A 144,179-nucleotide genomic window follows, 5' to 3' on the forward strand; every position below is an offset into this window, starting at 1 on the left:
AATTAGGTTGAAAAACTTGAAAATTGATAAAATTTAGTCTTTTAATTCCTTTAACAAAATAATTGCAGGAAAGAGAATGAAACACAATCATAAAGATATATAGAACTCTCCTTAAATTAAAAAACAATGATTATTTTAGAATTACAACAAATTATCAATCTCCTCAGGTGTCAAGGTGAGTGAAATATGTCTTCTTATGCCAAAGGTCGCGACAATCATTCATCAATAACATTGTCTTAAGGCGTGATAGAATTACCAAGGGTTGTTCCGAAACTCTCAAACCTAGAATTGGATGGGGCCAATGTTGATGCTCGGTTTCTCTCGGGCGGGAAGCAAATCTCATTGAGACCCGTCTTATTATAGATTCGAACCAACACCACTTCATCAAGCTACAAATTAATTGACCAAACAATAAATAAAATTAAAAAAAGTTTAATAAATAAACTTCCATGAGAATGGTTCTTGTGTGCTTGCCTTAGAAGAGATGCAACTAGGGATAACTCGATTTTCACGGGGTAGACGATATTCTTTCATAATCCAATTGGTCTTGTTCGCCTGAGGATATCTTCCTACATAAAAAACCAATGACCTTTTGATACCTTGGATTGTGTTTCCAATAATCTTTTCGGGTCCAGTTGTCTTCCAAAAACCTATTCCAGCTGAACGGTTGAGCCACTCACATGCACTATTAGGGTACTTTCGTTCCCTAGGGGTGAAGAAGTACCAATCATTCTCACCGTATTTGGACATGTCTAGAACACAATGACAAATATACATTACAATTGTTAAGGAAATGGAAACAAGATGAGAAAATAATATGTATATATACCAGAGAGCTCCCACGGATTGAACTTGTATATATCAACATCAGCAATCACATCTATCATCAATGGAAGTGAGTTGCATTTGCGGTGGAGAAAATCTGAAACTAGTTCTTCATCCTCGGGAGTGAATCTGAAGCACCTCGGTACAAAAAAGTGACTCCCATTGCCATTAGGAACCCTCATTGGTACAACATCTTCACTCTCATTTCTAACTCTCTCCATTCTCTCAACTATTGTGTAAAAGTATGCAAGAGAATTGGTACATGAAAGTGATGGGAGTCAAGGTATTTATAGAATGTGATAACAAATATAAGAGGCTGATAATTTAATACAAGTTTATTCTTTTTATATTTATTTATAATAATTAATACTAACATAAATAATTCATATTAATTATGGAAGGTCTTATTTAAAAAAATATATAATAGAAAAATTCAAAATAAATATGAATAATGAGATTGTTTTATCCTTAGTAATTTCTTAATTAATTTTGGATAATCTATACCTTTATCAAAAAAATATTTCAAGATTATAAGAATATTCTCTTTGACAATTTATAGTATCATATCTTGGTCATTAAAAATAATTAGATTTGTTCCTATAATTACCTAAGCTATTAATTTTTTATTTAAGAATTAACACTCATGTATTATTTAGGAATGGTTTAATTATAATGAAAATTATAATCATATTATAATTAATATTATTCTTGCAATATTATATGTCACACATATTATAGGTTTGTTTACATTCAAATTACTTAAATCTTTATTTTATTTTAGAGTTATGAAGAAATTAAATGCTCATATAAAAATACTTAAAGTGTGTTTATATTTAAACAAAAATATTATAAATCTAATCTTTTAAAAAATGTATTATTCTCTTGTTTTATAAAGATTGGCAATAAAATGAACAATAACTATAATATATGGAAGACATTCCAAAAGTTCTCAATCATTTGAAAAAAAAAAAATCAAAATAGAGTTGGCAGATTTTTTGCTAGTTGGATTATTTCCAAAGAATAAGAAAAGTCTAAGAATTATTCTGCTGGCTCTAAATGTGAAGGAAACCTCTCTTTTAGTGATTATGGGAGATTCTTGACTTGAATCTCTCAATAGTAAAAATATACCTATAGAATTTGAAACACGGAACAAAATTGGAATATCTGGAAAAACTGGAATTTACCTTTTTTAAACTTACTAGAATTGAAAACATTGTAATCAGATAATTCATTTACGTTTTTAGCTTTCTAACTTTTATTCAGAATGTTACGACTTCAAAATCATTCTATGACTTTCTAGAAGAATGATCTCTTTAATTCATGGGTTTTTTTTCCGTTTTTGGGAATTTTTAATGAAATGATGCTAAGTCGTTTCCCCCCCCAAAAAAAATAAATATATATATATATATATATACCTATAGCGATAGGTAAACCAGCCTCTATTAACTTTCAAACCAATCGCTATAGACCTATAGCGAATGGTCATATGGCAATCGCTCTTAATCGACAAAAGTTTTCTCGTTGTTTCCTTAATTGGCAACGGCGATTAGTAGAAAACCAATCGCTATAAGCCTATAGAGATTGGTGTAATAACCAATCGCTACTACTCAAATCATTTAGCGATTGGTTTATTAACCAATTGTCACTTCCTTTAGCAAACGTTTTTTTTTTTAAAAAAATTTATTAAAATTTTTATTCATTTAGCAAGAAGAGTCTTTTATACATACATTTTAACATACAACATCCTTCAACATTATTGAAAATTTTTATCAATTCCTTTTTCTGATAGTTCAACTGGATTGGCAACCAATAATTCTGTATCAGGTCCACGATTTTTACAGTAATCACACGCAATAGATGAAGCATCTCGTTCTTCAACCCCTTACACAATGTATGTATTGTACTTCTCATGATCCATTATCTTATCGCCATTCTTTTGTGGATGAACAAGTCAAGATGATCACGTGCATCTTTATTTATTAGACAAAATCGACCGTAAAAAACCGTAAAAAAACCTTATAAACCTGTCATACCTTGGTTGATGAAGGGTTATTTGGATATATATATATATATATATATATATATATATATATATATATTTATATATATTTATATATACTGGTACATAACTACAATTTACGAATGCAATTTACCGTATTCTTAGACATTTTCAAAATTGTAGAAGAATCATATTACAAATCAAGTGTGCTCCAGTAGCAGCTCATAAAATCAAGTATATATATATGTATATATATATATATATATTTTACGTGAGCTATTACTGACCGACCTTCAATGTAAGCACAAAAGATAGTAGTAAGATATATAAAGCCATCATGAAGTTGAACAATATGCAATGAAAATTGAACCTCAATTTGCTTGACGATCAAATCCAGGAAGGTAAAGCCATTCTGAACTTCAATGACATACTTGCATTCCGTGGAAACTAAAATGCTGATTTTTAACCGTAGGGTTTAGGAAATCAGGACAACACTCTATACATAAGAAAATTCAAGAAATATAAGTACAAGAAGGAGTTAGGACAACACTCTGTACATAAGCAAATCCAAGAAGCAATTAGGACAAACAATCTGTACATAAGAAAATCCAAGTAATAGAAGTACAAGAAGCATATGTAAAGATGAAGAGACTATGCTAGGTTTTGAATGCTTCATTAGTTTAGAGATGCCATTTATGTTCAGGAAATCCCACTAAATACATTCTATTAAACTAGTCATTTCAAGCAAATCATAGGAAAATTTAGATTCTTGAAATTCAGAAAAATAGAATCCAGGAATTAATGGCTGCTTGTTGGCAAACCAACCTTGTCATCTACTACAATTTACATATCCAACTTACCGTATTCTAGACATTTTCAAAGTTGTAGAAGAATTCTATTACAAATCAAGTGATTCAACGGAAGCTCATAAAATAGAATTACTCTATTTTATCACTATAAGAAAAATTTGAATGAAAATTAACAAGGTCATAGTTGTTATGTTTTGAACAACATAGAACAATCACCCATATAGATCAAATAGACATTATCCAAAATCAATCTTTCACAAACATCAAGTTTCAAGTACAAATATCACCAATGACGTGAGAAAATCATAGTATATGTCTAGCTTTAAAGAATAATATATCCCTAAAATGAAATAAAAAGTAGTTAAAATAAAAATCATAGGAAAAGCAGAAACAACCAGAAAGTCCCGAATGGCTTCCCATCTAACAGTTGTTATGTTTTGAACAACAGTGGACAGTCTCCCATATAGATCAAATAGACATTATCAAAAATCAATCTTTCACAAACATCAAGCTTCGAGTACAAATATCACCAATGACGTGAGAAAAGCATAGTATATGTCTAGCTTTAAAGGATAATATATCCCCAAAATGAAATAAAAAAGTAGTTAAATTCATACTTAGGACCACTGCATCCCATAGTTGTTCTGAGCCCTCCACTAAGTTTCAAAACGACTAATTTGACCATTAAGGTTCATGTAATAGGGAACTGAAATCTCCCCAACGTAAAACACTCCAACAATATAAACGAAAAGAAATTGAGAAATTACCAGGAGAGATTATCAGCGTTGGTGGAACAGCGATATCAATGTAGTTGATTCACCTGTGTGATTAGAGAGAGATCTGATCTAATTTGTCTCATCGATTAACTTATGATTGAATCAAAACATTCATCAAAAGAAAAATTCATTATTAGTTCATAATGGAATGAATGAAGAATGTTCAAATGACATATTATTTACCTGAACTTAGCTTGAGCATAGTTTCTTTATAAGAGAAAAATAACTCCTTGTTTATTCACTGAAATTGTTTTGATAACAGCATCAGTAAATTGCTACCAACCTTTCTTCGCATGAGAATTAGCCTCATGCTCCATAACTGCACCAAACATTAAATCAAAAACAAATATTTCATTTTACAAGAGTAAAGATCATTAAAAATTACATGAATCATCTCACCAGTAAGAACATAATTGAGGAGTAGAACACCCTACAAAGTTTGCATTTTCATTAGGGGCGAAGTAGATGAGTACAAATTGCTCTAAATTTCCAATTTATGTTTGATTTGCTTTATTGTAGGAGGAAGAAAACAACACTATTCTTTTCACGAACTTCAGTTAGGTGTTCACATTTAACAACAACAAGGAAAATATAAGATATGAAAATAGAAATAAAGAAAGAAACATAAGAGACAATATAAAACTCATCAACTTGTAAGAATTTTGTGTTGTGAATCAAGCTTTACAGTGACATCAGAATGACACAAAGCTAAAACACGACACAAATAACCTTTCAGAGGACCAATTTTGATCCTCAAAGATTGACCAATTGTGAACATTGCTTCATTGTCCCCTCGATTGACTACAAAAATACATATATTATTTACATGAATACACTAATATTAAAATAGGATAGAAAATACAAACAAAAATAAAAGATGAATTTGAATGCACATTTGTTGTTATTTTCGCCCGGTTCCCGTGGCCTCTCAGCCGGTAAAGGTGATGCAGCGTGCGTGGCTAGGATGAACCTTTATCAAGATTCGTTGATTCTTACGAATACCGAACGTTGATAGATATTGAGGAAACCTCGTTTTCTGATTAATAATCTTCCCATAACAAAGTGTTTTAAGATTCTTTAAATACTCAAACCCTAGCTTGCAAAAGAAATAAACAACTTTTAATAAATTGCAAAAAACACCCGAAACTAATAAAAATGCGATTTTGATCCCCTAAACGTCGTCAGATGGCCTTAAACCATCATACCTCATGGCAAAGCCATGACTTCTTCACAGCACCACGTTTCCGCCCGAAAAACACTAGGCAATCGTCGAAATCTGACACTTGCGAGATATTTTCGGATGCTGCAACTTTCGCATAAACGCCTCTTCGACTCGCACCGCATCATTCCCCCAGGGTAGAAAAGATTCGTCCTCGAATCTGGAACCGCATCATCCTCATCAGAAGAAGACTCACCCACAAAAGGAACAAGATGCTTCACATTGAACACATCAGAGGTACGCACATGGCTGGGAAGGCGTAAACGATAAGCATTGGGGTTGATCTTCTCCACAATCTCAACAGGACCAATCTTCTCCACAATCTCAACAGGACCAATCTTCTTAAATCAACAGCACGCCTTCTCGAATCAGCCTTCTCCTTGTACTTGGCAGTAGCAGCAACCAAGCGGTCATGAGTGGTCTGATGAACCTGAGCCAACTGACTAACAAAATCCGCAGCAGTGGAATGAGGACGCACCTTGCTGGGCAGCGCTAACAAATCAAGAGGAGCACGCGGAGACAGCCCGTAAATCACATGGAAAGGACTAAAACCAGTGGAGCGATTAACAGCATGATTGTGAGCAAACTCGGCCTGAGGCAGCTTCAGATCCCAAGCCTTAGGATGATCCCCAACTAAACTGCGCAGAAGGTTCCCCAAAGACCTATTAACAACTTCAGTTTGGCCATCAGTTTGCGGGTGATAGGCACTGCTAAAATTCAGCTGAGTATTAACCAAACGCCAAAGACTCCTCCAAAAGTGACTCACAAAGCGAGTGTCCCGATCAGAAACTATGGAGGCAGGAAGTCCATGAAGGCGATACACATCCCTGAAATAAAACTGTGCAACAGCCACAGCATCAGAGGTTTTCTTGCAGGGAATGAAATGAACCATCTTCGAGAATCGGTCAACCACCACAAAAATCGAATCAGAACCACGCTGGGTACGTGGCAGCCCAAGGACAAAATCCAGTTTGCTAAACACAGAAGCACCACCCAACTGATCCAACAAGTCATCCAACCGGGGAATAGGAAACCGATAACGCACTGTAATCTTGTTGATAGCACGACTATTAATGCACATACGCCAAGACCCATCCTTTTTTGGGGTAAGAAGGGCCGGGACAGCACAGAGACTAAGGCTCTCTCGAATGTGTCCCTTAGCCAGCAAGTCCTCCACCTGTCTACGCAACTCGTCATGTTCTTTGGGACTCATGCAGTAATGAGGACGGTTGGGTAGGGCAGCACCTGGAACCAAGTCAATGTGATGCTGGATATCACGCAAAGGAGGCAAGGCACAAGGCAGATTCTCAGGAAAAACATCTGCAAACTCCTGTAACAGCGGCTGCACTGGAATAGGAACCTCAGAACTAGCACCACAGGTAATCAGCGAACAAAATAGAGCAAACACCATGCCAGATTCAACCATGGCGGTCTGAAAAGGACCCCGAGACAACAAGGTGGCAGGGGGGACGCATGATGAGTGGGGGCAGCACCCTTCTTGGGCTGATTTGGCATCAACACAATCTTGACTCAGCCAGGACAGGCGATAAGGCTTGGAGTGAGGTTCAGTGGACAGACCCAGCTTCGAAACTGCAACCTCAGAAATCACATTCTCACAACTCCCAGCATCAATGATGAAGGTGCAAACTTTGCCACCGATGGTACAAGTGGAATGGAACAGATTATTGCGTAACCACTCGTTGTCAGGAGCACGAGGGGTTAAACATGATCGACGAATCACCAAAAGGGGGCCAACATCACCAGAAACATACTCCTCCGCTGCCTCATCATCATAAACATCATACACTGGGGCTGAATCTGAAGGAAGAGCAGAGTCAGGATCATCCACCTCAGTAAAAAGACCACGATTGGTGGACTTTGGGTTGCGACACTCTGCTTGGCGATGGCCAACTTCACCACAATTGAAACAACGCAAGCCACCGGGACGTCCCTGCGGGGGGGCTGTAGTGCCGCGAGGGGGGGCTAGGGTGGGATGGGCCGGCTGGGAAGAAGAACCAATGCCACTAGTGGGGACAACATATTTTCCAAAGCTACCCGAACCGCGCCTGGCTAGCTGTTTCTCAGCCTGTGAAGCACGCTGATGTGCCTCAGAAACAGTCAAGGGATCAAACATATTCAAAATATCATGCAACTGGAGGCGAAGGCCACCAATATAGCGAGAAACCAACTGGAGAGGGGACTCAGACATGTCAACACGAGCCACAAAGGTGTAAAACTCAGTGGAATAGTCATCCACAGAACGAGAACCCTGACGAAGATTCTGGAACCGTTGGTACAGGTTACGTTCGTAATTATATGGTAGAAACGCAGCCCTAATATGCTTCCTGAATTTGTCCCAATTCGTGAGCTTTGCCTTACCATGACGAACACGTGTCTGTTTCAACTGTTGCCACCATGCTTGTGCACGATCATGTAAGCGGGTCGTAACAAGGGGTACACGACGATCTGCAGGAACTTCCTTGAAATCCAGAATCTCTTCAACCTGAGAAAGCCAATCAATAAACTCTTCCGGTGGTAGACTACCATCGAACTTAGGGATGTCCACCCTGAAAGCCTGCTCCCAACGATGATTGGGGCGTTCAGGGGATCGATTCCGAAGACCACCGAGAGGGTTTTCATCTGTCACCGTAACATCATCTTCAGGGTGGTGCATGTGCATAGATGCATCCATTCGTTGCGTCAACCATTCAACCTGCCGCCTCAAATCGTCGTTATCACGGCGAAACTCAGCGTTTTCACGTCGCAACTCAGCAAGGTCACCATCATCAGCACCAGGGGTAGGGTTGCGCGACTGTCTTTGGGGCGGCATACCTCAGGGTCGACTGGAAACTGATACCAACTGATGCAGCGTGCGTGGCTAGGATGAACCTTTATCAAGATTCGTTGATTCTTACGAATACCGAACGTTGATAGATATTGAGGAAACCTCGTTTTCTGATTAATAATCTTCCCATAACAAAGTGTTTTAAGATTCTTTAAATACTCAAACCCTAGCTTGCAAAAGAAATAAACAACTTTTAATAAATTGCAAAAAACACCCGAAACTAATAAAAATGCGATTTTGATCCCCTAAACGTCGTCAGATGGCCTTAAACCATCATACCTCATGGCAAAGCCATGACTTCTTCACAGCACCACGTTTCCGCCCGAAAAACACTAGGCAATCGTCGAAATCTGACACTTGCGAGATATTTTCGGATGCTGCAACTTTCGCATAAACGCCTCTTCGACTCGCACCGCATCAAAAGGTGTTTTAGGAGATGACTGACAATCATCAAAGGATGAAACCTCTATTTCTTCACCCTAATTAAATATAGAACATTAAATTAGAAATCAAAAGAAAATCCAGATAACTGGAAACAAGAAAATAGTCATAATTAAATTAAGAACAACCTTTCCACCATAGATTGTAAATAAAAGCTAAAATAACAATGTCTGTGTCTAAATAGTTGATTTCAGATGGCACGTTAAACATAACTATAGTATCGATTAATAAACTATTATTTCCAGAAATTACAATTAACAATATAACTTAAGCTTGTTTTTGCGCCACAAAACCTAGAATAATATTAACTGGAATGGTAATGATTACCTCATGAACATCATGTTTTTCAGTTTCAATATAAATAAAATATTTCTCATAATCAAGGGAAAAAGCAAATATAATTTGCAATTTAGTTTGAAGAGGTTGTAGGTCCATGAACTTTTGCATTAAGTAGAAAAATGAATGTCTCTCACCTCCAATCTACAAATAAAATAATTTACCAAAGAACAGCTATAGCAAAGCCAGCAAAAGACAATGAAGTTTTTATAAGTGTAGAAACAATGACTTGCAGACATCTACCATGTATTTAACTTTCCAAATGGTCGGGTCCCTGTGAGAGGGAAATGCGGTGTTCACATCTATTGGATGTTTTAAATCATTTACATTATTTTCTTCATAAGTAACAAACCCAGAGCCAGGCCTATAACGCTCCTCTAATATATTTTCAAGTTCATTCCCGCTGAGCTCTTCCTCTTTAGGCATAAAAGGTGTAACAACCTTGACTCTCACTTTACTTAGACCGAGTGCTGGATTTTTAAAAACGTATATATTTAAGCGGAAAACAGAAACATTTGCGGAAGAGTTATAAAATTATGATTCTCATTACAAAACCAGACCCTTTAAAAACAACAAAGGCCCTTTTCATTAAAAATAATTACAACTTGGTTCCTTAATATAAAACATTGGTCTTTAAGTGTCAGACCTTAAAAACACTTGAAATATAAAACGTTGGGTCTTTAAGTGCCAGACCTTAAAACACTTGAAATATAAAACGTTGGGTCATTAAGTGCCAGACCTTAAAAGCAATTGAAATACATTTGTCCCTCCTCCCACACACACGCCTCCCCTGCACCCTGCCCACCCTCCAAGCCTCCCTTCATGGACCAACAGACTGATGTGGTTGTGTACCTACACCACACAAGTATAGTGAGTCTAAAGACCCAACAAGCATATTTTAAAGAGTATATAAAAAGACAAGTAAAAGCTGCCTGATATTGATGTGTTGCCTTGAAAAACAGTTTATAAAATGGTTAGAACAGAAATATCCTTGAGCACATACTAGCCCTTTACATTTCAGAGCTGATCCTGAAAGTTAGGAATCCTGTTGAGCACATATTTGGAAGGGCACTCTTCGGAGTCTATCCCTAAAGTCCACAACCTGAATAGACACTTGTCTGTGTGGGTAGGATCTTCTAGAGCTCGTCCCAGAAGTCCAATCCCAATAGAATCCCAGCACATATTTTGGCTTCAGACTACCAGAGCTCAACCTGGCTAGCCTTCTGCCCAGATCCATCTAGTTCATAACTTATATTCCACAAAAACGTATTATACTTTTGGAAAAATAGAACTTACCTTTAAACGGATCATGCCTTTGAAAACAGAATATACTTTGCAAATACAGATTATATAAACAAGTTTGGATTTCTAAAGATGAGTTGAGAAAAGAGCTTGCCTTATAAGATGATCTTGCTGCTATGATTGTGATCTTGATCCTAAAGGTGCTATGGTCTTGCTTCTAAAAGTGTGCCTCTGGTTTTCTTAGTAGAGAGATGGTGGAAAAGAATATAATGAAGGAAGGGGTGCCCTATATATAGTACTAAGAGAAGGCTGGTCACCTGCTTGTCACCAGCTGAGTTTAATAATATAATAATACAAAGGGTTGGTCACCTGCTTGTCTTAGGCATGGGATTAACAAAAATAGTTGGTCACCTGCTTGTCATCACTTAAGTTTAATAATATAATAATACAAAGGGCTGGTCACCTACTTGTCACCAGCTGGGTTAATAAAAAGAGACTTGTCACTTGCTTGTCACATGCTGGTCATAAGCAAAGAGGGCTGGTCATCAGCTTGTCACCTGCTTCATAAATAAGTATGGGTGCTAAGCATAAGGTGAAAGAAGTATGAGGTGGAACAAGCATGAGGTGGAACAAGCATAAGGTGAAAGAATATAAACAGTCGGACCCCCACAGTCAGACTCCCTCGGTTGGACCCCCTCGGTCGTGACATAGATTTTCCCTCGGTCGGACCCCGTCGGTCGTGACATAGATTTAACCTCGGCCCCGACCCCGATTTGACCTGGGCCCTTGGTTTCTGCCAAGACCGAAGTTTTACTCGGTCTAAAATGAAATTTTGGGTGTGACAAAAGGAATATGGGTCTTTGCTGGTGCATTGTTGATATGAATCTTGGGAACGAAATCCTCTTCTAAAAAACCTATTCACTCACAAGAAAATAGCAAAACAAGATTGATCAAACTAACTAAGAGTTATATAAATATAAAAAATCTAAAAACAGTACATAGGATAAATCATTTTCCAATAGAAACCTTAACAACCAGCACGTAGGAGCCTTAATAATAGTATTTCATAGTATCAACGATCATGTAAATCAAATATTTTTTGGCTAATCCGATGCTTGTACTTTAAATGAATACATCTTAAATTTAATAATCTCATTTCTTTAGTAACTGTGAATACATTTTGACAAGAAAGACTTTGTGTTTATATCAACAAATTTTAATGTATGATTCATCTCTAAAGGTTGTTACAGTTATCTATTACACTACCTTCAAACGTCACATGCAATCATAAAAAATATTTCTTTATAACAACTGTAAATATTACCTACACCGTTACGATCCGAACAAGTGACAGAAACAAGAAACCCTAACATGTATTTCAAGCTACATAAACCAAAGCAATCAGAACACAAAGAGAAGAAATGGAAAAAAATGTGTGTTTTATAGAACTAGGGGTATTAATAAATAGAAGCAAAGAGTGTATTTGTGGTTATAGAGAATGGATGGCAAAACAAATTCTCTAATGTTGAAAATTCAGCCGAACACTTTCTGCAACTATAAAGAAAATATTAAGAGAAAAAAATCTAAATCGACAGATAAGGAACTTGGAATAAATTTTAAAGGTAAATTTTTAGAGCATGTAATGTTACTTATCGAATTTTCATCTACCAATTCAAAGGATGCCCGTTCCACTCGCATAGACATACCCAAAGCCCTTTGGTCTGTAGGAAAAAAAAGAGAGCATCATCCTCCTAACCTAATAAAATCTGTAACTAGACTATTGAGTTTTACATAAGTTCTTTCCATTGATGTGATCCAATTAATTTGCTTAATCTTTCACTACATAACTTTGCAGAAATATCCGTTTACAGAGAATGAATTATTACCAACCAAATCTTACTAACATACACTTTCAAGACAAAAATAACCTACAGTACGTAACCAACATACATGATGGCTTAGTGGTGCTAATGAAGTGACAACCTGCGATTTAAGAAACTGAAATGAATAGAAGAATATCTAATTAGGTGAAATGATTGCATTTAGATTCTAACAATGCACCTAAGTGAATGTTCTTCACAGAGCATGAAAATAAACACATTAAACAACTTTATAATATAAATTTTCTAAGAAAAACAAAAACTTAATAATAGAAATTTTCTAGTAATTTGATGTATAACGAATTCATTTGGAAACATCTTTTCTTATTCGAATTTGAATCAAGAAGGGAAGCCGTTTGAAAACGAAAAATAAACACAGAGATCTGGAAGTGATCCTTTTCGAAGCTCGGTGATTGTAGAAACAAATCTAAAGTTTCTCATCACAGATTGTGAGCTATTGAGAACGAATACACACCTGGAAAACGAATGCTTCTTGGAGAACGAATACTCTGACCGTTGCTTGGTAATCGATTCGTCTGCAATGGAGTAGATAAATAATGTATTCGAATCTAGAAGGTTTCAGATAGATGATGTATCAGATTTCTTAGAAACTGAACTTAGTCCAACACATTCAGAAATTAGCGGTCTGTTTTTCATCTAATAAATTTGGATCTAATAGAAAGTTACTGTCAAATCAGTTCAGATACTCGAGTTTCCAAAATGTGATCCCATCTGAAACTTGTGTTAGAAAATGAAACATTGTTTAAGCAGAAGAATTTTACAAAAACAAACATGTTATTATGATTCAACTCAATGAGGACAAGGCAGAGCTGAAGATATTCTTGGTTTAGAGCGTAACAACACAAGAGAAATATCATCTTTAATATCTCTTCAACTAACATGAAATTTACTATTTTCTTCTGACATTAGCTATGAGATTGTAATCACCACTATCTACACCTTCTGGTTTTTACTAATCTAATCTAATTTTCATGTTGAAATAAAATGAAATAAAAGAAAACCTATTTATTCGTTTGAGAATATTCGACCATGTACTCATAAGCGTCCTCCTGGGCAGTAACCTCGTCTTTTTGCCTTCAACAGGGAGAGCGAAGGAATCCATGACTATGATGGTGTCTCCGTAAGACTTCTCTTGTATAAGGCCCATGATCTCGATGGTGCCGCCAGAGCGGGCGTGAACAACCATCTTCAAAAGAGCGAGAGCAGAGATCTTGACACACTTGAAGTAGTGAGGGTCGTTAGTCCATGGCTTCTCCCTAAGGACCTTGTTATGAGCATCATCGTCGTAATTGAAGATCGAGTTTGATAAATGATGGGTTGCGGCAGAAGAAGAAATTAGAGGAGATTAGAGGTCGAGGAAGAAGAAGGATTAGAAGAGATTCAGAGTGTGTGGAAGAAAGAAGAGGGATCCTAGAGAGAGAAGTGAAAATGAAAGTTAATAAGAAATCCATCTCTTTAACTCACTCATCTTAGAAGTGACCCGCCTGAGATTATGATCTGCGAAATATTTTTTTAAAGTTTGTCATAAATATTAAAGTTTGGCAAAAAAATATTTTTTGTTAAGACTTTTATCAAGGCTTAATATGCGTTGATAACTATTTGTCACTGAAGGTATATTTTGTTGTAGTGGCTATGATTCAGATATAGATGAGATGTGTTGGTTGATATTTTAGACACATTTATTTTTTTTATATTTTTAACATTAGGTTTAAACGACTATTATTTATAACATAAAAATAATTGAAAAATATTTTCCACTCATATTTTTCTTACCCCTGTTATTAGGACTAAAAGAATGTATGAGTTATTCTTAAATAAACCGTCCTTTCTGTAAGATAAAAAATTAAAAAGTATGTTTTTACTAAAGTTTAAACTAATTACCTATAAAAAAATAATTTATAAAAATGACTATCCAATTGATTTAAGCATTATCCAACTGGTTAACTTAATTGCTTTAACATATTTATTTTCATGGTTACTCATCTAAATAATATATCTAAATAGTAAGGTAATTGACCAATTATCTTTTAGTATTAAGTCATATTAAGCAATGTATTATTTTATTGGATACTCTAAAAAATATTTTGAATCTAATTTTTTCAAAAGTGTATTTTCTCTTGTTTTATATTAAGATTGACCATAAAAATAAACAATAGCTATAATATATGGAAGACACTCCGAAGATTCTCCAATCATTTGGAAAGAAAATCAAAATAGAGTTGTTATTTCCCAACTGGGGAGATCTTTTTGCTAGTTGGATTATTTCCAAAGAATAAGAAAAAGCTTAGGAACTATTATACGGCTCTAAATGTGGTATGGAAGGTTCCTGACTTGAAACTCTTTCTCTCTTTTGGTACAGAAATCTCTATTTATATATTTTTTTTAAATATTTTTTTGTCCTTGGATGGATCATTGGACTCAAAGGAAAAGAAGAAAAGGGATAAAGAAAATGTTTAATCTTTTTTTTGTTTCGGGTTTATTCCTTGATAACTAGCACGAACACTCATTACAACAACAAAAAAAAAGACCTCCGCCAACGCTTAATAAAAATATTTCAACAATATTAGCTAATAAGAATATTAGCGACACTCAATTTTTCTCCGCTAGAAGCAGGATCACTTATTTAAGTGTCAGTAAAATTAATTTAAGCGTCGGTAACATTAATTAATTTTTAACAATTTTGTTTTATATTTTACTTTTGAACTTTTTTTTAGTTTTTTTAACAATTTTCTCTAAACTTTAAATTTTTTATTATTTTAACTTAAATAATCATTAAAATGGACATTTAAAAATGATATTTTACTCATTATTGACATTTTAAATAATAACAAAAGAAAAATAAATTATCTCAACAATATCTTATAAAGTTATACTATCAAATAAAAAAACATTAACTAGTATTACAAGTTCTTAGTAATGTTCTAATGGTTTAAAAATTAATTAAACTAAAGTATAATTTATATAAAAAAATACTAAAGTAAACTTCTTTAAAAGGACAAAAACAAAAATTACTTAATAAATCAATAAAATTAAGACAAATACAATTTTATTATACTGGTTCAATACACAAATAATATTGTTTCAAGCTTGCAAAATAAATTGATATTTTCTAATATCTGTAAATAAATAAAATAGAATTAAACTCCTCTAAATATAAAACTAATCATAATCTTCATCCTTTACACTTGAAAAATAATGATATCTTTTTAATTTTCTAACATAAATAATAATTATTAATAAACCAATTTACCTACATGCTAATTTTATAATTAATATAAAAAATAAAATAGATAAATTCAAATGATAAAAAAACATTGGATTGATAAATACCTTTTCTACCCTCTCAATTTGGTTTTGGAAATGTACTAGTAAATTGATTTGATTCTTATTGAGTCTCCCATTAATGTTTGTAAGAACTATCACTTACTCAACGAATAAGTACTGTTCTCACATGAGTTTATATATATTCCTTTTAGTTATGTGTTTTCTATTTTCAATTCTCAAATTTATTTTTTGAAATGTTTCATTTGTCTTTAAGATCTTCCATTTAATGAGTAGTACCTACATGAGAGAAGGTTAAAGTTGATTCTTTAATTGTAAGATTTTAATTCTATATTTTTTGGTTTATCAATAGAAAATGTATTACTCTTTTCTCAAAAAAAAAAAAAAACTAGCGTTCATTAAGACCGGTTCGCAGTTAAGGTTAAATATAACAAAAACCAGATAATTATTATAAAAAAATAATGCTCAAAAAGATTTATATTTTTCACCTTCATTACCCTCTATAATCATAGAGTCATTAATTAATTGAATCATAAATGATCAATTATCTCTAAATAATGGTTATTTAATTATTGTTATTCCTTTATCATTAATTTTTATGTCAATCAATCCTTTTGATTTAAATTTAATTATTGTTGTTGAATTTACGCGTTATATTAATTGAATTCTCGAAAAATACTAATAAAAAATTTACGAATTGTATTACCCTTATTAAACATAGATATTAGGAAAAATTTTCATCTTTGTTTTTCTCCATTTTAACAACAAATATTAATTGGGTTAATTTAATTTGTAGAACTAATTTATCAACTAATTATGTTGAAGAACTTGAAAATTGAGAAATTTAGTCTTTTAATTCCTTTAACAAAATAATTGCAGGAAAGAGAATGAAACACAATCATAAAGATATTTAGAATTACAAAAAATTATCAATCTGCTCAGGTGTCAAGGTGAGTGAAATATGTCTTCTTGTGCCAAAGGTCGCCACAACAATTAATCAATAACATTGTCTTAAGGCGTGATAGAATTACCATGGGTTGTTCCGAAACTCTCAAACCTAGAATTGGATGGGGCCAATGTTGATGCTCGGTTTCTCTCGGGCGGGAAGCAAATCTCATTGAGACCCGTCTTATTATAGATTCGAACCAACACCACTTCATCAAGCTACAAATTAATTGACCAAACAATAAATAAAATTAAAAAAAGTTTAATAAATAAACTTCCATGAGAATGGTTCTTGTGTGCTTGCCTTAGAAGAGATGCAACTAGGGATAACTCGATTTTCACGGGGTAGACGATATTCTTTCATAATCCAATTGGTCTTGTTCGCCTGAGGATATCTTCCTACATAAAAAACCAATGACCTTTTGATACCTTGGATTGTGTTTCCAATAATCTTTTCGGGTCCAGTTGTCTTCCAAAAACCTATTCCAGCTGAACGGTTGAGCCACTCACATGCACTATTAGGGTACTTTCGTTCCCTAGGGGTGAAGAAGTACCAATCATTCTCACCGTATTTGGACATGTCTAGAACACAATGACAAATATACATTACAATTGTTAAGGAAATGGAAACAAGATGAGAAAATAATATGTATATATACCAGAGAGCTCCCACGGATTGAACTTGTATATATCAACATCAGCAATCACATCTATCATCAATGGAAGTGAGTTGCATTTGCGGTGGAGAAAATCTGAAACTAGTTCTTCATCCTCGGGAGTGAATCTGAAGCACCTCGGTACAAAAAAGTGACTCCCATTGCCATTAGGAACCCTCATTGGTACAACATCTTCACTCTCATTTCTAACTCTCTCCATTCTCTCAACTATTGTGTAAAAGTATGCAAGAGAATTGGTACATGAAAGTGATGGGAGTCAAGGTATTTATAGAATGTGATAACAAATATAAGAGGCTGATAATTTAATACAAGTTTATTCTTTTTATATTTATTTATAATAATTAATACTAACATAAATAATTCATATTAATTATGGAAGGTCTTATTTAAAAAAATATATAATAGAAAAATTCAAAATAAATATGAATAATGAGATTGTTTTATCCTTAGTAATTTCTTAATTAATTTTGGATAATCTATACCTTTATCAAAAAAATATTTCAAGATTATAAGAATATTCTCTTTGACAATTTATAGTATCATATCTTGGTCATTAAAAATAATTAGATTTGTTCCTATAATTACCTAAGCTATTAATTTTTTATTTAAGAATTAACACTCATGTATTATTTAGGAATGGTTTAATTATAATGAAAATTATAATCATATTATAATTAATATTATTCTTGCAATATTATATGTCACACATATTATAGGTTTGTTTACATTCAAATTACTTAAATCTTTATTTTATTTTAGAGTTATGAAGAAATTAAATGCTCATATAAAAATACTTAAAGTGTGTTTATATTTAAACAAAAATATTATAAATCTAATCTTTTAAAAAATGTATTATTCTCTTGTTTTATAAAGATTGGCAATAAAATGAACAATAACTATAATATATGGAAGACATTCCAAAAGTTCTCAATCATTTGAAAAAAAAAAATCAAAATAGAGTTGGGAGATTTTTTGCTAGTTGGATTATTTCCAAAGAATAAGAAAAGTCTAAGAATTATTCTGCTGGCTCTAAATGTGAAGGAAACCTCTCTTTTAGTGATTATGGGAGATTCTTGACTTGAATCTCTCAATAGTAAAAATATACCTATAGAATTTGAAGCACGGAACAAAATTGGAATATCTGGAAAAACTGGAATTTACCTTTTTTAAACTTACTAGAATTGAAAACATTGTAATCAGATAATTCATTTACGTTTTTAGCTTTCTAACTTTTATTCAGAATGTTACGACTTCAAAATCATTCTATGACTTTCTAGAAGAATGATCTCTTTAATTCATGGGTTTTTTTTTCCGTTTTTGGGAATTTTTAATGAAATGATGCTAAGTCGTTTCCCCCCCCAAAAAAAATAAATATATATATATATATATACCTATAGCGATAGGTAAACCAGCCTCTATTAACTTTCAAACCAATCGCTATAGACCTATAGCGAATGGTCATATGGCAATCGCTCTTAATCGACAAAAGTTTTCTCGTTGTTTCCTTAATTGGCAACGGCGATTAGTAGAAAACCAATCGCTATAAGCCTATAGAGATTGGTGTAATAACCAATCGCTACTACTCAAATCATTTAGCGATTGGTTTATTAACCAATTGTCACTTCCTTTAGCAAACGTTTTTTTTTTAAAAAAATTTATTAAAATTTTTATTCATTTAGCAAGAAGAGTCTTTTATACATACATTTTAACATACAACATCCTTCAACATTATTGAAAATTTTTATCAATTCCTTTTTCTGATAGTTCAACTGGATTGGCAACCAATAATTCTGTATCAGGTCCACGATTTTTACAGTAATCACACGCAATAGATGAAGCATCTCGTTCTTCAACCCCTTACACAATGTATGTATTGTACTTCTCATGATCCATTATCTTATCGCCATTCTTTTGTGGATGAACAAGTCAAGATGATCACGTGCATCTTTATTTATTAGACAAAATCGACCGTAAAAAACCGTAAAAAAACCTTATAAACCTGTCATACCTTGGTTGATGAAGGGTTATTTGGATATATATATATATATATATATATATATATATATATATATATATATATATATATATATATATATATATATATATATTTATATATATTTATATATACTGGTACATAACTACAATTTACGAATGCAATTTACCGTATTCTTAGACATTTTCAAAATTGTAGAAGAATCATATTACAAATCAAGTGTGCTCCAGTAGCAGCTCATAAAATCAAGTATATATATATATATTTTACATGAGCTATTACTGACCGACCTTCAATGTAAGCACAAAAGATAGTAGTAAGATATATAAAGCCATCATGAAGTTGAACAATATGCAATGAAAATTGAACCTCAATCTGCTTGACGATCAAATCCAGGAAGGTCAAGCCATTCCGAACTTCAATGACATACTTGCATTCCGTGGAAACATAGCTTCATCAACAATCGAGCAACTAAAATGCTGATTTTTAACAGTTTCAAATTTGAACAGTAGGGTTTAGGAAATCAGGACAACACTCTATACATAAGAAAAATCAAGAAATATAAGTACAAGAAGGAGTTAGGAAAACACTCTGTACATAAGCAAATCCAAGAAATAAAAATCCAAGAAGCAATTAGGACAAACACTCTGTACATAAGCAAATCCAAGTAATAGAAGTACAAGAAGCATATGTAAAGATGAAGAGACTATGCTAGGTTTTGAATGCTTCATTAGTTTAGAGATTCTATCTATGTTCAGGAAATCCCACTAAATACAGTTTATTAAACTAGTCATTTCAAGCAAATCATGGTAAAATTTAGATTCTTGAAGTTCAGAAAAATAGAATCCAGGAATTAATGGCTGCTTGTTAGCAAACCAACCAACAGTAATCTACTACAATTTACATATGCAACTTACCGTAGAAGAATCCTATTACAAATCAAGTGATTCAATAGTAGCTCATAAAATAGAATTACTCTATTTTATCACTATAAGAACAAATTTGGATGAAGATTAACAAGATCATAGTTGTTATGCTTTGAACAACAGAGAACAATCTTCCATATAGATCAAATAGACATTATCCAAAATCAATATTTCACAAACATCAAGATTCAAGTACAAATATCAACAATGACATGAGAAAAGCATAATATATGTCTAGCTTTAAAGGATAATATATCCCCAAAATGAAATAAAAAAAGTAGTTAAATTCATATTTAGGACTAGGGGTGAGCAAACAGGTAAACCCAACTCGTATTACCCAACTTATATTCAACCCAAATTAAATTTACCCAACCCATAGTTCAACCTATATTATTTTCTAATATGGGTTGGATATGAGTTGGGTTAGGTATGGGATGGGTAACCCAAATTATTTTATTTTTATTTTTCCATTTATCATGTATTTGAACCATTTAACACATTTTTATTCATTTAACACGTTTTTGACATGTTTAACACGTTTTTCACATTTACACGTTTTTGACATGTTTTGACATGTTTAACACCCTTTTTTTACGTTTTTGACATGTTTAATACGTTTTCACACATTTTTGGCACGTTTAACACATTTTTGACAAGTTGAACACATTTTTCATGTTTTTGGCATATTTAACGCCTTTTCTTAAACTCACTCTTAAAGCCACACATAACTATGTATCTCAAGTACTTTCTGCATAATTTTCATATATGTTTGAAATATATGTTTCTATAGCATAATCTGGTTTTATTGATAAACTTGTTTTATAAATAATCTGTTTTTCTCAAGTATGACAAGGGTCATCATGTTTTCCAGAAATGATAGGGTTTCCATGATTTGTTAAATATATATACTTTTATAAAACAAAAAACCTTATGATTTATGCATACATGGGCGCATATTATTGATGAATGAGTATTGACGGAAACGGGAGGAGGCTGGCTGGCATTAGCTCTAGTCAGTTGATTCCAAATGTACTGGCTGATTATTTAAGGAACCAGAGTATCTAGCATGAGTTCTATTTACTGCTGCCCAACTAAAAGACAGTCCAAACAAGTTAAGGAACACGTTTCACATGTTTTTCACGATTATGACACATTTTGACGCGTTTCCACATTTTTGGCACGTTTAACACGTTTTGACACGTTTAACATGTTTAACATGTTTTGACAAGTTTTTCACGTTTTCGACATGTTTAATACGTTTTCACACGTTTAACACGTTTTTGACACGTTTAACACGTTTTTTTGCACGTTTAACATATTTTGACACGATGGAAATCATTTTCATGTTTTGACATGTTTAACACGTTTAACACGTTTTCCATGTTTGACACGTTTTTCACGATTATGACACATTTAACACATTTTGACACGTTTTTGGCACATTTAACACGTTTTGACACGTGTAACAAGTTTTTTACGTTTTTCACGTTCTTGACACGTTTTAAACATGTTTAACATGTTTTTCATACGTTTTTCACGTTTTGACACATTTAACACGTTCTGACACATTTTCCACGATTTTGGCACATTTTGACACGTTTAACACATTTTTAACATGTTTCTCACGTTTTTGACACATTTAATATGTTTTACGTGCCAAAACGTGTTAAACATGCTAAAAACGTGAAAAACGTGTTAAACATACCATAAACATGTTAAACGTGACAAAAACGTATTAACACTTATCAAAACGTGTTAACGTGCAAAAAAAACATGTTAAACATGTCAAAAATATGTTAAATATGAAAAAACGTGTTGAAATGTTAAAATCGTGTTAAATGTGCCAAAAACGTGAAAACATGCCAAAAACATGAAAATGTGTAAAATGTACCAAAACGTGTTAAATGTGCTAAAATGTGTTAAATGAGCCAAAAACGTGTTGAACGTGTTCAACATGTCAATAACGTGTTAAACGTGCCAAAAATGTGAAAAATGTGTTAACATGTGAAAAACGTGTCAAATATGTCCAAAATGTGTTAAATATGCCAAAAATGTGAAAAACATGTTAAATGTGTGAAAAATGTGTTAAGCATGTTAAACATATCAAAAACGTGTTAAACGTGTTAAAAATGTCAAAAAATGTTAAACGTGCCAAAAACGTGAAAACCGTGTTAAACTTATCAAAAACGTGTTAATGTGTTATTTATGTTAAAAATATGTTAAACATGCCAAAACGTAAAAAAAACGTGTTAAACGTGACAAAAACGTGAAAAACGTGTTATTAGTGTGAAAACGTGTTAAAAATGTTAAAAACATGTTAAACGTGCCAAAAACGTAAAAACATGTTAAACGTGTGAAAAACGTGTTATAAGTGTGAAAACGTATTAAGAATATTAAAAACGTGTTAAACGTGTGAAAATGTGTTAAACATGTCAAAAATGTGTTCGACTTAAAGTTGGAAGATGATTAGTTTATATTGGATTAATAATAGAGAATTAAATTAAATTTATATAATTTGGGTAACCTAACCCAATCCAAATTAAACTCAACCCAACCCATACTTAACCCAACCCATATTAACCAACCCAAATTAATATTTTGGGTTTGGGTTAGGGTTGAGTTTGGGTAAACCCAAATTATGCTCACCCCTACTTAGGACCAGTGCATGCCATAGTTGTTCTGAGTCCTCCAATAAGTTTCAAAACGACTAATTTGACCATTAAGGTTCACGAAATAGGGAACTGAAATCTCCCCAACGTAAAACACTCCAACAATAGAAACAAAATGAAATTTGAAAAATTACCAGATTGGAGAGATTATCAGTGTCGGTGGAGCAGCGATTTCAATGTAGTTGATTTACCTGTGTGTTTAGAGAGAGATCTGATCTAATTTGTCTCATCGATTAACTTATGATTGAATCAAAACATTCATCAAAAGAAGAAATCATTATTAGTTCATAAGGGAATGAATAATAATGTTCAAATGACATATTATTTACCTAGACTTAACTTGAGCATAGTTTCCCCACAAGAGAAAAATAACTCCTTGTTTATTTAAATTGTTTTGATGACAGCATCAATAAATTGCTCCCACCCTTTCTTCGCATGAGAATTAGCCTCATGTTCCCTAACTGCACCAAACATAAAATCTAAAACAAATATTTCTCTTCACAAGAGTAATGATCATTAAAAATTACATGAATTATCTCACCAGTAAAAACATAATTGAGGAGTAGAAAACCATAGAAAGTTTGCATTGTCATTAGGGGCGAAGTAAATGAGTACAAATTGCTCTAAATTGCCAATTAATGTTTGATCTCCTTTAGTGTAGGAGGAAGAAAATAGCACTATTCTTTCCACGAACTTTTGTTAGGTGTTCACATTTAATAATAGCAAGAAAAATATAAGATATGAAAATATCAACAAAGAAAGAAACATGAGAAACAATATAAAACTTCATCAACTTGTAAGAATTTTGTGTTGTGAATCAAGCTTTACAGTGACATCAGAATGACGCAAAGCTAAAACACGACACAAATAACCTTTCAGAGGACCAACTTTGATCCTCATTGACCAATTGTGAACATTTCTTCATTGTCCCCTTGGTTGACTACAGAAATACATATATTATTTACATGAATACACTAATATTAAGATAGGATAGAAAATACGAACATAAATAAAAGATAAAAGATGAATTTGAATGCACATTTGTTGTTATTTTTGCCCTGTTCCATGGCGTCTTAGACGGTAGAGGTGTTTTAGGAGATGACAAACAATCATCAAAGGATGAAACCTCTGTTTCTTCACCCTAATTAAATATAGAACATTAGATTAGAAATCAAAAGAAAATCCAGATAATTGGGAACAAGAAAATAATTATTGTTAAGTTAAGAACAACCATTCCACCAGAGATTGTAAATAAAAGGTAAAATAACAATGTCTGTGTCTAAATAGTTGATTTCAGATGGCACGTTAACCATAACTATAGTATCGATTAATAAACTATCATTTCTAGAAATTACGATTAACAATATCACTTAAGATTGTTTTTGCGCGACAAAACCTAGAATAACATTAACTGAAATGGTAATGATCACCTCATGAACATCATGCTTTTCAGCTTCAATATAAACAAAATATTTCACATGATCAAGGGCAAAAGCAAATATAATTTGCAGTTTAGTTCCAAGAGGTTGTAGGTCCATGAACTTTTGCATTAAGTAGAAAATTGAATGTCTCTCACCTCCAATCTACAAATAAAATATTCCACCAAAGAACAGCTATAGCAAACTATGACTTGCAGACATCTACTATGTATTTCACTTTCCAAATGGTCGGATCTCTGTGAGAGGGAAATGCGGTGTTCACATCTATTGGATGTTTTGAATCATTTACATTATTTTCTTCATCAGTAACAAAACTAGAGCCAGACCTATAATGCTCCTCCAGTATATTTTCAAGTTCATTCCCGCTGAGCTCTTCCTCTTTAGGCATAAAAGGAAGATGGGTCTTTGCTGGTGCATTGTTGATATGAATCTTTGGAATGAAATCCTCTTCTAAAAAACTTATTCACTCATAAGAAAATAAAAAAACAAGATTGATCAAACTAACTAAGAGTTATATAAGTATAAAAAACCCAAAAACAGTACGTAGGATAAATCATTTGCCAATAGAAACCTTAACAACCAGCAAGTAGGAGCATAGTTGTCAATAGCGCCCGTAGCGCTAGCTATAGCGAATAGCGTAGCGTAGCGCCCCCTTGTAGCTATAAGGCGCTATAAGCTACACACTTTCAAATAGCGCCGCCTTTCTAGCTATAGCGCCAATAGCGCCAATAGCTATAGCCCCCTTATAGCGCGCTTTTTCAAAATAAAAATATATATATATTATTTATCTGACTTATTTAAATTTCCCAAATTATCTTATTTATTTCCTTATTTTATTATTTTTTCCTTATTTTTTTTTATGACTCTTCGTCTTCTCAAGGTTCTTTTATTTTATTTTATTCTTTTGTTCTTTTTTCTCTTAAGACTTTTCCAATTCTTCTTTTTTCTCTTCTCTTAAAAAAGTGAAGAAGAGAATGATACCGAGCATTATGCAATTTCAAATGAAGAAGATGATCTCGATCTTGATGAAGAAAATGATGACAATGAATTTTAAATTATGTTTTAAACTTTTTGTAGTTTAAGAATTAATGGTTTTTATGTTTTAAACTTTTAATTTTGTGATGTTTTTTATTTTTGATATTTACATGTTTTAGCGCTTTATTTTCAAATAATCCTCGCTACGCTATTCGCTTTACGCTATAGCCATGAGAAGCTTTGGCGCTATTTAGCGCTATACGCTATTGACAACTATGAGTAGGAGCCTTAATAATAGTATGTCATAGTATCAACGATCATGTAAATCAAATATTTTTTGGCTAATCCGATGCTTGTACTTTAAATCAATACATCTTAAATTTAATAATCATATTTCTTTAGTAATTGTGAATATATTTTGACAAGAAAGACTTTGTGTTTATATCAACAATTTTAATGTGTGATTCATCTCTAAAGGTTGTTACAGTTATCTATTACACTACTTTCAAACGTCACATGCAACCATAAAAAACATTTCTTTCTAACAACTGAAAATATTACATACACCGCTACGATCAGAACAAGTGACAGAAACAAGAACCCTAACATGCATTTCAGGCTACTGAAACCAACGCAATCAGAACACAAAGAGAAGAAATGGAAAAAAATGTGCGTTTTATAGAACTAGGGGTATTAATAAATAGAAGCAAAGAGTGTATTTGTGGTTACAAAGAATGGATGGCAAAACAAATTCTCTAATGCTGAAAATTCAGCTGAACACTTTTTGCAACTGTAAAGAAAATATTAAGAGAAAAAAATCTAAATCGATGGATAAGAAATTTGGAATAAATTTAAAAGGTAAATTTTTAGAGCATGTAATGTTACTTATCGAATTTTCATCTACCAATTCAAAGGATGCCTGTTCCACTCGCATAGACATACCCAAAGCACTTTGGTCTGTAGGAAAAAAAAAAGAGCATCATCCGCTCCTAACATAATAAAATCAGTAACTAGACTAGTTGAGTTTTACTTACGTTTCTTTCCATTGATATGATCCAATTAATTTGCTTAATCTTTCACTAAGATAACTTTGCAGAAATATCCGTTTACAGAGAATGCAATCATGCCAAATACACAATAATCTCTCCCTTCTTCAACTACTAAATCAAGTATTACCAACCAAATCTTACTAACATACACTTTCAATACGAAAATAACCTACAGTACGTAACCAACATACATGATGGCTTAGTGTTGCTAATGGAGTGATAACCTGCGATTTAAAAAACTGAAATGAATAGAAGAATATTTAATTAGGTGAAATGATGCATTTAGATTCTAACAATGCACCTAAGTGAATGTTCTTCACAGAGCGGGAAAATAAACACATTGAGCAACTTTATAATAGAAATTTTCTAAGCAAAACAAAAACTTAATAATAGAAATTTTCTAGAAATTTGAAGTATAACGAATTCATTTGGAAACATCTTTTCTTATCCGGATTTGAATCTAGGAGGGAAGACGTTTGAAAACAGAAAATAAACACAGAGATCTGGAAGTGATCCTTTTCGAAGCTCGGTAATTGTAGTAACAAATCTAAAGTTTCTCATCATAGATTGTGAGCTATTGAGAACGAATGCACACCTGGAAAACGAATGCTTCCTAGAGAACGAATACTCTGCCCGTTGCTTGGTAATCGATTTGTCTGCAATGGAGTAGATAAATGATGGATTCGAATCTAGAAGGTTTCAGATAAATGATGTATCAGATTTCTTGGAAACTGAACTTAGTCCAACACATTCAGAAATTAGCTGTCAGTTTTTCATCTAATAAATATTTGGATCTAATAGAAAGTTATTGTCAAATCAGTTCAGATACGAGTTTCTAAAATGTGATCTCGTCTGAAACTGGTGTTAGCAAATGAAACATTGTTTAAGCAGAAGAAAATTACAAGAACAAACATGTTATTATGATTCAACTCAATGAGGACAAGGCAGAGCTGAAGATATTTTTGGTTTAAGCATAACAACATAAGAGAACTATCATCTTCAATATTCTTCAACTACCATGAAAACAACTATTTTCTTCTGGCATTAGCTATGGGATTTTAATCACCACTATCTACACCTTCTAGTTTTTACTCAATCTAATCTAATTTCCTTGTTGAATAAAATGAAATAAAAGAAAACCTGCTTATTCGTTTGGGAATATTCGACCATGTACTCAAAGCGTCCTCCTGGGCAGTAACACTCGTCCATGTGCCTTCAATTGGGTGAGCGAAGGAATCCATGACGATGATGATGTCTTCGTAAGTCTTCCCTTGCATAAGGCCCATGATTTCGATGGTGCCTCCGGAGCGGGCGTGAACTTCAAAAGAGCGAGAGCGGAGATCTTGACACACTTGAAGTAGTGAGGGTCGTTAGTCCATGGCTTCTCCCTAAAGACCTTGTTTTGAGCAACATCGTCGTAATTGAAGACCGAGTTTGATAAATGATGGGTTGCGGCAGAAGAAGAAATTAGAGGAGATTAGAGGTCGCGGAAGAAGAAGGCTTAGAAGAGATTCAGTGTGTGTGTGGCAGAAGAGGGATCCTAGAGAGAGAAGAGAAAATGAAAGTTAATAAAAAAAACCATCTCTCTAACCCATTCATCTTAGAAGTGACCTGCCCGAGCTTATATTATCTGCGAAAAAAATTTTAAAGATATATTATTTAAAGTTTGGCAAAAAAAAAAAAAAAATTTGTTAAGACTTTTAACAACGCTTAATATGCGTTGATAATTATTTGTCACTGAAGATATATTTTGTTGGAGTGGCTATGATTCAGATATCACTGATGAATTGTGTTGGGTGATATTTTAGACATTTATTTTTTTAATATTTTTAACATTAGGTATAAATGACTATTATTTATAACATAAAAATAATTTAAAAACATTTTCCACTCATATTTTTCTTACCCCTATTATTAGGACTAAAAGAATGTATGAGTTGTTCTTAAATAAACCATTCTTTCTTTAAGATAAAAAAAATTAAAAAGTATGTTTTTACTAAAGTTTAAACTAATTACCTATAAAAAATAATTTATAAAATTGACTATCCAATTGATTTAAGCATTATCCAACTGGTTAACTTAATTGCTTTAACATATTTATTTTCATGGTTACTCATCTAAATAATATATCTAAATAGTAAGGTAATTGACCAATTATCTTTTAGTATTAAGTCATATTAAGCAATGTGTTATTTTATTGGATACTTCTAAAAATATTTTGAATCTAATCTTTTCAAAAGTGTATTTTCTCTTATTTTATATTAAGATTGACCATAAAAATAAACAATAGCCATAATATATGGAAGACACTCCCAAGATTCTCCAATCATTTGGAAAGAAAATCAAAATAGAGTTGTTATTTCCCAGTTGTAGAGATCTTTTTGCTAGTTGGATTATTTCCAAAGAATAAGAAAAAGCTTAGGAACTATTATACGGCTCTAAACGTGGTATGGAAGGTTCCTGACTTGAAACTCTTTCTCTCTTTTGGTACAGAAATCTCTATTTATATATTATTTTAAAAAAAAATTTGTCCTTGGATGAATCATGGGACTCAAAGGAAAAGAAGAAAAGGGATAAAAAAAAATGTTTAATCCTTTTTTTTTGTTTCGGGTTTATTCCTTGATAACTAGCACGAACACTCGTTACAACAACAAAAAAAGACCTCCGCCTACGCTTAATAAAAATATGTCAACAATATTAGCGTCGTAAGAATATTAGCGACGCTTAATTTTTCTCCGCTAGAAGCAGGATCACTTGTTTAAGTGTCAGTAACATTAATTTAAGCGTCGGTAACATTAATTAATTTTAAACAATTTTGTTTTATATTTTACTTTTGAAATTTTTTTAGTTTTTTTAACAATTTTCTCTAAACTTTAAATTTTTTATTATTTTAACTTAAATAATCATTAAAATGGACATTTAAAAATTATGTTTTACTCATTATTGACAGTTTAAATAATAACAAAAGAAAAATAAATTCTCTCAACAATATCTTATAAAATCATACTATCAAATAAAAAAACATTAACTAGTATTAAAAGTTCTTAGTAATGTTCTAATGGTTTAAAAATTAATTAAACTAAAGTATAATTTGTATAAAAAATACTAAAGTAAACTTCTTTAAAAGGACAAAAACAAAAATTACTTAATAAATCAATAAAATTAAGACAAATACAATTTTATTATACTGGTTCAATAAACCAATAATATTGTTTCAAGCTTGCCACTACAAAAAAACGTCCAATTAGCGACGCATAATTATCGACGTTTAATCAACGTCGGAAATATGCGACGAATATTTCGATGGTTTAATCCACGAAAAACATGAACAGTTGCAAAATATTAATGAGTGAAGAAAACTTGGTCGTAAAAAACAAAGATATTTACCTATAATCAATCATCGTCGCTAAAATAAAAGGTAAATTTCTATAGCAAAATTCGTAAATGAATTTATACTATATTTTGGATTAAATTTACAACGAATATTAAAGTTTTTTTAGTTAATCGAAAAAATCATAGAAAAATATGTATGTCGCAAATTCCATAGAAAAACATAAAAATATAGTCGCTGCAGATTCCGTATAAAATCATATCCGTCGTAAATTTTGTTAAAAAATATAGTCGTCGCAGATTCCGTAGAAAATCATATCCGTCGTAAATTCTGTAGAAAAATATAGTCGTCGCAACTCCTATAGAAATTCGTCAATTGCATATAAAATTATATAAAAGATAATATAGTATATTTATAACTAATTATTTAGTTTATATATATTTAATATTATCGTAGATAATATTTAATATTACTATAACTAAATAATTTATATATATTATAAAATGTCACTTAAATAATAATAAAATATAATTATTTTAACAATTTTTTAATTAATTAAGTATATAAAATTATTTTATAAATAATATAAATTAAAAATCAAATAAAACAATATATGGTCGTCGCAAAGACCATAGAAACCTAAATAATATTTATTAATTACTCATTTTCATTCGCGCCTACTCTACCCTCGAACATAGAAAAAAATCATGAAAGAGGGAGAAAACGGATGTGGTTGTTCATTCTCTCAGGTTGTTCTTCATTTTTGAGCCTCACTCTCTTTCTCTCCAAATCTGGAATGCATTGCACTAGGTCGTCATTCCGCCTCTTCTCTTTCTAGCTTCGCTCGATCTCTTTGTAGCTTATCACTAACTCAATCTCCATTCTTATCTCTTCAAACAGTTTATACTGAAATTCTTACGATTGATTTAACAAAGTCTATATTAGTTTCAGTTTCTTATTTCTGAATCAATTTTTTATATCAGTTTCAGATGCGTTGATTGATTCTATCAGTTTGATATCTACGAGACTCATTCACATTCTGGATTTGATAGATTCAATCATAGATGGCGTCGGCACCGCCGATGAACAAGATTGAGAGGAATGATCAGATGTATAGGGAAGGTCAGTATGAAGAAGCTTTAGGATTCTCTACTTTGAGGCGCTTGGTATGGCCAAAACCAAGCCTCAGAAGATTGCTCTCCATTGATTGCAACAGAGCCGCTTGCTTGTTACCTCAAATTGCACGATTTCAAAAAGGTTTCAGTTCTCATATCCTTTATATTTATTGTGTTTGGTGATTAGCAATAGTAAAGGTTTGGAAGGAAATTGAAGGAAGGAGTAGGTTAAAATCAAAGGAAAGTTATTAGATCAAAGGAGTTCTTAATTACATTGTTTGAATAATTAGGGATTTTGAAGAATAATCAAATAAGCTTGCAAATCTTTGTTAGATATGTTCTAGAAAATAGGTTCTTAAATACAAAATTGTGATTTATGGTACTACATAGCTTCGGGATTACTTATTGACTTAAAGAGAAAGTTGCAAATCTTCTTATTTTGATTGGTGTCGATGGTGAGAGAGACCATTCTAAACACTTTCATTCTTATTTTGATTGTTAGAGTGGTGAAATCTTTGTAGCTAGCTGTAGTGGTTTGTTAGAACACTTTCATTATTTACATTCATTATGCTTCTTGGTAATGTTAATTATAGTATTAATAGATAAGGAATTGAAGCTGAAATTAAATGCGATTGTTTATGTGCGGTTGGCTTGGACTTATTACTTCTTTCTTCTTCATTCAGTTTGCTCTGTTTTAGTACTAGAAGAAGGCAAATAATGCATTATAATTGAAGCATTGTACACCTTATTGAAAAACTTAACAATTGCATCTTGATAAATACTCAAGGAGATTGAGCTACAACCAATGAACTAAATGGTGTTTTGTTATCTGTAATTTGATATTTGCCCTCACTTGTAAAACCTCATAACATTATGTTTTTTTAGGATTCTTGGAAAAGATCAATTTGAATTATTGAACCCACTTTGAAGTGATGGTATTTAGCACCAAATACATTAGGTTAAGAGTTTAACATGCTATAGTGCACTAATCCTCCTCAATTTTGTATTATTTTTAACCATTTCAATCAGAAATACATTTTAAAGTGTTCATCATATATTCTTCTTCAAAATTTCTCAGCAATTTTCTCAGCAATAAAGTCAATTAGTTGCTTATTTGATAGTTGAAATACTATATATTTAAATAAATATAAGAGTAATTTTACAAATTTCTCAGCAATAAAGTTAATTAGTTTTATACGTAGCAATATAAGAGTTTAAACTAATTATTAATTTGAATTCATTGCAGGTTCGAATTTTATTTCGTCACCGCTATATATAATATATGGTGCTTCAAGAATTCAAGGAGTTTATGGAAGGCGTTTATGGATGGTGCTCATCAACTACGTTAGTATTAATAACATTTTAAAATTTTCATTTGATATTTAAAATTTATAAAATACGTTTTTAGATTTAATAACTTTGTATTTAAGGTTTAATTTAATAGTATGGAATAACAGAATTGATTATATTATTTTGTTCTGAGTTTATTTTAAATATATTTAATTTTACATTTAGTTAAATGTATTTATTTTAAATAATATTAAAAATAATTAATTATAAATTATAATTATCAAACAATTTAAAAAATAAAATTTGTGACGGATAATCCAATAAATTAATTCGTGGGGAAATTTTCGTCGAAAAATCAGTTGAAAAAGTAATAATAGGAAAATCCATTGCAAAAGTTTATGTTGAAAAAACCGTCGAAAAAAATAAACTGGAAAATTCGTCGAAACAATTTCCGTCGAAAAAGTTAAATTGAAAAAACTGTCGCAAAATATTTCCGACACACATTTCTCCGTCGGAGCATTAGCGACGCACAATTTTGCAAAAAAAGTTTTTTATTGAAAATACCGTCACAAATCTTTTATTCGTCAGAAAATCCGTCAATAAATAACATCGCAAAAAGCCTGCATTCTTGTAGTGTGCAAAATAAATTGATATTTTCTAATATCTGTAAATAAATAAAATACAATTAAACTACTCTAAATATAAAACTAATCATAATCTTCATCCTTTACACTTGAAAAATAATGATATCTTTTTAACTTTCTAACATAAATAATAATTATTAATAAACCAATTTACCTACATACTAATTTTCTAATTAATATAAAAAATAAAATAGATAAATTCAAATGATAAAAAAACATTGGATTGATAAATACCTTTTCTACCCTCTCAATTTGGTTTTGGAAATGTCTTAGTAAATTGATTTGATTCTTATTGAGTCTCCCATTAATGAGTGTAAGAACTATCACTTACTCAACGAATAAGTACTGTTCTCACATGAGTTTATATATATTTCTTTTAGTTATGTGAAAATGATGTGTTTTCTATTTTTAATTCTCAAATTTATTTTTTGAGATGTTTCATTTGTCTTTAAGATCTTCCATCTAATGAGTAGTACCTACATGAGAGAAGGTTAAAGTTGATTCTTTAATTGTAAGATTTTAATTCTATATTTTTTGGTTTATCAATAGAAAATGTATTACTCTTTCCTAAAAAAAAAAAAAAAAAAAAAAAAAAAAAAAAAAAAAAAAAAAAAAAAAAAAAAAAAAAAAAAAAAATCAGCGTTCATTAAGACCAGTTCGCAGTTAAGGTTAAATATAACAAAAACCAGATAATTATTATAAAAAAATAATGCTCAAAAAGATTTATATTTTTCACCTTCATTATCCTCTATAATCATAGAATCATTAATTAATTAAATTATAAATTATCAATTATCTCTAAATAATGGTTATTTAATTATTGTTATTCCTTTAACATTAATTTTTATGTCAATCAATCCTTTTGATTTAAATTTAATTATTGTTGATGAATTTATGCGTTATATTAATTGAATTCTCGAGAAATACTAATAAAAAATTTACGAATTGTATTATCCTTATTAAACATGGATATTAGGAAAAAATTCCATCTTTGTTTTTCTCCATTTTAAGAACAAATATTACTTGGGTTAATTTAATTTGTAGAACTAATTTATCAACTAATTATGTTGAAGAACTTGAAAATTGAGAAATTTAGTCTTTTAATTCCTTTAACAAAATAATTGCAGGAAAGAGAATGAAACACAATCATAAAGATATTTAGAATTACAACAAATTATCAATCTCCTCAGGTGTCAAGGTGAGTGAAATATGTCTTCTTGTGCCAAAGGTCGCCACAACAATTCATCAATAACATTGTCTTAAGGCGTGATAGAATTACCAAGGTTTGTTCCGAAACTCGCAAACCTAGAATTGGATGGGGCCAATGTTGATGCTCGGTTTCTCTCGGGCGGGAAGCAAATCTCATTGAGACCCGTCTTATTATAGATTCGAACCAACACCACTTCAACAAGCTACAAATTAATTAACCAAACAATAAATAAAATTAAAAAAAGTTTAATAAATAAACTTCCATGAGAATGGTTCTTGTGTGCTTGCCTTAGAAGAGATGCAACTAGGGATAACTCGATTTTCACGGGGTAGACGATATTCTTTCATAATCCAATTGGTCTTGTTCGCCTGAGGATATCTTCCTACATAAAAAACCAATGACCTTTTGATACCTTGGATTGTGTTTCCAATAATCTTTTCGGGTCCAGTTGTCTTCCAAGAACCTATTCCAGCTGAACGGTTGAGCCACTCACATGCACTATTAGGGTACTTTCGTTCCCTAGGGGTGAAGAAGTACCAATCATTTTCACCGTATTTGGACATGTCTAGAACACAATGACAAATATACATTACAATTGTTAAGGAAATGGAAACAAGATGAGAAAATAATATGTATATATATATATACCAGAGAGTTCCCACGGATTGAACTTGTATATATCAACATCAGCAATCACATCTATCATCAATGGAAGTGAGTTGCATTTGCGGTGGAGAAAATCTGAAACTAGTTCTTCATCCTCGGGAGTGAATCTGAAGCACCTCGGTACAAAAAAGTGACTCCCATTGCCATTAGGAACCCTCATTGGTACAACATCTTCACTCTCATTTCTAACTCTCTCCATTCTCTCAACTATTGTGTAAAAGTATGCAAGAGAATTGGTACATGAAAGTGATGGGAGTCAAGGTATTTATAGAATGTGATAACAAATATAAGAGGCTGATGATTGGTTTGTGGCAATTTGACCAAAACAAAAGTAATATATGAGAATTATTACTAAAAATGAAAAGTTAATTAATTAAGTTATTAAGTTCTAAAAGAATTTATTATTTTTAATAATATATTTTATAAAAATGTTACATAATTTAATTTTAATTCAATTCAAATAATCTAATTATTGTTTAAAAATGAAGTCATTCCTAGTTGGGTTTTAATATTTTTAATTTAATACAAGTTTATGTTTTTTTATATTTATTTATAAGAATTAATACTAACATAAATAATTCATATTAATTATGGAAGGTCTTATTTAGAAAAATATATAATATAAAAATTCAAAATAAATATGAATAATGAGATTGTTTTATCCTTAGTAATTTCTTAATTAATTTGGGATACTCTATACCTTTATCAAAAAATATTTCAAGATTATAAGAATATTCTATTTGACAATTTATAGTATCATATCTTGGTCATTAAAAATAATTAGATTTGTTCCTATAATTACCTAAGCTATTAATTTTTTATTTAAGAATTAACACTCATGTATTATTTAGGAATGGTTTAATTATAATGAAAATTATAATCATATTATAATTAATATTATTCTTGCAATATTAATTACATGTCACACATATTATAGGTTTGTTTACATTCAAATTACTTATTTTTTTATTTTATTTTAGAGTTACGAAGAAATTAAATGCTTAGATAAAAATACTTAAAGTGTATTTATATTTAAACAAAAATATTATAAATTTAATCTTTTCAAAAGTGTATTATTCTCTTTTGTTTTATAAAGATTGGAAATAAAATGAACAATAGCTATAATATAGGAAGACATTCCAAAAGTTCTCAAATCATTTTGGAAAAAAAATCAAAATAGAGTTGGGAGCTAGGTTGTTAAAATCTTGAGTTAACTCTTGAAATTCTAAGATTTTAAGATTTTACATAAGGTTAACGAGTCTGATTTTATGTGAACCCTTAAATAAGTAAACTCTTACGGTTTTAAATTTACGATAATAAAATTTTACGAGTTTACGAGTTTATAAATAATTTCGATTTTACGATTTTTTAAAAAATAAATTTTTATTTAAAAATAAAAAATAAATTTATTATTTATTTAAATTAATTAATTAATATAAATAATTTTGTAACTATAAATTTTATAGTCTTATTTACTCACTATTATCTTTTAATTAATTTTATATTAAAATATATAATTTCTTAAAATTGATTAGGTATAAAACACATAATTATATATATAAATAATAATAATATATAACTATTATTTTTTCAAAACTTTTACGATTTAATGTAAACTCTAGATTTTACGAGTTTACAACTGAATAACGATTCTACGTAAAATTTCAATTTTGACAATCTTGGTTGAGAGATTTTTTGCTAGTTGATTATAAGAAAAAGTGTAGGACTATTCTGTTGGCTCTAAATTTGAAGAAAACCTCTCTTTCAATTATTATAGGAGGTTCTTGATTTAAACAAAAAAAAAAAAAAAAAGTTTATAGCAATCGGTGGATAATCGCTATTTGCTTTAGCAAAAAAAAAAATTTAAAATCTAAACAAAAATATTATAATAATTTTATTCATTTAGCAAAAATAGTCTTTTATACATATATTTTAACATATAACATCCTTCAACATTATCGAAAAAAATCTATCAATTTCTTTTTCTGATAGTTCAACTGAATTGACAACCAATAATTATGTATGAGGTCCACAGTTTACAGTAATCATACGCAATGGATGAAGCATCTCGTTCTTCAACCCCTTACACAATGTATTCTACTTCTCGGGATTCACAATCTTATCGCCGTTCTTTTGTTGGATGAACAAGTCGAGATGATCACGTGCACATTTCTTTACTGGACAGAATCCACCGTAAGAAAACCCGTTTAAACAAAATTAGACCTTGGTTGATGAAGGGTTATTTAGCTACAAGTATATATATATATATACCTACCTACCTACCTGTACATTACTACAATTTATAAAAGCGACTTACCATATTCTAGACATTTTCAAAATTATTGAAGAATCATATTACAAATCAAGTGCTCCAGCAGGAATTCATCAACATGAAAGGCATATTGCATCCATATCTAGGATTGAGAGACTAAGCACAAAAGACAGTAGTAAGATATACAAAGCCATCCAAAAAATAATGAAGTTTAACAATATTCAATGACAATTGAACCTCAATCTGCTTGACGATTAAATCTAGGAAGGTCAAGCCATTCCGAACTGCATTCCGTGGAAACATAGATTCATCAACAATCGAGCAACTAAAATGCAGTTTTTTAACTGTTTCAAATTTGAACATTAGAGTTTAGGAAATTAGGACAACACTCTACACATAAGAAAATCCAAGAAATATATGTATAAAAAGGAATTAGGACAACATTCTGTATATAAGAAAATCCAATAAATATAAGTACAAGAAGCAATTAGGACAAACACTCTGTACATAAGCAAATCCAAGTAATAGAAGTACAAGAAACATATGTAAAGATGAAGAGACTATACTAGGTTTTGATTGCTTCATTAGTTTAGAGATGCCATCTGTGTTCAAGAAATCCCACTAAATACAGTCTATTAAACTAGTCATTTCAAGCAAATCATGGTAAAATTTAGATTCTTGAAGTTCAGAAAGATAAAATCCAGGAATTAATAGCTCCTTGTTGGCAAACCAACCACCAGGAATCTACTACAATTTACATACAACTTACCGTATTCTAGACATTTTCAAAATTGTAGAAGAATCCTATTACAAATCAAGTGATTCAGCAGCCGCTCATAAAATAGAATTACTCTATTTTGTCACTATAAGAACAAATTTGGATGAAGATTAACAGGGTCATAGCTGTTATGTTTTGAACAGCAGAGGACAATCTCCTGCTGTCAAATAGATATTATCCAAAATCAATTTTCACAAACAGCAAGTTTCAGGTACAAATATCACCAATGACGTGAAAAAAGTAGTTAAATTCATAGTGCATCCCATAGTTGTTCCGAGTCCTCCAATAAGTTTCAAAACGACTAATTTGTCCATTAAGGTTCATGAAATAGGGAACTGAAATCTCCCCATCTCCCCAACGTAAAACACTCTAACAAGAAACAAAAAGAAACTGAGACATTACCATATTTGAGATATTATCAGTGTCGGTGGAGCTAAGAGTTGTTGTTGCCATTGCAGCAATTTCAATGTAGCTGATTCACCTGTGTGTTTAGAGAGAGATCTGATCTGATTTGTCTCATGGATTAACCTATGATTCAAATCAAAACATTCATCAAAAGAAGAAATCATTATTAATTGATAAGGGAATGAATGAAGAATGTTCAAATGGCATATTATTTACGTGGACTTAGCTTAAGAATAGTTTCTGTGAGTTTAAGCATTGATTGTCAGAAAATATAAAGTTGTAGACCTTTATTGATGTTAGTGTATATAATATAATAATATATTATATTGATATATTATTATATTATACAATATAATATATTATATTATTATATTGTCTTTTATATACCATTAGGGTATATTTAATTATTAATGGGCTTGGGCCTATATGTATAAGTAATTTAGGGTTCTAGGCTAATTACTCTATATAAGGATTGTTTGTAAAGGTTGAATATATAACACTCAAGTTTTTTCAAGATTTTTTCTTCTTTAGCAAATATCTATTTTCTAGAGTTTCATATCTTCATAGTTGTTCTTAGAAAGATCCAATAGTCAAAGCCAACATTTGGTATCAGAGCTAGATTGAAGAACATGTCGTCGACAAGATCAACCAGAGATGCGGCGGCAATGAAGATTGGAAGAGAAGGGAACGTGACGCTCTCCTATCCGTTACTCACGAAGAGTAACTACTCGGTGTGGGCATTGAAGATGCGGGTAAACTTACAAGCACAAGGAGTGTGGGAAGTCGTGATGCTCGAAGATGTCGACGAACGGATGGATAGAATGGCTCTCGCCGCCATCTATCAAGCACTCCCTGAAGACGTCCTTCTCATGGTGGCTGAGAAAGATTCCGCTAAGCTAGCGTGGGAGACGCTAAAGACAATGCATGTTGGAGTGGAGAGAGTTAAGGATGCAAAAGTGCAAACCTTGAAGACACAATTTGAGGCGATTCGTATGAAGAATGGGGAATCGATGGATGATTTCTCCATGAAATTGAAATCCATTGTGACTGGTATCCGCTCGTTAGGAGAGAAGGTGGAGGAGATCTCCGTCGTCAAGAAGTTCCTTAGAGCCTTACCACAAACATACATGCAGATCGTTACAACGATCGAGCAATTTGGTGACCTCAAGAATATGACCGTCGAAGAGATCGTCGGTCGTCTCAAAGTCCACGAGGAGAGACTTCGCGGATACGGAGACCAAGAGGAGGAGCATCTATTGCTCACGCATGATGAATGGATGTCACGAATGAAGAAAAACGGAGAAGCCGATTTTTCTTCTAGATCATCGAGTCGTAGCGGCAGCGGTGGAGATAACCGAGGTCGTGGCAAAGGGCAAGGTAAAGGTCAAGGGAGAGGTTGTGCAGAAAGCTCACCTCGACAAGAAGGTACCAAGCCCCGCAAAGACAAGAGCACAGTGAAGTGTTACGCTTGTCAAAAGTATGGGCATTACGCGTCTAAGTGTCCTAACAATAGGTCTGACGGTGAGGCAAACCTCACTAGCTTCTATGATGAGGAGCCATCATTAATGTTTGCTGAGGTAGTGACGAAAGCTTTGCCCGAAGAAGATGATGCAAACCTCGCTAGCTTCTATGACGAGGAGCCAATATTAATGTTTGCTGAGGGAGACGAGAAGACAAACCTTGAAGAGTTCATGCAAGAACCGTCCAAGGAGGAACCAGATGTGGTGTTATTCAGTGAAGAGAAAGTCATGGAGAAACTCCTCGCAAGTGGCGATGAGTGTAATCACACTAATGTGTGGTACCTTGACAATGGAGCAAACAACCATAGGAAGGGCCATCGAGAGAAGCTCAATGAGCTCGACGAGAAATATACCGGAAATGTGAAGTTTGAAGACGGAAACAAGGCGCACAAGTTTCCTAATTCATCTTACGGGGAAATCTATGTGAGCAGAGACTCTATATTCGAGGAGGAGAAGAAGTGGGAGTGGTGCAACAACAACAACAAGCTCGTACAAAATCCCGTGGAGTTCGGAATCCTACGAGATGTCTATGTGGAGGCACCACTAGTAGAGATGGATCTTGATGAATTGTTATTGCTCACCACCGATGAGCCAATAACATATCACGAGGTGGTAGTCGAAGAGTCGTGGAATGAAGCCATGAACAAAGAGCTCGAATCTATCAGGAAGAATAAGACATGGGAGCTCACCAACTTACCACCCGATCACAAGACCATCGAGTTAAAGTGGTTTTTCAAGTTGAAAAGAGACAGCGAAGACAACATCTTCAAGCACAAAGCGAGATTGGTAGCAAAAGGCTATGTGCAGAAGCAATGTAATGATTTTGAGGAGAACTTTGCACCGGTGACGAAACATTACACAGTTAGGTTAATTCTTGGTAACGAGGTGGACCAGAAGAAAGATAACATTGATGTGAAGCAGGAAGCTTATGTGAAGAAGGTGTTGAAACAGTTTGCAATGGAGGATTGTAACTCGAGAAAATATCTTATGAAAGCAAAGTTGCAGCTAGGAAAGGATATGGAAGGAAGCTTAGTGGACCCGAAGGAGTATAGGCGTATCATCGAGTGTCTCAGGTACTTGACGCACACTCGACCCAATATCTCTTATGTAGTTGACATAGCGAGTCGATACATGGAGAAGTCTACCACTCTACACCAACAGGCAGTAAAACACATTCGTCGTTACGTGAAGGGAACGAAAAATTGTGGGATTCAGTTTAGAAGAGGACGAGAAGCTGAAGAACTCGTTGGTTTTACTGACAGCGACCTAGCTGGTGACACAGACGACATAAAAAGTACTGGAGGGATGGTGTTTTATCTCAACGAGAATCTGATCACGTGGCAATCTCAGAAGCAACGAACTATTGCTTTATCTTCATGCGAGGCGGAGTTTATGACAGCTACTGTAGCATCGTGTCAAGGACTTTGGATGAGAAACTTGTTGAGCGAGGTGCTCGGATGCGAGCTGAGGCCGGTAACCCTCTATGTCGACAACAAGTTTGCAATAGAATTAATGAAGAACCCGGTGTTTCATGGACGTAGAAAACACATCGACACTTGGTTCCACTTCATCCGTGAATGCGTCAAGAATCGACAGATCGTTGTAGAGTTTGTAGGCACTAGAGAACAACGTGCAGACATTCTCACTAAGGCACTAGCAAGAGTCAAATTTGCAGAGATGCGAGAGATGCTCGGCGTAAAGTATCTCGAACCAAATCAAGCTTATGGGGGAGATTGTGAGTTTAAGCATTGATTGTCAGAAAATATAAAGTTGTAGACCTTTATTGATGTTAGTGTATATAATATAATAATATATTATATTGATATATTATTATATTATACAATATAATATATTATATTATTATATTGTCTTTTATACCCATTAGGGTATATTTAATTATTAATGGGCTTGAGCCTATATGTATAAGTAATTTAGGGTTCTAGGCTAATTACTCCTATATAAGGATTGTTTGTAAAGGTTGAATATACAACACTCAAGTTTTTTCAAGATTTTTTCTTCTTTAGCAAATATCTATTTTCCAGAGTTTCATATCTTCATAGTTGTTCTTAGAAAGATCCAATAGTCAAAGCCAACAGTTTCCCCACAAGAGAAAAATAACTCTTGAAATTGTTTTGATGACAGCATTAGTAAATTGCTCCCACCCTTTCTTCGCATGAGAATTAGCCTCATGTTCCCTAACTACACCAAACATTTCTCTTCACAAGAGTAAAGATCATTAAAAAAAAATACATGAATTATCTCACCAGTAAGAACAGAATTGAGCAGTATAACACCCTACAAAGTTTGCATTTTCATTAGGGCGAAGTAGATGTGTACAAATTGCTCTAAATTTCTATATAATGTTTGGATAGCCCATTTTTCAAGATTGCCATGAGATAGAATTGAACAACCCAAATCTTGTTTAAGTTCTTTATACATGTTCATTAGGCTTGAAGGAATTTTAACACCTTTCGGTACATAGAAAGAAAGCCCCATTGCCTGACCAGGTCCATGGTATGGGTCCTAAAACCAAATGAAAATCTATACATCACACAAGAGGGACTTGGTGTGTATTCAGTTCTAGAACAAAGATAAATAGTTTTTCTCTAACCTAATGACAGCCTTAACTCTGTGAAAAGGGGTAGTGTTAAGGGCATTGAAGATTAAGTGTAAAGGTGGATAGATTGGCTTCCCAGATCCAACTTTTCCTTTGCTTCTGTATAATTCATTCTGCAGCCTTAAAAAAGGTTTATGAAACTACATCGAGGATGTCCGTGCCCAACCAGGTCTCCTCCACCAGAAGTTGTTCCAAGTCGATAAGACCCTTACTATCTCCTTATGTATTACAGAAACATTAAATCAATCTCAAATGAAAACGATACTTCAATGTTATATCGTTTGTACATCGTTGCAACTCTATCCAAACAAATTATGAGATTTCTCCTTGAATTCGTCTACAATTTGTTGAACTCAATCTTCGTTTGCTCCTCGCCTGTCATATATCAAAGTGATTTGTCAAGGGGAACGAGTTTCGAAAAGAAGAGGTAGAAAGGAAAGGGAAAGGAATTAAACCTATAGGGAACAGTGATTGGTCACTTATCGAATCGCTACTAACACTTAAAAAAAGCGGTAAAACATGGCGCCTCTTTTTCGTGGTTTTTAATTAGGTTTATAGCGATTGGTTTCTAACTAATCGTCATTATGTCGAGCTAGTAGCGATTGGTCTAAAGCTCAATCACTATTACATTGATAATAGTGATTGACTTTTAGACCAATCGCTATGTTTACTCGCTATATGGCCTCTCTTTTGGTACAGAAATCTTTATATTTTTTCCTCGGATGGAACATGTATAAGGAAAAGAAGAAAATGGATAAGAAAATGTTATATCCTTATTTTTTTGTTATTCGACACTCACTACAACAAAAAAAAAAAAAAAAAGACCTCCGCCGACGTAAAAAAAAGGATATGTCAACTCTTAAAATTGTTTTAAGAAAATTAACAACGTTTACCTTTGCGCCGCTAGAAGAAGGGCCACTTATTTAAGCGTTGGTAACAATAATTTTAGCGTTAACAAAAATATATTTAATTTTTAGCAAATATTTTTTTATAGTTTACTTTTGAACTTTTTTTTAGTATTTTTTAACAATTTTTTCTAAAATTTTAATTTTTTAATTTTAATTTTAAATCAAATAATTATTAAAAGACATTTACAAATTATTTTCTTACTCATTATTTGACATTTTAAATAATAATAAAAGAAACATAAATTCTCTCAACAATATCTTATAAAATCATACCATTGTCAAATAAAAAAATATTAATTATAAGTTCTTAATAATGTCCTAATTGTTTAAAAATTAATTAAACTAAAATACAAATTTGTATAATAAAATACTAAATAAACTTCCTAAAAATATAAATAATCATTACTTCACTCACCAGTAAAATCAAGACCATTTTTTTTATACTGGTTGATCAATACACCAATAATATTGTTTCAAGCGTTGGCAAAATAAATTGATGTTCTCTCTGAATTAAATTTAAATTTCTACTCCTCTAAATATAAAATTAATCACAATCTTCATCCTTTACACTTGATAAATTATAATTTCTTTGTAATTTTCTAATATAATTAATAATTATTAATAAACCAATTTATCCACATACTAGTTTTCAAAGATAAAAAAATAAAATAGATAAATTCAAATAGTAAAAAAACATTGAATTGATGAATACCTTTTCTACACTCAATATTGAACAATTTTCAGTATAAATCCACATCCCATATCAACTCAATTCCTTCCACTATAATAAAATTCAATTTCATTATCAAAATATTCAATCATATGCACATATTTCCCTATAAGACCTCAAAATTGAACAAATAAAAAAACTTTTGACATATTTATGTTTTATAGTTGTAATACTTTTTAAGTTATATATATGTAAAACAAGTAAACAATTAGTGGATAAGCCGAGATAAGATAACAATAAAATGATAGCATAGTACAACTTAGTGAAAATGAATATACTTTAGTCACTAATATATTATGGTAAACAATCTAAAGATTGACCACGATAATTGTTGAATTTCTGTGATAATCACGATTAATAAGGATGTTTTGTGCACATATTTGTCACTAACCAATATTTTTATAAATAAATATAAGAAGATAAGAAATGTTAATAACATATCTTGAATAGGAGGTTTTTTACTTTGATGCTTTGCATGTTTCCAATAAGAGGTGACTCAATCTCTAGAATGGATTAATCAATGAATTAGATATAATAACATCTCAAATATCCATTTTTTGGGGGAAAAACGACTTAGCGTCATTTCATTAAAAATTCCCAAAAATAGAAAAAAACCACGAGTTTAAGAGATCATTCTAGACAGGCCTAGAATGATTTTAATGTCGTAACATTCTGAGTAAAAGCTAAAAATCTAAAAACGTAAATGAATTATCTGATTACAATGCTTTCAATTCTAGTGAGTTTAAAAAACGGTAAATTCTAGTTCCTACAGATATTCCAGTTCTGCTTCTTGCTTGGAATTCTTGTCCACGCTCCCGCGAGGGCGCTGCAATCCGATACAATATCTTTCCATAACTTTTCAACGCTCATGCGGGTTCTGTCATATACCCTTGCATTCCGTTCTTGCCAAATGTTATACACCACTGCTCCAAAGCCGCACTTGAAAACGCTTGTTGCAAATCTATTTCTTTTCAAATATCCATTTAAAGAGGGTACATTCATGATTCATCCATTCTTGGAACTAAATGACCACAAGTTGAGATTTGTTAACTTTATAAATAAAAGGAAGCAGAAATGTGCAAAGAAAAAATATGCAAAGGTAGACTTAATTGTAAATTTGTAATTTTAACATGGAAAAGAACTGAAGATAAACAGTTAAAAATCAAATCTAACCCCATAACCCTATACACTTGGAGAGATCAGAAAACAAGAGACATGAACTTCATTCATTGAAAATGAATATAAGATTAAAGGATAGGGGATTTGAAATAATTTGGACAAATATGAGTTGTCCAAAATGTACACTAAAAAATACCAATAAAATTACTCAACTTTTACCAATAAAATTGATTTCATGCTTCAGCGTCCATCGTATTCGTCAGTGGTGGATGGTTGGATCTGAAGATCCCACAAATAAATAAGCAATCCAAGAAAACTCAACCTTTTGTTGGGTTTTGTGGGTCCAGCCCATTTAAGCATTTAATAAAAGAAGCAAATTTTAAGAAAGTTATTCACTCAATTACGGCTAGAAAGAGGGTGCATTATACTAGACTAAAAACAAAGAAGAAGCAGCAAGAGAGAGGATATACCTAGAGAGGATATACCTAGAAGAAGAAACAAAGAATACAATCTCATTGCATTTATCATCTCTAGGTTCCAATTTCTTTTTTTCTCCTATCTAGACTTGTATGGGTTTGAATGAAATTAGTTTTCTCTTTATGTATACATCAACTTTAGGTTTAAAACTATTAGGGCTGCATTAACGTTCTTTTCTGAGGTTACAGGTTTAACTATTATTGAAAGCAAAAATGTGACATTTTATGGAGGTGTGAAGGACGAAACAAAGTAGGACATCTTCAACATCATGGGCATCAAGGAGGCAGTTTTCCCGTAAGGTACTTAGGAATTCCGTTAACCGCGAATCAGATCGAGATCTCACACTGCAAGCCGCTGAATGAAAAGGTAAAAAACACAATATCTAGTTGGGCAGCGAAAAAACTTTCTTATGTAGGAAGGATCGAACTTATCAAAATCGTGGTCATGGGCATAGTTGGCTACTGGGCGCAGCAGATGGTCATTCCGAAAAAGGTAATGAATGAGCTTGACACGCTGATGAGGAACTTTATATGGGACAGTAGCGGAAGAGGAGGAAAGAAAGTCAAATTGACCACTCTCTGCAAACCGAAGGACGAGGGAGGCATCGACTTGAAGAACTGTATCGAGTGGAACAAAGCTCTCACCTTCAAGCATCTGTGGGATTTGGAGCGCAATCAGGAGTCACTATGGATCAAATGGGTGCATACGAGGTTTATGAAATACGAAACCAACATCTGGACCTGCAAAATTCATGAATGTATGAGCTAGTTTCTGAAAAAGATTCTTAAACTAAGAAGAGATATTGTAGATCTTTATGACATTCGGCTAGGGGACGGAAAATGCACTCTATTCTGGCACGACCCCTAGTTCGAAAACCAGCCTATCATCCACAAGGAGGAGTTTCTAAATACTCGTATCAGAAGGGATTACGTAGAAGAGAAAATCAGATACATTAAAGACGGGAATTGGGACTCACCCCTGAGAAAAAATCTAGAAGGATAGAGGATACTTGATCATATAAGTAATATACAACTACACCATAAACCGGATATTCATGAATGGAAAGCTGAGGACAATGGGAAACTGGTATCGAAAAAAATATGGGAGGTAACTCGGGAAAAAGCGCAGAAAGTAGAATGGACTCCTCTTATATGGTCAAAGAAGATTATCCCTCGACACCAGTTCATCATAGGGCTCGCCTTTTGGGAAAGACTCAACACTCGTGATCGTATCAGCAAGTATATGAGCATCCCGGATGCGAGTTGTCTTCTATGTAGAGGAAACGAAGAAACCATAGATCACCTATTCGGGAGCTGTTGTATTGCTTCGGAGCTTTGGGACAGATTTTATAAAAGTCTAGAGCTGATCAGTTTCCCGAACAAATGGAATGAAATCAAAGAAGTTGCACTACTCAAAACCAATGGAAATAGATTTGCAATAAGCGTGTTCAAGTGCGACTTTGGAGTAGTGGTGTATAATATTTGGCAAGAACGAAATGCAAGGGTAAATGGCAAAACCCGCAAGAGCATTGAAGAGTTATGAAAAGATATTGTATCGGATTGCAGCGCCCTCGCGGGAACGTGGAGAAGAATTCCAAGCACGGAGCAGAACTAGAATATCTGCAGGAATTGGAATTTACCATTTTTTAAACTCACTAGAATTTAAAGCATTGTAATTAGATAATTTATTTATGTTTCTAGCTTTTTAGCTTTTATTCAGAATGTTACGACTTCAAAATCATTCTAGGCCTGTCTAGAATGATCTCTTAAACTCGTGGATTTTTTTCCCGTTTTTGAGAATTTTTATTGAAATGACGCTAAGTTGTTTTTCCCAAAAAAAGTTCTCAAGAACATTTGTATCAATTTCTTATTGATATAGTGATATTTGTCGGCTGGCCCATGGTTTTCCTTCCAGGCTGAGAGGATTTTCTACGTAAATCTGGTTTTGTTTATTATTTTGTTTGATCTCATATTTTAGATTTGGATGACATGTTCATTTTACTCATTTCACATCGATTGATTACAACTAAAAAGTATTATTCGTTTTGAAATTTCCAATAAGTGGTATCAGAGTTTTTATGTTTATTTTTTTTATTGAAGAGTACTTTTGTAGGTTAAGATGGTAGGCAGTAGCACAATGATCAGGTTGATAAATAATAACTGGCGGATTTTGAAATCCAAAATGGAGGATATCCTTTATTGTAAAGACTTACATGAACCGGTTGAAGGAGATAGTGCGAAGCCAAAAGATATGGCTGATGCTAATTGGACAAAATTGAACCGAAAAATAGTTGGCACAATCAAACAGTGGCTTGATGATATTGTGTACCATCATGTAGCAATTGAGAAGAGTGCACATGAGTTGTGGAAGAAGTTGAAGTCATTATATGAGTAGAAAATAATAGGTAACAAAGCAATTCTAATTCGAAAGTTAGTAAATCTAAAATTTGGAGAAGGTATAAGTGTTGCTGAGCATTTCAATGAGTTATATAGCTTTATTAATCAATTTTTAGTGATGGAGATGACCTTAGAATATGATCTACAATCCTTTTTGCTCTTGGGACAATTGCCCAACAGTTGAAAGACCTTGGTTGTGACAGTTAGTAATGCAACTCTGAATGGTGTGATCTGGTGAGGAAGCTTCACATCCCCTCAACCAAAGAAGAGGTTCTGAATCTATGTGACAACTCCCCATTTAGTAAGCAACACATAGTCTCTTTTAGTCAAACATCAGAAAGGAAACATAATGTTGCTGACTTGGTTTATTCTGATGTGTGTGGTCCTTTTGAGGAGTCATTGGGTGGCAATCGATATTTTCTTATATTTATTGATGATGAATCTAGAAAGATGTGCGTTTATTTTATGAGAAAGAAAGATCAGGTATTTAACTACTTTCAAGAGTTCGATGTCATGGTAGAAAGAGAGACATACAATAAGTTAAATTTATTTAAATTCATGCATCTATAATTTAATTACATTCAGGAATTTATTTAATTTACTAAAATTCATGAATATCTCGATAAATTAATAAATTATTAATTTATCGATTAATTAATAAATTATTAATTTATCAATTAATTAATAAATTATTAATTTATTAATTTATTGATTAATTAATATTTCAATTAATTAATAATTTTTCCCGGTCCCAAGGGTATTAATTTATCGAGGTTTTATTGTAAGAATAAACAGTGTCCAAAATAACATCATTTTTTGCTTCAATTATCTTAACAAGGGTCTTGTTCGAATTTGAACATTCAAAATTATAAATACATTGATTTTATCCTGCAAATTATAAATGAATTATTTAATAGTTAATTTTTTTTTGAAAACGGTTCAAACTATTTCATTGAAATCCCAAAAGTATGAGGGTCAAGGATCAAAGCTAGACAAACTCTATCTATGAATAAAAGATGACAATCAAACGACCTAATAAGTAGCAATCATATATACAAACTGAAATTACAAACAAAGATTAAAACTGTATCAAATCCTAATTATCTCAATCACGATTTTTATTTCCATACTAACCTGTTGTATCAATAGGTTGCCTTCCTCTTCCCATTGTTCTTCCTCTTCCACTTACAATGGAAATGAAATAAACTGAAGAGATTGATAAATACTACTTATTCTCATTTTGATTTCTTTTTTTATATGAATCCATTCTGATTTGATAGAAAAAATTATTTTTTAGGATTTATGGGCTCTTCATCTTGTTATTCTCAACTTGAATTTCTAGATCATTGTCTTCATTTCTTTCAACTTCAGTTTTGCAATCCTCAACAACTTTGGATTCCTATGTATCAACCTTGTAATTCTATTCTTTCTATTGATTAGTCTGAGTATTTTTCTTTCTTTTTCATTAGCAACCACTTCAACTTGATTTTATTGTTATTCTTCAACAATCTCTTCAACATGATTAAGTTGAGGTTCCACCTCCTTCTTCATATTGTTTTCTTCTTTACGTAATTTTCTTTATCTTATATTTCATGTTCTTTAACCATATTTTTCTCTTTGATTATAGGCACCTATATTTCATTTTCCTACATCTTTACTTTCTGACCTTTATGAATTTTCTAATCTTCTTCCTTAGACAAATAATATTTTGGACTTGCATGTTAGACGGTATTGTAGAAAGTGCATCTGTCTGACCTCCACTCATAAATGATTTCCATAACAGTAGGTTTTCCTTTTCTGTCTACTACTATCATATTTTTCGGCAGTGTGCTTCAATGATGCACCTCAATACTAATTCTAGCAAATGATGGGTGCTCTCCTCATTTAGTAATTGAGTCCATGTATAATAGTCTATCAAATAAACCTGCAAAATGACTAAGGGCTTCAGAATTGTACATATGTGTAGGTATATTCTAGAGCTTGAACCATATATGTGCAGTTTCTTTAGGCATTTTCCAACTTCATACAGTTGGATCATATATATGTATGCCCATTTTCTAGAATTTTATCCAAATTATATCCTTTCTTGAATTTAAGGAAATATAAATAATGAACATTTGCTAAAATCTTCTCTGGACCTTTTCCTTCTCATTGCTTCAAAAGTGCCTCTTTAGTAATTGAGAAGGATATTATGTTTTTCCCTACATAGTTTCCCACAACTATATTTTCCCATTCGTTTATACAATTTCCCTCTATTTTAGTAGGCAATTTAAATTTAAATGGATAATTCAATACCTCCACTTTTTTATGTGTATTGCCCAAGTAGATTTTTTTATCTTTATAGGCACGATCTTTTGACTTTTTTGTATTGTTGTTCTTTCAGACTTCATTAGTTTTCCATGTCGAGTTGCTCTTGATACTATATGACTTGGATTTAGGAGCCTTCATCAGTTCATTCATTGTAATAACCTACCATTGAACAATTTTTTCATATTCTTATTTTTCAGCAGATTACAGTCTTAAAGATAGTGGATGTTGAGTTAAATTGTAATATGATGTGATTTCTCCTTATTAATGATAATTTCTCCCTTTTGGCATGCATCTTGCTTTGTAATCTGATTCTTGAGGACAAACAGATTAGCTCTTTCATTATAGTTTATTTTCCAAACTCCTTCATTATCCCTCTGTTTTCCTGCATTATTTTTGACATAAATTTTCCCATCAGCAGTTGGAGCAGATTGTCTAATTGTGTTGGTATCATGTTGTTCTTTGATGACTTCTTCAACAAATCTTTCAATTTCTTTGACTGATGCTTTCTTATTTCATTCTAGAACAAAATCCTTAACTTTTTTAGATTTATTATTTTTGTTCTTCTAATTCCCCATAATGGCAGAAATAGAGTAATTGCAGAAACCCTAAGAGATAATCACAGATAAACCGCAATTGAGGAAAAATTCCAGTGGCGCTTATAAATGCACAAGAAACCGTAGACTAGGGAAACTTATTGAACGACACAAGACCATACTGGGTCGCCCCGTACCGATCATGTCGTGTCTCTTGTGCCGATCGCGCTTCTTTTGATTAATTGTGATTTCGACGCCGATTTGATGACTTACGGCGTAGGACAATATCGTGTCGCCCATGTCAATGATCATGTCTTTCTTCTTATACTTATCATGTCGTCGTGCCGATCGTAGCGTGAGTTTATATTAGTGCGCTTAAATGGTTATATCATTGTTTTTTTAGTATGTTTGGTGACAAGGTATAGTGATGTTATATCGTTTTTGTCATTATGTTTAAACTATTATTATTTATATAATATTGCATTAAGTATTTTTAAAACAAAAATATGTACTTAATAATTTTTATCTCCAATACTAATTCATTTAAAATATCTTCACAATTACCATACAATAATTTAATGATTATTAGAAATAATAAAATCATCTTATTTTAAATTTATTGTTAATCTTGTTAAGGACATCATTTATTAAACGTCAAATTATGGCCACCTGTGAGCTATTTATCAGCGTATTCAAACTAAATTGTATAATTGAAGAAATTCGTAATTTATGAGAGTCTTAGGGCTCGTTTTAAATAGCGTATTCAAACTAAATTGTATAATTGAATAAATTCGTAATTTATGAGAGTCTTAGGGCTCGTTTGATCTTTAGGTTATTGTGATAAAACTCATGTTTTATCCCAAACCCCAACAATTCAGCTCTATCTATATAAATATAAGTACATAAGTTTTTTCTAATACATGAAAAAATTATCTAAAAGCTATGTCAATTTTATAAGTTAAAATAAATTTAATTATCAATTGTGAATTAATGAGATGTGAAGATTGAAGAAAGAAAAATAATAAAAGAAATTGTGAAAACGGAATAAAATGTATATAAAAATAAAGAAGAAGAGATAAGAGTGATTGAAGTAACTAAAGAATAAGAAGAAGAATAACTAAAGAAGAAGAGATAAGAGTTATTGAAGAATAAAAAGAATAACGAAAGAAGAAGGGTAATTGATGAAAAAGATGAAGAGTAACTTGAAAAAGAGTAACTAATGAAGAAGATAAGGAGTAACTGATGAAGAAGAGATGAAGAATGACGAAGAAGATGAAAAATAACTGATGAAGAAGAGATGAAGAGTGACGAAGAAGATGAAGAATAACTAATGAAGAAGAGATGAAGAGTGACAAAGAAGATGAAGAATAACTCTGATGAAGAAGAGATGAAAAATGACGAAGAAGATGAAGAATAATTGATGAAGAAGAAGAGATGAAGAGTGACGGTAGAATATGATGAATGAACTATATATATTATAAATTAGGGCTTTGAAAAGAGAGGGAAATAAAAAAAAATTGTGTAAAATTTTAATATTAAATAAATACAAAATATTTAATTATTTTAATATGGAGAGAGTTTGACTCGAATAATAAACGGCTCGAACTCGGTCAAAGTCAAGCTCCAGTCGAGTTTTGACCGAGCAAAGTTAAAGTTAGTTATACTGAAAATATTAATGATTATATTTCTCCAAAAATTAAATTAAATTTTTTCAAAATTATTTTCTCAATCTTAATTGTTTTTCTTTTCCTTTTTCTTTTATGGTGATGAGCTGTAGCACATCTTCTCTATAATAATGTAATTCTCATTTTTATTATCATTTATAATAGGAATCATAATTTAATGTGATCATAAACTTTAAATCTCATATTAAATTTATATAATTATTATTAATTATTATTTATTGTTTTCTTTAAAATGATCTTAATTCAATAAATATTTATTATTAATTTAATTTTTTTTATTAAAGATTTAAGTGTTTTATTGATTATATTATCTTGAAATGTTCAACAATATTACAAGTATTCTATAGATAATTCTGAAATAACTTAGAACTAATTCAAATTTCAAGAATTACCCTTGCTGTTTCAGGTACTCACTAATCCAACGTAGATCAATGTAATATGATTGAGGCATCGGTTGTTCTGTACACCGATGTCAGTTAATATTGATGCTTGAATCTATGGTTCATTTGACTTGTTGTTGAGTATTTGGCTGAATCTATCAACTGTTATATGCTGAAATAGATGTGTTTTGGTTAAACCTTAACTCGTAGTTGTCTTGATTAGGATTAGTTAGGAGTTAGATTAGGATCATAAGAACGATCTTGTTTAAAGGATTCGCCAAACCTGTGTTTGTCGAAAACAAAGAAGTTACAGTCTCATTCTTTTGTATTTTGTTATGTTTCAATTTCTCCAACTTATTCAAGTTGTTTAAAGAGGATTCTGAGCTTTTTTTATTTTTAAATAGGTATTTCTATTTTAATTTCGAATTAAATGTTTAATTCGAAATTAAAATAGGTCTTTAACTTTTCTTTTTAATTGAGTCCTTATGCTTTTTTTTCCTTTTATTTTGATTTAAAACTTTAAACAAAATTAAAATCCAAAAATAAAATAAAATAATTTCTAAAGTCCTATTTGTTTCCCTGATTTAACAAAAAAAAAAAAAACTTTAAAACGATGATTCAAACATCCAAGCCACTTTCAAATTTTTTCAAAATTTCCCAAAATTTAAATATATTATTTTCTTCAAATATAAAATTTTATGAAATTTTGTAGGACCCGTTTAGCAAAACTCCAAACTTTAAGAGGCTATAACTTGAGTTTCATGAGTCCAAAAATCATGAAATTAAAAATGTAGCTTCTTAAAAATATTTTCAACTCCCATAAAAAAAATGTCAGAATTTTTGTGATCTATTTGAAAAAATATCTATGCAGTGTCATATTCGGAGTTCTATAATTATAAAATTTTCAAACTTGATTACTTTGAACTTCTAAAACTATTTTTGACTATCGTGTGAAGTTTCGGGAATTTTGGAAATTATTTTTAAAAATGACTCATTTTAATGTGTTGTATTCGGGATTTTCATAACTCCAAAAATTTTGAAAGGGGGAACACTCAGGGCTTTGAATTAGTTCATTATCTTCTTTTCTTTTTTTTAAAGGAAATAAACTTCTAATCTCTGATTCGAATACTTATCCTCATTGTTTACACTCATTTTCTCTCCTTGGAAATCGTGACTTTTTTTTCTTCCTTAGGAGTTGTGCTCAATGTTTTTCATTGATTTATCCTCGTCAAGTACCTCGTGAATAGGATTAGCCCCTTTGCAGAACTGGTTAATATTTCTCACATAAATAAAAGAGTTCTGAACTCAAAACGAATATGTAACAAACATTCAAACATCAACTGGTCAATTGTTTAGGAGTAAAGATTATCTGTAAAGACAGGCGTATAGGACATATCGTCCTAGGCATTTTAATAATATGTAACCAAATACCGAACTCTTAAAACGAATCTCTGATTTTCTTTTCTTTGGGAAAAAACTAAAGTGGCGACTCTCAAGTCAATTAAATCGATACATCCACAAGTGTATCGATTTAAAACATATATGGGCCAATTTAAAATGTTTGTGCTAAAGAACTCTATTTTCGGTTCCTCATCCCTTTCTACCTTTTTACTATATATATGAAGGTAAGTTAAGGGGTTCTTTAACACAGTTCGCTTTAACACAAGAAAAACGTTTTTTAATAGTGCATGGGTCGTACTTACTATAAAAACCCTTCGTGTCCTACCGCGGGAGCACGTGAGGAAGGTAAGGTATGGGGTCGATAATTTCTAGATCGCATAAACCGTCCTTATAGACGGGGTAATTTTTCAATAGAAAGAAGAACATGAAAAAAACGTGTACATATGGGTTTACTCAATCTTATGCTAATTATTCCTTATTTAGCCTTATTCGAGATGCATATTCTATTCATATGGTTTATGTGGATGATTTAATTATTGCTGGTAGTTCTTCCACGTTGATTTCTTGTTTTTAAAATTATTTGCATTCGTATTTTCATATGAAGGACTTGGGGCGTTTGAAGTATTTTCTTGGTATTGAGGTGGCTCGAGGTCCCGATGATATTTTTATCCCAATGCAAGTATGTACTATATTTATTAACTAAAGTTGGTATGCTTGGGTGTCGCCCTATTGACACACCTATGGAGAATCACTATATTGCTTCGTCTACTACTGATATCTTCGGTCAACTTGACCAATATCAGCGTTTGGTTGGTCGTTTGGTCTATCTTTCGGTTTCTCGCTCAGATTTGAGTTATGTTGTTCACACTCTAGCACAGTTTCTAAGCAATTCAATGCAACAACATTGGGATGCTTTTTTGCGAGTTCTTTGGTATCTTAAGGGTCATTCGGGCTCTCCACATCGCTAGTAACCAGGGGCGTAGCTACACCAAAGGCTATGGTGGACTATAGCCCTGGGTGGCCCAGATTTATTTTTTGTTATAATAAAATCTAAACAACACCAAGCCCGTCTAGCTCAGTTGGTAGAGCGCAAGGCTCTTAACCTTGTGGTCGAGGGTTCGAGCCCCTCGGTGGGCGTATTGTTTTTGTTTTTAGTTCGATTTTTTTTAAATTAAAATCCAAGCAAAGTGTCCATATGGGTTGGATGGGGATCAAAGACCGATCATCTGCCATTTTGAATGCCTTAATTTATTTATTACACATGGGAGTGGGGTTCAACTACTTCAATTTCGCCTGCTATTAATTGCAAATCAAACACGATCGACCACACGCACAAACAATTACAAACACTAGCTATCTGGGCATTTTCATAAATTATATACTCATATTTGTCTCCACCCTTTCTTGCCTTGATTTTCAACAATACATTACATGATTCCAACCAAATTGAATTTAGTTCAAATGAAGCTTACCTATAAGAGGAGGATTGGAAAGGGATTGTTCAAAATACATATTACCATAACTTAATTACCAATGGACATTCATCACCTTTAAGAATTGATCATTGCCAGTTCAGACTTCTTCTAAACCATTCATTTTTAGACAACTACAAGACGATAATCATTCATACTTTGAGAATAGAAACTTATGATAATCATCTAATGATTGTGCAATCAGTTTGTAAAAATACTGGTATTGAGATACCTAATATGAATGATTGTTATAGATCAATTACAAGACGTTCATTATAAGCTTGATATAGTTAATCATAAAAGGTTTCAGAATATTTCTACAATTTCAGAATTATGTCGACGATTTATAAGGACTGAAAAAGCACATCATTATCACCTAATTGATAGATTGATTTGTCTTGTTTTAACTTTACATGTTTCTACTACAACAACGGAACGATCATTCTCAGTTATGAAACTTCTTAAAACATCTCTTCGGAATAAGATGGAAGAAGAATTTTTGACAAATTCTATAATTATCTACAATGAAAGAGAGTTACTACAATGATAGACATTGATTCAATAATCGATAAGTTTTATTCAATGAAAAATCACAGGATATAAATAACTTCAGTAATTCGATTCAGAATCTAAAATTTCCTTTTCTATTATAATTTTTTCATAGTATATATATATATATATATTATAGCTACATATATTATTTCCTTTATAATTTTTTTTTACAGATCAGCCTTATATGATTTTTATTTATGGTTACGCCCGGGCTAGTAATCTTTTTTTTTTCATTATCGTACGAAGTATATTAAGAGTGACTGCCAATTTATTCGGAATGAGCTAATTTCTGGAAATATTGTCACCCAATATGTGCCTATTAGTTATCAGTTAGCTAACGTTTTGACTAAGGCCTTGGGACGTTCGTCTTTTACTTTTACTTAATTATAGACATAATATTAATTGTATTATTTGGTCTAATATTCTGGACATATTTATAGACATAATTTAGTGCCATAGTTATCGCATCCTTTATATATATATATATGAGAGTTGTTTCACAATGCAAAAATCAAAAAATATACATACTCTTGTTCAATCTTAATATATATTGTCAAAATAATGAAAATTCGTACAAATCAAGTGTGGATACCTATAAAATAGCATCTAAATGAAAAATCGGTTTCAAAAGCATTTTATTAGACAAAAGAGAAATAATTTCAGATATGATAATTAAGTTCATATCATTTGTTGCTAACAAGGAATGTACATAAATTCGAAAAAGTATCACTAAGACAATTAACATATATGAGCAGCAAACAACCTACCAAACGCTCGAAGTATTATTCCAATTATAAAATTCCGTAACAAAAAAATTCAATCTGATTAAATAACAGTCGGATGGAACTGAAATCTGAGGGTAAAAAAAACACGAATAAACAAATAATCAGATATATTCTTTAGACAAATTTTAGATAGAGAAATTATAGTCTCTTAATCATTTATCATTATACATAAAACTCTGTTAAAAAAAACGATAAATTTTAATATTATATAATATATATATATATATATATATATATATACATGAATTATAGATTTTACTAATTTATTTGTTCTATATATATTTTAGAGATAATTAATAGTTCAAACATTAATAAAAGTATTTATATAATAAATATATAATTATTTTTTAAATATATAAAATATAAAATATATATATTTTGTAATATATATTATTTTTTTAATTTTAATTAATATTATTTATTTTTTATTATAATAATTTGTAATATTATTTTAAGATTTATATATTTTTTTTTAATAATTTGTATAATTAATTTTAAAATTTAGATTACTACACAAAAATTTATAATCTTGTATCATCTAATATAAATTATAAAAAAAAAATAAAAAAAATTATTATATAAAATATGATTTAAATTTTTATTATAATAATATTTAAATATATATAATAATTTGTATTATTAATTTTTAAATTTAATATTGCTACCAAAATATATAGATTATCATCTAATATAAATTATACGAAAAAAAATACAAATTAATAAAATAATATGTTTTTCATCTTTAATGAAGATGAGCTGTAGAACAACTTTCTTTCTATTTCTGTTATATATAAAATATTGTATTTATAATTAGAATCATAATTGAATGTGATAATAAATTCGTAATCTCCTTTTAAGTATTATAAAATAATTATTAATGGTTATTTATTGTTTTCCTTTACATTATCTTAATTCAATTCATTCTTATTTTTAAAATAATTTTATTTTCTTATAAAAATTTAAGTGTTTTAGTGATAAAATTCTTGTGAAATTTACAAATCCTTAAATAATTATTAAATTATTGTGAATCTGGACGCTTGTCAACAAATTTATTAAACATTTTCCTATTTTTTTTTTTTAAATGGATGTCGTGTCATTGGGATTACGGTAGAAACCTACCTTCAATTTTTTTTAGTAATTCAATAATATTTTTATTTATTTAAAACCAATTATTACATTGACACAATTAATTAAAATTTCAAGAATTACTGGTTTAACTAATTTTAATGGATATGAAAATTGAGAAACATAATAATTTTAAATACCTTACACATTGTAGAAAAAAAAAATGACAAGAAAACAATTAAAGAAATAACCAAAACTGATTATATCAAATGATCCAAAATTTAATCAATGTTCTCCACTCCCAAAGTGATCCTGTCCCAAAGTGATGGGAAACAATTCATCAATGTCCTCTTGTGTCAAAGGTTGCAACATTTCATTAATAAAACTGTCAGGGAAGATGACATGCATCGTATGATCATTAAAGGATGTCGTCGGTGGTACGATAGTTGTCGTGGGACTAGAGATGACAGTTGTTTCTTCTTGCAGATTTGTCTGTTGGGGCGGGTGATAGGGCACTTTCGTTCCTTTCTTGTTATATATGCGAACTAGCACCCATGGATTAAACTACAAAAATAATTAACAAACCATTAAATATAAATAAATAAATAAAACTTAATTAAACAACATACTATCATTAAATAATTTTTGTAGGCATTACTTTGCCGAAAGAATAATCGTCGTGGAGACGATATTCCTTCATCAACCAGTTGGTCTTGTCAGTCTTGCAATTTTTTCCAGTGAAAAATGTCATAGTCTTTCTGATGCCAAGAACCTTAGGATGACCAATTTTCTTGTCGACTGCATTTGCCTTCCAAATACCTATTCCAGCAGCTCGGTTGGGAATATCACATGAACTATTAGGATACTTTCTTTCCCTACGGGTGAAGAAATACCATTCTTTTTCACCATATATAGACAATCCTATGACACAATAAACAAACAAAAAAAATAAGTAGAAAAAGTGATCATCTACATATTAAAAGTCATTACAAATATTAAACAAATCAAAACAAGATAAGCTCAAAATCAAAATAAAGATAAAAATAAAAAGATTTTAGATTTGATTTTCACTCGACGAGACTAAACACGGGTACAAAAGAATGATAGAAATATATATACCAGGAAGTTCCCATGGATTGAACTTGTAGACATCAACCTCAGCAATCACATCTACCATCAACGGAAGTGAGCGGAATTTGCGAAGGAGAAATAGTGAAACCAGTTCCTCATCGGTTGGTTTGAATCTGAAATACTTAGATATTAAAATGTGACTCCCACCAGGAACCCTAATAGGTACAAGATGTCCATTCTCATTTGAAACCATCTCCATTCTCTCTCTCTTTCTCTCTCAAACTCAACTATTGTATAAAAAGTATGCAATTGAATTGGTACATGAATAGAATGAGAATCAAGGTATTAATAGGATGAAAACTCGGTTTGCCAGATTGGAGACAATAAATATAATATGTATATTTAATGATAAAATGAATTATTTGGACTAAAAGTACTAAATATTATTTGTATGCATTAAATTTTATTGAATAATTTAGTTTTATATTAAAATAAAATATTAGTTAATTTGTTGAGATTTTAGATAGAACTCTTTTACAAATGTCATGACGATTTTTTTTGTTTTTTATTCACAGTTATTTTTCTTATTCGACTGAAATTAAGATCGATATACTTTCTTTTTATATATTTTGTCGGTTGTATGTGTATGAAAACTACTTTCTACCATTAACTTGTTTTTTTTCTTCAATTTTACACTCTTAAGGTTAACAATAACCAAATTAATTCATATTATGTACCACTATATATTTGTATAAATGGTTTAATTTTTTTTAAAAAAAAAAGAGTTTTAATTTTTAAAATTATATATATAATATTGGCTCAATTAAATATCAATAAGAATAATTAGTTTTTATTATTCTTAATCATAATTTAATTTGTTCATAAAATTAATTTCATTTCTTAGTTTGGGAAATGCATTATCTTAATCATAATCAAATATAATATAAATTATTAACTTCTTTTTTCATAATATAATATTATTTGTTTGACAGATCATTAAAATAATAAAATTTATTCATATTTATGGAAACTATTTATATATTAATCTCTAATAATTAACTCCCATCAATTACTTTGTGTCCAAATTTAATTGTGGAGATAATTGAAATCATTATTGTCTCATCTTCTCATTTATTATTTATATTATAATTAATAATATATTTGTGACATTACATGTCACACCATGTTTTCGGATTCAGGTAATCAAGTAACCTCGTTTTGTTTGGGTTTGGAAAATATAGGCCATTTCAGGGTTATCTTGATAAAAAAAAAAAAATAATTTACAGAATATTGATATATATGTAATCAAATATATATATTTTTTATAATTATAATAAATATTTTAGTTTATTATTCAAATAATATTATTAATGATAAAATTAATAAAGCAAAATTGTGATTATTAGAAAATTATTCAAATCACTCCATCTAAATCAAACCTATGTTTAACTAACTTCTTTGGAAGCAATTTCATAATATGTTTAGGTTTGTGGGCGATTTGTTTTAATGCAACTAAAATTAAAAAGGTAATAAATATTTATACACAAATGATACTGAAGATATGCAATTTAACAACAATTTGTTATTTATTTAATTATTTTTTTGTATTATTTTGATTTGACAAAAAATACACATCTTCATAATAATTATTACATGATTTAACAAATATGATCCATCGATCTTTGTTAGCTTTTGAGAAGTTATAAAATTAAGGGTAATTCTATATCATTGTCGACTTTAAAGCATACTTTGTTTGGTATTATTTTATAAACGTACAGAAAAATAGATAAGATTAAGACCATTAAAAAAAATTGTAATGATGGGTACTCTAGCTATTCCGGGTTTCATTAGGGCGATATATAGAATTTTAAAGTCTCAAGCTCTTATTCTTCAGTTGTATCTTTATTCACGGAATGAATTTTATGAATGACGGATGAAAAATAAATAAATTTATAATGGTAAATATTTGTCGTATGTGCCGTATGTGCTATAAAGATTATGATATTTTTGATTGGGAAATCACAATAATTATGAACTTCTTATAAGGGTAGGCTAATAGACTATAATTAATTCATATATATCTTTTGAGCTTGGGTTATGGAGTAGTTTACTTAGAAGTATTTGTAATCTATTTTCTCATAAGTAATAATACCCGGGTTCGGGGCATTATAGGTGGTACCAGTGCCTACTCTGTAGTAGGAAAAAATTGTCACAGGGGAGCACCTCTTGAATCTCGCAGTAACAAAATGTCACATTGATCACTTCTAGAGTCCTAATAAGAGGAGTCTAAAATTACGAATGGATTGTGATGAGGATGTCATGTGACTAAGTTGTGGAGATTGTGATGTCCCATATCGGAAAATCATAGTAAATATGAACTCCTTATCAGAGTGAGGCTAATAAAAGCTAATAGATTATAGATATTTTCATTAATACTTTTTAAGCTTGTGTTGTGGTGACTTAATTAATGGTTTATTCGTGAGTATTTGTAGTCTATCTCATCACGGGTAACGTTAGCCGGGTTCGGGGCGTACAGGTCGGGACATCACAATAAATATGATATCTTTATAAGAGTGTGGTTAATAGACTATAACTATTTTCATTAATATCTTTTGAGTTTTGGTTGTGGTGGTCGAGTGATTTGTTAGAGATATTTGTGTTATATTTTCTCACATGTAATGATACCCGAGTAAAGGATGTTATATGTGGTATCATAGATGACCCAGTGGTAAGAACAAAGTGTCACAAGGGAGTAAATCTTGAATTTCGTAAAAACAAAGTGTCACGTGGGTCACTTCTAAAGTCATAATCGGAGGAGTCTAGGACTATGAATAGGATCGTGACAAAGATGTTGCGTGACTAAGTTTAGGAGATTGTGATGGATCACATTGAGAAATTACAATAAACATGAACTCCTTATAAAAATGGGGAATATATTATAATTACCTTCTTGGGTACTTTTTGAGTTTGGATTGTGCTGACCAAACGATAACCAGGTACGAGCATTACAAAGATAATGATTCATCTTCCCACATTCTTTTCATTATGTCCACTAATGAAACATGTTGGGGAAAGTTCTCAATCTGTGAATCGTTGGGTTATACATGTTGTACAAGCTAGAATCACACAACTTAAAAAGATCCATCTACCTTGAGTTAAAATCTTCTTACAAGAGAAAAAAAAAATCAAAGTTTTAAATTAATAAACAAAATATAGAAAGGAAAAAAGGTACTCAATGAAATTAAAATATTAAATAACATACTTATTGTTAATGAGATTCAATCTTAATTACAAAATATAAGAACAAAACTAAAGATTTTATCAGAATATCCCTGGTACCAAAAGAAAATAAAGAGACACTGTTGGGTTTGAGATCATAAATTAATAAATTATTATTTATTCTTACTAAATTTGTAAATTTTGATTGTCAAAGTGTAAAAGCAAAAAGTATACTAATTCTATTTAAAATACCTTTAATATTAGATAAAAGCAACTATAAAACAAATAACAACAAAGATTATGAACGTAATTTAATCTTTGTTTGTATTGTTATTTGATTATTACCATTCAGAAAATCTAGAGTCGTTTGTTTGTCATTTATAATCAAAGTTAGAGTTTGTCTAGTTTTGATTATTGACCTTCCACTTTTAAGGTTTTTTAATAAAATGGTGTTAAATTGTTTCATAATAATAATTATTATTATTATATATATATCATTGTCTAAAGTCACTAAATGTAGTTTCTTTTAAGGGTTGAGCGAGAGGTGTATGACTAACTTAATATTTGAAAGCGCTCAGCTGTGGCAGCTACAAAAGGATACGAGAGATCAGATTAGACGGGAAAGGAACTGGAGGGAAAATCACATTTTTTCCGGACACCACTGGCACTGAGGAAGGGGTGGAATTTCTTTTTTAGAGTTTGAGCGGGTAGTTGAAAGAAAAGAGCCAGGGATTTTCTGACGGAGGCGACCCCTTTTCTTCTAGGAAAACGAAACTAGAACATCATAACAACGAATTAAGCAGATTCAATATCAAGTAAAATGATCGAGACCGACAAAGATACTGTATGAGAATGCCTCTCTTGGTGTGTGAGGAACTAAATAGGTAGAGTTTAAAAGTTATTTCTATTGATAGTAAGGAATGTATAGAAAATCTTTAATCATGTGATAAAAGGTATCAAATCAAAGCTATATATTGATTTTTGATATGTGAAATTCGAACAATTTGAAAAAACTTTTAGATTGGTGGATGAAGACATAAATAGTAACTAGGTTCAAATAAAATAAAAAATCAAGAGTTCAAAATCTATTTACAGTTAATAAAAGCTTGACATTTAAAGCTAAATCTCTAAAAGCTTATGATAATTCCTTATAAAATAAAAATATTGGTTGATCAAACTTCATTCAACCACCTTTGTCCTAAAAAAAGATCAAGTCTCTTTCTTAACTTACGTTCTAGAAAACACCTTATATTTTTTTAACCAATTACTATTTAGGAATAATGTAATAATAATAATAATAATAATATGTTCATTTGGAAGCTGGGTCTAACAAATTAATAAAGCCCATTAAGGCATATTTAATTAAGGAAAAAAAAACACAGTAGTTTTTAGTGTTTTTTTTTCTCTCCCTCTTCCAGCAGTTTTTCCTCCATTGAAACAACAATTCCTCTATTGAAACAGCAGGTTCTTCTTCTGATTTCCTTTATTTTTTCTCCATTTAGTTAGTCATCTTTAGTGATGATGATAATGTATGTAAATGACAAGTTAGGATGAGGTTAATTGATAATTTTGATTAGATTACCTCTAGGCTTGTATTGAACAACATTGTGTACCCATTTGATATAGTGGATGATATAAGTGGCCGAAGTGTCCCGTGGTTTTACCTAATTTGGGTTTTCCACGTAAAATCTTGGTTTTTTGCTCTCTGTTTCTTTGATTGTTTGATGCTCAATTGAATTGGCTGCCTATTTGATTATACAGAAGAATAAAAAGAATTGTTAGACCTTTGTTGTAGCTTGTCTATTTCTGGATTGCTAAACAGGTGCTATTATTCGATTTCTCCAACAAGTGGTATCAGAGCTGAGTTCGTTTGGTGGTGATTGTTATATAATTCAAATGGAAGAATCGTTGAACAGTAATAGAACGATGATCAAACTCACAACTACCAATTACACAATCTGAAAGTCACGGATTGAGGACTTATTGTATAATTATGATTATGAAGACACTATTTTGGGTGATAAAGGCAAACTAGAGGCTATGACAGATGCAGATTGGAAGAAGCTGAACAGAAAGGCAGTTGGTTAGATTAGGCAATGGGTTGACAACAGTGTGTATCAGCATTTGGCTAATGAAGTTAATGTTCATAAAGTGTGGGCTATTTTGAGTGAGCTGTATGAGAAGAAGAACACTCAAAACAGAGCATTTCTATTTAGGAAGCTTTGCTCGTTAAAATATCAAGATGGGTCTTCTATGTTTGAGCATCTAAATGCTTTTCAGGGGATTCTAAATGAGTTGGCTGCGATAGGAATGAAATTTGATGATGAGCTTCATGATATGTGTTTGATTAATTCATTGCCTGGTAGTTGAGAGACACTTGTGGTTTAATTACCAATTCTGTTTCACAAGGTAAGCTCACTTTAAAAATGATGAAAGAGAGCGTGTTGAATGAAGAGGCTAGAAGAAAAGAACAGGGCTTCTCAACTCCAAATCAGGTGTTCGTGACTGAAAAAAGGGTAGAAGTAAAAAGTAAAACTCCAAAGAATCGTAGTGACAGTTTAGACAGGTCACGGGGAACATCCAGTTCGAGAAAAGAGATTACATGTTATCATTGTGGTAAGTCAGGACACAAGAAGTATCAGTTCAGATCTTTAAAGTGGGAACAAAAGGAGAATAAGCAAGATGGAAGTAGTAAGGTTGCAGATGTGGGTGGTAACGACATCGATATTGTTTACGACAATGATAGTATCAACCTTGTTTCTCAAGATACATAATGGGCGGTAGACTCGGGTGCTTCTTATCATGTCACCAATCGTTGTGATATATTTGCTTCTTACACTAGTGGACAGTTTGGTTCAGTGACGTTGGAAAACCATGTTACGTGTAAGATTGTTGGAAAAGGAGATCTCTGTTTGGATACTAACACTTCATGCAAGCTACTTTTGAAGAATGTTCGACATGTTCCCGATATTCGGATGAATTTGATCTCTACTGGTATTCTTGATGATGAGGGCTATCATAGTTACTTTGGTGAAGGAAAATAGAAACTCACTAAGGGGTATTTGGTGATAGCTAAAGGAAAGAATGTCGGTTCTCTTTATGTGACAAAGACTAAGTCTTACGGGGGAGAAGCAAATGCAGTTAATGATTGTTCAACACAGCTTTGGCATAAGAGACTTGGTCATTTAAGTCAGAATGACATGCGATTTCTCTCCAAGACAATCGATCTTCAGGGCTTAAAGTCCATAGATTTGAAGACATGCACAAATTGCTTAGTTGGTAAGCAACATAGAGTTTCCTTCAAAAGTTTCTCTCCATCTAGGAAGCCCAATATCCTATATATGATTCACACAGACATATGTTTTATGGATTCCTTGACTTTAGGTGGTGCTCATTATTACATCACTTTTATCGATGATTGCTCAAGGAAGGTGTGGGCATATTGCTTGAAGACTAAGGATCAAGCATTGGATTACTTCAAGTTGTTTCATGCTAAAGTGGAGAGAGAAACTAGGAAGAAGTTGAAATGTGTTTGTTCGGACAATGGTGGCGAATATAGAGGGCCATTTGTGGAATACTGTAAAAGTCATGGGATCAAGATTTTGAAGACTGTGCCAAAAATACCTCAACAGAATGGAGTCGTAGAGAGGATGAATAGGTCTATCAATGAGATAATTTTGTGTATGTTGTCTCATGCTAAGTTGCCAAAATCCTTTTGGGGAGAGTCAATGAAGACAGCGGTTGATCTGATAAATCTTTCACCCTCAAGTCCTTTAGATGGCAACGTTCCAGAAAGAGTTTGGAGAGGTAAAGACGTCTATTATGATCACTTGAGAGTTTTTGGTTGTAAAGTGTTTGTTCATGTTCCTCGGGATGAGAGAGCTAAGCTTGATAGCAAGACGAGACAATGTATCTTTATTGGGTATGGCCACGGAGAATTTGGGTACCGATGTTGGGATCCGGTTAACAAAAAACTCATTAGAAGCAGAGATGTGGTATTCTTTAAAGATCAGACCATTGAAGACTTTGAGAAAAAAGAAAAGCCAAAGTCTACGGAGAAAGAATTGCCCGATAATGGTAGGATTCGTACACCACAATCAAAGCCCAATAATGTAGAAAATGCCCAAGTTGAGGTTGATGAGACTCCTCTAGTTGATGCTGAGCCAACAGAGGAAGTTGAACAAGATGATGATAGTTCTCTAGAGCTATCCGATGATCAACATATCAGAAGATCTAGTAGGTAACGACAACCTTCTAGTAGGTATCCTCCAAATGAGTATGTGATGTTAACTGACGGGGGAGAACCAGAAACCTATCAAGAAGTATTGTCTCATGAAAACAAGAACAAGTGGTCGGTGGCAATGCAAGAAGAGATAAATTCCTTGCAAGAGAACGAGACTTATGACTTGGTGAAACCTTCGAAAGGAAAGAAGACTTTGAAGAACATGTGGGTATTCAAGTTAAAGCATCAAGAGAATAGCTCACAACCTCGATACAAAGCAAGACTGGTTGTGAAGGGCTTTGGACAGAAAAAGGGGATTAATTTTGAAGAGATCTTCTCACCGGTTGTGAAGAGATCATCCATTAGAGTTGTGTTAGCATTGACTGCTAGTCAAGATTTGGAAATTTAACAACTAGATGTGAAGACTGCATTTCTCCATGGTGACTTGGAGGAAGAGATCTATGGAACAACCCGAGGGTTTCAAAGTTAAAGGTAAAGAAGATCTTGTCTACAGGTTGAGGAAAAGCTTATATGGGCTCAAGAAAGCGCCTAGACAATGGTACATGAAATTTGACTCCTTCATGGAAGCAAATGGGTACAGTAAGACTACTTCTGATCATTGTGTTTTCATCAAGAGATACGGTGTTGGTGATTATGTTATTCTTCTGCTCTATGTTGATGATATGCTGATTGTTGGGCAAGATATTGCGAAAATTGAGAAGCTCAAAAGGGATTTAAACAAGTCTTTTGCGATGAAGGATTTGGGTTCAGTGAAGCATATCCTAGGCTTGGAAATCACAAGAGACAGAAAGAACATAACACTTGATACATTGAGTGTTGAGTTATGGAGCCTACACTTATAATAAACTCTACATTGTTAATTAGAGTTTATTGGGTTTTCTTTTTTTGGTTTTGGGTTTGGGCCTGACCAAAGTTATTTAGGTTTATTGTTTGAATGTTTACCCTATAAATATATGATTATTAAGGGTTTACATTGTGGAGACAGAATTCTAGAGAGATAAAGTGTGAGGAAAAAACTATGTATTCCTTCTTCTTCTTCATAGTAAATCTGGTGGTGGATGAAGTGGATGTAGCTCAATTTGAGTGAACCACTATAAATCTATGTGTTCTTGTGTTCTTCTTTCTTGTGTTTTTACAGATTGTTTTCAAGCGGGTCGGATTTGGGAGATACAAATCCTAACAACTGGTATTAGAGCAGCTAGGCTAGATCTGAGCATTGGAAACAATGGCAAGTGAGAACAGTATAGAACATGGGATTGCAAGATTTAATGGGACAGATTATGCCTTCTGGAGAGTGCAGATTGAAGATTATCTCTATGGAAAGAAGCTTCATGTTCCTTTGAGTGAGAAACCAGAGAAGATGGATGAAGCTGAATGGAAACTCCTTGATAGACAGGTTTTGGGAGTTGTCCGATTGACGCTACCCAAGACAGTTGCTCACAATGTAACAAAGGAGAAGACCACCATGGGTCTGATGAAAGCTCTTTCTGATATGTATGAGAAACCATCTGCTAACAACAAGGTACACTTAATGAAAAGACTCTTTTACTTAAGAATGGTTGATGGTACTTCTGTCACTACTCATTTGAATGAATTCAATACAATTGTGAATCAATTGCTATCTGTTGAGATTGATTTTGAGGATGGAGTTAGTGCCCTGATTTTGTTAGCATCTCTACCAAATAGTTGGGAGCCTATGAGGGCAGCAATTAGTAATTCAGTTGGAAATACTAAACTGAAATTTGTTGAAGTTAGAGATCGTATTCTTGCTGAAGAGGTTCGTAAAATTGATTCTGGTGAAACATTCAAAGCTTCTACTCTAAATGTGGAAAACAGGGGAAGAGGTAATGATAGAAATTTCAACCGAGGTAAGAGCAGATCTATGTCAAGGAGCAGGAGGAGTTAGTCCAAGTCTGGGCGGACATTTTAGTGCTGGAATTGTGATAAACATGGTCATTTAAAGAGGAACTGCAAAGCACCGAAGAAAAATGGTGATGATAAAAATGATGCAGCCAACGTTGTTACAGAATCTGTCATTGATGCGTTACTTCTGTCTGTTGATAGCCCGATAGATTCATGGGTTTTGGACTCAAGAGCGTCTTTCCACACCACTGCCCACAAAGAATTAATGGAGAATTATGTGGCTGGAAACTGTGGGAAAGTTTATCTCGCAAATGGTGAGCCACTAGATATTGTTGGAATGGGGGGACATCAAATTGAAGATAGCAAATGGTTCTGTTTGGAAGATTAATAAGGTGAGACACATTCCAAGTTTAATGCACAATTTGATCTTAGTTACACAACTTGATGAAGAAGGTCACAATTTCAGTTGTGGAAATGGTGCGTGGAAGGTGACTAAAGGAGCAATTGTTGTTGTTCGAGGTCACAAAACTGGAACGTTATACACGACTTCAACTTGCAGAGAATCAGTTGCTGCTGTAGTTGATGACTTGAAGAACAGTGAGCTGTGGCATTGCAGGTTGGGAAATATGAGCGAAAAAGAGATGAAAATTCTTTTGAAGAATGGGCAGATTCCAGAACTGAAGTCTGTTGAACATCAGTTATGTGAAACATGTATTCTTGGAAAACAGAAACGGGTGAGTTTCTTAAAAATTGGGAAGGAGCTCAAGAAAAAAAGGCTAGAGTTGGTAAACACTGATGTGTGGGGACCTGCACCTGTTTCTTCTATTGGAGGATCACAATACTACGTGACATTTATAGATGATTCGATAAGAAAGGTATGGGTATATTTTATGAAGCACAAGTCTGAAGTATTTGTTATTTTCAAGAAATTGAAGGCTTTGGTTGAAAATGAAACAAATCAGAAAGTTAAGTGCTTGAGATCCGACAACGGAGGTGAATATATCAATTCAGATTTCAAAGAGTATTGTGCTATGAATGGGATCAGTATGGTGAAGACTGTTCCTCGAACACCTCAAGAGAATGGAGTAACTGAACGAATGAATCGAACGTTGAACGAGCGTGCTAGAAGCATGAGATTGCATGTAGGGCTGCCTAAAACCTTCTAGGCAGAAGCTATTAATACTACTGCATATTTGATAAACAGGGGACCCTTTGTTCCTCTTGAATTAAAAATTATTGAAGAAGCTTGGAGCAATAAAAAGGTAAACCTTTCTTATTTGAAAGTGTTTGGTTGTTTATCATATGTTCATATTAATGAATGTGATAGGAGCAAACTTGATCCAAAGTCTAATAAATGTTTTTTCATTGGTTATGGTGATATCGAGTTTGGTTATCGTTTTTGGGATAATCAAAATCGAAAGATCATTCGTAGCAGAAATGTTATTTTCAATGAACAGGTTCTCTACAAAGATTGTGTTGGGAAGACATCAGATGGTGATTCCAAGTTGGAAGAGACTGGTACAGTCGATTTGAGAGAATTTTCAGCTGAATATATACCGATTGTCGAAGAAGAACAATGTGTTGTTGAAGATGAAATCGTTGATAACGTGGCCCTAGAGGTAAATCAGCAAACACCGGTTATACAGTTGAGAAGATCATCAAGGAATCGAAAACCATTTGAGAGGTGGTCTCCATCTATGAACTATATCTTGTTGACAGATAGAGGTGAACCTGAATGTTATGAGGAAGCAATACAATCTGATGAATCGATTAAGTGGGAGTCTGCTATGAAAGATGAGATGGATTCTTTGATGTTGAATCAGACTTGGGAGCTCACTGAGCTACCAAAGGGAAAGAAAACACTTCACAACAAATGGATCTTCAGGATTAAAGAAGAACATGATAAAACCATGAGGTACAAGGCAAGATTGGTTGTGAAAGGATTTCAACAGAAAGAAGGTATTGACTACAATGAAATCTTCTCTCCAGTAGTTAAATTGATGACAATCAGAACTATTTTGAGTTTGGTTGTGAAAAAGATCTTCATCTTCAACAAATGGATGTGAAAACTGTTTTTCTTCTTGGTGATTTAGATGAAGAGATTTATATGCGACAACCAGAAGGATTTGAAATCAAAGGAAAATATGAGCTATTGTGTAAGCTTCAGAAGAGTCTGTATGGTTTGAAACAGGCTCCAAGGCAATGGTACAAGAAGTTCGATAGCTTCATTAAAAGTAACAATTTTGAGGTGTGAAGTTGATCATTGCTGCTATATCAAGAGGTTTGATAAATCGTACATTATTCTTCTTCTCTACGTTGATGACATGTTGATTGTTGGAGCAAGCTTGTATAAGATTAACAAGCTCAAGAAAGAGTTGTCTGAAAAGTTTGCAATGAATGATTTGGGTGCTGCTAAACAAATCCTTGGGATGAGAATTTTCAGGGATGAAGAAGTTCTCAAGCTTTCACAAGAAGAATATGTGAAGAAAATTCTTATCAGGTTCAACTTGTATGATGCAAAACTAGTTACTACCCCCTTAGCTAGTCACTTCAGACTATCTAAAGATCATTCGCCTTCAACAGAGGAGGAGAAAAATTACATGGCAACTGTTTTGTATGCCTCTTCCATTGGTTGTATTATGTATGCGATGGTTTGCACAAGACCAGACATAGCACATGCAGTGGGAGTTGTTAGTAGGTTCATGAGCAACCCGGGTAGACAACATTGGGAAGCAGTAAAGTGGATACTACGATACTTAAGAGGAAGTACAGGTCTCGCTTTGTGTTTTCGAAAGTCTAATATGGGTTTGGAAGGATATGTTGATGCTGACAATGGTGGTGATGTTGATAGTAGGAAGAGCACAACATGGTACATTTATACTTTAGGAGGTACTGCAATCAGTTGGGTTTCAAAATTGCAGAAGATTGTTGCTCTTTCTAGTTGTGAGGCAGAGTATGTTGCTGTGACAGAGGCTACTAAGGAGATGATGTGGTTACAACCCTTTTTGCGAGAATTAGGTCAAGACTACGAGGGAAGTGTGTTGCGATGTGATAGTCAGAGTGTCATTCATTTGGCAAAGAATCTTGTTTATCATGGCAGGACGAAGCTTATACAGGTTCGTTATCATTTCATCCGGTCAGCTTTAGAAGATGGAGTATTAGCTCTTGAGAAGATTCCCGGGAGTGAGAATCCAGCTGATATGTTGATGAAAGTTGTGACAAATGAGAAACTGAAGTTGTGTGCAACTTCAATTGGTCTTCTTCGTTAAGACACCGAATGGAAAGCCACTACCGATTGAGAGATGATGAAGTTAGTCTCCAAGTGGGAGAATGTTGAGTTATGGAGCCTACACTTATAATAAACTCTACATTGTTAATTAGAGTTTATTGAGTTTTATTTTTTTGGTTTTGGGCTTGGGCCTGACCAAAGTTATTTAGGTTTATTATCTGAATGTTTACCCTATAAATATGTGATTATTAAGGGTTTACATTGTGGAGACAGAATTCTAGTGAGATAAAGTGTGAGGAAAAAACTCTATATTCCTTCTTCTTCATAGTAAATCTGGTGGTGGTTGAAGTGGATGTAGCTCAATTTGAGTGAACCACTATAAATATGTGTGTTCTTGTGTTCTTTTTTCTTGTGTTTTTACAGATTGTTTTCAAGCAGGTCGGATTTAGGAGATACAAATCCTAACATTGAGAAGGTACTTGAGAGGTTTACAATGAAAAATGCAAAACCGATTTCAATTCCACTTGTAGGTCATTTCAAGTTAAGTTCTAAACAATGTTCTACAAGTGAGAAAGAGAAAGATGAAATTCAGAATGTACCTTAATGCCTCTGCAGTTGGTAGTCTTATGTATGCCATGGTATGTACAAGACCGGACATAGCACATGTAGTTGGTGTTGTTATTCGGTATTTCTCCAACCCGGGAGAAGAACATTGGCTAGCTGTTAAGTGGATTCTCAGATATCTTCGAGGCTCTTCGAAAGCACGTTTATGCTTCGGAAGTGATACTCCTATTTTGGAAGGCTTTACAGATTCTGATATGGCGGGTGATGTTGATTCAAGAAAATATGTGCAGGCGGTGCTGTTTCGTGGCAGTCAAAGTTACAAAAGTGTGTTGTTTTGTCTACTACAAAAGTTGAGTATATTGCAGTTACTGAGGCATGTAAAGAGGTGTTATGGATGAAGAAGTTCCTATAAGAGTTGTGCCAAAAGCAAGAGAAGTTCACTTTGTTTTGCGACAGTCAAAGTGCCATTCATCTCTCAAAAAATTCAACTTTTCATTCGAGATCCAAACACATCGACGTGAGATATCATTGGATATGTGATGTGCTTGAGGCAAAAACACATCAGTTTTTAGTATTTTTTTTTCTCTCTCTCTTCCAGCAATTCTTCCTCCATTGAAGCAACAATTCCTCCATTGAAGCAGCAGGTTCTTCTTCTAATTTCCTTTATCTCTTCTCCATTTGGTTAGCCATCTTTAGTGATGATGATAATGTATGTGAATGACAAGTTAGGATGAGGTTAATTGATAATTTTGATTAGATTACCTCTAGGCTTGTATTGAACAACATTGTATACTCATTTGATATAGTGGATGATTTAAGTGGCCGAATTGTCCTGTGGTTTTTACCTAATTTGGGTTTTCCACGTAAAATCTTGGTGTCTTGCTCTCTGTTTTTTGATTGTTTGATTGTTTGATGTTCAATTGAATTGGCTGCCTATTTGATTATACAGAAGGGGAAAAAGAATTGTTAGACCTTTGTTGTAGCTTGTCTATTTCTGGATTGCTAAACAGGTGCTATTATTCGATTTTTCCAACAATATATAATATTAAATATATTAAATAAAATGACTAAATCACTCCAAAAACAAAATAAAAAAAACAAAATACAAAAATAAAAAACTATGGAAGTGAATATCTTATTAATTCTCCTTGACTAAAAAACAAAATAAAAAAATCACTAAAATCATATGATCACGTAAGGGGAATTTACAAAAATACAAATAAAAGAAATGATTTAAACCAAAAACTATGAAATGCATCACCCTAAATCAAATAAAAACAAGAAAATGAAATAATAATTTTGAGACTATCTCTTCTTATTCTATAGAACCATAAGATTCACATCGAGAATAAATGGTACACTAAAGGTTTTCCTTATAGGGTGTATACGTGAATTAGACAAGTCTTCATGATCGTTCCAAATACAAAAACGTTGCTGGAAAGGACTTAAACTAATAAACAAGATACGCTTAGTCATGATTGTTCAGTTAAAAATGCGTTATAATTCCAAAGTCAAAATACGTTAGAAGTACGAATAACACTTGATTGAGAAAGACAATCAAACAAGATAACATGAAGAGTATTTATTAGATCATATATAGTAGTAGGAGCACAAGGACAATGTCATTAAGAATAAGTCTTGATTATGAAACAAGATATATAACATGAAGAGTATCTATTAGCATAAGGACAGAATCATTAAGAATAAGTCTTGATTATGAAAAGCAATGAAGCTAGCTAGAAAAAGTGAAAACATTACATATAAGAACAGTGTAAGAATTTGAAATCTACCAGGCTAAAAATTTTATTTGAAATTATCAGATTAGGAATAGTTGAATAGCTGACATAGTTACTGTTTGGGTTATCAAATCCGAATTAAGATTAGGGTAGCTATTGTTTGGGCTAGTGAGCCACCCGGCCGGGCTATAGTCAATGTAGCATAATACTTAGATCCACAGTTGATTATAGCAAAATAGCACAAAGTTAGTACTAAGAGGAATAAATCAAGATTCAAGTTAGTTAACATGAAGAAAATTAGTTAGACTAGTGTACACCATAGGAGTATCATGATAAGTATTTTTTATTGTAAAGATTAGTCAAACTAGACACGTGAAGAGTGTTAGCTAGACTAGAGTAACATTAATTAATGGAGTACCAAGAAGAAGAATCTTGATTGTGAAGAGAAAGTTAGATAAGACTAAAAACGTTAGTTAGACCAAGAAATTACCAATAATCTTAATTTTAAATAGAAAACAAACTAAATTATGTGCATCACATGAAGATCGTTAACTAAACTAGGTAAGTACCAAAAAAAATAATCTTAATTGTAAAAAGTAATCAAGATAGATTCCACTTAGAAAGCATCTAGAATGCACAAGAGAAGTATTAAGAAGAGTAAATATTAAATTGTGAAGAGAAATCAAAGTTAAATATAATACACGTATAGTGTCGTTTGATTAGGAAAATATGTTCATATACAATCATCGTGATGTTCTATTTTTGTCGTTTACATAAAAAATAAATTATATATAAGTGTGAAAAAAAATTAAATTAAATTAAAAGTGTTTAGTTTGTGTTTCTATTAAGCTTTGATACGCATCTCCTAAAAGTTACATATTTTTTTTAAATGTATCTCCTAAAAATATTTTCATACGAATTTATTTTAGGAGATTATTAATTAATAATATAAACAGTTGTATCAATATAAATAACTAATATAAATATAAGTTAACATAATAAATTAGAATTAGGTTTTTAAATATATTCATAATTAAAAAATATTTAATTAAAATTAAAAATATTATAAAGATAATAAAGATATAAATATATGACCATGAAAATAGAAAATAAATAATATCAAGATGTATTATTTTTTAAATATATATAATGGACTTTTTAATGAGTGGGCTAACTTGTTTGGAATTTATTTTATAGATTGGACTCGATCCAAGAAGAAGCCCAACCCATAGGCTGAAGCCCAACGTACAAAACAAATCTGTCGTTTCAAGACCTGATGTAGGCCGACCAGTCATATTTCATTTTGTACAGACCAACTCTAATCCATTTCTTTCCCTACATTTTTTTATCCAAAATTATAAAATTGGGAAAATACCCGAATAATCTGACTAAAAGGAATGGCAATTATGCGGAACGAAAATATTATTATCCTGTCTCGTTTGGTTTCCAAAAAACCTCGCAGAACCATTTATATTAGATTTTCTAAACAAAATTTTCTAAATAATTTTTAATATGATATATATATATATATATATATATATATATATATATATATATATATATATATATATATATATATATTTAAGTTAGACGACATCACTTTCGACTGCATTAATTTGGTGCAAAAAGAGAAGTTGAAGGCTCGATTTATGGTGAGGAAGTCAATGAGACTATTAAGGTTGTGGTAGCGATAAGGCTCTAGGGTCCGATAATTTTACTTTTGCGTTCTTTAGGAAAACATGACATTTTCTTGAGAGTTATATTATTGAAAATATCAACAAATTTTATCATTTCTCATCATTGGATAAAAATTAGAACTTTACAATGATTTGTCTCATTCATAAGGCTCCAAGAACTGTGAAGAATTCCAGATCTATCAGTTTAGTTTCTTCTTGAAATATTTGGCTAATAGACCTCATGGGGAAAGAATGTCATAAAATCATCGGAGCCATATCACTACCACACTCCTTAATAGCCTCATTGACTTCCTCCATCGTAAATCGAGCCTTCAACTTCTCTTTTTGCACCAAATTAATGGAGTCGAAAGTGATGACATCCAATTTATGTATTTTCTTATACGTCTCTTCAAACAGACTTTTATAAAATTGAACAATACTTGTAGATATGGCCGAGTCACATTCATGAACAACAGCATGAAGTGAGATTGAATTAATTACGTTATTTTTAGCTTGTGCCTTAGAGATCCTGTGAAAAAATAGTATTCTTATCACAGCTCTAAACAATATGGCCCTATTACATGGCGAGCCCCGATTTCCTCATCATTACATAGTGCAACTAAATCAATAACCATATGAATCCGAGAACAAACCACCTTCGTAGAGAGATCTCGAAACTTCTCAACCCTGTCAATTACATTAATCACATTATATAAGATCTCAATCCTTACTTAAAAGATAGCACGGTCTCCTATGAACCAACTTGTAAGGAGTTTTGAAGTTCACAAAAGCTTACTTGATGGGACCAGTCTACATTTGTTGTAGAAATCGAATAATAGCACCTGTTTAGCAATTCAGAAATAAACAAGCTACAATAAGGCCTAACAATTCTTTTTCCCTTTTGTGTAATCAAATAGGCAGCCAAAACAATTGAGCATCAAACGATCAAAGAAAACAGAGAGCAGGACACCAAGATTTTACGTGGAAAACCCAAATTAGGTAAAAACCACGGGACACTTCGGCCACTTAAATCATCCACTATATCAAATGGGTATACAATGTTGTTCAATACAAGCCTAGAGGTAATCTAACAGAAGTTATCAATTGACCTCATCCTAACTTGTCATTAACATACATTATCATCATCACTAAAGATGGCTAACCAAATGGAGAAGAGATAAAGGAAATCAGAAGAAGAACCTGCTGCTTCAATGGAGGAAGAACTGCTGGAAGAGAGAGAGAGAAAAATCAACCCAAAAACTGCTGTGTTTTTTTTTCCCTTAATTAAATATGCCCTAATGGGCTTTATTAATTTGTTAGGCCCAGCTGTCAAAAGAGCTGACCCAACAAATCTCCCCCGTCAGCGCAACTTCGCGGGCTCCAATAAACCCGCTCTCTCCCGACAATCTTCAAACTTGTCCTTAGGCAAGGATTTCGTAAACATATCGGCACCATTCTCACTTGTATGAATCTTCTCCAAGTTCAGCTCTTTTGCCTCAAGCACATCACGTATCCAAAGATATCTCACGTCGATGTGTTTGGATCTCGAATGAAAAGCTGAATTCTTTGAGAGATGAATGGCACTTTGACTGTCGCAAAACAAAGTAAACTTCTCTTGTTTTTTGCCCAACTCTTGTAGGAACTTCTTCATCCATAATACCTCTTTACATGCCTCAGTAGCTGCAATATACTCAGCTTCTGTAGTAGACAAAGCAACACACTTTTGTAACCTTGACTGCCACGAAACAGCACCGCCTGCAAAGGTAACCAAAAAACCTGATACAGATTTTCTTGAATCAACATCACCCGCCATATCTGAATCTGTAAAACCTTCCAAAATAGGAGTATCACTTCCGAAGCATAAACATGCTTTCGAAGAGCCTCGAAGATATCTGAGAATCCACTTAACAGCCAACCAATGTTCTTCTCCAGGGTTGGAGAGATACCGACTAACAACACCAACTGCGTGTGTTATGTCCGGTCTTGTACATATCATGGCATTTATAAGACTACCAACTGCAGAGGCATAATGTACATTCTTCATTTCATCTTTCTCTTTCTCACTTGTAGGACATTGTTTAGAACTCAACTTGAAATGACCTGCAAGTGGAACTGAAACCGATTTTGCATTTTTCATTGCAAACCTCTCAAGTACCTTCTCAATGTACTTCTCCTGTGATAGCCAAAGTGTTCTGTTCTTTCTGTCTCTTGTGATTTCCATGCCTAAGATCTGCTTCACTGAACCCAAATCCTTCATCGCAAAAGACTTGTTCAAATCCCTTTTGAGCTTTTCAATTTTTGCAATATCTTGCCCAAAAATCAGCATATCATCAACATAGAGCAGAAGAATAACATAATCATCAACACTATATCTTTTGATGAAAACACAATGATCAGAAGTAGTCTTACTGTACCCATTTGCTTCCATGAAGGAGTCAAATTTCCTGTACCATTGTCTAGGCGCTTGTTTGAGCCCATACAAGCTTTTCCTCAACCTGCAGACAAGATCTTCTTTACCTTTAACTTTGAAACCCTCAGGTTGTTCCATATAGATCTCTTCCTCCAAGTCACCATGGAGAAATGTAGTCTTCACATTCAGTTGTTCAATTTCCAAATCTTGACTAGCAGCCAATGCTAACACAACTCTGATGGATGACCTCTTCACAACCGGTGAGAAGATCTCTTCAAAATCAATCCCCTTTTTCTGTCCAAAGCCCTTCACAACCAGTCTAGCTTTATATCGAGGTTGTGAGCTATTCTCTTGGTGCTTCAACTTGAATACCCACTTGTTCTTCAAAGTCTTCTTTCCTTTTGGAAGTTTCACCAAGTCATAAGTTTCGTTCTCTTGCAAGGAATTTATCTCTTCTTGCATTTCCACCGACCACTTGTTCTTGTTTTCATGAGACAATGTTTCTTGATAGGTTTCTAGTTCTCCCCCGTCAGTCAACATCACATACTCATTGGGAGGATACCTACTAGAAGGTTGTCTCTGCCTACTAGATCTTCTAATATGCTGATCATCAGGTGGCTCTAGAGAACTATCATCATCTTGTTCAGCTTCCTCTGTTGGCTCAGCATCAACTAGAGGAGTCTCATCAACTTCAACTTGGGCATTTTCCACATCATTGGGCTGTGATTGTGGTGTACGAATCCTACCATTGTCAGGCAATTCATTCTTCGTAGACTTCGGCTTTTCCTTTTTCTCAAAGTCTTCAATGGTCTGATCTTCAAAGAATACCACATCTCTGCTTCTAATGAGTTTCTTGTTAACCGGATCCCAACATCGGTACCCAAATTCTCCGTGACCATACCCAATAAAGATACACTGTCTCGTCTTGCTATCAAGCTTAGCTCTCTCATCTCGAGGAACATGAACAAACACTTTACAACCAAAAACTCTCAAGTGATCATAAGAGACGTCTTTACCTCTCCAAACTCTTTCTGGAACGTCGCCATCTAAAGGAGTTGAGGGTGAAAGATTTATCAGATCAACTGTTGTCTTCATTGCCTCTCCCCAAAAGGATTTTGGCAACTTAGCATGAGACAACATACACAAAATTCTCTCATTGATAGACCTGTTCATCCTCTCTGCGACTCCATTCTGTTGAGGTGTTTTTGGCACAGTCTTCAAAAGCTTGATCCCATGACTTTTACAGTATTCCACAAATGGCCCTCTGTATTCGCCACCATTATCCGAACGAACACATTTGAACTTCTTCCCAGTTTCTCTCTCCACTTCAGCATGAAACAACTTGAAGTAATCCAATGCTTGATCCTTAGTATTCAAGCAATAGGCCCACACCTTTCTTGAGTAATCATCGATAAAAGTTATGTAATAATGAGCACCACCTAAAGTCAAGGAATCCATAGAACATATGTCTGTGTGAACCATATCTAGGATATTGGGCTTCCTAGATGGAGAGAAACTTTTGAAGGAAACTCTATGTTGCTTACCAACTAAGCAATCTGTGCATGTCTTCAAATCTGTGGACTTTAAGCCCTGGAGATCGATTGTCTTGGAGAGAACTTGCATGCCATTCTGACTTAAGTGACCAAGTCTCTTATGCCAAAGTTGTGCTGAACAATCATTAACTGCATTTGCTTCTCCCCCATAAGACTTAGTCTCTGTCACATAAAGAGAACTGACCTTCTTTCCTTTAGCTATCACCAAAGACCCCTTAGTGAGTTTCCATTTTCCTTCACCAAAGTAACTATGATAGCCCTCATCATCAAGAATACCCGTAGAGATCAAATTCATCCGAATATCAGGAACATGTCGAACATTCTTCAAAAGTAGCTTGCACGAAGTGTTAATATCCAAACAGACATCTCCTTTTCCAACAATCTTACACGTAACATGGTTTCCCAACGTCACTGAACCAAACTGTCCACTAGTGTAAGAAGCAAATATATCACAACGATTAGTGACATGATAAGAAGCACCTGAGTCTACCACCCATTGTGTATCTTGAGAAACAAGGTTGATACTATCATTGTCGTAAACAATATCGATGTCATTACCACCCACATCTGCAACCTTACTACTTTCATCTTGCTTATTCTCCTTTTGTTCCCGCTTCAAAGATCTGCACTGATACTTCTTGTGTCCTGGCTTGCCACAATGATAACATGTAATCTCTTTTCTCGAGCTGGATGTTCCACGTGACCTGTCTGAACTACCACTGCGATTCTTTGGAGTTTTACTTTTACTTCTACCCCTTTTCTCAGTCACGAACATCTGACTTGGAGTCGAGAAGCCCTGTTCTTTTCTTCTAGCCTCTTCATTCAGCACGCTCTCTTTCATCATTTTCAAAGTGAGCTTACCTTGTGGAACAGAATTGGTAATTGAAACCACAAGTATCTCCCAACTATCAGGCAGGGAGTTAATTAAACACATAGCATGAAGCTCATCATCAAATTTCATTCCTATCGCAGCCAACTCATTTAGAATCCCCTGAAAAACATTTAGATGCTCAGACATAGAAGACCCATCTTGATATTTCAACGAGCAAAGCTTCCTAAATAGAAATTCTCTGTTTTGAGTGTTGTTCTTCTCATACAGCTCACTCAAAATAGTCCACACTTTATGAGCATTAACCTCAGTAGCCACATGTTGATACACATTGTTGTCAACTCATTGCCTGATTTTACCAACTGCCTTTCTGTTCAGCTTCTTCCAATCTCTATCTGTCATAGCCTCTGGTTTGCCTTTATCACCCAAAATAGTGTCTTCATAATCATAATTACACAATAAGTCCTCCATCCGTGACTTCCAGATTGTGTAATTAGTAGCTGTGAGTTTGATCATCGTTCCATTACTGCTCAACGATTCTTCCATTTGAATTATACAAGAATCACCACCAAACGAACTCAGCTCTGATACCACTTGTTGTAGAAATCGAATAATAGCACATATTTAGCAATTCAGAAATAAACAAGCTACAACAAGGCCTAACAATTCTTTTTCCCTTTTGTGTAATCAAATAGGCAGCCAAAACAATTGAGCATCATACAATCAAAGAAACAGAGAGCAGGACACCAAGATTTTACGTGGAAAACCCAAATTAGGTAAAAACCACGGGACACTTCGGCCACTTAAATCATTCACTATATCAAATGGGTATACAATGTTGTTCAATACAAGCCTAGAGGTAATCTAACAGAAGTTATCAATTGACCTCATCCTAACTTGTCATTCACATACATTATCATCATCACTAAAGATGGCTAACCAAATGGAGAAGAGATAAAGGAAATCAGAAGAAAAACCTGATGCTTCAATGGAGGAAGAACTGCTTCAATGGAGGAAGAACTGCTGGAAGAGAGAGAGAGAAAAATTAACCCAAAAACTGCTGTGTTTTTTTTCCCTTAATTAAATATGCCTTAATGGGCTTTATTAATTTGTTAGGCCCAGCTGCCAAAAGAGCTGACCCAACAACATTTGACTCAACCATCAACATAAAGCTTACTTGATGGGACCAGTCTACATTTGACTCAACCATCAACATATAAAAGATTGAGTATTCTAGTGATTAAATTCTATGTTACAAGTTTATAAATAATTATTGAAATTGTGAATTTACTCGCTTATGAAGATCATGTTAGTTTTAACAACATTTATACGCACAGACGACAAAAACATGTTTGATGTTTCATCTTTTTGTGAGGGAATAATGTTTTTACTTATTTAAGAACAAATATTAAACTAACATAATTAATTGAAATTTCATGAATTACCCTATTAACTAATTTTAATGAACGAGAGAATTGACAAATATAATACTTTCCAATACCTTACGCATAATTACAAGGAAATAATGAGAAAATAACCGAAAATAAATATCTCTAATGATCCAAATATTTTTTAGAATTAGTTATTTACATGCATTAGTGCGTCCTTATCAGTGTGCAACAAAATTTTATCAATGTCCTCGGGTCCAAAAGTGAGGGGAAGCAATTCATCAATGTCCTGTTGTGCCAAAGGCCGCAACAAAAGTTCATCAATAAACTTGTCTAGTAAGATGTCATCCATCTTATTATCAGAAAAAGTTGTCGTCGGTGATATGATGGTTGTCGTAGACTAGATATGACAATTGTTTCTTCTAGCATATCTGTCTGCAGGGGCGACGGATGGTAAGGCACTTTCGTTCCTTTCTTATTATATATGCGAACTAGTACCTATTGATGGAGATATAAAATATTTAACCAATCAATAAATAGAAATTGAAAACTTAATTAATCAATAAAAATTAATTCTTGTGTTTCCTACAATAGAATGATTTGCAGAATGATCATAATGAAGACGACACTTCTTTAGTAAAAAGTGCCAAAGACTTTTAGATTCCTTGAACATTAGGATGACCAACTTTCTTGTCGACTCCATTTTCCTTCCAAGTCCTATTCCAGCAGCTTGATTAGGCAGATCACCATTCTTATGATACTTTCTGTACATGCGGGGTGAAGAAATGTCATTCTTTTTCACCATATAGACAATCCTATAACACAAAAAACAACAACAAAAATAGAAGAAAATAGTTATATATAAGAAGTCATTCAAATTAATAAACAAATCAAAATAAGATAATTACCAACCAGACTCAATGATAAGGGATTTACCCAAAAAAAACTAAAGATTTCAGATTTAATTTTCAGACTGAGATAATAGCAATGTTGAAAAAGAGATGTCCAAGACATTTGATATGAAGGACATGGGCCAAGCACGTCAGATATTGGGAATACAGATTACTCGTGACAGAAATGCTAATAGACTTTGGTTGTCACAAAAGAAGTACATTGAAAGGGTGCTTGAAAGATTCAACATGCAAGGAGCAAAGGAAGTAAGTTGTCTACTTCATAGCCATTTTAAATTTAGCAAGAAGATGAGTCCATCAACAGAGAAAGAAAAAATGATGAAATGTCAAGTGTTCCATACTCCTCACCTGTAGGGTGTTTGATGTATGTAATGGTTTGCATTAGGCCAGATATAGTGCATGCAGTCGGTGTGGTAAGTAGGTTCCTCTCTAATTCAGGAAAACAACATTGGGAAGCAGTGAAGTGGATTCTTAGATATCTAAGAGAAACTTCCAATTTGTGTTTGAGTTTTAGAAATGGTGAAACTGTGTTAGAAGGTTACATAGATGCTGATATGGTTGGAGATCTAGATAACAGAAAATTCACTTTGGGTTGTTATGTGTTTACTTTTGCAGGGGGAGCCGTGTCATGGCAATCCAAGTTACAAAAATGTGTGGCTTTATCAACAATAGAATCAGAATACATTGCAGCAACTGAAGCTAGTAATGAGTTATTGTGGATGATTAGATTTCTCCTAGAGCTTGGTATGCAACAAAAAGATGCAGTTGTTTTCTGTGATAGCCAGAATGCCATAGATTTGAGCAAAAATGCTACATATCATTCCAGAACTAAGCATATTGATGTGAGGTTTCATCGGTTAAGAGATGTAATAAAAAACCAACAGATGAAACTAAAAAAAATCCACACGGATAAGAACCCGTCAGACATGTTTACGAAGATTGTTCCAAAAGACAAGCTCGAGCTCTGTTGTCAGCTTGTTGGCATGAGTACCAAGTGATGACTTGAAGATCGGTGTGCCTCTCTCCGTGGGCTAGAGGGGAGATTGTTGAACCTTTGGGTACAACCCAAAGGCCCAACAATATAACTTTGGGTCATTCTAGCCACATAGAAAAACATAAATTTTCTTAACAATATTATCTTGTGAAATAATACATAGTTCTTAATAATGTTCTAATAGTTTAAAAAATAATTAAACGGAAAGACAAATTTACCATCAACAGAAGTGAGCGGTATTTGCGAAGGAGAAATAGTGAAACTAGTTCTTCATCCTTTGGTATATAATTTGGGTCATTCTAGCCACCTAGAAAAACATAAATTTTCTTAACAATATTATATGGTGTGAAATAATACCATAATTCTTCATAATGTTCTAATAGTTTAAAACATAATTAAACGAAAAGACAAATTTACCATCAATGGAAGTGAGCGGCATTTACGAAGGAGAAATGATGAAACTAGTTCCTCATCCTTTGGATTGAATCTGAAAACTTAGGTATTAAAAGGTGATTCCCATCAGGAACCCTAAATGTACAAGATGTTCATTCTCATTTGAAACCATCTTTCATTCTTTCACTCTCTCCCTCAAACAAATTTGTTTAAAATTATAATGGAGAAAATTCAACAATCTTAAAGTTTATTGAGAACACGATCTTTGCTTCTAATAAAATAATACTTGTCATTCCCCTTTTGTGGATAAATAACGCCAAAAATATTTTCAATATTTTGGACGTAATTATAGTCATAATATTAGCGTTATTATTTTGTCCAATATTCTGGACTTAGAGTTGTTTCACAGTGCAGAGGTCAAGAAAATATATATACTCTTTTTAAATTTTAATATGGTATCCGAGCTCTCTCAGTGATATATTTCGGATTTTTTTTTCAAAATTTTTAACGTTGATTTTTTCTTTCAGCTTCTTCTTCCTCTAATTAATGTGTGGATCGTGCATACATTGGATGAATCGATCTGGGGTCGCATTCGTTATTCGGATAAGGTTAATGAATTTGTGGGATGATCTTTATGAGCAATTTTCCATGGACAATGGACTGCGTATTCTGGAGCTTAAGTCTCATATTATTGAATGTAATCAACATGGTAAGTCTATTTCTAAATACTATTCTGAATTGCATCGTTTACATGATGATTTAGCTGGGAATGAGAAGCTGTCAAAGTGCACATGTGCGGCTGCACCTGAGTATACATGGATTCAGAATCATGTTATTCTCCATCAATTTTGTATGGGATTGTATGTTACTAAATTTGGTAATTGTGTCTCCTCTATTATAATGATAGATCCATTACATGCACTTAATATTGCATATGCTAAGGTTGTTGCTGAGAAACGAAAATATATTGTTTTGAAAGGAAAATTTACTCCTAGGACTGAGGTTGTCAGTTTTTTAGTCAATGTTGCAGTCTCAGGGCATCGTAACAGATCCAAGGACTATGGCTCGGATAAGTGGATTTGTAGCCATTGTAATAAAAAAGGGCATACGAAGGATAATTGTTTTGGTATTTATAGTTATCCAGAGTGGTATCAAGAACGACGTGCTAAGAGTAAGAGTGGTGCTCCCGGTGGTCATGGTGGACAGAAATCACAACCTGGCCATAGTGGTATCTATAGTTCATTTGACTTCTGGTTGAGTATTTGGCTGAATCATATGCTGAAATAGATGTGTATTGGTTAATCCTTAACTGGCTGAAATAGATGTGTATTGGTTAATCCTTAACTGGTAGTTGTCTGATTAGGATTAGTTAGGAGTTAGATTAGGATCATAAGAACGATTTTGTTTAAAGGATTCCAGTTTTAGTCTGCTGAAATCGCCAAACCTGTGTTTGTGGAAAGCAAAGAAGTTACATGTTGATTCATCAGTCGTTCTCCGTCTGATGCTTCGATTGTGAATGTCTGAGTGCGATTCCAGCGCACAGAAGAGTTCCGAGCGAATAGACGGATTGCTGCAATAAGCGTTATCGCGATCCAAAAGCAAGGAGGGAGATCTGGACGTCGCTGGGTTGTCCTGCAGTTTAGAAGAACAACGCTGATATGTTCTTTCGATGAAGGGATTCATTCAAAGCAATGAAACGAGGTGCAGCAGAAGGAAGGAAGAGCCCTGGCGCGACGAACAGACCGGCGGAGAGTCCTCTTCGAGCAGTCTTCGGTCTTAGGCGCGAGGACCGCCGGAAATCGTCATCCCCGGAGTCAGGAAGAGAGCCAGACGGATTCTTTTTGTATTTTGTTATGTTTTAATTTTTCCAACTTAATCAAATTGTTTAAAGAGGCTCTGAGCCTTTTTAATTTTTAAATAGGCCTTGAACTTTTTTATTCTTTTCAATTGAGCCCCTGAACTTTCTTTTCTTTTTATTTTGATTTAAAATTTTAAACTAATCCAAATCCAAAAATAAAATAATTTCTAAAGTCCTTTTGTTTCTAAGATTTAACAAAAAACTTTAAAATATAATTCAAGCATTCAAACCACTTTCAAATTTTTCAAAAATTAAAAAATATTATTTTCTTCAAAATTAAAATTTTCTGGAATTTTTTAGGTACCATTTAGCAAAACCTCAATTTTAAGAGGCTATAACTTGAGTTTCACGAGTCTAAAAATCAATAAATTAAAATTGTAGCTTCTTAAATATATTTTACGCCCATAAAAAAATTTCAGGATTTTTGAGATTCGTTTCAAAATATGTCTATCTTTATAGTGTCATATTTGGACTTTTATAACTCCAAAAATTTCAACTTGATTACTTTAAGCTTCTAAAAATTTTTTTGACTATCGTGTGAAGTTTCAGGAATTTTGGAAATTATTTTTAAAAATTACTCGTTTTAATGTGTTGTATTCGGGATTTTCATAACTCCAAGAATTTTGAAAGGGAAAACACTTAGGGCTTTGGATTAGTCCATTCCCTTTTCTTCTTTTTTTAAAGGAATTTTTTTTTTAATATTTGATTCGAATACTTATCCTCATTGTTTACACTCATTTGCTCTCCTTGGAAATCAAGATTCTCTTTTTCTTCCTTAGGAGTTGTGCTCTATGCTTTTCATTGCTTTATCCTCGTCAAGTACCTCGTGAATATAATTAGCCCCTTTGCAAAACTGGTTAATATTTCTTATACAAGTAAAAGAGTTCTGAACTCAGAACGAAAACATAACAATCCTTCAAACATCAACTGGTCAATTGTTTAGGAGTAGAGATTGTATGTAAAGACAGGTGTATAGGACATAGCGTCGTAGACATTTTCAATACGTAACCAAATACCGAACTCTTAAAACGAATCTCTGATTTTCTTTTCTTTAGTTTCTTTGGGAAAAAACTAAAGTGGAGACTCTTAAGTCAATTAAATTGATACATCCACAAGTATATCGATTTAAAACCTATATGGGCCAATTCAAAAGGTTTATACTAAAGAACTCTATTTTCGGTTTCTCATCCCTTTCCACCTTTGTACGGGATATAGAGGAAGGTAAGTTAAGGGGTCTTTAACATATCTCTCTTTATTACAAGAAAAACGTTTTTTTTAAATAGTGCATGGGTCGTACTTACTATAAAAATCCCTTTTGTCTTACCACGGGAGCATGTAAGGAAGATAAGTTATGGGGTCGATAATTTCTGGATTGTACAAACCGTCCTTAAAGACGGGGTAATTTTTCAATAGAAAGAAAATCATGAAATGAGAAAAAAACGCGTACATATGGGTTTACTCAATCTTATGCTAATTATTCCTTATTTAGCATTATTCGAGATGCATATTCTATCCATATGTTGGTTTATGTGGATGATTTAATTATTGCTAGTAGTTCTTCCACGTTGATTTCTCGTTTTAAGGATTATTTGTATTCGTGTTTTCATATGAAGGACTTGGGGCGTTTGAAGTATTTTCTTGGTATTGACGTGGCTCGAAGTCCAGATGAGATTTTTTTATCCCAATGCAAGTATGTGCTATATTTATTAACTGAAGTTGGTATGCTTAGGTGTCTCCCTATTGACACACCTATGGAGAAAAATCACTATCTTGCTTCGTTTATTACTGATATCTTCGGTCAACTTGAGCAATATCGACGTTTGGTTGGTCCTTTGGTCTATCTTTCGGTTACTCGCTTAGATTTGAGTTATGTTGTTCCCACTTTAGCACAGTTTCTAAATAATCCAATGCAACACCACTGGGATGCTGTTTTGCGAGTTCTTCGGTATCTTAAGGGTCATCCGGGCCAAGGTATTTGTTTGCGACCTACATCATCTTTTACTCTACGAGCGTACTTAGATAGTGACTGGGTTGCATGTCCTCTCACTCGTCACTCTCTTACTGGATATGTGGTTTTTCTTGGACATTCTCTTATTTCTTGGCGTACCAAAAAGCAACTTATTGTTGCCCCGTTCTCTATTGAAACTGAATATCGTGTTATGGCGGTTACTACTTGCGAACTAAAATGGCTCAAGTCTTTGCTGAAGACTTTTGGCCTTTTGCATACGTTCCCTATGTATTTCTTTTGTGACGGACAGTCAGCTCTCCACATCGCTAGTAACCAGGGGCGTAGCTACACCAAAGACTATGGTGGGTTATAACACTAGTTGGCCCAGATTGATTTTGTTATAATAAAATAAAATTAAAGCAATACCAAGCCCGTCTAGCTCAGTTGGTAGAGCGCAAGGCTCTTGGTTGAGGGTTCGAGCCCCTCGGTGGGCGTATGTGTTTTTTTTCATTCAATTAAAATCTAATCAAAGTGCCCATATGGGTTGGGTGGGGACCGATCATTTTCCATTTTGAATGCCATAATTTATTTATTACACCTACTACTTCAATTCTGCCTGCTATCAATTGCAAATCAAACAAGATCGACCCCACACAAACAATTACAAACACTAGCTATCTAGGCATTTTCATAAATCATATACTCATGTTTGTCTCCACCCTGTCTTGCCTTGATTTTCAACCATACATTACATGATTCAAATGAAGCTCTTCCCATAAGAGGAGGATTGGAAAGGGATTGTTCAAAATACATATTACCATAACTTAATTACCAATCGACATCCATCACTTTAAGAATTGATCATTGCCAGTTCAGACTTCTTCTAAACCATTCATTTCTAGACAACTACAATACGATAATCATTCATACTTTGAGAACAAAAGCTTATGATAATCATCTAATGATTGTACAATCAGTTTGAGAAAATAATAGTATTTAGATACCTAATATGAATGCTTGTTATAGATCAATTATACGATGTTCATGTCAACAAAGAGATTCCATTATAAGCTTGATATAGTTAATCATGAATGGTTTCAGAATATTTCTCCCATTTCAGAATTATGTCCACGATTTGTAGAGACTGAAAAAACACATCATTATCACTTAATTGAAAAATTAATTCGTCTTGTTTTTTAACGCTCCATGTTTCTACTGCAACAACAGAACTATCATTCTCAATTATGAAACTTCTTAAAATATCTCTTCGGAATAAGATGGAAGAAGAATTCTTGACAGATTCTATGATTATCTACATTTAAAAAGAGTTTACTACAATCGATGAGTTTTATTCAATGAAAAATCGCAGGATACAATTTCAATAGTTCGATTTAGAATATACGATTTCCTTTTTATGTGATTTTATAATTTTTCATAGTATATATATATATATATATATAACTTTTTTTTGACAAGTCAGTCCTATATGAATTTTATTTATGGCTACGCCCCTGCTAGTAACCCTGTTTTTAATGATCGTACGAAGCATGTTGAGATTGACTGTCAATTTATTCGGAATGAGCTGATTTCTGGAAACATTGTCACTCATTATATATCTACTGGTCATCAATTAGTTGACGTTATTTCACAATGCAGAGATTAAGAAAATATACATATTTTTTCAATCTTAATATATATTGTCAAAATAATGAGAAATTCGTATCAATCAAACGAGAATACCTATAAAAGAGCCTCTAAATGAAAAATCAGTTTCAAAAACATTTTATTAGACAAAAGAGAAATAATTTCAGATATGGTAACTTCATATCATTTGTTGTTAATAAGGGATGTGCACAAATTCAAAAAAGTATCATCAAGACAATTGACGGGTATAAATAGTAAACGGCCTACCAAACGCTCGAAATATTATTTGGATTATAAAATTACATAACAAAAAATCAATCTAATTAAATAAAAGTCGAATTAAACAAACTACCATACTAACTGAAATCTAAGGGTAAAAAGAAAATAGCCAATAAACAAATAACAAGATATATTTTAAGACAAATTTTAGATAGAAATTATAGTCTCTTTCATTTTGACTTTTCAATATTTTAATCATTTTTTATTATACATCAATTCTGTTAAAAAGTAACGATAAAATTTTAATATTATATATATATGTGAATTATAGATTTTACTAATTTATTTGTTCTATATATTTTTTTTTTGAAATAATTAATAGTTCAAACATTAATAAAAGTATTTATATAATAAATATATAATTATTTTTTAAATAAATTATATATTATTTTATTTGTGATATATATATTTTTAATTTTAATTGATATGATTTATTTTTTATTATAATAATTTGTAATATTATTTTAAGGTATATATATATTTTTTAATAATTTGTATAATTAATTTTAAAATTTAGATTACTACACAAACATTTATGATCTTGTATCATCTTATATAAATTATACAAAAAAAAATAAAAAAATATATTATATATTTAATATGATTTAAATTTTTATTATAATAATATTTAAATATATAGTAATAAATTGTATTATTAATTTTTAAATTTAATATTGCTACCAAAATATATAGTTTATCATCTAATATAAATTATAGGCAAAAATACAAATTAATAAAATAATTTTTTTTACATCTTTAATGAAGATGAGCTGTAGCAGATCTTTCTTTCTATTTCTGTTATATATAAAATAATGTATTTTCCATATTCATTATCATTTATAATCGAATCATAATTCAATGTGATTATAAATTCGTAATCTCCTTTTAAGTATTATAAAATAATTATTAATGGTTATTTATTGTTTTTCTTTACATTATCTTAATTCAATTAATTCTTATTTTTAAAATAATTTTATTTTTTTATAAAAATTTAAGTGTTTTAGTGATAAAATTCTTGTGAAATTTACAAATCCTTAAATAATTATTAAATTATTGTGAATCTGGACGCTTGTCAACAAATTTATTAAACATTTTCCTATTTTTTTTTTTTAAATGGATGTCGTGTCATTGGGATTACGGTAGAAACCTACCTTCAATTTTTTTTAGTAATTCAATAATATTTTTATTTATTTAAAACCAATTATTACATTGACACAATTAATTAAAATTTCAAGAATTACTGGTTTAACTAATTTTAATGGATATGAAAATTGAGAAACATAATAATTTTAAATACCTTACACATTGTAGAAAAAAAAAATGACAAGAAAACAATTAAAGAAATAACCAAAACTGATTATATCAAATGATCCAAAATTTAATCAATGTTCTCCACTCCCAAAGTGATCCTGTCCCAAAGTGATGGGAAACAATTCATCAATGTCCTCTTGTGTCAAAGGTTGCAACATTTCATTAATAAAACTGTCAGGGAAGATGACATGCATCGTATGATCATTAAAGGATGTCGTCGGTGGTACGATAGTTGTCGTGGGACTAGAGATGACAGTTGTTTCTTCTTGCAGATTTGTCTGTTGGGGCGGGTGATAGGGCACTTTCGTTCCTTTCTTGTTATATATGCGAACTAGCACCCATGGATTAAACTACAAAAATAATTAACAAACCATTAAATATAAATAAATAAATAAAACTTAATTAAACAACATACTATCATTAAATAATTTTTGTAGGCATTACTTTGCCGAAAGAATAATCGTCGTGGAGACGATATTCCTTCATCAACCAGTTGGTCTTGTCAGTCTTGCAATTTTTTCCAGTGAAAAATGTCATAGTCTTTCTGATGCCAAGAACCTTAGGATGACCAATTTTCTTGTCGACTGCATTTGCCTTCCAAATACCTATTCCAGCAGCTCGGTTGGGAATATCACATGAACTATTAGGATACTTTCTTTCCCTACGGGTGAAGAAATACCATTCTTTTTCACCATATATAGACAATCCTATGACACAATAAACAAACAAAAAAAATAAGTAGAAAAAGTGATCATCTACATATTAAAAGTCATTACAAATATTAAACAAATCAAAACAAGATAAGCTCAAAATCAAAATAAAGATAAAAATAAAAAGATTTTAGATTTGATTTTCACTCGACGAGACTAAACACGGGTACAAAAGAATGATAGAAATATATATACCAGGAAGTTCCCATGGATTGAACTTGTAGACATCAACCTCAGCAATCACATCTACCATCAACGGAAGTGAGCGGCATTTGCGAAGGAGAAATAGTGAAACTAGTTCCTCATCGGTTGGTTTGAATCTGAAATACTTAGATATTAAAATGTGACTCCCACCAGGAACCCTAATAGGTACAAGATGTCCATTCTCATTTGAAACCATCTCCATTCTCTCTCTCTTTCTCTCTCAAAATCAACTATTGTATCAAAAGTATGCAATTGAATTGGTACATGAATAGGATGAGAATCAAGGTATAAATAGGATGAAAACTCCGTTTGCCAGATTGGAGACAATAAATATAATATGTATATTTAATGATAAAATGAATTATTTGGACTAAAAGTACTAAATATTATTTGTATGCATTAAATTTTATTGAATAATTTAGTTTTATATTAAAATAAAATATTAGTTAATTTGTTGAGTTTTTAAATAGAACTCTTTTACAAATGTCATTACGATTTTTTTTTGTTTTTTATTCACAGTTATTTTTCTTATTCGACTGAAATTAAGATCGATATACTTTCTTTTTATATATTTTGTCGGTTGTATGTGTATGAAAACTATTTTCTACCATTACCTTGTTTTTTTTCTTCAATTTTACCGTCTTAATGTTAACAATAACCAAATTAATTCATATTATGTACCACTATATATTTTTATAAATGGTTTAATTTTAAAAAAAAGAGTTTTAATTTTTAAAATTATATATATAATATTGGCTCAATTAAATATCAATAAGAATAATTAGTTTTTATTATTCTTAATCATAATTTAATTTGTTCATAAAAATTAATTTCATTTCTTAGTTTGGGAAATGCATTATCTTAATCATAATAAAAAATAATATAAATTATTAACTTCTTTTTTCATAATATAATATTATTTGTTTGACAGATCATCATTAAAATAATAAAATTTATTCATATTTATGGAAACTATTTATATATTAATCTCTAATCATTAACTCCCATCAATTATTTTGTGTCCAAATTTAATTGTGGAGATAATTGAAATCATAATTGTCTCATCTTCTCATTTATTATTTATATTATAATTAATAATATATTTGTGACATTACATGTCACACCATATAAGGCATGTTTTCGGATTCAGGTAATCAAGTAACCTCGTTTTGTTTGGGTTTGGAAAATATAGGCCATTTGAGGGTTATTTTGATAAAAAAAAATAATTTACAGAATATTGATATATATGTAATCAAACATATATATATTTTTATAATTATAATAAATATTTTAGTTTATTATTCAAATAATATTATTAATGATAAAATTAATAAAATAAAATAGTGATTATTAGAAAATTATTCAAATCACTCCATCTAAATCAAACCTATGCTTAACTAACTTCTTTGGAAACAATTTCATAAACTGTTTAGATTTGTGGGCGATTTGTTTTAATGCGACTAAAATTAAAAAGGTAATAAATATTTATACACAAATGATAATGAAAGGTCTGCGATTTAACAACAATTTTTTATTTATTTATTTTTTGTATTATTTTGATTTGACAAAAAAAAACACATCTTCAAAATAATTTTCACATGATTTAACAAATATGATCTATAAATCGATATTTGTTATCTTTTGAGAAGTTATAAAATTAAGGGTAATTATATATGATTGTCGACTTTAAAGCATACTTTGTTTGGTATTATTTTATAAATGTACAAAAAAATAGATAAGATTAAGACCATTAAAAAAATTGTAATGATGGGTACTCTAGCTATTCCCGGGTTTCATTAGGTCGATATATAGAATTTTAAAGTCTCAAGCTCTTATTCTTCAGTTGTATCTTTATTCACGGAATGAATTTTATGAATGACGGATGAAAAATAAATAAATTTATAATGGTAAATATTTGTGTATATGCTATAAAGATTATGATATTTTTGATTGGGAAATCACAATAATTATGAACTTCTTATAAGGGTAGGCTAAGAGACTATAATTAATTCATATATATCTTTTGAGCTTGGGTTATGGAGTTGTTTACTTATAAGTATTTGTAATCTATTTTCTCACAAGTAACAATACCCGGGTTCGGGGCATTATAAGTGGTATCAGTGCCTACTCGGTAGTAGGAAAAAATTGTCACAAGGGAGCACCTATTGAATCCCGCAGTAACAAAGTGTCACATTGGTCACTTCTAGAGTCCTAATCAGAAGAGTCTAGAATTACGAATGGATTGTGATGAGGATGTCACGTGACTAAGTTGTAGAGATTGTGATGTCCCATATCGGGAAATCATATAAATATGAACTCCTTATTAGAGTGAGGCTAATAGACTATAGATATTTTCATTAATACTTTTTAAGCTTGGGTTGGGGTGACTTAATTATGGTTTATTCGTGAGTATTTGTAGTCTATCTCATCACGGGTAACGTTATCCGGGTTCGGGGCGTACAAGTCGGGACATCACAATAAATATGATATCTTTATAAAAGTGTGGTTAATAGACTATAACTATTTTCATTAATATCTTTTGAGTTTGGGTTGTGGTGGTCGAGTGATTTGTCAGAGATATTTTGTTATATTTTCTCACATGTAATGATACCCCGAGTAAATGATGTTATATGTGGTATCATAGATGACCCAGTGGTAAGAACAAAGTGTCACAAGGGAGTCAATCTTGAATTCCGCAGAAAAAAGTGTCATGTGGGTCATTTCTAAAGTCATAACCGGAGGAGTCTAGGACTACGAATAGGGTGTCGCGTGACTAAGTTTAGGAGATTGTGATGGATCACATCGAGAACTTACAATAAACATGAACTTCTTATAAAAATGGGGAATAGATTATAATTACCTTCTTGGGTACTTTTTGAGTTTGAATGGTGCTGGCCAAACCATAACCAGGTACGGGGCGTTACAAAGATAATGATTCATCTTCCCACATTCTTTTCATTATGTCCACTAACTGAAACATGTTGGGGGAAGTTCTAAATCTGGGAATTGTTGGGTTATACATGATGTACAAGCTAGAATCACACAACTTACAAGGATCCATCTACTTTGAGTTAAAATCTTCTTACAAGAGAAAAAAAAATTCAAAGTTTTAAATTAATAAACAAAATATAGAAAGGAAAAAAGGTACTCAATGAAATTAAAATATTAAATAACATACTTATTGTTAATGAGATTCAATCTTAATTACAAAATATAAGAACAAAACTAAAGATTTTATCAAAAATATCCCTGGTACAAAAAGAAAAATAAAGAGACACTGTTGGGTTTGAGATCATAATTTAATTCTTACTAAATTTGTAAATTTTGATTGTCAAAGTGTAAAAGCAAAAAGTATACTAATTCTATTTAAAATACCTTTAATATTAGATAAAAGCAACTATAACAATAAGACAAATATGGAAATAACTTAATATTTGAAAGCGCAGCTACAAAAGGATACGAGAGATCAGATTAGACTTAGACGGGAAAGGAACTAGAGGAAAAATTACATTTTCTTTCGGACACCACTAGCACTGAGGAAGGGGTTGAATTTCTTTTTTAGAGTTTGAGCAGGTAGTTGAAAGAAAAGGGCCAGGGATTTTCCGACGGAGGCAACCCCTTTTCTTCTAGGAAAACGAAACTAGAACACCATAACAACGAATTAATGTTGTACCGAGACCGACAAAGATACTGTATGAGAATGCCTCTCTTGGTGTGTGAGGACTAAATAGGTAGAGTTTAAAAGTTATTTCTATTGTTAGCAAGGAATGTATAGAAAATGTTTAATCATGTGATAAAAGGTATCAAATCAAAGCTATATATTGATTTTTGATAGGTGAAATTCGAACAATTTGAAAAAACTTTTAGATAGGTCGATGAAGACATAAATAGTAACTAGCGTTCAAATAAAATAAAAAATCAAGAGTTCAAAATCTATTTACAGTTAATAAAAGCTTGACAATTAAAGCTAAATCTCTAAAAGCTTATGATAATTCCTTATAAAATAAAAATACTGGTTGATCAAACTTCATTCAACCACCTTTGTCCTAAAAAAAAGATCAAGTCTCTTTCTTAACTTACTTTCTAGAAAACACCTTATATTTTTTTAACCAATTACTATTTAGGAATAATGTAATAATAATAATAATAATAATATAATATTAAATATATTAAATAAAATGACTAAATTGTGAGTGTTTTGAATGAAAGTGAATATCTTATTAATTCTCCTTGACTCAAAATAAAATAAAAAATTCACTAAAATCATATGATCACGTAAGGGGAATTTAAAAAATACAAATACAAGAAATGATTTAAACCAAAAACTATGAAATGCATCACCCTAAATCAAATAAAAATAAGAAAAAAATAATAATTTTGAGACTATCTCTTCTCATTCTATAAAACCATAAGATTCACATCGAGAATAAATGGTACACTAAAGGTTTTCCTTATAGGATGTATACGTGAATTAGACAAGTATTCATGGTCGTTCCAAATACAAAAACGTCGCAGGAAAAGACTTCAACTAATAAGAAAGATACGCTTAGTCATGATTGTTCTGTTAAAAAAGCGTTATAATTCCAAAGTCAAAATACGTTAGAAGGATGAATAACACTTGATTGAGAAAGACAATCAAACAAGATAACATGAAGAGTATTTATTAGATCATATATAGTAGCAGTATAGCACAAGGACAGTGTCATTAAGAATAAGTCTTGATTATGAAACAAGATATATAACATGAAGAGTATATATTAGCACAAGGACAGTATCATTAAGAATAGGTCTTGATTATGAAAAGCAATGAAGCTAGAAAAAGTGAAAACATTATATATAAGAAACAGTGTGAGAATTTGAAATCTACCCAGGCTAAAAATTTTATTTGAAATTATCAGATTAGGAATAGTTGAATAGCTGACATAGTTACTGTTTGGGTTATCAAATCCGAATTAAGATTAGGGTAGCTATTGTTTGGGCTAGTGAGCCACCCGGCCGGGCTATAGTCAATGTAGCATAATACTTAGATCCACAGTTGATTATAGCAAAATAGCACAAAGTTAGTACTAAGAGGAATAAATCAAGATTCAAGTTAGTTAACATGAAGAAAATTAGTTAGACTAGTGTACACCATAGGAGTATCATGATAAGTAATTTTTATTGTAAAAATTAGTGAAACTAGACACCGCGAAGAGTGTTAGCTAGACTAGAGTAACATTAGGGGAGTACCAAGAGGAATAATCTTGATTGTGAAGAGAAAGTTAGATAAGACTAAAAACTTTAGTTAGACCAATAAATTATCAATAATCTTAATTTTAAAGAGAAAACAAACTAAATCATGTGAATCACGTGAAGATCGTTAACTAAACTAAGTACAAAAAGAAATAATCTTAATTGTAAAAAATAATCAAGATAGATTGCACTTAGAAAGCATCTAGATTGCACAAAAGAAATATTAAGAAGAGTAAATATTAAATTCCGAAGAGAAATCAAAGTCAAATGTAATACACATATAGTGTCGTTTGATTAGGAAAAAATGTTCATACAAACCTTTCACGAGAATCGTGATGTTCTATTTTTACCGTTTTCATAATAAATAAATTATAAATAAGTGTGAAAAAAAATTAAATCAAGAGTGTTTGGTTGGTGTTTCTATTAAGCTTTGATACACATCTCTTAAAAGTTACATCATTTTTTTCAAATGTACCTCCTAAAAATATTTTCTTACGAATTTATTTTATGAGATTATTAATTAATAATTAAGTTATATATTAACAGTTGTATCAATATAAATAACTAATATAAATATAAGTTAACACAATAAAATTAGAATTAGGTTTTTAAATATATTCATAATTAAAAAATATTTAATTAAAATTAAAAATATTATAAAGATAATAAAGATATAAATATATGACCATGAAAATAGAAAATAAATAATATCAAGATGTATTATTTTTTAAATATATATAATGGACTTTTTAATGAGTGGGCTAACTTGTTTGGAATTTATTTTATAGATTGGACTCGATCCAAGAAGAAGCCCAACCCATAGGCTGAAGCCCAACGTACAAAACAAATCTGTCGTTTCAAGACCTGATGTAGGCCAACGAGTCATATTTCATTTTGTATAGACCAACTCTAATCTATTTCTTTCCCTAACAATTCATTTTTCTTATGGAAAATTATAAAAATTGGGAAAATACCCGAATAAACTAACTGATAGGGATGGCAATTATGCGAAATATTATTATCCTGTCTCAAACCTCACAGAACCATTTATATTAGATTTTCTAAATAATTTTTAATATGATATATATATATATATATATATATATATATATATATATATAATTCATATTATTATAATTAAATAAACTTAAAACTAATTAAGAATAATAAATAAATATATAGACGATTTATATATTTAAATGTGAAGAATAAAATAATCTCTTAGTTCATGATGTTCATGAAAATGAGTCTATCATCTCTACTTAGTATTTTTCAATTCTATAAAAGTTTGTTTCAAGAGTCGTATAAGGACATATTTAAATTAGACGACATCACTTTCGACTGCATTAATTTGGTGCAAAAAGAGAAGTTGAAAGCTCAATTTACGGTGAGGAAGTCGATGAGACTATTAAGGTTGTGGTAGCGATAAGGCTCTAGGGTCCGATAATTTTACTTTTGCATTCTTTAGGAAAACATGGCATTTTCTTGAGAGTTATATTATGGAAGTATCAATAAATTTTATCATTTCTCATCATTTGATAAAAGTTAAAACTTTACGTGATTTGTCTCATTCATAAGGCTCCAAGAACTGTGAAGAATTCCATATCTATCAGTTTAATTTCTTCTTTTTATAAGATCGTGTCGAAATATTTGGCTTATAGACCTCATGGGGGAAAGAATGTCATAAAATCACCGAGCCATATCACTACCACACTCCTTAATAGCCTCATTGACTTCCTCCGTCGTAAATCGAGCCTCCAACTTCTCTTTTTGCACCAAATTAATGGAGTCGAAAGTGATGACATCCAATTTATGTATTTTCTTATACGACTCTTCAAATAGACTTTTATAAAATTGAACAATACTTGTAGATATGGCCGAGTCACATTCATAAACAACACCATGAAGTGAGATTGAATTAATTACGTTGTTTTTAGTTTGTGCCATAGAGATCCTGTGAAAAAATAGTATTCTTATCACAGCTCTAAACAATATGGCCCTACTACATGGCGAGCCCCGATTTCCTCATCATTACATAGTGCAAGTAAATCAATAACCATATGAATCCGAGAACAAACCACCTTCGTAGAGAGATCTCAAAACTCCTCAACCCTGTCAATTACATTAACCACATTATATAAGACCTAGTCTCCCACGAACCAACTTGTAAGGAGTTTTCGAAGATTTCTGAAGTTCACAAAAGCTTACTTGATGGGACCAGTCTACATTTGACTCAACCATCAACATATAAAAGATTAAGTATTCTAGTGATTAAATTCAATGTTACAAGTTTATAAATAATTATTGTAATTGTGAATTTACTCGCTTATGAAGATCATGCTAGTTTTAACAACATTTATACGCACAAACGACAAAAACATGTTTGATGTTTCATCTTTTTGTAAGTGAATAATGTTTTTACTTATTTAAGAACAAATATTAAACTAACATAATTAATTGAAATTTCATGAATTAACCTATTAACTAATTTTAATGAACGAGAAAATTGACAAATATAATACTTTCCAATACCTTACGTATAATGACAAGGAAATAATGAAGAAAATAACCGAAAATGAATATCTCTAATGATCTAAGGATTCTTTAGAATTGGTTATTTACATGCATTAGTGTGTCCTTATTAGTATGGGACAAAATTTTATCAATGTCCTCAGGTCCAAAAGTGAGAGGAAGCAATTCATCAATGTCCTCTTGTGCCAAAGGCCGTAACAAAAGTTCATCAGTAAACTTGTCTAGTAAGATATCATCCATCTTATTATCAGAAAAAGTTGTCGTCGGTGATATGATAGTTGTCGTAGACTAGAGATGACAGTTGTTTCTTCCAGCAGATCTGGCTGTAGGGGCCGCGGATGGTAAGGCACTTTCTTTCCTTTCTTATTATATATGCGAACTAGTACCCATTGATGGAGCTATAAAATATTTAACCAATCAATAAATATAAATAGAAAACTTAATTAATCAATAAAAAATAATTCTTGTGTTCCTACAATAGAATGATTTACATTCACGACAGAATGATCGTAATGAAGACGACACTTCTTTAGTAAAAAGTGCCAAAGACTTTTAAATGCCTTGAACCTTAGGATGACCAACTTTCTTGTCGACTCTATTTTCCTTCCAAGTCCTATTCCAGCAGTTCGGTTAGGAAGATCACCATTTTTAGGATACTTTCTGTACATGTGGGTGAAGAAATATCATTCTTTTTCACCTTATATAGACAATCCTATAACACAAAAAACAACAACAAAAATAAAAGAAAATAGTTATATATAAGAAGTCATTCAAATTAATAAACAAATCAAAATAAGATAATTACCAACCAGACTCAGTAATAAGGGATTTGCCCCAAAAAAACTAAAGATTTCATATTTAACTTCCAAACTGAGATAATAGCAATGTTGAAAAATGAGATGTCAAGACATTTGATATGAAGGACATGGGTCAAGCACGTCAGATATTGGGAATGCAGATTACTCGTGACAGAAAGTCTAAGAGACTTTGGTTGTCACAAAAGAAGTACATTGAAAGGGTGCTTGAAAGATTCAACATTCAAGGAGCAAAGGAAGTAAGTTGTCCACTTCCTAACCATTTTAAATTTAGCAAGAAGATGAGTCCATCAACAAAGAAAGAAAAAATGATGAAATGTCAAGTGTTCCATACTCCTCAGTTGTAGGGTGTTTGATGTATGCAATGGTTTGCACTATGCCAAATATAGTGCATTCAGTCGGTGTGGTAAGTAGGTTCCTCTCTAATCCAGGAAAACAACATTGGGAAGTAGTGAAGTGGATTCTTAGATATCTATGAGACACTTCCAATTTGTGTTTGAGTTTTGGAAATGGTGAAACTGTGTTAGAAGGCTACACAGATGCTGATATGGTTGGAGATCTAGATAATAGAAAATTCACTTCGGGTTATGTGTTTACTTTTGCATGGGGAGCCGTGTCATGACAATCTAAGTTGCAAAAATGTGTGGCTTTATCAACAATAGAAGTAGAATACATTGCAGCAACTGAAGCTGGTAATGAGTTATTGTGGATGATTAGATTTCTCCTAGAGCTTTGTATGCAACAAGAAGACGCAATTGTTTTCTGTGATAGCCAGAGTGCCATAAATTTGAACAAGAATGCTATATATCATTCCAAAACTAAGCATATTGATGTGAGATTTCATTGGTTAAGAGATGTAATAAAAAAACTAACAGATGAAGCTGAAAAAAATCCACACGGATAAAACCCGTCATAAATGTTTACGAAGATTGTTCCAAAAGGCAAGCTCGAGCTCTGTTATCATCTTGTCAGCATGAGTATCAAATGACGACTTGAAGATCGGTGTGTCTCTCTCCGTGGGCTAGAGGGAGAGATTGTTGGGCCTTTGGGTCTAGTCCAAAGGCCCAACAATATAACATTGGGTCATTCTAGCCACGTAGAAAAACATAAATTTTTTTAACAATATTATCTTGTGAAATAATACTATAGTTCTTAATAATGTTCTAATAGTTTAAAAAATAATTAAACGAAAAGACAAATTTACCATCAACAAAAGTGAGCGGCGTCTTCATCCTTTTGGTATATAATTTGGGTCATTCTAGCCACCTAGAAAAACATAAATTTTCTTAACAATATTAATAATATGGTAAAATAATACCATAGTTCTTCATAATTTTCTAATAGTTTAAAACATAATTAAACAAAAAGACAAATTTACCATCAATGGAAGTGAGCGGCATTTGCGAAGTAGAAATGATGAAACTAGTTCCTCATCCTTTGGGTTGAATCTGAAAACTTAGGTATTAAAAGGTGATTCCCATTGGGAACCCTAATATGTACCAGATGTTCATTCTCATTTGAAACCATCTTCATTCTCTCCCTCAAACAAATTTGATTAAAATTATAATGGAGAAAATTCAACAATCTTAAATTTCTTTAGAACACGATCTTTGCTTCTAATAAAATAATAGTTGTCATTCCCCCTTTGTTGATAATTAACGCCAAAAATATTTTCAATATTTTGGACGTAATTATAGTCATAATATTAGCGTTATTATTTTGTCCAATATTCTGGACGTAATTATAAACATAATTTAGGGAGATAGTTATAACATCATTTATATATATATATATATATATATATATATATATATATATATATATATATATATATATATATATATATATATATATATATATATATATATATATATATATATATATATATATATATATATATATATGTGAGAGTTGTTTCACAATGTAGAGGTCAAGAAAATATATACTCTTTTTCAACTTTAATATGGTATCCGAGCTCTCTCGGTGATATATTTCGGTTATTTTTTTCAAACTTTTTAACGTTGATTTTTTCTTTCAGCGTCTTCTTCCTCTAATTAACCCAAAACGGCTCTAAACCCCAGCCATGGCATCTAAACCGTTTGCTGCAACCTCCTTTGTTGCTCGTTATGAGTCTTTCTCTCTTTATTACCTTCATCCCAGTGAAGGTACGAGCTCGATTATTATTCTAATTATATTAATTGGTGATAATTATGAAGATTGAAGGTGTATGATACGTAATAATCTTCGCACGAAACAAACTAGGTTTCCTTGATGGTGATATCACACATCTAGCAACCACTCATCAAGATTTTCCTCAATGGGTATCATTAATTCGATGCTTAATGCGTGGATCGTGCATACATTGGATGAATCGATCCGGGGTGGCATTCGTTATTCGGATAAGGTTAAGGATTTGTAGGATGATCTTCATGAACAATTTTTCATGGACAATTCTGGAGCTTAAGTCTCAGATTACTAAGTGTAATCAACATGGTAAGTCTATTTCTAAATACTATTCCGAATTGCATCGTTTACATGATGATTTAGCTGGGAATGAGAAGCTGTCAATGTGCACATGTGCGGCTGCACCTGAATATACATGGATTCAGAATCATGCTATTCTCAATCAATTTTGTATGGGATTGTATGCTACTAAATTTGGTAATTGTGTCTCCTCTATTTTAATGATAGATCCATTACATGCACTTAATATTGCATATGTTAAGGTTGTTGCTAAGAAACGAAAGCAGATTGTTTTGAAAGAGAAATCTACTGCTAGGACTAAGGTTGTCAGTTTTTTAGTCAATGATGCAGTCTCAGGGCATCATAATAGGTCCGAGGACTATGGCTCGGATAAGCGGATTTGTAGCCATTGTAATAAAAAAGGGCATTTGGTATTTATGGTTATCCGGAATGGTATCAAGAACGACATGCTAAGAGTAAGAGTGTTGCTCGCGGTGGTCATGGTGGACAGCAACCACAACCTGGTCATAGGACTTGAACTTTTTTATTCTTTTCAATTGAGTCCCTGAGCTTTCTTTTCCTTTTATTTTGATTTAAAACTTTGAACCAATACAAATCCAAAAATAAAACAATTTATAGAGTACTTTTGTTTCCAAGATTTAACAAACAACTTTAAAAAGATAATTCAAACATTCAAACCACTTTCAAATTTTTCAAAAATTAAAAAATATTATTTTCTTTAAAATTAAAATTTTCTGGAATTTTTTAGGTACCGTTTAGAAAAACCCCAATTTTAAGAGGCTATAACTTGAGTTTCATGAGTTTAAAAAATCAATAAATTAAAATTGTAGCTTCTTAAATATATTTTCAACGCCCATAAAAAATTTCAAAATTTTTGAGATCCGTTTCAAAATATGTCTATCTTTATAGTGTCATATTTGGAGTTCTATAACTCCAAAATTTTCAAACTTGATTACTTTAAGCTTCTAAAAATATTTTTGACTATCGTGTGAAGTTTCAGGATTTTGGAAATTAATTTTTAAAATTACTCGTTTTAATGTGTTGTATTCGGGGTTTTATAACTCTAAGAATTTAAAACATATATGGGTCAATTCAAAAGGTTTATGCTAAAGAACTCTATTTTCGGTTTCTCATCCCTTTCCACCTTTGTACGGGATATAGAGGAAGGTAAGTTAAGGGGTCTTTAACATATCTCACTTTATTAAAAGAAAACCATTTTTTTAAATAGTGCACGAGTCGTACTTACTATAAAAATTCCTCGTGTTCTACCGCGGGAGCACGTAAGGAAGGTAAGTCATAAGGTCGATAATTTCTGGATCACAAACCGTCCTTAAAGACGGGATAATTTTTCAGTAGAAAGAAAATCATGAAAGAAGAAAAAATGCGTACATAAGGGTTTACTCAATCTTATGCTAATTATTCCTTATTTAGAATTATTCGTGATGCATATTCTATCCATATGTTGGTTTATGTGGATGATTTAATTATTGCTGGTAGTTCTTCCACGTTGATTTCTCGTTTTAAGGATTATTTGTATTCGTGTTTTCATATGAAGGACTTGGGGCGTTTGAAGTATTTTCTAGGTATTGAGGTGGTTCGAAGTCCCGATGAGATTTTTTATCCCAATGCAAGTATGTGCTATATTTATTAACTGAAGTTGGTATGCTTGGGTGTCTCCCTATTGACACACCTATGGAGAAAATCACTATCTTGCTTCGTCTACTACTGATATCTTCGGTCAACTTGACCAATATCGACGTTTGGTTGGTCATTTGGTCTATCTTTCGGTTACTCGCTTAGATTTGAGTTATGTTGTTCACACTTTAGCATAGTTTCTAAATAATCTAATGCAACACCATTGGGATGCTGCTTTGCAAGTTCTTCGGTATCTTAAGGGTCATCCGGGCCAATGTATTTATTTGCGACCTACATCATCTTTGACTCTACGAGCGTACTCGGATAGTGACTGGGTATCATGTCCTCTCACTCGTCACACTCTTACTGGATATGTGGTTTTTCTTGGACATTCTCATATTTCTTGGCGTACCAAAAAACAACCTATTGTTGCCCCCGTTCTCTATTGAAACTGAATATCGTGTTATGGGGGTTACTAATTGCGAACTAAAATGGCTCAAGTCTTTACTAAAGACTTTTGGCATTTTGCATACGTTCCCTATGTATTTCTTTTGTGACGGACAGTCAGCTCTCCACATCGCTAGTAACTAGGGGCGTAGCTACACCAAAGACTGTGATGGGTTATAACACTAGTTGGCCCAGATTTATTTTGTTATAATAAAATAAAATTAAAGCAGCACCAAGCCCGTCTAGCTCAGTTGGTAGAGCGCAAGGCTCTTAACCTTGTGGTCGAGGGTTCGAGCCCCTCGGTGGGCGTATGTTTTTTTTCATTTAATTAAAATCTAAGCAAAGTGTCCATATGGGTTGGGTGGGGATCAAAGACCGATCATTTGCCATTTTGAATGCCATAATTTATTTATTACACATGGGAGTGGGGTCCAACTACTTCAATTCCGACCAACCACACACACAAACAATTACAAACACTAGCTATCTAGGCATATACTCATGTTTGTCTCCATCTAGTCTTGCCTTGATTTTCAACCATACATTACATGATTCAACCAAATTGAATTTAGTCTCTTCCCATAAGAGGAGGATTGGAAAGGGATTGTTCAAAATACATATTACCATAACTTAATTACCAATCGACATCCATCCCCTTTAAGAATTGATCATTGCCAGTTCGGACTTCTTCTAAACCATTCATTTCTAGACAACTATAATACGATAATCATTCATACTTTGAGAACAAAAGCTTATGATAATCATCTCATGATTGTACAATCAGTTTGCGAAAATAATGGTATTGAGATACCTAATATGAATGCTTGTTATAGATCAACTACACGACGTTCATGTCAGCAAAGAGATTCCATAATAAGCTTGATATAGTTAATCATGAAATGTTTCAGAATATTTCTACCATTTTAGAATTATGTCGACGATTTGTAGAGACTGAAAAAGCACATCATTATCACTTAATTGAAATATTGATTCGTCTTGTTTTTAACGCTCCATGTTTCTACTGCAACAACGAAACTATCATTCTCAGTTATGAAACTTCTTAAAACATCTTTTCGGAATAAGATGTAAGAAGAATTATTGACAGATTCTATGATTATCTACATTTAAAGAGAGTTTAATACAATGATAGATATCGATTCAATAATCGATGAGTTTTATTCAATGAAAAATCGCATGATACAATTTCAATAGTTCGATTTAGAATCTACAATTTCCTTTTTTATGTGATTTTATAATTTTTTATAATATATATATATATATATTATATTATATTATATTATAGCTACATATATTATTTTCTTTATAACTTTTTTTTGACAGGTCAACCTTATATGGTTTTTATTTATGACTACGCCCCTGCTAGTAACCCTGTTTTTCACGTTCGTACGAAGCATGTTGAGATTGATTGTCAATTTATTCGGAATGAGCTGATTTCTGAAAAAATTGTCACTCATTATGTGTCTACTAGCCATCAGTTAGCTGTCGTTATTTCAATCTTAATATATATTGTCAAAATAATGAGAAATTCGTACAAATCAAGCGAGGATACCTATAAAAGATCCTATAAATGAAAAATCAGTTTCAAAAATATTTTATTAGACAAAAGAGAAATAATTTCAGATATGGTAAGTTAATATCATTTGTTGTTAATAAGGGATGTGCACAAATTCAAAAAAGTATCATCTAGACGATTGACGGGTATAAACAATAAACGGCCTACTAAACGCTCGAAATATTATTCAGATTATAAAATTACGTAACAAAAAATAAATCTAATTAAAAAAAAGTCGAATCGAACCAACTATCATATTAACTGAAATCTAAGGGTAAAAAGAAAAACCCCAATCAACAAATAACAAGATATATTTTTAGACAAATTTTAAATAGAGAAATTAAGTCATTTTCATTTTGACTTTTCAATATTTTAATCATTTTTTATTATACATCAATTCTGTTAAAAAGAAACAGATAAAATTTTAATATTATATATATATGAATTCTAGATTTTACTAATTTATTTGTTCTATATATATTTTAGAGATAATTAATAGTTCAAACATTAATAAAAGTATTTATATAATAAATATATAACTATTTTTTAAATAAATTATATATTATTTTATTTGTGATATATATATTTTTAATTTTAATTGATGTGATTTATTTTTTATTATTATAATTTGTAATATTATTTTAAGATATATATATTTTAATAATTTGTATAATTAATTTTAAAATTTAGATTACTACACAAACATTTATGATCTTGTATCATCTTATATTAATTATACAAAAAAAACTAAAAAAATATTGTATAATTAATATGATTTAAAATTTTATTATAAGAATATTTAAATATATATAATAAATTGTATTATTAATTTTTAAATTTAATATTGCTACCAAAATATATAGATTATCATCTAATATAAATTATACACAAAAATACAAATTAATAAAATAATTTTTTTTTCATCTTTAATGAAGATGAGCTGTAGCAGATCTTTCTTTCTATTTCTGTTATATATTAAATAATGTATTTTCCATATTCATTATCATTTATAATTAGAATCATAATTGAATGTGATAATAAATTCGTAATCTCCTTTTTAAGTATTATAAAAGAATTATTAATTGTTATTTATTGTTTTCCTTTACATTATCTTAATTCAATTAATTCTTATTTTTAAAATAATTTTATTTTTTTATAAAAATTTAAGTGTTTTAGTGATAAAATTCTTGTGAAATTTACAAATCCTTAAATAATTATTAAATTATTGTGAATCTGCACGCTTGTCAAGAAATTTATTAAACATTTTCCTATTTAATTTTTTTTTAAATGGATGTCGTGTCAATGGGATTACGGTAGAATCCTACCTTCAATTTTTTTTTTGTTATTCAATAATATTTTTATTTATTTAAAACCAATTATTACATTGACACAATTAATTAAAATTTCAAGAATTACTTGTTTAACTAATTATAATGGATATGAAAATTGAGAAATATAATAATTTTAAATACCTTACACATTGTAGAAAAACAAATGACAAGAAAACAATTAAAGAAATAACCAAAACTGATTATATCTAATGATCCAATCTTCCAACTATCAATTATAATTCTCATGCATTAGTCACAAAATTTAATCAATGTTCTCCTGTCCCAAAGGTTATGGGAAACAATTCATCAATGTCCTCTTGTGTCAAAGGTTGCAACATTTCATTAATAAAACTGTCAGGGAAGATGACATTCATCGTATGATCATCAAAGGATGTCGTCGGTGGTACGACAATTGTCATGGGACTAGAGATGACAGTTGTTTCTTCTTGCAGATTTGTCTGTTGGGGCGGGTGATAGGGCACTTTCGTTCCTTTCTTGTTATATATGCGAACTAGCACCCATGGATTAAACTACAAAAAGAATTAACAAACCATTAAATATAAATAAATAAAACTTAATTAAACAACAGAATATCATTAAATAATTTTTGTAGGCATTACTTTGCCTAAAGAATAATCGTCATGGAGACGATATTCCTTCATCAACCAGTTGGTCTTGTCAGTCTTGCGATTTTTTCCAGTGAAAAATGTCATAGTCTTTCTGATGCCAAGAACCTTAGGATGACCAATTTTCTTGTCGACTGCATTTGCCTTCCAAATACCTATTCCAGCAGCTCGGTTGGGAATATCACATGAACTATTAGGATACTTTCTTTCCCTACGGGTGAAGAAATACCATTCTTTTTCACCATATATAGACAATCCTATGACACAATAAACAAACAAAAAAAATAAGTAGAAAAAGTGATCATCTACATATTAAAAGTCATTACAAATATTAAACAAATCAAAACAAGATAAGCTCAAAATCAAAATAAAGATAAAAATAAAAAGATTTTAGATTTGATTTTCACTCGACGAGACTAAACACGGGTACAAAAGAATGATAGAAATATATATACCAGGAAGTTCCCATGGATTGAACTTGTAGACATCAACCTCAGCAATCACATCTACCATCAACGGAAGTGAGCGGCATTTGCGAAGGAGAAATAGTGAAACTAGTTCCTCATCGGTTGGTTTGAATCTGAAATACTTAGATATTAAAATGTGACTCCCACCAGGAACCCTAATAGGTACAAGATGTCCATTCTCATTTGAAACCATCTCCATTCTCTCTCTCTTTCTCTCTCAAAATCAACTATTGTATCAAAAGTATGCAATTGAATTGGTACATGAATAGGATGAGAATCAAGGTATAAATAGGATGAAAACTCCGTTTGCCAGATTGGAGACAATAAATATAATATGTATATTTAATGATAAAATGAATTATTTGGACTAAAAGTACTAAATATTATTTGTATGCATTAAATTTTATTGAATAATTTAGTTTTATATTAAAATAAAATATTAGTTAATTTGTTGAGTTTTTAAATAGAACTCTTTTACAAATGTCATGACGATTTTTTTTGTATTTTATTCACAGTTATTTTTCTTATTCGACTGAAATTAAGATCGATATACTTTCTTTTTATATATTTTGTCGGTTGTATGTGTATGAAAACTATTTTCTACCATTACCTTGTTTTTTTTCTTCAATTTTACCCTCTTAAGGTTAACAATAACCAAATTAATTCATATTATGTACCACTATTTGTATAAATGGTTTAATTTTTAAAAAAAGAGTTTTAATTTTTAAAATTATATATATAATATTGGCTCAATTAAATATAAATAAGAATAATTAGTTTTTATTATTCTTAATCATAATTTAATTTGTTCATAAAAATTAATTTTATTTCTTAGTTTGGGAAATGCATTATCTTAATCATAATCAAATATAATATAAATTATTAACTTCTTTTTTCATAATATAATATTATTTATTTGACAGATCATTAAAATAATAAAATTTATTCATATTTATGGAAACTATTTATATATTAATCTCTAATAATTAACTCCCATCAATTATTTTGTGTCCAAATTTAATTGTGGAGATAATTGAAATCATAATTGTCTCATCTTCTCATTTATTATTTATATTAGAATTAATAATATATTTGTGGCATTACATGTCACACCATATAAGGCATGTTTTCGGATTCAGGTAATCAAGTAACGTCGTTTTGTTTGGGTTTGGAAAATATAGGCCATTTGAGGGTTATTTTGATTAAAAAAAATAATTTACAGAATATTGATATATATGTAATCAAATATATAAATTTTTTATAATTATAATAAATATTTTAGTTTATTATTCAAATAATATTATTAATGATAAAATTAATAAAACAAAATAGTGATTATTATAAATTTATTCAAATCACTCCATCTAAATCTAACCTATGTTAAACTAGCTTCTTTGGAAACAATTTCATAAACTGTTTAGGTTTGTGGGCGATTTGTTTAAATGCAACTAAAATGAAAAAGGTAATAAATATTTATACACAAATGATACTGGAGACGCTTTAACAATAATTTGTTATTTATTTATTTTTTGTATTATTTTGATTTGACAAAAAAACACATCTTCAAAATAATTGTTACATAATTGATTTAACAAAAAAATGGATCTTTGTTAGCTTTTGAGAAGTTATCAAATTAAAGGTAATTCTATATCATTGATGACTTTAAAGCATACTTTGTTTGGTATTATTTTATAAACATGAAGAAAAATAGATAAGATTAAGACTATTAAAAAAATGGTAATAATGGTACTCTTGCTATTCCCGAGTTACATTAGGGTGATATATAAAATTTTAAAGTCTCGAACTCCCATTCTTCGGTTGTATTTTTATTCACGGAATGAATTTTAAGAATGACGGAGGAAAAATAAATAAATTTATAATGGTAAATATTTGTCGTATGTGCTATAAAGATTATGATATTTCAGATTGGGAAATCACAATAATTATGAACATCTTATAAGTACGAAACTAATAGACTACAATTAATTCATAGATATTTCTTGAGCCTGTGGTAGTCGATTAGTTACTTAGAGGTATTTGTAATCTATTTTCTCACAAGTAACGGTGCCCGGGTTGGGGGCGTTATAGGTTGTATATGTGCCTACTCGATAGTAGGAAAAATTGTCACATGAGAGCACCTATTGAATCCCACAGGTACTTCTAGAGTCCTAACCGAAGGAGACTAGAATAACGAATGGATTGTGATGAGGATGTCACGTGACTAAGTTGTGGAGATTGTGATGTCTAAAATAAAGAAATCACAATAAATATGAACTCATTATTATAGTGAGGCTAATAGTGTCACGTCCCAAAATCCGCCTTTTTAGACCGAGGAATCTACGGCCCTGACAGAGATTTAGGACTGTGGATGATGGCACCCAGGACCGAGTGGTCCGATCGATGATTTCACAAACAAGGAATTATCTGGCAAGTACTCTTTTCTATACGTTTTATAAAAACCTACACAATGCTATTTATCATGTATTTTATATAAACGATGTAAAAAAGTTTTCAAAGTATGTTTTCAATGCATGTCCATGATTTTTAAAGAATGATGATTTTATGAAGGGATATTGATTCAATGGAATTGATGGCTATAGGGGAGGATGGCTACCGGCATGAGCTCTGGTAGTCTGATTCCAAAATATGGCTGACGGAATTGACGAATGGATGCCTTCCCTGGAGGATCAGCTCTCTAGGCTAAGGATCCCAATATGGCTCAGATGTAACTGTACATGATGATATTCCCTTAAAAACACTCATGGATGCAATGCATAATGAATGTCTTCTATTAAGTACTTGTTGGGTTCCTATTCTCACTATGCTTGTGTGGTGTAGGAATCCAGCCAACGGATTTTATGACAGGTGAAGGAAGATTTGGAGTGGAGCATGGTGCCGGAGATGTGTGTGGGAGGAGGGACCGAGCCCGTAGGACCGACTTTTATATCAATCTTTTCAATGATCATGTCAAATAGGCACCCTAGCGTTTCCGCATTTATGTTCGAAATCACGTTGATTTAGGTGCATGAAAGTAGGAAATTAGGGCGTGACAATTTGGTATCAGAGCAACGGTTCCGAACCTTAGCACTTTCACACACATGCTCCTGCAGATGCACATCCAAGGCCTTCATGTCTGTAAATTGTTTAAAATGATGTTTTGCATGACATAAAACCGTTTTTCATAATAATTGGAAATAATGTTTTTCATAAAACCATTTTCATAAACACATTAGTAGTACTGCCCATATGATCGAATTTTGGGGACGAAATTCCATATAAGGTGGATAGTTTTTCACGTTCCAAAATCAGTCTTTCTAGACCGAGGAATCTACGGCCCTGACAGAGATCTAGGATCGTGGATGATGGCACCTAGGACCGAGTGGTCCGACCGATAATTCCGCAAACAAGGAATTATCTGGCAAGTACTCTTTTCTATACGTTTTATAAAAACTCACACAATGCTATTTATTATGTATTTTATATAAACGATGTAAAAAGGTTTCCAAAGTATGTTTTCAATGCATGTCCATAATTTCTAAAGAATGATGGTTTTATGAAGGGATATGGATTCAATGGAATTGACGAATATAGGGGAGGATGGCTACCGGCATGAGCTCTAGTAGTCTGATTCCAAAATATGGTTGACGGAATTGACGAATGGATGCCTTCCTTGGAGGATCAGCTCTCCAGGCTAAGGATCCCAATATGGCTCAAATGTAACTGTACATGATGATATTCCCTTAAAAACATTCATGGATGCAATGCATAATGAATGTCTTCTATTAAATACTTGTTGGGTCCCTAGACTAACTATGCTTGTGTGGTGTAGGAATCCAGCCAATGGATTTTATGACAGGTGAAGGAAGATTTGGAGTGGAGCATGGTGTCGGAGATGTGTGTGGGAGGAGGGACCGAGACCGTAGGACCGACTTTTATATCAACCTTTTCAATGATCATGCCAAATAGGCACCCTAGCGTTTCCGCATTTATGTTCGAAATCACGTTGATTTAGGTGCATGAAAGTAGGAAATTAGGGCGTAACAAATAGACTATAGATATTTTCATGGATACTTTTTAAGTTTGCGTTGTGGTGGCTTAATGGTTTATTCGTGGGTATTTGTAGTCTATCTCATCACGGGTAACGGTATCCGGGTTCAGGGCATACAGGTTGGGACATCACAATAAATATGATATCTTTATAAGAGTGTGTCTAATAGACAGACTATAACTATTTTCATGAGCATCTTTTGAGTTTGGGTTGTGGTGGTCGAGTGATTTGCTCAGAGGTACTTGTGTTATATTTTCTCACATGTAACGATACCCCGAGTAAAGGATGTTATATGTCGTACCATAGTTGACCTAATGGTAAGAACAAAAGTGTCATAGGGGAGTAAATCTTGAATTCCGCGAAAACAAAGTGCCACGTGGGTCACTTCTAAAATCATAATCGCGATAGTCTAGGACTACGAATAGGATCACGACGAAAACGTCGCATGACTAAGCTTAGGAGATTGTGATGATTCACATCGAGAAATTACAGTAAACATGAATTTATTATAAGAATGGAGTTAATAGATTATAATTACCTTCTTGGGTTTGGGTTTGAGTTTGAGTTTGAGGTCAAACGATACCCAGGTAGAGGCGTTACAAAGATAATGATTCATCTTCCCACAATCTTCTCATTATGTCCACTGACTCAAACATGTTGGGGAAGTTCTAAATCTTGGATTCTTGGGTTTGAGTTTGAGGCCAAACAATACCCAGGTAGAGGCGTTACAAAGATAATGATTCATCTTCCCACATTCTTCTCATTATGTCCACTCACTCAACAAACATGTTGGGGAAGTTCTAAATCTTGAATTTGTTGGGTTATACATGATGTATAAGCTAGGATCACACAACTTAAAAAGATCCATCTACCTTGAGTTAAAATTGTTAGATTTATTGGACTAATAAATATAAATAATGTGTTTGGGTTATTTTTATTCGGAATTCAATAAAAATAAAGTGATCATTAAGTATTTATTATTCTTTATTGAATAAGTCACATAATTAATATAATAATAGTACGGTTATGTGTAGAAACCGTCAATTTATTTAGTATTTATGATGGTTAAATAATAAAGAAATAAAGAAATATAATATAAAAGGGTTGTGATTCCCCGATTCACAAGTCGCTAGTTTTCAGTTTCTCATTAACCTCCATCGTAAGAGAGAAGAAGGGAGAAAACCGCTTGGAGAATCGGAAGAGAAAACCCAAACTCAAAGATCTTCATCATGAATTCAGGTACGCTTCCGCTTGTTTAATCAACTTATGGACATAGAGAATTTTATGTATTAGGATTGTGATTCATGCATGTTAGATATTATAGATCTATAGGATTATAGATTAAAGCCTGAAAGGAAATCTAATATGTATTTGCTTAGAATCATGAATTTAGGACTAAAGAAAATTCCTACAATCGGTATCAGAGCCAATCTCTATGTTAGTTTGTTGATATCATATTATGATTAAATCATGAATTCAAATATCGTAGTAAAGATGATGATTTGAAGAAGAATGATTTTTAGGGTTTGCAATTCTGGTTATTTTTTTTAAAATAAATAATTAATTAAAGATTAAGTTTGACTGATATTATTTATTTAAATATATATGTACGGAGTTTTGAAAAGTTCAGAAATTTAATTATTTATTTAATAAATAAAGATTTTATTATAAATAAATCACATAACCTATAATTACTGAATTATATTTTTTTTAAAGAATTATATTTAAAATATATATACGCTTATGTATCTCTTTCATAATATTATGACGTAAATAAAATAATATTAAGAAAACTAGTAAAATACCCTACGTTGTACGAGAAAAAATATAAATGAAGTTTTTATATAATATTTAATTCAATATGTTTATATATAACCAAAGAAAATATTTATATAAAATTAATAATAAAATAATATATATTTATATTAAAAGAAAATATATATACATATATGAACTTACAATATTTAAATTTTTTATAAACGAACTTATATGAACTAAATATTCTTATATAAATATAAACATGAACTTACACTCTTTTAATTTCTTTATTAATTTTATAAGTTTTGTTCTTTTTAATGTTAAAGAATGAAAAAATTTTAATGTAAATTTAGTGGTGTGTTCATAACAATCATTAAGAGATACTAAATCGTTGGAATAAGCTAAATTTAACCTCTTCAACAAAAACGGTGTCACCCTCCTTTACACCAAGTTTAGACAAAGACTTCTATACCCACCTGCTTCTAAAATGTGCTGAAATCTTCTTTTTAAATCTATGTAATTGTAATGAAAAGTGATCAGTTATGTTTACATGTTGTGTAGATGAAAATTAAGATTTTAATTCCATTTAGGCCATCTGGTCCATTAGAGTCATTCCATGTCATCTTCATCTGCAAAATGTGTTTTCATAACTCAATCATTAAGAAGATACAAAATCGTTGGAAGAAGAAAAACCTAAATTTAACCTCTCCAACAAAAACTGTGTCACCTCCTTTACACCAAAATTTAGACAAAGACTTATATACTCCACATACTTCAATACGTGCTGAAATTTGATACAACTAAAATCATTTCATTATACACTCTTCACAATTAACTACATTATAACTGTCACTTTATTCTCGTTACTATATTTAACCCTAATACCTTTCTCTCTTGTATCAAAATCTTCTTTCTGAATCTATGCAACTGAAATGAAAAGTGGCCAGTTATACAATTATCAATTCAAGTTTAGTAATGAAAAGATAATCCAACATAAAAAAAATAAAGGGTTTATGTTTTGTATCATCATCACAACCAAAAATATGTTTATATGTTCATTCATAAACACTTTTGCATTATACTTCTGAAAAAACGTTAATAAATTTATGGATACAAAAATATGTATTTGGCTGAGATACAATGAAAATAGAAACTTCCCACTCTAAAAGAGAGTAATATTTGAAAACAAATTTGTATCTAAACATTAATATGACACTTCAAATATTCTAGAGACATTAAGATTTCTTTTAAAAAAAGGTAAGACCTTGATTTATATTGTTTCTCTTTGAGCCAATATGAGTTTATAAGCTGCATATATCACTTCTAAGGTACCATTTCCCGTGACAACACTCATACAAAAACATTTAATACCACATCCTTCAAAATTTCCTTGAATGATACCCATTTTTCATGTGCTTCTAGATGATCCATTTTGTTATAAACTACCAAACATGTTTCTGAATCTATGTAACTGAAATGAAAAGTTGTCAGTTATATAATTATCAATTCATGTTTAGTAATGAAAAGAGAATCTAACATAAAAAATAAAGAGTTTATGCTTTGTATCATCATCATAAACAAAAATATGTTTATAGGTTCATTCATAAACACGTGTGCAATATACTTCTGAAAAATTGCTAATAAATTTATAGATACAGAAAGATGTCCCTAGTTGAGATACAATGAAAATTGAGACATCCCACTCTAAAAGAGAGCAATATTTGGAAACAATTTTGTATCTAAACATTAATATAAGATTTTAAATATTCTAGAGATATTAAGATTTCTTTTAAATAAAGGGTAATAACTTTATTTATATTGTCTTCTCTTTGAGCCAGTATGAGTTCATAAGCTGCAGGTATTGTGGGTACCCTTTTCAGTGGTAACACTAATACAAAAAACATATAATGTCACATCCTTTAATATTTTCTTTGAATGATGCCCATTTCTCATATGCTTCTGGAAGATCAATTTATTTATAATCTACCCAACATGGTTTTTCATAAAGCTCCAGAATAAACAATTATATTTCAAGCTGAACTGAATCATATTCGTATTCTGGCTGTTCAGATGAACCATCAATAACTTGTACCTGGTTTTCATAATGGTTATAAATAAGCAGTAGCACAGTATGATGACATTATTGAATATATAGTTTCATTTTACCAAAACAAAACATCTTTCTGTGTGACTAAGAAATTCATGGAATAAACTAAAACCTTGGTAAGCGCCCTCGAGTAAACCAGGCAAATCTGTGACAACCATTGTTATGTCATAATCGAATTAAACAATGCCTAGAGTTGGAAGTAAAGTGGTGAATTTTTATATAATCTCAAAATTAACCCTAGATTCAATTATAAAAAAAGTTTAAAATTGGCTCAAACTTTAATCAATTAGAAAGAATAAAATTTATTTAGACAACTTTTAGAATCAAAAGTTGAGAAAATGGTGGAAGGTGCACTCTCATCTTAAAATTATATAAAAGTTTTATTTATTAAAAGAGATGAGAAAGTAAGAACCTCTCTTTGTCATTTCGTCGAACACTTGGTATCCTACAACTATCACATCACTCCTCCGATTCTTCTCATCTCTCCTCTTCCTCGTCGTCTTCATCGCCACTGTCGTCTCATCGGGGGAAGAAGACAATGCACTCACCATCTACGATGTCCTGCAACAGAACAATTTTCTAGTAGGCCGTCTACCAAAAAGTGTAACAGAATACAAGATCAATCGAAACTCAGAAAAATCAATGTGTACCTTAAGGATACATGTAGTTACAGTGTGGAATGTTAGTAGAAGACGACGCGATGAACGCCACATCCTCTTGTGCATCAATCAGCATGGAATAATATTAAAATATTAATATTATTTATTAAAATATAATTTTACTTATAATTTTATTATAAAATATCTTATTAGACTATGTTATGAAATAATAATAAAAAATAATTAAAAAATAATAATTTTTAAAAAAACTTTTCTAAATTCATGGAGGCAAAGAATTGATTTTTCTTGATTTTAAATCATTGTCTTCTTTCGCTTCCCATTTTTCTTGCGGACATTTGAAATCTGCTTTACATATTTTCCTATACATAGTCATCACGTTAAATATATAATTAATTATTAATAATTGTTTGATAATATAAGTAAATTTTATGAAAATAAATAAATATGTAAACGAATCAAATTTCTGAAAAAAAAAATATAATAATTATTAATTTATCTCTCATTTTGTAATTACTAATTTCTTTTTTTATCAATTTTTTCGTAAAACAATATGAAAAATATATATATATATAAATGAGAAAAGAAAAAATAAAAAAAAAATAATTATTAGAGATACAAACTTAATATAAGTGTGTCTCTCCTAAATTTATATATATTGTTTTTTTCTTCCTAACTAATATTTTTATATATATGTATATATAAATTTGGTAACCCTAATAATTAATTTATATTTTATTTTTTACTTCATCATATATATATATTATATTTTATCATTAATTTTATAATAATACAAATAAAATTATATTGTTTTACAAATAAAATTTTAAAAACTATTATTAAACATTACCCCAATTTATAAGAATTTCTCTCTTCTACCGTAATTACTTATATATAATTACTAATTTATTCTTCTTACTAAAATTATTAGTTTAACTTTCCTAATTAAATTTTATTTTATTTTATTAATTTTTCTTTCTTAATTATATTTTTTATTATTATATGTCTTATATATATTATTTTTATTCATTAATTTTATATAAACTTATATTTAATATTAAATATTTATTTATTTTTTTATATAAATATTTATGATATAATAATAATAATAATAATATATATAATGATGTTTAATAGAATTAATTAAACTTACACTAAAATTACAAATTTCTCCATCTTAAATATATTACTCTTTCATATTAATAATATATATTTCCTAATTAATTTTCTTTTTTATTTTCTTTCTCATCATATATATATATATATATATATATATATTATAACTCTAATAATTAATTAATTTTTTATTTTCTTTTCCCTCATTTTTATATATATATAAATATATATATTTATATATATATATATATATATTATCTTTCTCATTCTCTATATATATTTCATATATTTTTACACATAATTTTTATATTTTTTAATAAAATAAAAAATTATAAATATTTTAATTTATTTAAAAAATTAATATTAAACTGTTCTCTCTCTTAAAATTTTCTCTTAAAATCTATATATAATGTGGTCTAAAGAGGGAGTGAAATCGCATTCGAAATCCATCAGCTCCAGTTCGAAATTGGCAATGATCATAGGTTAGATTTAACAAAAAAGGCCAATGAGACCATCATCCAGTTACCATTGCATCCCTTTAACCCCGTAAAAGATAAATAGTTTATGGTTAGTAAGATATATGTTGTTTATTTTTTGAAAAAAAAAAAGAATAGAAAGCTTACCACAGGTCGAGGAGAGAATGAAATTGTCTTTAAAATTCATCCGCTCCAGTTCGAAATCCTCAACGTTGAAGCTATCAGTCAGCAGTTCGAAATCCTCAACGTTGAAGCTATCAGTCAGCGTCTGCAGGTCAAAGATCGCTCATCTAGTGCATGATAGTGTCTCGCACGTCCAAAATCCTAAGTAAAAAAATGAATAAGTGAGAAACGGAAAAGTAAAAAAAAGAACATGTGAGAGAAAGAAAAGTTCACAAATATTTATATTGTTTTTTTCTTATTTATGTTTAATTCTCATTAATTTATCATTTATTAAATTTAACGTTTTTCTCTTATTTATTTCTAATATTTCATTTATTAAATTGAACGTTTTTTATATTAAGATAAAATAATAAAAATAATAATTAGGAAAGAGAAATTAGTAAAATAAAATAAAAATGAATTAGTAAAAATAAATTAATAATTATGATAATTATGATAAGAGAGAAACAATTATAAAATGTTAAAAAAATATAATAAGAGCGTGGATGTCACCCTATATTTATTTTCGTCATAATATATTATATATACAAAAAAGAGATAAAATACACAAATTAATTATGAGAGATAAATTATATATATATATATACATAATAAATATGAGGAGAAAATAAAATATATATATTTTAACTATTTTTTAAAAATTAATTTAATAAATATGAAGACTAATAATTTAAAAAAAGACTTTTCATTACTTAAAAAAGGAAACTTAATATATAAATGAAAAAGTGATAAAATAAAAAATAAATTAATTATTAGCTATACAAAATTAATTAATTATATATATATATATAATGAGAGAGAAAATAAAAACTGAAATTAATTAGGAAATATATTATAGTAATTATGGAAATATAATTATGATAGGAGAGAGAAACTCATATAAAATGAGGAAACTAATAATTATATTACGGAAGAGAAATATATATATATATATATATATATTATGAAATAAATGTATATATATATTAAGAGAGAGAAAATAATTAATATAATTAAATTAGGAAAGAGAAATGACTTGATTTGTGGATGATTGTGGAGAGAGCGTGTTTTCCACCTCCAACATTTTAAATTAAGCGTCATTAGTTATATATAGATAATTAAGAATTTAAGGAATAAATTCAATTCGTTTTTTGAGATTTAAGGAGTTTATTATTCTAATCAATCAATTGAAACAACAAATTACCAAAGTAATCTATCTTGTGAATGTTGATTCGGTATATAGATTTTAAATGATAAGTACGTATGTAATTCATGCGGATATTATATCGGTCCAAAGATAGATTAATATTATCGGGCCGAATTACAGAAGTACATGTGATGATGAATATGTGACGATTATTCGGTTCCATGTGAACAATAATTCAATCCAAAGATAGAATCATTGTTTGACAGGATTTATTGTCAGTATTTGATCATTGCACAAAATATCACTTACAAGTTAATATTTCTGTCCAAAGACTAAATATTAATGTTGTGCTAGATATTTTTTTTTGTTGATGGAAAAAATCTCAATGTGAATTTATTAATCAAGATGTGAAAAATGTGTTCATAGTATTTTTTTTGTTTAATTTCAGTTAATGCTTCCGCATCTACAATATCTGTCAATGTCAATTCTATTCCTATACTTAATGGAAATAACTTTAAGGATTGGAAGGAAAATGTTTTGATTAACCTCGGGTGTTTGGATCTAGACCTTGCGCTTTGGATTGATCGACCCACTATTACGGATCAAGGTTCCCTTGTTGAAAAACAGGACCTTGAAAAATGGGAAAGATCAAATCGCATGTGTTTAATGATCATTAAGCGATGAATTCCAGAAACGTTTAGGGGTGATATCTCTGAAGTCACTAATGCTAAGGAATTCATTGAGGAAATTGAGAAACGTTTTGCAAATAACGATAAGGCTGAAACAAGCACGCTTCTTGCGAGTTTGACCTCAATGAAGTATAAGGGAAAAGGAAACATAAGGGAGTACATAATGGAAATGTCTCACCTTGCTTCAAAACTAAAAGCACTAAAGTTAGAGCTTTCTGATGAATTGCTCGTGCATTTGGTTTTGATCTTTCTTCCTGCACAATTTAATCAGTTTAAGGTCAGTTATAACTGTCAGAATGAGAAATGGACTCTTAATGAGTTAATTTCATATTGTGTGCAAGACGAAGAGAGATTGAAGCAAGATCGGACTGAAAGTGCTCATTTGGCTTCAGGAAGTAATTTCAGAGATAAAAAGAATAAAAGGAAGAACCCTAAAGAAGCTGCATGTGGTCCCGTGCAAAAGAAACAACAAACTAAAGAAAATGAGGAATTTAGTTGTTTCTTTTGTCGGCAATCCACACACTTGAAGAGGGATTGCACCAAATATCACGCATGGCGTGCAAAGAAGGGTGAATCTCTTACTTTAGTTTGCTCTAAAGTTAATTTAACTTCAGTACCGAGTCACACTTGGTGGGTAGATTCTGGTGCTATTACTCACATTAGTGTTTCTATGCAGGGTTGCCTGAGCTGCCGAAAGCCAAGTGATGATGAAAGATTCACTTTTGTGGGCGATGGCGAATCAGTTGAAGTTGAGGCTATTGGGAATTTTAGATTATTATTAAGAACTGGTTTTTATTTGGATTTGAAAGACACTTTTGTTGTACCGTCTTTTAGACGGAATTTGGTTTCTATTTCTGTTTTGGACAAATTTGACTATTATTGTTCATTTGGAAATGGTCAGTTTAGTCTTTCTTTAAATTCAAATATTATTGCAAATGGTTCTTTGTCAGTTTATGATAATCTATATTTACTTGATACAATTGCCTCATATAATGAAACTTTGCATACAAGTAATCGCGGCACTAAAAGAAAATTAACAAATGAAAATTATGCATCAATTTGGCACAAGCGTTTAGGTCATATATCTAAACACAGAATTAAAAGGCTTGTAAATGATGGAATTCTTGATTCTCTTGATTTTTCCAATTTTGAGGTTTGTATTGGATGTATTAAGGGAAAGCAAACAAACGTAAGGAAATTGGGTGCCAACAGAACTACAGACGTCTTAGAACTCATTCATACTGATATTTGTTGGCCATTCCCTACGGCTTCTTGGAATGGTCAACGATATTTTATTTTGTTCATAGATGATTATTCAAGATATATGGCTACCTTTATCTCATTAGTGAGAAGTCCCAAGCACTGTACGTGTTTAAGGCATACAAAGCTGAAGTAGAAAATCAACTTGGTAAAAGAATTAAAGCTATCAGATCTGACCGTGGTGGTGAATACTATGGTCGATATGATGGATCAGGAGAACAACGTCCAGGACCATTTGCTAAATTCTTAGAGGAATGTGGAATTGTACCTCAATACACTATGTCAGGTTCTTCTCGCATGAGTGGTGTATCTGAGAGACGAAACAGAACTCTTAAAGATATGATAAGAAGCATGATTTCTCATTCTACTTTACCGAAATCTCTCTGGGGAGAAGCAATAAAGACTGCAGCATATATTCTCAATAGAGTTCCAACTAAAGCAACAACTAAAACTCCTTATGAGCTTTGGACCGGTAAAAAGTCAGTCCTAAAGCATTTTCATATTTGGGGATGTCCAGCAGAAGCAATGCCTTATAAGCCTCATGAAAAGAAATTGGACTCCAAAACAGTTAGTTGTTACTTTATTGGATATTCTAAGAAATCAAGGGGTTATAAGTTTTTTGTTCCCACGAACAAAACTATTTTTGAGACGGGAAATGCAGTGTTCTTTGAGGATATTGAGTTTGAGGGGAGAAATACTAAGGAATTTGTATTTGAAGAGGAAATTGTTCAAATTCCTATAATTGCTACTGATGATAATCATGAATTTATTTATGATATTAATCAAGAAGCAATTCCAAAACTTCAAGACAATAATACAAATCTTCCCATTAAAAATGAGGTAAACATTCCTGAAGAAGAAACTCAACAACCTCAAGAACAAATTCCATTACGGAGATCCACGAGAGAAAGGAGAAATGCTATTTCGGATGACTATATTGTATTTCTCCAAGAACATGAGGATAGCGTTGAAATGATGGAAGATGATCCTATCAACTTACATCAAGCAATGCATAGTTCTAATTCTCATAAATGGATTATTTCCATGAATGAAGAAATTAAGTCTATGGAAGACAATAACGTTTGGGATTTAGTCTCATTACCTGAAGGTGCGAAACCTATTCGTTGTAAATGGATATTTAAAACCAAAAAGGATTCAAAGGGTGATGTATAAAAATATAAGGCACGTCTTGTTGTAAAGGGTTTCACTTAGAGGGAAGGTATTGATTTTACAGAAACCTTTTCCCCTGTTTCGACAAAGGACTCTTTTAGGACGATCATGACATTAGTGGCGCATTTTGATCTTGAGCTACACCAAATGGATGTTAAGACTGCGTTTCTAAATAGAAACATTGATGAAACAATTTTTATGAACCAACCAGAAAATTTTGTGGTGGGAGATCCAAACAAAATGGTTTGTAAACTAAAGAAATCCATATATGGTCTCAAGCAAGCTTCTCGTCAATGGTATCACAAATTTCATGAAATTATTATCTCGTTTGGTTTTGAGAGTAATTTAATTGATGATTGTGTATACCACAAATTTAGTGGGAGCAGACATATTTTTCTGATTTTATATGTTGATGATATATTGCTCGCTAGCAATGATACAAGCTTACTGCATGAAACTAAAAGATTTCTTTCAACTAAGTTTGAAATGAAAGATCTTGGTGATGCCTCTTTTGTATTAGGAATTCAGATACATCGAGATCGTTCTCGAGGTATACTTGGATTGTCACAAAAGAGTTACATTGAAAATGTACTAAAAAGATATGGCATGCAGGATTGTAAATCAGGAAACACCCCCGTTGTTAAAGGAGACAAATTTTGTCTTCAACAATGTCCTAAGAATGATCTTGAAGTTAAAGAAATGCAGAAAATTCCTTATGCATCTGCAGTAGGAAGTTTGATGTATGCACAAGTCTGTACTCGACCAGATTTTGCATAGATTGTCGGAATGTTAGGCAGATATCTGAGTAACCCTGGTATGGATCACTGGGTAGCAGTCAAGCGGGTTATGCGTTATTTGAAAAGAACTAAAGACTACATGCTCACATATAAGAAATTGGACCAACTGGAGATCGTTGGATATTCGGATTCGGATTTTGCTGGATGCCAAGACAGCCGGAGATCCACTTCAGATTATATCTTCATGCTTGCTGGAGGAGCAATCTTATGGAAAAGTATTAAACAAACACTCATTGCTTCTTCCACTATGGCCGCTGAATTTATAGCATGTCATGAGGCATCCAATCATGGAATGTGGCTGCGGAATTTTGTCACTGGCTAAAGATTGTGAAAGGAATTGAAAGACCACTAAAGTTATTCTGTGACAATAAATCAGCAGTCATGTATTCGAACAACAATAGGAGTTCAACTAAGTCAAAGCACATTGACATCAAGTTCCTAGTTGTTAAAGAAAGAGTTCAGAGTGGTCATTTATATATAGAACATATTGGTACAAACTCTATGATTGTGGATCCGCTAACTAAGGGAATACCACCCAAGGTCTTTTTGGAGCATACTGCTCAAATGGGTGTTATGTTATTTGAAGATATTCAGATTTAGTGGGAGTTTGTTTCTATATATATGTATGTTATAAAGACTTATTGATTACTGCAGTTTATGGATAATAAAGAATTTTGTTACACTCTGTTTATGGAAAATTTTGATCTCATTAGGGACCAGTTAGAAGTTGACATGATGGATCACACTGAATGTCATTTCTATGCTACACATCCGTACTATGATCTATGTCATTTAATTATATTGATATTCGTGATCATTGATGAGTTGAATTACGAACTAATGTAATTAAACCGCTTTGGTTCAATGTTGATATGATTAATGGACGAGATTGATTTGGAGTGACTTTAAATTATGATAACCACATTATTTGCGCATAAGGATGAACACATGTAATTATATATATTGTCCAAGTGGGAGATTGTTAGATTTATTGGACTAATAAATATAAATAATGTGTTTGGGCTATTTTTATTCAGAATTCAATAAAAATAAAGTGATCATTAAGTATTTATTATTTTTTATTGAATAAGTCACATAATTAATATAATTAATAGTACGGAACGGTTATGTGTAGAAACCGTCAATTTATTTATTATTTATGATGGTTAAATAATAAAGAAATAAAGAAATATAATATAAAAGGGTTGTGATTCCCCGATTCACAAGTCGCTAGTTTTCATTTTCTCATTAACCTCCATCGTAAGAGAGAAGAAGGGAGAAAACCGCTTGGAGAATCGGAAGAGCAAACCCAAACTCAAAGATCTTCATCATGAATTCAGGTACGCTTCCGCTTGTTTAATCAACTTATGGACATAGAGAAATTTATGTATTAGGATTGTGATTCATGCATGTTAGATATTATCGATCTATATGATTATAGATTAAAGCCTGAAAGAAAATCTAATATGTATTTGTTTAGAATCATGAATTTAGGACTAAAAAAAATTCCTACAAAAATCTTTTTACAAGATAATAAAAAGTTAAAAAACAAAATATAAAAAGGAAAAAAGGTACTCATTGAAATTAAAATATTAAAATCACATACTATTGTTAATAAGATTCAATCTTAATTACAAAATATAAGAACAAAACTAAAGATATTATCAAAAATATCCCTGGTACCAAAAGAAAAATAAAGAGACACTATTGGGTTTGAGATCATAAATTAATAAATTATTATTTATTCTTACTAAATTCGTAAATTTTGATTGTCAAAGTGTAAAAGAAAAAAGTATACTAATTCTATTAAAAATACCTTTAATATTAAATAAAAGCAAAAATTAGGAATATTAATTGTAATATTTATTTGTATCGTTGTTTGATTGTTACCTTTTAGAAATTTGAGTTGTTTGTTTGTCATCTTGTAATCAAAGTTAGGATTGGTCTAATTTTGATTATTGACCCTCCCACTTTTAGAGCTTTTTAATTAAATTATGCTAAACTATTTCTCAAAATATATATATAACATTGTTTAAAGTCACTGAAAGTAGTTTCTTCTAAGAGTTGAGCTATACGTGCATAACTGACTTAATATTTGAAAGCGCTAAGATGTTGCAGCTACAAGAGGATACCAGAGATAAGATGAGATGAGAAATGTATCGGGGAAAATGACATTTTCTTTCGGACACCACTGGGAAAGGGGTGTAATTTCTTTGTTGGAGCTTGAGCGGGTAGTTGAAAGAAAAGAGCCAGGGATTTTTCGACGGAGGCGGCCCCTTTTTTTGTAAGAAAACGAAACTGGAACATCATAACAACGAATTAATCAGAATCAATATCAAGTATAACGATCGAGACCGACGAAGATATTGTATGAGAATGCCTCTCTCGGTGTGTGAGGAACTAGACTGATAGAGTTTAAAAGTTATTTTTATTGTTAGTAACGAATGCATAGGAAATCCTCCATCATGCGATAAAAGGTATCAAATCAAAGCAATATATTGATTTTTGATATGTGAAAATCGAACCGTTTAAAAAATCTTTTAGACAAGTCGATGAAAACATAAATAATAACTAGCGTTCAAATAAATATAAAAAAATTCAAGAGTTCAAAATCTCTTTACAGGCTTGACATTTAAATCTAAATCTCTAAAAGCTTATGATAATTCCTTATAAAATATAAATATTGATTGATCAAATTTCATTCAACCACCTTTATCGTAAAAAGGGATAATGTCTCTTTCTTAACCTACTTTCTATAAAATACCTTATATATTTTAACCAGTTACTATTTAGGAATAATGTAATAATAATAATAATAATAATAATAATAATAATAATAATAATAATAATAATAATAATAATAATAATAATAATAATAATAACAATACTAATATATAATATTAAATATTAAATATATAAAATAAAATGACTAAATCACTCCAATCGCTTTGAATGGAAGTGAATGATCTTATTAATTCTCTTTAACTAAAAATAGAATAAAAAATTCACTAAAATCATATGATCATGTTAGGGGAATTTACAAAAATACAAATAAAAGAAATGATTTAAACCAAAAATCTATGGAATGCATCACCCTAAATCAAATAAAAATAAAACAAGAAAATGAAATAATGATTTTGAGATTATCACTTCTCATTCTATAGAACCATAAGATTCACATCGAGAATCAATGGTACACTAAAGGTTTTCCTTAAATGGTGTATACGCGAATTAGACAAGTATTCTTGATCATTCCAAATACAAAAACGTCGCATGAAAGGACTTTAACTAATAATTAAGATACGTTTAGTCATGATTGTTCTGTTAAAAAAGCGATATAACTCCAAAGTCAAAATACGTTAGAATCAAACAAGCTAACATGAAGAGGATTTATTAGATCATATATAGTAGCACAAGGACAATGTCATTATAAGTCTTGATTATGAAACAAGATAACATGAAGAGTATCTATTAGCACAAGGACAGTATCATTAAGAATAAGTCTCTAGAAAAAGTGAAAGCATTACATTCATATAAGGGATTCATATAGGGGGGTGAGAATTTAAAATCTACCCGGGCTAAAAAAATTATTTGAAATTATCAGACTAGAAATAGTGGGCAGGGCCGACCTGGGGCAAGACAATCAATGCAATTGCATAGGGCCCCACTTTTATAGGGCCTCATATTTTAATATTTAATAATATTATATTATTAATATTATTTTTTTCTTTTTTTTTTCTCCTTTAATATTAAATATATATTATAAAAATAACTTTTTTATCTCTTTTTTAGACTCTATTATAATATATTAATTATTTATATTTTATTTTATTAATTAAAATTAAAAAAAAATTACTATTTTAAGGCTCTATGATAATGATAGTGGATAGCTGACATAGTTATTGTTTGGGCTATACAAATCCAAATTAAGATTAGGGTATCTACTGTTTGGGCTAGTGAGCCACCCGGCAGGGCTACAGTCAATGTAGCATAATACTTAGATCCACCATTGATTATAGCAAAATAGCACAAAGTTAGTACTAAGAGGAATAAATCAAGATTCAAGTTAGCTAACATGAATTATTTTTTATTGTAAAGATTAGTCAAACTAGACAACGTGAAGAGTGTTAGCTAGACTAGAGTATCATTAGGGGAGTACCAAGAGGAATAATCTTGATTGTGAAGAGAAAGTTAAATAAGACTATGAACGTTAGTTAGACCAAAGAATTACTGATAAGCTTAATTTTAAATAAAAAACAAACTAAATCATGTGAATCACGTGAAGATCGTTAACTAAACTAAGTAAGTACAAAAAGAAATATTCTTGATTGTAAAAAATAATCAAGGTAGATAATATGTCTAGATATAGTTAGACTAAGATTGCACTTAGAAAGCACTTAAAATGCACAAGTACTAAGAAGAGTAAATATTGAATTGTGAGAGAAATCAAAGTCAAATGTAATACATATAGCGTCGTTTGATTAGGAAAAAATGTTCATACAAACCTTTCACGAGAATCGTGATGTTCTATTTTTACCGTTTTCATAATAAATAAGTGTGAAAAAAGTTTAATATTAGTGTTTAGTTTGTGTTTCTATCAAGCTGGATACATATCTCTTAAAAGTTACATAATTTTTTTTTTTAAATGTACCTTGAAAATAGCATTAACTTCTCTTCAACTCATTTATAATTTCTTTAAATCATAAGTAAATAAAATTATTCTTAAAATATTTTCATAGTAATTTATTTTAGGAGAATATTAATTAATAATTAAGTTATATTAACAGTTGTATCAATATATATAACTAATATAAATATAAGTTAACACAAACAAATTAGAATTAGGTTTTTAAAATATTCATAATTAAAAATATTTAATTAAAATTAAAAATATTATAAAGATAATAATGATATAAATATATGACCATGAAAATAGAAACTAAATAATATCAAGATGTATTATTTTTTAAATATATATAATGGACTTTTTAATGTGTGGGCTAACTTGTTTAGAATTTATTTTATAGGTGGGCTAGACCCAAGATGAAGCCCAACCCATAGCTGAAGCCCGACGTACAAAACAAATCTGTCGTTTCAAGACCTGATGTAGGTCAACCGGTCATATTTCATTTTATATAGACAACTCTAATCCATTTCTTTCCCTACATTTTTTTTTTTATTCAAAATTATAAAAATTGAGAAAATACGCGAAAATGCAAGTGTAATGGAGATTAGAACTATACGGTAGGATGGCAAGGTTCAAATCTGTTGTTCCAAATGATATGTTTCATTATATAACACTTTCATAAAAATTAATTATTTTAAAAAATAAATTAAAAATAATGAAGAGAATGAAAAGTTCACCTATTTTGTGAAAGTGGTACAAAATAGAACATAAATTTTAGAACAGCAAATCTCATCTCAAAATGGCAATTGTGCGGAACAGAAATGCGTTTATTATCCTGTCCCGTTTTGTTTCGGAGAAACCTCGCAATTTATTCTAAATTATCTAAATAAAATAAAATAAAATTATAATAAAATTTTATAAATAAATTTTTAATATGATATATATATAATTCATATATATGGAAGATATCAATCATTTTTACTTTTGCAATAAGGCTCTGTTCGATGATTACAATTGTGAAGAATTTCGGTTTCTTCTTTTTATAAGATTGTGTGGAATGTTTGACTAATTAAACCTCTTGGGTGATAGAAACGATCATCTCTAGCAATTAGATGGCGTTCATTAAGGGATGTAAAATTTTTGATACGGTATTAATTTACTCGACTAATTCGAGAGGAGATAAATGTATTTTCTTAAGCTAGATATTGAAAAGACTCCAAGTTGCGAAAGTGTGTTGCTCTATCTACTATAGAGATAGAGTATATCGCAATCATTGAGAGTTGTAAGTAAGCGTTGTGGATGAGAAGATTCTTAAAACAATTTGATATGTAAGAATAAAATTACATTGTATACAGTGATAGTTAGAGCGTTATTCATCTATCAAAAAACTCCACATTCCATTCGAGATTCAAGCACATTGAAGTAATGTACGTACCACTGAATTCGAGATGTGCTCGAGACGAAACAATTTAACTTAAAGAAAATTCATACTAGTGAAAATGAATCTGATATGATATGACCAGACTTTTGTCGGCGAAGAGCGGGCTGTTAGAGCCCACCCAATCATATGGAGGGGAAGTTTTTTGGGTCCAGCTCATGTGATAGGTGTAATATATTATTATCTATTATTTTATATTATTCTAGACTATATAATAGACAATAAGGGTTACTAGTTAGATACGGGAACTTAAACATAGAGAGAAAACATAAACAAAAGTAAGGGTTAAATATTGAGTTTAGGTGAGAAGATCGGGTAGTTGATGGGTATCAGTTTTGGTTCGAATCACAAGTAGTAAATCATCGTGACGTTCTCTACAATCTAACTAGTTTAAATCTTTGTTTGGATTTCTCTAAGATACTCGTTTGAGTATTCCACTTCGGTGAAATCTTTTCTTGTCATTGTTCCTGTAATCCACTATCAAAAGTGAATACTTTGTATTAATGAATCTCTAGAGTGGTAGAGAAAACTTTTGTATAACTCACTATTAAAAGGCATACAGTTATGTGGTTTTTTATCTTTGTTAGATTTTTCAAACTAAAATTGATTTGTCACAGTTTGATTTTATTTCATGTTATTTGATTTGTCTCTTAATTATCTGTGGCATACAAATAGGGAAAGAACCATTATTCCATTTTTGTTATTAAAGAAGTTTTTCCAATACTTAGATCATTAAATTGTTTCTTATTTTTAGATAATTATTGAAATTCTACTTTGATTTTATTAAAAATAAAGTGTGTAGGATACTATTATATTAAGAGTTTTAGATCATCTTGAATCGTCTTTCTATTGTTTTCAAATTCTTATCCATCTGACTTCAGTCATTTTAAGTTTGGTTATAGCAAAAAAAATTTTATTGATATTGGTTAAAAGGAGACAATACCACTTTAATTGTTACAAATATATTGACTGTCAATATTTTTGTTTGGGGGGAAATCTATATTCATTAACCTTGACTTGGGTACGAGAAAGGAATGGATTTTTAGGTTCAATTTTTTTATTACCAGACAATTTTGTTTTGTTATCATCGACTAAAGTTCAAAGGTCACTAGTAAAAAAAACTCTATAGACCCATCGCCATAGGCATTTAGCGATTGGTCAAAAACCAATCGTCATCAATCGGCAGAGGTGTCCTCGCGGTTGCCTTAATTGGCAACGGCAATTGGTAATTACCATTTAGTCTTTGGTGATTGGTTATTAAACCAATCACAATTACCATTTAGTCTTTGGTACTTAATCCAATAGTTATTACCATTTAGCCTCTGACAATTTATACTTAATTCAATAGCTATTACTATTTAGCCTCTAGCAATTGGTACTTAATCCAATAGTTATTACCATTTAGTCTTTAACGATTGGATCTTAATCCAATAGCTATTACCATTTATAAGTAGAGACATTAGATAAAGTAGATCTTTTATATTTGTTTATGTTTGTTATATTTATGGAGTATCTAAGTTGATGTATAGTGTGGAGAATTGTTCTTAAGTAATGGTACTGTTGCATGTGGATTTATGTATTTTGTATCTCATATTCTTTTCACTGACAATATTCTATACATGATTTGGCACCAAGGCAAAATATTAAGCATTTGAAGGTCATTTTATAGTTATTTAAAGTATCTCCAATTACTATTTGGTATGCATAATCTCCATCTTTAAATTCGAACCCAATGGGTAACTTCTCTTTCTTTCTATGCCCGTCTCTGACCCCGACTCCGAGCCGAACCTAATTAAAAATATCCGAACCCGATTATTGAGTATCCAAGGGTACGAGGTATACGTGTACATATTGTCATTCTTTAGTGGATTGTTCTAATGTAAGAATTTGAGTTATTTTCCTAAATTTAAATATTTATTTTAAAGTTATAGCATATTATTTTCTTGATTAATTTTAAAAACAAAGTTTATATATTTATTTGATTATGATCATTATAATAATCTAATATCCATTAAATATAGATTGAGTTGATTGGAAAATATAAGTTTGAAAAGTATTTTTATAATCTATTTTTTTATTTTATTGAATTTTTTAAGCTGGCAGTCCCGTCATCCTATCATATCTCTAACGTGACATTTGTTAGGAGAGATGATCATATCTTTACTTTAATATTAAAATTTAAAGAATCCATCTTTTCCTTCCTTGATATATAAATAAATCAATTATCTTAATCTCAAAATGCCATATGAATAAAATTTACTCATTATTACTTATATTGTTATTATAACCCAATAAAATTTGGAGAGAAACGAGTGTTTGTGCTCTTTTTTTAATTGAAGAAAAAAAAGTGTTTTAATAAAAAAATCATCATTTACTAAGCCTCGTTTGATGAAAGGATTTTTGGGATAAAACTCAGTTTTTATCCCGAAACTCAAACATCGTATCAACCATCAAATCAAATAATTTTATTATTTTAATACCAAAACTATCCTCTAATTTTATCATCTCTCTCTAAACCATCATTCTCTCACTTACACCATATCTTCTAAAGTCAAAGTGAAAATTAGTCTTCAAAATTTAAAAACCAATTTTTTCATACTTCTTATCACACAAGGGTTTTTTTTTGAATAAAACCCAGATAAAACCAAAAAAACTCTTTCCTCGAACAAGGTCTAAGTTATTATGCTTATTTGATTCAAAATAAGCATAGTACATTTTATAATAATTTAAAATTGTTCAGAATTTTTAAGAGCTTCATCTACTTAGGCAATCTTTAAATTTCTAGTTTTGTCCATAGATATAATTATAATATTTAGTTAAGTTCACATTAATTATTTTGTTCTTGTTTGATTGGGCAAATATGTCGTTAAAACTTGATCATTATTGCGAATAATTTACTATAATAATATTTATTTTAGTATTTTCACTAATAAATTAAGTAATGTAATTAATTAGATAATTGATTAAATGATGTTTTGTTAAAGTTTTTTTTTTTTTTTTTTTTTTTTGATAAACTTCAAAGGAGCCGATTAAGTTAAGAATATTAACATTTTTTTTTCACTATTCGAGAACAGCTACTATGAATAAGTTGAATCAAACTAAATCTTGATTTAGCTTTTAATTTAAGTTTGATTTTTATTTTAATTATTGTAATTGAATATATATATTTATAAATGACCCTTTCTTGCAAAAGTTAATTTATGGACACATCAGTTCCAAGTATGATGAAGGTTAGCTGGTTTATGGTGTTGAATTAGCTGGCACTTAATGTGAATGAGTCTCTTTTTTAAATAACAATTAAAAGAGAATTGTATACTTTATAATTTTGTAAAAAATATTCTTAACTAAAATATAATCAAATTTGCAGGTTTGTTGAGTTCACATGTTTAGAAAAGTTAGCTTAAAAGAAAAAAATATATATATATATATATACTGTGGAGTGTTATATTAATTCTCTTTTAATTAAAAAAAAAATCAATATTTAGAACTGATTTAATATTTTTTTTTATTTATTTTACTTATAATCTAATATTTTTTTTCTTTTTTATTTCATCTATTTTATCATTCATTTTATCTATAATAATAAGAAAATAATTTTTATTTAATATTTGTCTCATCTATTTTAGATGGTAGAATGATAAAGTTTAAAAAATATTTTTTTTAAAAATTAAATCAAACAAAGATTAGATCCAAAATCCAGATCAAACTAAAAAATAAAATCAATATCAAACAAGCTATAAAGTGAATTTGTTTAAAAACAATCATGACATGTGTAATCTCAAAGTTACCTATCATGACATCTATCCATTGCAAGATTTACATTTATTTTTTTTTTATTATTTTTTTTAATTCAAAAAAATCAAACTTAATATTTAACTATCTTTCTTATCAATCATATTATTCAAATTATTAACCAAAATATTAAAATATCATTTATTTTAAATTATTATTTTTATTTATTTATATTAATATATTTTATATCGTTTTAACAAAAAAATAATAATTATTACATCTTCAAAATTATCAACAATCAATTTTTTTTTCTTTTTCTAATTTTTTCAAAAAAACTCAAATTCGAACCAAATCATATAAATAACCATATAAATAGAATATATAATGAGTTTATTTAAAAAGTTAATTTAGATTAAACATATTTGACAGAAAAACAATTATTAAAAAATATTTTTTCATTAAAAAATATTTAATCTATTTCAGATACCCATCTCATATCTTTCAAATTTTTATAATAAAATAATTCATGATAACTGGTTGAATTTTTTTTTTATCAAAATAAAGTGTAATATATTAATATGTTGCTTTTTGAAAACAAGAAAAAAATGTCATAAATGTATTACCGTTGTAATATAAACGGTCTCTGTATTGAAATAATAAATGTTAAATCTAGAATAGTGAAATTGTAATAGTATAAATATGGCACTGTATTTTATGTATATTTAAATTATTTTTTAAAGTTATTTACTTTGACGAATTCTCCAAAAGTTTTTAAATCTGTGTAATCATTTCTAAATATTATGGTTATGTAAAATAGTTTTTCTTTATAAAGTCTGTTTGAATGTAACTTAGATGATTTTAAGAAAAACAAAAAATGAAATTAGAGGTATTATTCAAACTTTAGTGCATAATTCAAAATTTTATAAGAACATTAGGATTATTTTACAATATTTCATTAAATTATTAATTAAAATATTTTAATAAATTTATTTTAGAACTTGTTCTTTAGTATTTTACAATTTATTTGTTTTAATTTATTATTAAATATTTTAATATATTTAATACTATTCATTTTATTTGAATCACTATTATTGAACATATTCAATATGCTTGCAGAATGATTTAGATTATTCAGATAATTTGATTTTATTTATATGCAGTAATTCATTCACTTATAATTCAGCTTATAAGGGGATATTGTTTAAAAAATCATTATAGTCATTTTAGAAAGAATAATAAGTGGGAGTGATTTAGAATATAAAACACACAATTAAATTTTAAAATAAGTTAAATAATATCGAATAACAAATAAGTTAAATTAAACTAGTCCCACCATGTTTTTAAATATTTAAATCGGTTTTAAGCAATAAAAATCAATATTTTTAAAAGATATATATGAGTATAAATTTATAACCAAAATATTTACTTTTTTAAAAATAAAATATATTTCCATATTTTAATTATTAATGAATTTATATCTAATAAGATTATGTTTAGAAGTATAAATTTTAAAAAATTAATATTTTTAAAGACAATATTTAAAAGTTAGTAATATATAATAATAAAATATAAAATATTTTATTATTTTAATTAATAAATTAAATTATATAATTAATAATCATAAGTGAAATAATATTTGATTTAAAAATTCCAATCAAAAAAGAACTTCAAGTAATTTACTCTCTAACAATTAAATCTTTTTTTACAAATAACTAAAAGATTATTAAAAATATCAAAAATCAAACAAGACCTTCATTTCATTGGTTTTGAAATTTGAATTTGAATTTTGTTTTTATTATTGTTTTTTATTTATTTATAAAATTTGAAATTTAAAATCGCAAAAATTATCTGGCAAAGTGGGCAGTTAGGTGAATTGATGTTTAGACAAAATGATTTGTGAGAGTGTGAAATAAGAATATAAAAGATCCTTCTTTTATTTTCCCCAATCCCCTTATCTTCTTCTTCATCTTCTTCTTCTTCCCAGCTTCAGCAGTCTCTGCAAATCCTTCATTTTAGAGAGAGAAAGAATTGATTGAAAATGGCATTTGCAGGTACAACCCAGAAATGTAACGCATGTGAAAAGACAGTTTATCTTGTTGATAAGCTTACTGCTGATAATCGTATCTTTCACAAAGCTTGTTTTCGATGCCATCATTGCAGGGGAACCCTTAAGGTAAGATTTCATCTTCACAGATCTAAAGTCAACCCTTTTATGATTCAAATTTTTCGAAAAAAGAAAGGATTTTTCTTGATGAATCCATGAATAATCTCTGGGTATATGGCAGCTGGGGAATTACAATTCCTTTGAAGGGGTCTTATATTGCAGACCCCATTTTGATCAGCTCTTCAAAAGAACTGGTAGTCTTGAGAAAAGTTTTGAAGGTTAGTGCAGATTAAAGTTTCATTTTTTTATAGATCTGTATAGATGATGAACAGATCAAGCTCTCTAAAACGATGTTGTTTTGTTTGTACAGGGACACCTAAGATAGTTAAGCCAGAGAAAATAGTGGATACAGAGGTGGAGTAATAATTCATTTGATGTTATAAATAATAATACATTTGAATATTGATCTCTAATGATTTGATGATTCTTTTAACAGAAACCTTCGATTGTTAAAGTTTCTGGTATGTTTGGAGGAACAAGGGAGAAATGTGTTGGTTGTAAGAACACTTGTTATCCAACTGAAAGGGTAAATCTTTACTTAATTCCATTCATTACCCTTATCTTATTGAAGTCCAACAGACAATCAATTTACAAATTCTTCAATTTTGATGGTTGAATCTCGTTAAATCTTGTGTTTAGTGAATTTGCTTATTTGTATTCTATAGAATAGTAGACCAGGCATTGTTAGATCTTGTGTTTCCCTCATTTACTAGACGAGCTTCTTGATAATCTATAAAATTGTTGGCTAAACCTTGATAAATCTTGTGTTTAGTGAATTTGTTTATGAATAATCTATAGAATAGTCAACTATTCAAGAATGTAGGCATTGGTAGATCTTGTGTTTCACTCATTTACTATAGAATTGTTGGGTAAACCTCAATAATTCTTATGTTTAGTGAATTTTCTTATTGATAATCTATAGAATAGTCGACTATTCAAGACTATAGGCCTTGTTAGATCTTGTGTTTCACTCATTTACTATACGAGCTTATTGATAATTTATAGAATTGTTGGCTAAACCTCAATAAATCTTGTGTTTAGTGAATTTGTTTATGGATAATCTATAGAATGGTCGACCATTCAAGAATGTAGACATTGTTAGATCTTGTGTTTCACTCATTTACAATGCGTGCTTCTTGATAATCTATAGAATTGTTGGCTAAACTTCAATAAATCTTGTGTTTATGATTTGCTTATTGATAATATATAGAATAGGTAGCTTAAGTTGAAAGAGTTGGTACTTAATAGAAGAATGTCACGGTTCAATTCTCACTTAAAATGTCGTAAGTTGAAGTGAAGATTATGACTGTGAGAGTCCTGCTAGTGTCCTACATTAAAAAAAACAGAATAGTCGTCTATTGAAGAATGTAGGCATTGTTAGATCAATAAATCTTGTGTTTCATTAATTAAGTGTACTAGCTAATTGATAAGCTATAGAATTGGGCATTGTTGTCTGATTCTCGTTAAATCGTGAGATTCATTCATTTATCTTTGTGTTTGTGTTATTGATTGTTGGACATTTTTTGATTGATGGTGAAAGGTAACTGTGAATGGGAGTTCATACCACAAGAGTTGTTTCAAGTGTAGCCATGGAGGCTGTGTTATTAGCCCGTCGAACTACATTGCCCATGAAGGGCGGCTTTATTGCAAACACCACCATACTCAGCTTATAAAGGAGAAGGGAAACTTGAGCCAGCTTGAAGGAGGCAATGACAATAAGGAACCTGCAGTTGCAAATGGACAAATGGCTATTGCCTAAGTGATTTTTATCTTGTTTATTTGTTGTTTTTTTGGCATTTCATTTCCTCCTCTATGGATTGTTCTTATGCATCTTGTGAAATACCATTTTTTTGTGAAAGAAAAAGATGGGTTTTTCTTTATTTTATCATATGGAGATTTTATCATTTATTACTATGGATTGTCTTATTAATAATAGAATGTGTTAGTTTCATTTCTTTTTTTTCTTCTTCTCAATAGTTATTTTCAAACTGAACTAGTTCTTATTAGGAATGGTAATGAGATGGAGAATATATTTATTATTCCTTTTCGATATTATCATCCCAACATGGATAGACTCAGCATTAGGGTGAGGCAAGCTACGTATCCAGCCTAGGGTCCCTACATACCCGGGTATCTTAAAATAAAAACTGTTTTATACCAGAGAGTAAGATAAAAACTGTTTTATACCAGAGTTGAACCTGAAACCTTAAAATGCCAAAAATTTCATAATGAATAACGTTTTACTTGATTACGAACTACCCGAATCACAATTCTCGTGTAAAAAAAAATCTCCATAATATTCAATCTACAGTCAACCAATAGTTCAGTTTATTAGTTACTTGAGAATATTTTAAACCAATCTCCAATTCATCAATGTAAATCCCATTGTCTATCATTTTCAAATACAAACAACTTACAATGATCATTATTCTCAATAAAACACACTAAATGTAATACATTTCATGCATGACTAGCAATACTATTATTCGACCTATTAAACGATCCCATATCTCGCGAATCTCCAACCGACTTCCTCAAATTTGATCCACGCCTATACCCAAAAGAATTAACATCACCAGCCTGTTCACGATCACCTCCCTCAAATGCCTGTTCCAACAACACTTGAATCGATTCCGGAGACAAATAAGACTTGACTTGCACAAAAGAAACATAGGATTCAACAAACTCTCTATAAGTTGGAACAACAAGCTTCAAAGTAGCATCTTTGATTTGATCCCTTAAATCCAAATCCCTTATAGAGTAAGAATTCATGTGCTTTTGTGTGATTTCATTAAGCCCATTCATAAAAGCTTCCATCTTTTCTTTAACCAGACTTCCAATTGCATCTTTTTTAGCTCTCTTTAGATCTTCCTTGTCTAGAAGTTTTATTAGAGTTCCCCATGCTTGTGTTTGGTACAAGTAAGCTGCTTCCTCTGCTGCAGCTTTGTACTTCTTTTTCATGTATTGTCCCCCCAATAGTTTGCCCAATTCTGAAGTTCTAGTCCTCATGTAAATGTACCTGTTTAGATTATCAATTTGACTATTTTAAAACTGTAATTTCCTATCTAAGTAGGTTAATATTTGTAAAATGAATGAAATTAGTTATTACCAGTAAGTGTTGACGGCAAAAACATGAGAAAGAATGTTATCTCTATAACGAGATCTCTTCGTTTCCACATTCCTTTGAATTGCTTCCATAATATTAACAATGGCTTCCCTTAATAAATCTTCTTCCAATTCAGGTTTCGACAAAACACCAGATTTCCAAACATGTTCTGTCTGAAGAACCTTACCCATCAAACCACAATAAGTTTCTGTTGTCAAAAATTTCAAATAATTTGTAGCATATCTGACCAATTTTGGAACACTTCCATCTGCTGGGGGCGGATAACCATCTTGATTACATTCTATTTGTAATCCAAATTCCCAAAAAACTTTACATGAACTATGTATTAGAAGTTTCTCAAGCTCACGAAACCTCGTACAGATGTCTTCTCCGGCTTCTCCTTCGAAGACGGTGGAGAATTCTGGTTTGATACTTTGTAGTGATTGGAACTGTATGATTTGAAGTTAATTAGTATGATAAAAAAATATAAAAATTCAGTGTTACAAATAATGTACAGATTAAGTTCGAAACTGAAATTTATCATTTTTAATCTTAAGTTTCGAGAATGGATGTTGCAAATTAATAACCTGAACGTTTTTTATTAGCCTCATCAAAAGCGAATCTATTAAGAGACAAATGGGCTAAATTTCACCCAATTCTTTTTATTTAAGATAAAAATGTGACATAAACTTTAACTTTATAATTAATTTTAATTTAATTTAATATTTATTTTTTTAATTTTTAAAAAAATAACAAAATTTATTTTTATCTATAATTTTGTTAAGTATACTTAAAAAAAAAAAACTTTTTCAAATTCACCCTAATTCTAAATTTTTATCATAATTATGGATGAATTTACATTAAGTCTGAATTAGAACGGCGAATGAGACAAGTTGTTCGTGAGCCGCTCGGTTAAAACTCGGTTTGAGTTTGACTTTAACTAAGTTCGAGTCGAGTTCGAGTCGAGTTCGAGTCGACTCTTTTAATATTCGAGTTGAGTTAGAGTTGACTCGTTTAATATTCGAGTCAAGCTTGAGCTCATATAATACTTATTCGACTCGTCGAACTTTTTCGAACACGATAATAAATAATATATATTTTTATTTATTTTAATATTAAACATAAAATTTAAAATAAATATTTTTTCTTCACAAATATTTGAAAATTTAATTTTAGTTTGAATTTTCGAGTCAAGCTAGGCTTTTAGTTAAACAGTGGAGTCCGTCTCAAACTCAAATGTATAAACTCGTTCAAGCTTGAGTTCAAATCAAACTAATAAATACTTAATCGAGTCAAGCTCAAGCTCAAACTGACTTGAACTCGGCTTGACTCATTTGTAGCACTAGTCTAAACTGAATATTTTTTTTTTTTTAATATTCAAATGTAACCCAACCCACTAATTTTTTAATTTATTTATTTTTAAAAAATAACTAAAATTTACGCTAATATATTTCATTCCTAAATTATAAAAATAAAATAAAATTAGTTCACTCTATTTTTTTTTTTAAATATACAAATGCATAGTGATTTATAATTAGCTATTTTATTTTGTTTCCAATTAAGAATATTTGTTTTCTTAAAAATCAGTATATTAGACCGGATTAAATATTTTTATAAAAAATAGTTTTGGGATTTTGATTACCATGTCTAGAAGTTTGAAGAGTTTTTGAGGCTCTTTGTTGCTACGAGCTACGGCTTCACCAAAGCGGAAGAAGACAGCCATGATCTTGTCGGAGATTTTGGCGGAGCAATGAGAGGAGAGAGAGTTATGGAAGATGGAACATAGGATTTGATCAGAGAGATGTTTTTCGGCGACGAGGACTGTTTTGACGGCGATTTGAAAATGTTGGATCCAAAGAGAGATTGATGATTCAAGATTTTCCCATTCCATTTCATCGATTTGCTCCGGCGTATATGTTCGGAGATATTCTGGATTCAGACGCATTAATGCTTTTGCTGCTCTTCTGTATCGAACCTGTCATATCATTTCATTCAATTGTTTTTAATTTCAATAATTTACTAAGAATTTAAAGGAATCCAGAATGCAATTTTGTTTGATTTGATTTAGATAAGAAATAAGATAAATTCGGATGTGGGTTATGTGATTATTCATGTTGAGAATCAATCAATATTTTGAAAGAAAAACAAATTAAATTATTGAATTCTATTTAAATTTAAAATATTTAAAATAAATGAGATTTATAATATGTCATTAAAGTAAATGAACAAATAAATGAAATGGGTAGAATTATTTAAATAATTTATATATAAAATTTGACCTTTTTTTTTTATAATGAGATGACTTAATATATTTTTTTTAAAAAAAATTAAGAGATACTATTTTAGTTATTGAATGATAATGGATGAGAATATATATTAAAAGATGATTAATTTATTTGAGATTATTTTAAAATTTTACTATTTCTTAAATTTTGTATTGTTCATTTTATTTTTGTCAATTTTGAACAATATTTATTTAATTTATAATCAATAAGGATGTATTCATTTAGGGTGAAATATTGTTTAGATAGCATAGTTATTTTTGCATATTTTTTTATTTCATAATTTTATTTGAAAAATAAGGCATAGGATAAGAAAAGAAAGTAAAAATAAAATTTTGTCATTATATATAATCGTGATTAAATTATATGAAATTTTATTATGTAGAAAAGGGTGAAGAAAATAAAGTTTTAAGACTATGATTGTTACAATCATAATTAGAACTTCACAAAGTTAAAAATGAAAAATATGATTGCTATAGATAAAAAAATTTAAAGTGAAAATTAGATAAAATAAAAATATGCATTGTTTTTATTTTTTTGGGTCAAATTTGTAAATTATCTTAGACAATTTTTTAGATGATTTTTTTTTACAAAAGAATTTTGATTTTTGCCATTTTGATAAACCCATCATAGTTGATAACTTGTTGGTAGTTACAAAATTGTATACCAAAAGTTTTAGGCATATATTTTTTTTTTTTTATGTTTCATTGTTTTGATAGATAAATTAACATAATTTCATTTATAATCATGTCTATGGATTAATGAAAAACTATAGTGAACTTAGTTATGAATTCGTACCTTTATAAAGATATCAATGCAAATATCTACACAATCATTGGCTGCAAGTGTCTCTGCAATTTGCTTCAAAACATCGACCTGAAATTCATTTGCCAAATCATAGGTCACAATTTCTTCGTCATTTCCTTCCTTAATGTCTTGGTGTTTTAGTTGTAGCAACAAAGACTCGAACTCGTCTTGTAAATTCAATAACGCTTCATCGAGCAACCCATCAAATCTCATTGCGTCAACTTCCGTTTCATACAATGCTTTGAGAGTAATCAAAGTTTCTCTTAATCGATGTGTTCTATATTGATCTGTTGCCTTCGTCCGACTTAGAAACTCAACCACTTCCTATACATGAAAAATCAAATTAATCATTTCATTAAACAAGATTTGAATTTGTTAACTAATACTCTTTCAAAATTGACCAACATAAAACCAGCTCCATTTTTACATCTAATTTTATTTCAAAAATTAGAGTTTTACAAATGTTTTTTTTAATATCATACTAATTTAGTGATAATCAAATTTAAGAACTAAACATATAAAGTTAGATTAGAGCTGGATATTGAGTTATTTTAAGAAGAAAAAAAATAATATATTAAATTATATATATTTCAACTATAGAATTACTTAATTGATAATAAATGGTACTTCAAACTTGGAAGAAGCACGAACAAAATTAACAATACTTATTTATCTTTTGAGCTATTTACGCCGGATAGGTCGCTCAAAATCTTTGGTCTCTATCTAAACTCGATGAAAAAAATGAAATCACTATTTATGGACTCATTAAAATATTGACCTAATTTGAAAGTTTGAAAGATATGAATTAGAGAAAAAAAAATTATTTATTAAAAATTATTTTTTTTTAATATTTTTTTTAATATTAATTTAGATAAATAATATTTTAAATATATTTTAATTAAGTATATATTCAAAATATTCACAATAACCTTTCAAATTTTGCTTCATGTTTCTAAACAAGCTTGCGTGTTTTGGTGATGAAAATAAAATAGTGTATTTTTTTACTGTTTTTTTTCATTACATTTAAACGATAAAAATGATAATTAATTTTATTAATTGAAGAAATTAGAATCTTGTGATTGAAATAAAAACTTACTTGTAACTTTTGAATCGCGGGTTCACCCTCTTGGCTAATAGAATTAATAGCCGAGTTAAGTTCATCAACACAATCAACATATTTCTTTAGAATCCGAAGACGTTTCTTAGGCGATTTCTCAGTTCGTAATTCATCGGAGAAATCGATGAGTTTACGCTGGAGATTCTCCGCTAATTTGAACCCATCAATGAGACAAATCGACGGAGATACTGCGCGATTGATTCTTGTTTCGAGCGATTTGGCAGCGATGGATAGCGATTGTAAAGGAACGATACTTGTTGAAGCAGCTATTAAAGCTTGGTGTAAAGAATCTGATCTTTTGTCCATCTTTTTGAGGTGGGTTTCCATGTCTGTTGATGTTTGGAGAAGGGTTTTGAGATCTGAACATGCTGATTG

At 31.0% G+C, this 144,179-nt stretch overlaps 8 protein-coding genes, 1 long non-coding RNA gene and 2 other non-coding genes across 11 annotated transcripts in view; 4 read left to right on the forward strand and 7 right to left on the reverse strand.

The window, feature by feature from the left end:
* Positions 1-16,686: 16,686 nt before the first annotated feature.
* Positions 16,687-17,496, reverse strand: LOC124930601 (protein ATAF2-like). The gene is made up of 3 exons (XM_047470931.1): positions 17,280-17,496; positions 16,925-17,202; positions 16,687-16,839 (listed from the first exon to the last, which is right to left on the reverse strand). The coding sequence occupies exons 1-3, from the start codon at positions 17,494-17,496 to the stop codon at positions 16,687-16,689; spliced, it is 648 nt and encodes a 215-aa protein (XP_047326887.1).
* Positions 17,497-33,987: 16,491 nt separating this feature from the next.
* On the reverse strand, positions 33,988-34,803 carry LOC124930602 (protein ATAF2-like). Its single transcript, XM_047470932.1, has 3 exons — positions 34,587-34,803; positions 34,226-34,503; positions 33,988-34,140 (listed from the first exon to the last, which is right to left on the reverse strand). The coding sequence occupies exons 1-3, from the start codon at positions 34,801-34,803 to the stop codon at positions 33,988-33,990; spliced, it is 648 nt and encodes a 215-aa protein (XP_047326888.1).
* A 2,179-nt stretch (positions 34,804-36,982) lies between these two features.
* Positions 36,983-38,294, reverse strand: LOC124932824. Its single transcript, XR_007098785.1, has 3 exons — positions 38,057-38,294; positions 37,114-37,220; positions 36,983-37,032 (listed from the first exon to the last, which is right to left on the reverse strand). It is a non-coding gene; the product is annotated as an uncharacterized LOC124932824 (long non-coding RNA).
* Positions 38,295-55,199: 16,905 nt separating this feature from the next.
* Positions 55,200-55,272, forward strand: TRNAK-CUU. Its single transcript has one exon. It is a non-coding gene; the product is annotated as a tRNA-Lys (tRNA).
* Positions 55,273-58,294: 3,022 nt separating this feature from the next.
* LOC124930603 (protein ATAF2-like) lies at positions 58,295-59,333 on the reverse strand. The gene is made up of 3 exons (XM_047470933.1): positions 59,129-59,333; positions 58,668-58,930; positions 58,295-58,573 (listed from the first exon to the last, which is right to left on the reverse strand). The coding sequence occupies exons 1-3, from the start codon at positions 59,331-59,333 to the stop codon at positions 58,295-58,297; spliced, it is 747 nt and encodes a 248-aa protein (XP_047326889.1).
* Positions 59,334-91,199: 31,866 nt separating this feature from the next.
* On the reverse strand, positions 91,200-92,238 carry LOC124930604 (protein ATAF2-like). Its single transcript, XM_047470934.1, has 3 exons — positions 92,034-92,238; positions 91,573-91,835; positions 91,200-91,478 (listed from the first exon to the last, which is right to left on the reverse strand). Exons 1-3 carry the CDS (start codon positions 92,236-92,238, stop codon positions 91,200-91,202), a joined length of 747 nt encoding a protein of 248 aa, XP_047326890.1.
* A 13,185-nt stretch (positions 92,239-105,423) lies between these two features.
* TRNAK-CUU lies at positions 105,424-105,496 on the forward strand. The gene has a single exon. It is a non-coding gene; the product is annotated as a tRNA-Lys (tRNA).
* Positions 105,497-108,357: 2,861 nt separating this feature from the next.
* LOC124930605 (protein ATAF2-like) lies at positions 108,358-109,377 on the reverse strand. The gene is made up of 3 exons (XM_047470935.1): positions 109,173-109,377; positions 108,712-108,974; positions 108,358-108,621 (listed from the first exon to the last, which is right to left on the reverse strand). Exons 1-3 carry the CDS (start codon positions 109,375-109,377, stop codon positions 108,358-108,360), a joined length of 732 nt encoding a protein of 243 aa, XP_047326891.1.
* A 15,143-nt stretch (positions 109,378-124,520) lies between these two features.
* Positions 124,521-124,853, forward strand: LOC124930606 (secreted RxLR effector protein 161-like). The gene has a single exon (XM_047470936.1). It carries the CDS (start codon positions 124,521-124,523, stop codon positions 124,851-124,853), a length of 333 nt encoding a protein of 110 aa, XP_047326892.1.
* Positions 124,854-136,289: 11,436 nt separating this feature from the next.
* LOC124931895 (LIM domain-containing protein WLIM1-like) lies at positions 136,290-138,449 on the forward strand. The gene is made up of 5 exons (XM_047472473.1): positions 136,290-136,501; positions 136,614-136,710; positions 136,803-136,846; positions 136,929-137,018; positions 138,033-138,449. Exons 1-5 carry the CDS (start codon positions 136,367-136,369, stop codon positions 138,249-138,251), a joined length of 585 nt encoding a protein of 194 aa, XP_047328429.1. The 5' UTR covers positions 136,290-136,366; the 3' UTR covers positions 138,252-138,449.
* A 393-nt stretch (positions 138,450-138,842) lies between these two features.
* Positions 138,843-144,179, reverse strand: part of LOC124931897 (exocyst complex component EXO70I-like) — a 5,617-nt gene continuing 280 nt past the window's right edge. The window contains exons 1-5 of the mRNA XM_047472474.1: positions 143,784-144,179; positions 142,679-143,011; positions 141,241-141,573; positions 139,602-140,047; positions 138,843-139,511 (exon numbers count right to left, since the gene is read on the reverse strand). The exon at positions 143,784-144,179 is cut by the window's right edge and continues 280 nt beyond it. Of these exons, the coding sequence (XP_047328430.1) occupies positions 138,953-139,511; positions 139,602-140,047; positions 141,241-141,573; positions 142,679-143,011; positions 143,784-144,179 (2,067 nt within the window). The 3' untranslated portion in view covers positions 138,843-138,952. The remainder of the gene's footprint in view (positions 139,512-139,601; positions 140,048-141,240; positions 141,574-142,678; positions 143,012-143,783) is intronic.

The sequence above is a fragment of the Impatiens glandulifera genome, chromosome 3, assembly GCF_907164915.1.
Source record: "Impatiens glandulifera chromosome 3, dImpGla2.1, whole genome shotgun sequence".
Classification (NCBI taxonomy): domain Eukaryota; kingdom Viridiplantae; phylum Streptophyta; class Magnoliopsida; order Ericales; family Balsaminaceae; genus Impatiens; species Impatiens glandulifera.

Coding starts and splice junctions, on each gene's coding strand:
- LOC124930601 (XM_047470931.1), bottom strand. CDS start 17,496: ATGGAGAGAGTTAGAAATGAGAGTGAAGATGTTGTACCAATGAGGGTT. Junction 17,203..17,279: donor CAATCCGTGGGAGCTCTCTG/GTATATATACAT, acceptor ATTGTGTTCTAG/ACATGTCCAAATACGGTGAG. Junction 16,840..16,924: donor CTAGTTGCATCTCTTCTAAG/GCAAGCACACAA, acceptor ATTAATTTGTAG/CTTGATGAAGTGGTGTTGGT.
- LOC124930602 (XM_047470932.1), bottom strand. CDS start 34,803: ATGGAGAGAGTTAGAAATGAGAGTGAAGATGTTGTACCAATGAGGGTT. Junction 34,504..34,586: donor CAATCCGTGGGAACTCTCTG/GTATATATATAT, acceptor ATTGTGTTCTAG/ACATGTCCAAATACGGTGAA. Junction 34,141..34,225: donor CTAGTTGCATCTCTTCTAAG/GCAAGCACACAA, acceptor ATTAATTTGTAG/CTTGTTGAAGTGGTGTTGGT.
- LOC124930603 (XM_047470933.1), bottom strand. CDS start 59,333: ATGGTTTCAAATGAGAATGGACATCTTGTACCTATTAGGGTTCCTGGT. Junction 58,931..59,128: donor CAATCCATGGGAACTTCCTG/GTATATATATTT, acceptor ATTGTGTCATAG/GATTGTCTATATATGGTGAA. Junction 58,574..58,667: donor ACGATTATTCTTTCGGCAAA/GTAATGCCTACA, acceptor TTATTTTTGTAG/TTTAATCCATGGGTGCTAGT.
- LOC124930604 (XM_047470934.1), bottom strand. CDS start 92,238: ATGGTTTCAAATGAGAATGGACATCTTGTACCTATTAGGGTTCCTGGT. Junction 91,836..92,033: donor CAATCCATGGGAACTTCCTG/GTATATATATTT, acceptor ATTGTGTCATAG/GATTGTCTATATATGGTGAA. Junction 91,479..91,572: donor ACGATTATTCTTTCGGCAAA/GTAATGCCTACA, acceptor TTATTTTTGTAG/TTTAATCCATGGGTGCTAGT.
- LOC124930605 (XM_047470935.1), bottom strand. CDS start 109,377: ATGGTTTCAAATGAGAATGGACATCTTGTACCTATTAGGGTTCCTGGT. Junction 108,975..109,172: donor CAATCCATGGGAACTTCCTG/GTATATATATTT, acceptor ATTGTGTCATAG/GATTGTCTATATATGGTGAA. Junction 108,622..108,711: donor ACGATTATTCTTTAGGCAAA/GTAATGCCTACA, acceptor TTCTTTTTGTAG/TTTAATCCATGGGTGCTAGT.
- LOC124930606 (XM_047470936.1), top strand. CDS start 124,521: ATGTTAGGCAGATATCTGAGTAACCCTGGTATGGATCACTGGGTAGCA.
- LOC124931895 (XM_047472473.1), top strand. CDS start 136,367: ATGGCATTTGCAGGTACAACCCAGAAATGTAACGCATGTGAAAAGACA. Junction 136,847..136,928: donor AGAAAATAGTGGATACAGAG/GTGGAGTAATAA, acceptor TTCTTTTAACAG/AAACCTTCGATTGTTAAAGT. Junction 137,019..138,032: donor CTTGTTATCCAACTGAAAGG/GTAAATCTTTAC, acceptor TGATGGTGAAAG/GTAACTGTGAATGGGAGTTC.